Below are 144,179 nucleotides of genomic sequence, written 5' to 3'. Positions count from 1 at the left end.
ATGGATTAAAGCTTCTGTTGCCGAAAGGATATTTCTTGAGCTCTTCTGTTTCGGCATCCACATGCTTGAGATTATGTATCTTGTACAACCCGATCCGCAACGAAAGAGTGGGCTAAGGTGCCTTCTTCTTCTGTTGCAGACTAGCTGACATTCTTGCCTAGATGTGGTACGATACTTCTTACATGACGAGCTTGTCCATGGAAAACTTCAACAAAACATGTGGAGGCTTCTCCATGTTGTACATTCGTATGAAGGTACCAAGGGGAGAGGCATACTAATCTTCTATGTCGATCAGTGCCTCCATTGCTACCTTTGACATGCAAGATGGATCCTGCTCAAATATCATCTTGTACACCAGGGTAACAAAATGATCTGGAAGTTGTGTGATGACTCCCCAGAAGCTGCATTCGGAAAACAGTTTACAATAAGTGTTCACAGAGGTTTTTGTTGGTGTCCATGCCCACTTCAAGCCTGGGAACTCCTGATGGGCATATATTGCATCCAATATGTAAGCAAACATGTAGATTTGTTCTTTCTAACCTTTGGGCGGCTGCCGAGCTCCTGTTACCTATTCCTTCAGCCTGTGATCCAACATGTCGGACCAGATGCATGTTTTTCCTTCACTGGCCAGTTGGTCCAACACAATCACCCAACTCTACAAGGTCTCTGTGCTCTCTTGGCCATACAAGCGACATGCAAAGACGACCAAGTACTGATACGCCTTCCACAGTATCTTTGTCTTGTAAATCTAGTTAGGTGTCATCCTAAATTTGGCTGGCTCCTTCACCCAGTTCTTCAAGACATCCCTGGAGTTGGCATTGCTTCTGGGTATGTTGAAGGGTGTCTCCATGGTGATCATTGGCTTCGGCAAGTGGTACATCTGTTGATATTCCTATGCCCTGAAGGTGGAAATATTTGTTCCGCTAACACTTCTCAATGTCATCGTCTCGGAGTCAGTGTGTGAGACGATCCAATGAATCATGTCCACGCATGGGAACACGTGATACCAACATGAAATCTAGTACAAGCTGGACTTGCGAATGTTCACATAGACTTGGTGGTCTTCGATATCTTCCCCAAATGTGCCTCAAAATGCATCATTGACCTCTTGCCATTTCAGCTTGATGTCTTCATCTACGATCATCTTGGTGTCTTTGTATATCGGAAAACTCATAGATGCTCGTTCAACTGTTGCTCCAGTTGCACTTTTGTTGGTGTCCTTTTATCCTTCTCTCTTGGAGGCCATTGATCCTGAACTGCTGAGAGATGGACGAACACCTACTATATCTAGAGACATGGCGACATCCATGGCAAGAAATCTATCTATTAAAACTAAAGAAAACTTGAGGAATGACATGCAACATACCTGGGGAACTGCTGACAAGGATTTCATAATTTTCACTAGGAGGCTAGGAGACTAATTGTCAACATTGCGCAAAAGGTATTCTGGACTATTAGGAGGCTGGTTGACTACTGGAATTGGGCAATGCATAATCTAGACTAGCCTACTAGGTGTTGAGATTGAGCAATGCGCAATTTCAGCTGGTAAGTGATGTAGGACCAGGGACTACATTATGCAATTTTCTTGGCTAGTAGTCACTGCTTCTCATAATTACACAGAGCAAGACTGGAGGGCACCGACTAGCTAGATTTGCACATTTTCTAGGAGGAAGGCAGAGCCTTCCCTCTCAGAATTGTGCAATGTTGTACAGGCAAGGCAGAGTCTGGACCAAGGCTGTCGAGGCCCGCTGACAGGAAACTGAAAGAAAATGAAGATGTGAATGCATGGCGATAATGAGTTATAGTAGGAGTGAATGATCATGCATGCTAACAGTGAATGAAAGATTCAAAAAATGGAAGAACATGCATGTGTGTAAAACAAGTTGTCGAATCAATGATCGTTCGTGCAAAATATTGTCATTCATGCGACAACAGTGAGATGGAAACGATAAATGAAACGGTGCTTATACAAGCTAACATGCATGCAAATGACAGCAAGCATTCATAGAAATCAAGCAGACAACACTCACACAAGCCAAAACACAACAAATGATAGAAATGATGCAAAAGACAAGTAAAGTGAACTTACCTGGAAATTGCTAAGCTGGATGTGTCGAAGACTCCTGGATGTGTTGTGGGATGTCAGAGCTCAAGATTTATGTGAAGAATGAGCTCTGAAGCGTCGAATAAATAAGTTTAAGGCTCATGACGTGCATGCCACAAATCTAGGAAAAACCAACACTTGGAGGGAAGTTTCCAAAACGATCTTTGCATGTAACCTCCAGCTACTAAAAATAGATCCCTAAAATCTAGGGATGTTTTTTGCATGTTGCTTTTTTCTATTTCAGGAAAAAGCAGCCCATGCATGGAAGTTAATTTTTCTCAGTCATGGAGGGAGCAGGTCAACATGAAGGCACATGCAACAACCTGCTTGACTGAGAGGGACTTTGGCGTAATTTCTGGGAAGAATTTGTGCTGGCTATCTAGAGGGATTGCACAATTTCTGGGAGGAGAAGCTGACTGCTGCTCAGAATTGTGCAATTTCTGCAGTGAGCTACACTATTGGTCCAGATTGCACAATTTTCCAAAGGAAGGTTGTTTGACAAGATTGTGCAATTTCTGAGCCTGACTGGCTGCCAGTCAGATTTGCGCAATTTTTGGAGAGAGGGCTAGTTCCCCTCCAGAATTGCGCAATTTTATGAGGGAGTTGCTCAGCGAGTAGCTGGACCAAGTCCGGAGTAGCAGCCTATGAGGTGAGTGAAACAAACAATCATGCAAAGGCTGGAAATCTGCTAAAAAACCAATGAATCTTATGTACATGATAACGCAAGACATGCTGGAAGAATGGTTGGTAGGGAGGCTGCAAAAATAAGAGGGAAAAATTTTGGAGGGTGGTTGTAGCTGCTACAACACCACCCTGGTGCAATGGAAAATCCCTCCTGTGATGTTCTCCACCACAATTCCAACACCTAAAAGGTTTTTTGTCATCGCCTTTATTTTTCTCCTTGGATTGACACCCATGTCCTCTCTCAACTGCATTGTACTTCTTGTAAGGTACCGCATTTTCCTTGTCACCTAAATCCTACAATATTCCTTTCTTCTTAGGATATTTCCCTTTAGTCTTCTCATTACCTTTCCAGTCACACTTGAACTCAGGCTTGATCTTTGACTTCTATAACAATGCTTTAACTTTCTGGTGGCTTCTTCCAGTGACCAAGGCTCACAAACGCAATTTTGTCTTTGAATGTTATTGGAAACGCACTGATAAACCTTTGAATATTTGCTTTCTCATCCTTCATATAAGGCACATACCTCAACAACTCCAAGAATCTTCTTGTGTACTTATCATCCATCATGGAACCCATCCTCAGCTCATAAAAATCATTAGCCCTTTCATCATAGTACCATTCAGATAGGTACTTCTTCTTGAAGAGATTTTCAAACTCGTCCCAAATCATCTCCTCTTATCTAATGCCTCTGACATGCTTTACATCCTCCCACTAGATGTCTGATTTTCCTTTGAGATTGAAGGCACCTATCTTGGCTTTCATGTTTTCTAAATAATTAGGAAATTTGGAAAACTTCTTCATCCCAAAAAACCATGCTTTTGCATCTTCTGATTTCTTCATTTCTCCATGAAAAGTAGGAGGCTTGGATTTCTTGAAATCTTATGGAAAATAATGTTTCTCACTCCTTTTATACAGATGATGATGGTGATGGCAATGATGTCTCTCACAACTGGAACTAGAATATAATCCATAATTGTTAGCCCTCCTCTCAAGTGTATCCAAAGATATGACACCTCTGATTGTATCATCTATGTCCATCCTATATCCTTTCTGAGACATCCTACCGTCGGCACCATTAATCCTTTCTTCCTATCCATGGTTGACCCTGAGTTATCCATACTTCTACAAATCTAAAAGAATCGGAAGGATGATTGCATTAACCTCAACTTGCTTTTCTTGAGCTCTATCAATTCTTGCCTATGCCTCATTCAGTCGTTCATTTTTTCCTTGTAACTCACAACCTTCAAACTTCTCAATGTATCTGCCAAACCAGGATAATATCCCTCTCCCTATTTCTTAGCTAATCTCTCCCAGCCTACCAATGTCTCTTTTGTCGTGTATGAAGAGTCATATGAATTGTACTCAAATATCTTTCTCTTCATCTCTAATCTTTTATTTCCTACAATATGCCACCGTTAGCCAGGAAAAAAATAATCCAAGTCATACCTTTGTATCTCAATGGAGGCTATTGCATCTGCAAAGGCCAATCCAGATTAGAAAAATATAATATCACAAGCATACTAGCTTATACATGGATATCATAACCATAACCATAACAATTCATGCATACTAAACCAATAGAAAACTAACATGCATGCATAACAATCACATTTACCCTGAGGTCCAGTGCTACAACCTCACTCTAATACCACTCTATGGTATCAGATACTGCCCAAAGGAAATGAAACTCCAATCTAATACCACCTTGTGGTATTAGATACTGCCCAAAGGAAACATAACATTGCTTTTATACCACCCTATGATATCAGATACTACCCAAAGGAAACAAAACTCTTCTTACCACCCTGTGGTATCAGATATCGCCCAAAGGGAACTTAGCTTTTCTTTGATACACCCTGTAACCACCCCACCCCACATTTACCTACTTTTACAAGCTATCCAGGGTAAAAATGAGATGAGTGTTACTATGGCATGACCCAACCTCCAAGTTGCAATTATGGAAGTAGGTTCTACTAACCGGAAACATAATACCATTCCTCAAGGACACCAAATCACCTAGTTGTCTGACAAAACCACTAGTGATCAATCCCTAAGCTGGAGCTTGTTTTTATTAGGCATTACACCCCAACCACAAGCATGACACATTGTGCAGGTGGTCTAAAGTCTTAAACCACATGCATAAGCTTTCATCCATGCGATTACAACTGAATTTATCTAATTCAGAGGGTTTGATTGTGAGATCAGTGTCATTTTTTTGAAGGTTGTCCTATAGGCCACTACCTAAAACAACCCATTAACTCTTTAGAGCTCATTTTAGAATGAAAACAAGTATAAACAATCAATACTAGGACTATATATTTCTCAAAACATGCTAGTCACATAATAAACATTTCGTCAAACATATGGTGAACATAGAAACTATAGGTCATGAATGCATATCTTATTGTTATTTCAATTACTTCAATGAGAATCATCAAGAAGGATCTTTTCCTCTCAAGGTAGCTGCAACAACACTAGTTAAACGATGAATTTATTCATTAACTTATCAAATCATAAGAAAGATCCATAGTAGGAGCATGTCATTTAACGATGTTTATAACCAACATATAATCATAATAAATCCATGACAAACCAGTCATAAAACTGACACAATAATCAATACATGTGCTCATAGATCACAATAAGAAATGACTCACATTAATCATATGTAAAATCCAACCAAATCAGGGACTTCCACGTACCACTCTACCATAGATTGAACTGAACCAAATCTCTCTTTTAGCCAATCACCCTCGTGCCATATTCCAAGCATGACTGTGGGATCATATGGGTTAAACCAAAATAGAACCAACTAGGGCTTCCATGTTACTTTTTTGTAGCATTGGATGTGCTCTAGCCATGGAAATTGGTGGAGAGGCTAAGGCACATGAGTTCTAACAAACCGAGAAACTGTTTCGTGAAATTCCACCCAGATTGTAATTTATTAAAATAATTAATATTTTTAATGGGGTACCTAAGTCTAAACTCTGGAAAATTAAAATATTAATGGGTATTAATCAAAATATGGGTGAGAATGATCTAGAATGTGGATCAAGTCAATTTTTAATCTTAGTTGTTGATTAGAGACATAATATCGTATGTTGAAATATCAGCAAGAAAATTATAAGAAGGAGGCTTGGGGCTCATTTAGAAACACACAGAGAGATTGAGGAAGTCGATTTTCTAAGGTGAGAAGTTCTGAGGAAGAAAATCGATTGGGGAGATCTTGCAGTAGAGGGGTAGGGATATTTCGGGAGTACTGACAGAGAGGCATAGAGAAGCAAGTGGAGGCAACAAGCAGCCAAGAGGACTGATCATGGGCCATTCTGGGCCCACGCACCCTTGATGCAGAGCCAAAAGGGCCAGCGCAGAGGAGAAATTTTCCTTCCACACAGACATTCAGAACTGTTGGGGAACTTCTAGAACAACCGGGAAATCTGATGCAGTGGGTAGAAGAGACAGCGCAAGGCTGATGCAGAGCCTGAAAAGCTGATGCAGGGCCTACGGAGGGCCAGCACAGAAGTAACTAGGGTTAGCCAGTCTTTCTACCAGATCAGATGGAATCTATCAGGTGAAGTGAGGTAAAACTCACTCAGATTTTCCGCCATTTTATTTCTTTATCACTAGTTTTTCGGGAGGGCTACCAACATTTGTATTCAAAATTATTGCTTAATAATAGAAAACATGTTGATGGTGCTGGACCCGCCAACATGTCACAGGGATCTCCCCAGTAATAATTCCTAATTAGACCTTAGATCGTTTGGTGTAGGAGTCCTAGCAATGGGTCGTAAGGTAATGCCTTGATCGCGATGTCGCACAGAGCAAAGCAAGATAACTCTGTCAGTAGCAAGGGTGTGACTGAAGCAGAGAATCAAGGAATGTGTACAAGAGGTTCCAACACTTCAAAGGGAGAGGAAGGTGAAAGTGAGTTCCAGGTTGAAAGGGATCAATCCCAACTCGGCTAGGAACACACCACACAAAGGACATGCATAGCTTCTGGCAGAGTAGTCCACTCGGATGCGGCAGTCACAACATACAAGGTAAGATAACATGAACAACACTCACGAATTAGTCTGAGATGAGTGTGACGGTTGATATAACAAGGTTCATGAGAAAGGCCTATCTGATGTCCATCAAAGTAGTCGACACAGATGGTGACAACATTAACAACACATTAACAACAAGATTCATATAATTGCATACAAATCAGTTCATATACAAGTACGTAAGTTAAACAACATATATCATTAAGGCAACCGAAACAGTCCAACTACAATAACAACATATTCATGAAAATGTGTTGGCTCTTATTATTAAAAAAGTGTAAATCATAATCATACAATACACCATGTAAACCTACTAGCCCCAAGAGTGGAACGTTACAGCCATATCCACCTGCTCCTCCAAAGAGATGTGCTACCTCGGTGCAGTGGAGAAGCCAGGGCGTGTTACAACATTGTCCAAGCCTTATTCAAGATAGTATTAGTAAAAGCTTGGCTAACCAAAAAAGCCTATACAATGAGTGATGAGGGACTGTTTATAGAAAACGGTGGGGTGACCCTTGACATTCCCCTTTGTGACAGTTCAACTACCCTCATGACTCTTCACCTACTCTATGGTTGTTACATCCAGTTGTTGACACTTGACTTACACTTGACATGACTCAACATTACAATGCACATGTACTCATGTGAGACAACATGGCTTGAGCAAGCCTTGTAAGACATCACTGACACTCAGTCCGTTGTGGTGAGCCCAACTCTTTGACATGCTTGTGATGGTGAAGCTGGTGAGCTGATGCCAAGCTTGGTCGTCCGTGATGGTGTGCATGCACCTCATGGTGACATCTTATTGAAGCAAACTCTTACTTTCGTTGCAACCGGTGCATTGGTTCGCCCCCTTCATCCAACTTGTTTGCTAACATGTGCATGGTCTTCTTAGGTGCAACTAAAACGGCAGCACACTGATGCAGAGTATTCATGCTAATCTTCAAGTGTGTGATGGTGGTCATGCGCATCAACTTGTCTAAGTACCCGTTCGGCTCCAGTTGGACTTGCTTCTTGTCTTCGCCTTGGTGAGTGTGTTGAATGGGTTGGATTGCATGCATGCGCACATTGACATGCATGCTACTGAATCCCTTGCATGCAATCAACCACACTGATCACCATCTCTACTTCGTGTTAGCTGTTGAGATGGATCTTTAACTTGTCTGGGCACAGTTTCATCCGTGAGCACACGTTCCGCTCACTGTTGTTCCTGATCCTGTTGCAACTCATTCATTTTTCTGCGTAACTTCATGTTCTTCCTGAGTTGCTACTTCAGCACATGCAACTCCTTCTTTATTACATCTTCTACCTTCGTGCGATCTTCATGTCATGCCGTCACTCCATAGCTAGAGTCTCCAAAGTTGCTTTCATCATCAATGGACCTGCTTGAGCTTACAACCTTGTTCTGCCTCCGTGTTGTCAACAACCCTCCTCTTGTATTTGTTGCATTTGGTATGCTATCTTCAGCTGCTATTCATGATGTTGCTCGCTGTGATGTTTTTACTTGATGTCCTTGTCTACAAACATCTTGAGGTCTTCATGAGTAGGCAAGATCATAGACACTTGATCCACTGCATCCCCAAGCATGCTCTGAACAGTTTCCTCGTCTCTACTCTCCTAGAAACCATTATACCCATAATAATAAGAGGCAGATGAACACCTGCGATACCTAGAGACATGGCAACACTCATAGCAAGAAATCTGTCAATCGAAGACCAAAATGAACATGAGAACTAACTTGCAACGTACCTAGGTGAATGATCATGAAGGTTGCGCAATTTCGGCAGGGAGGTCTGGAGACCGACTGCCACGACTGCACAAGGCACAGTCTGGGCTGCTGGGAGACTGGCTAACTATTGGAATTGCATAATGCACAATCCAGTTGGGAAGTTGGCTACTGGGATTGCGCAATGCGCGGTTACAGCTGGGAAAGACTGTTCGCTCAGGCTCAAATTTGTGCAAATTTTTGGGCCAAGCAGCCACTGACCTCTAGAAATGCACAATTTGGTCCAGGAGGCCAGTGTTGGGCCAGAATGCGCAAATCTGGAGAGGAAGTTGAGCCTTCCTTCTCAAGATTGTGCAATGAAGCCTTGGTGAAGGAAGAGACCGGGCCAAGGTTGGCCCAATTCGCCGATGGGAAACTGAAAGCAAGTAAGTTAATGAAATGCATGGCGACACTAAATGATAGCAGAAGTGATAAACAGTGCATGCAAAACATGAATGGAAGATTGAGCAAATAGATCAACATGCATGTGGGTGAGGCCATTCGTCGATTGGGTGAATGTCTGTGCAAAAAAGTTTCATACATGCAACAGCAGTGAGATAGCAATGAAAATTGAAACAGAGCTAGGGCAAGCTAAAATATATGTAAACGACAGCAGGTGTTCAAATAAATCAAGCAAACAACACTCACACAAGTGAAAACACAAAAAGCGACATAAATGCAGCACAAGGCATGGGAAGCGGGTTTGCCCCAAAATAGCTGAGTTGAATGTGTCGACTTATCCTAGATGTGGTGTGGGATGGCAGAGCTGCAAGGTTGATGTGAGGAATGAGCTCTACACCGTCCGGTTGATGATTTTTGACAACATTGAGGTTGTGACGTGCTTGCGACGAATCTAGGGGAAGCGACACTTGATGGGAGGTTTCGAAATTTCTCCTTGCATGTAACCTCCAACTGCTAAACATAGATCCCCGAAACAAGGAATTCCTTTGCATGCTGCCTTGGGAGAAGTAGCCCATGCATGCAAGTTTATTTTTTTCAGTCCCAGAGGAAACAGGTCAACTCAGCTGCACATGCAAGAGATTGCTCGACTACTAGAGAAAAATGCGCATTTTTGGCTGGGAGCTGGGTTGGCTGCCTAGGAGATTTGTAGAATTTCTGGGCTGAGTAGCTGACTGCTAACCAGATTTGCAAAAATCCTGGGCTGAATAGCTCGCTGCTGGGAAAATTTGCGCAAATCCTGTTGGGAGGGTTGGCTGGCAGGATTGCGCAATCTTGGAGCCCAACAGGCTGTCAAAGAGGATGGCGCAATTTCTAGAGGGAAGGTTGGTTTCCCTCCAAAAATGCACAATTTTCAAGGGGAAGTTGCTCAGCCTACAGCTGGACCAAGTCTGGGTGAGAAACCTCTGAATGGAAAAGATCAAACTATGATCGACAGGGTGCCTTTGAGCAAGAAAGACATTGAAGCTTGAGGAATTGATGAAGCAAGGAAAGTTGTTGTGAAGGTTGGTAGGGAGGCTCCAAAATAGGCTAAAGAAAAATTTTGGAGGGTGGTTGTATCCGCTACAACAAAACCCTTAGATTTTCTGCACTTGTTTTCCTGAATTGGGTTTTTTCAGCGACTATTTTGTCCAAAAATAATTGTGCCCTATGTATCTTGTTCTTTGCTCAATTTCCATGTTTCATGCAATCAAATTTAAGTAGTGTAGGTTGCAGAAGTAATTTGCTTCAGTATTTAGAAGAATAACTTGATAATGTATATTAAAATCAAGTAGGTGAAGTAGATTCAGATTTGTTGCAGTAGGGGTTCCTTGAGGATTAGGAATTTTCACATTCCAAAGGCCAAGCCACCTCAACCCTCAAACACAATGATTTTCCCTATACCAGTCTAGAAATCACTAATATTAAAAAAATCTTGGATTCCTCTAACTTCCTTCCCCATCTCCAAAGATATTTTCATGTCTCCACCCATCTATCAAGAGATCCAGGAGAAAGCCCATCTCCACACTTGACCCTTGGTAATTTTCCTGAGACCACCTCAACCGGGATCCAAGCCTATTGACCATCCAAATCTTAACCAAAACAGAGAACCCACTACATCATGGCTATCCAGGAAATGGAAAAGAAAGGTTGAAACCATTGTTAATCTAGGAAAAACCCATTTGAATGACAATAAATCACCAAAGAACCATATGTGTGTACCATGCATCCAAATCTCAACAAGAAAATCACAATACAACCAGTTACCTGCAATGAACTCTAGTTGCAGTTGTTGATCCAAACTTATTTTCCATTTCCCACAATTCCTTTGTTTTTCCTTTAATTTCTTGCTTGCCCAAATTCTTCCTCTCTCTTCTTTTAGAGCTCTCTTTCTAAAAGTGATCAAAGCTAAAAATGACAACATCTGAGCCAAAAGTTGTCAAAAATTGTGAATTGTATCTTTGATGCCTTTTGATGTCTTTTCTCTTCCTTTCCTTTTTTCTTTTTCTTCATTTTCCTTCATTTTATCTCTAATTTCCCTTGCATGCATATTTGTGCCTCTTCACCTTCCTTTTCTCCTATTTTCATTTATTTTCTTAATTAAATGTCGTTTATTACCTCTTTTTCTTCGCCGATGCCATTGCCAATTTCCATAGCCGTTAATAAACCACAATTGATTCCCATTATAATTTTTTCCCGCTATTTATCTTGGAATACATGTCCAATGACCTTGGTTTTATTTTATTTACATGGAAAGTCAACTCGGGCTTGTTACACATATCTTTATAAGCTCCATCATATGCTCAGGGGGAGCATGGCCAGTATGCAGATTTCATTATTCATATCCGTAGATCAAACTTACAGTATTTAGCTCTATAATTCATCCATTTTCCCTTGATATCAAATGGGGAGATAAGACTTGGCTTTTATAGGACTTGGTGTTTGCAGGACTTGGTGTTTGTAGGTTCTTTCCAAACACCAAAGAGGTTGCCATAAAGTCCAAAGGGGGAGATTATTGCCATTATGCATAATGTGTTGTCCTTGATGGAAACCTGCTTGAAAAACATGTCCTTGATGTCAATTTTATTATAATATGATGATCATGGAACTAATGCAAATAACAAGAATATTGGTACAAATATTACATAGGATATGGGAGAGAATTGACAGCTCAATCATAGAATGAATGAAAATTGTGAAGGTTTAAAATTATACACGATGCCTATGAAGAAAAGTCACATACATACTTAGTTTCTATGAACAAAAGTTGCGTATGGAAATCCTACCCCTGGAAAATAATAACTAGAAGCCATTACCATGGTAATTTCTCATAGTATTGCAATGGAAACATCTATTTAATCCTGTCAAACAAATACCAACAACATTACCAAGGGATTTTCTTGTGGTATGGAAAGGAAAAAAGCTATTTAAGGAGAAGGATATTGAGGAGCTATGTGTGCAATGTAATAGATTAGTCATGTATGATCTAACTTGAAACAGGTGTGCACCAAGGAACAAGGAGAAGACTCAGATCTGAATGATCTGAAGATATGTTGAATTATATGCTTGATTGATTTGCTTGCTACAAAATGTTCTAAGTGGACAACAATGCAGGATTTATTATTATGGTGGAACTATGATATGAATATATATATTTGTTGAAGATATGTATATTTTTTACAGTATGTGCACAAAGATCTTGGCTTGACATGTGTTGTGATTTGCAGCAAATATTTGATTCAGTAATTTAAGATATGTACGCAGGTTTTCTTTAGGATTATCGTATGAATACATGAATATTATTCACATATATTCTGATATATGTCTTGGTATGCAGTATATTGAAATATATATGCGGATTTAACACATTAGAATGTTGTATATATGCAAATTTGTTTAAAGTAAGTCGCATATGTGTTCTAGGGTTTGTAATTGTTGCTTTGTGATGACAATTGATGAAGTATGTATTATTTTTCATTATTTGTCAATGATGTCTTGATCAAAATGGTATACATTTGATAGTGTGGCTTGGATTGATTTGGTTGTGACTTGGTATATTGATTAGTGATAATGTTGCAGAAGTGTGTCTAGGTATGGTTCAGTATTTGTATTCAATGGCATGTGATTGGTTCTGTGATCTATGATTCAGTGGTTGGTTCAAATGTACAGTGATTCAGTTAGTCAATGGTTGAGTATTTAGTGATTTGAGATCTATATGCATGTTTTATGCACAGGAAACATGTATATGTGCAGATATGCTTTAGAACAACCGCATATACATTTTAAGGTGAAGTTGATCATGGTGTAACCACCCTCCTCCCACATCTACCAAGTAACTGGCCAACCAGGGCAAACATGCGATGAGAGAGGCCACTACGAAGTAATTCAACCTCCTTGATGACCTTAAGGAAATGGAATCGACATAACACATCAACCATACCTTCCACATCAGCAACAACACCCCAAGGGGACATCTCAGTAACTTAGGCATCCTGCCCCTAGGTACCACTGATATTTTAAACCTCTTGACCTTTGGACGCTCTCATGATATGGGCATGCCAGCATCCAGGGAACTCTCAACACTCTCACAGGTCTGCAAGCCAGCGTTTAGGGACTTTTCCCACCATACCTGTGCTAGAGTCCACGAAATTCAAGGCACTTTTCTAGCCCAGAATTATGGCGACTATCAAGAACTTGTTATAACTTTCATAATCCATCAACGACATGATGATAAGACTAATATACCAAAAATCAACCTCAAGACTAGCCCTAACCATCCCCAACTAGGACTGACATTCTCTCAAACACTTTCCATCAATGCAACCTACAGGTCTAGGATAAAAGACAGAGCATGAATGATTGAAAACTCTTATGAAACATGACAAGAAGGATCACCACCTTCTCCCTTGAACTATTATGACATCAATTAGGTCTTTCATCAATCATTTTAACAATTACAAGCAAATACATGAAATGACCATGACATGAACCAGTCAATTAACTATGCTTATAACCAACATACAACCATGTAAATAATAGAGACATAACAACCATTAAATCCACATATAAACAAGTGAAAAAGCAAGAGAACTTAGCTTTCATTAATCATAGGCAAATCTGAACACGTTCAAGACTTCCACGTACCACCCGACTGTAGACATGTTTGAACCAAATCTTTCTTTTAGCCAATCACCATCGTGCCATATTCCAAGCATGAATGTGGTATCTCATGGATAAAACAATCCAAAAACAACGAAGGGAATCCAGAGGTTAAACCACCTTCACCCTCAACAAACCGTGATCACACCAAAACTAGTGCTCTGATCAAAAAATCGAACTGAACTTGGAATGTCATCCAAAATCCATCCCTATCCTTGAGGAATTTTTCGTCTCCTTGTATCTCAGGCTTTACTGCAATCCAATCCTAGATCACTAGGCCCTAAACCAAGACCAGTATCTCAGGCTTTACCGCAATCCAAACATGTATCACTAGGCTCTAAACCGAGACTCCTCCGTTAGGCTTTACCGTGTATCCTGCCAAAATTGATCAAGAAATTCCTAGGCCTTTGGGAATGAACCTTGAGACCACCTCCGCCCCGGATTCCAAAATCCATCCGGCAAATCCAAATCTCAAAACTGAGATAAACATCCCAACACACCATGACATCTGGAAAAGGCAAGGCTAGGCTTAAAACCGCTATCATACCCAGTCGAACCATGCCAACGACAACATGAGAACAACACACCAACATGAAAATCCATTCATGTCAAAACCAGCTAGGAAATCACACATGCAATATGTTACCTCCAAGTATTCTTGTTGAAGTTGCTTGATTATTATTTTCCTTGCTTGATCCTTTCTTCCCTTCCTTTCCTTTCCTTGTCCTTCCCTTGCTTTCTTTTCCCTTAGTTGCTCCAAAACCTTAGTAGAAGCTTGAGCCAAGATCTTGCCAATTGATCCTATGAAGCCTTTTTATCAATGAGGCCTCTATTTTCTTCATTTTCCATTATTTTCCCTCAATTTCCTCCTCACATGCAACTTGTGACCTTTCACCTTCCTTTTCTCCTAATTTCCATTATTTTCACAAATAAATGTGCCAAAAATGCCTTTTTCCTTTTAATGCATTTGCCAATCTCCTTAGCCATAATAAACTGAAATGAACATCCACACAAGTATGTCCTACCCAAAATTTAGCTTGGAATACATGTCCCTTACTCATGGTCTTATTTTTTCCTTTACTTACTTTTATTACATGAAATTTTAACTAGGGTTGTTACAGAACCCCCCCCCCCAAGGGAACACCGTCCTCGGCGTTAAACCACACCAAGACCTCGGCAAAACTACTCAAAAACAAACATGCTTCCCATGGAGATTTATAACTTAGCTCGTTGCAATATTTATAATGAATGACCTTCTCAAAAGAAAAACATCATGACAAACATATCGTTTGTTGGAGCTTTATAACACAGATCATTAAGGTATTTACAATAATCACATATAAACATATACACATTTTCTAAACCAGAAATTAAAAGGATACAATGCATGTATCAAACAACAATGGAATCTAGTGGCTCACACCTCCACCCTCAAACTAATACTAGGATTCACCTCCTTCCTAAGAAGTCCCGAATCCACTGTCACAGTCAAAGCTGCATCCAATTTCCAACGCTATAATTTTGTGCCACTTATCCTCTCAGTGAACAGTTACCGGCTCAATGTTCTAGGGTGCACTCCCAATGTGCATCTGATTCCATCTAGCAATGCTAATGACCAAAAAAAATATATCCCCAACCTTCCCTTCTCTGCTACATAGTCCCTTAGGAAATCAAGTCACCCCCTTCCGTGAAGTCACTCACCTTCCAAGTTCCCCCACATCCCCTATCCCGGGTGATCCATCCCTTAGAAAGGCTTCCTCACATTGGAAGATACAAAACCAAGGCATATACCTGCCTAAAAACCATCATATCAGTCATAGCTTGCTCATGGAAATCAATGGACACTATTGGGTACCAGTGTCCCACAATGGCCCTTCTCCTGGAGTGCTTTACTAGCATACTGCTGCATGTTCCAATTCCTTTTGTCATTGCTACTAATTCTTGTAGTCCATTTCAACCACCCAACTAGGCATGTTCATGCATTCTTGTTCCAAGCACATAATTTTCATTAGATTCAAAATAAATTGAAGCAACTTCACATCGTACCTCATTGGTAACTCGTCAATATGGTACACTTGCAATCTTGTTTACTTCCTCTCACAACAAGTCAAACTAGCATCTTTCACCAAATAATCATGTATAAATATATCACATCAGGTTAGCTCAAAACACAACCATCATAGATCAAAATCATAAATCACTTGTAACCATAATAAAGCAGAATCATAAATCACATGCATAATAAAACTGAAATAAAATGTTGATAATTATCCTTTAATCAATCCTTAGCTTCTACCTTTGTCTTTATTTCATACACACTATGGATCAGTTGCTACACCAGACAACACCCAGTGCCTTCTCCTCAAGCATGTACACATACACATAGTGTGCATCATACACAAACAACCACACAAAACATACAAAACCATGTAATACATGCATCTACACTTGACACACAACACATACACCTACGGCCAGTGTACAACACAACACAATACATATGCCTGCACCTAGTGTACACCACCACACAATACATGCACCTACACCCAGTGTACAACACAACACATACATACACCTACACCTGATGTACAACACAACACATACGTACACCTACACCCAATGTACAACACAATACATCCATCTATACTCGATGTACAATGCCACACAATACATGTTCCTACACATGGCATACAACACAAGACAATACATATATACCCAATGTACAACACCACTTAATACATATACGTACACAGAGTAAAACATAATGAATACACATGTCACTATACCATGACTACATAATGCATATACATAGTACCGCATGCCCACAACACATCATGTACAACATGCACACAATACCACATGTACACCAATACCATATGTACAACACGTACATAGTACCACCTGTACAAATCAGTACTTGCACAACATGTGCATATCATCACATGTACATGACACCACATGCACAACGTGTACACAACGCCACATGTACTTCGTACCACTTGTACAATGAGTACATAATACCAAATGTACAAAGTACCACATGCACGACATGTACACGACACCACATGTACACAGCATCACATGCATGACTTGCACACAACACCACATGTACACAGTACCACATGCACACAACACCACATGTACAACATGTACACGACACCACATGCTCACATCACCACTTGTACAATCATGCACAAAACACCATATGTACATAGCATCATATGTAAAACATGCACACAACACCATATGTACATAGAATTTCATATGCAACATGTACACAACACCACATATCCAATATGTACATAGCACCTTCTATACCCATCATGCATATGCAACATTCACACAACACTCTTTGTACCACCCTGTAAATAACATTGCATAAACACATGTACACACACTATATATGCACAACAGTAGTACCACACTATCTCTACCAAACAACCTTGCTTCGAGTGTCTCTTTGTCATCCATTCTTATCCTAGCACATCGTAAAGCACATTGTTTTCATTTCGTTGATGTATCCTTCAATGTTACCTTTCATAACGTAAACATAGGCATAATACAAGCATACAATATCAATTAATATCCACGTGATACTGACCTCATATATTCGTCATGACTACTCTTCCCACTTGATTCCCATAAGACCAGGAACCTCGTCATACCAATCACCTGCATAAGCAATCATTCCTCCACAAGAATGATCCCTGATGACCCTGTCGGATAGTGACATAGATACATGGATACATACATACATATACATAAACATTAGCATAAACAATCATGATCTTGTCAGACAATGATATGCATACATACAAAGACATACATATAAACATCAACATAAGATAATAATGATTTAGTCAGTCAACGACATACACACATACATATATATATAAACATTAGCATAAAATAATCATGATCTATGATCACCCTTTCATACATGACATACATACATACATACATGTATACACATATAGACATCAACATAATCATGATCATAATGTAATTACTAGATATCATAAGGTCAAGGTTAAGAGAACTCCCTTTATGCATGCAACACATGCGCAACATCAAAAACAATAGTTCCCAACATAGCCAAGGCATTTGATGCCTCATATCCATTTACTTCACCTTTCTTGATTACCTTTCCCATGATTGTCCTGTCATAGTCCATTTACACCAATGGACCCAACCAATCCAATTGACTATCATACTATTTCCTTCAGTTGCCCTTATACATGCACAAATCTTCATTACATGTTGGGTTTCATTAAGCTCTTCCCGAGCTCCATTAACTTTCCTCCTCCCCAACCAATTCCCAAGACTCAAAAAAATAAAGGCAAGACCAAGAAGAAAACAAGAATAAAGCTATGGAAAACCAACAATAATAAGACACCACAAACAAAGTGGCAAGGCCTTGCACCAGACATAAACAAAACTGCAAATCAAGTTCAATAAATAACAAAATAACAAGACGAACAACAGACGCCATGACTCAATCCCCAGGGTTCGCAGTGCTTCCAAAGGAAATATCAAACTAAGCCTTCTTCAAGATTTCATGGCAATCTCTTTGCCATGCAATACCCTGCATCATATTTCCATGAACGTATAACTATCAGTGCATAAATAAACATAACAACATACTAGTTACCTTACCTTGTTTTGCCAATCACATTTCCTTGTAACTAAACACGTCCATGCCATCTCTCAAGGGACTCCAACTCCATTGTTGGATCCACCTGTAACTAGAGACTAGCTAATATACCTGTCAAGTACATATTTATGAATATAACACATATCCTCATAATGACAAAAAAATCAAGGTTAAGAAGACTTCTGGTATGAAAAGAACTCATTCATTTGGAATTAGGGTTTCCAAACATAGCCAAAGGAATTCTTGTCCAATTCCTTTCTCTTAACCTTTTTACCTTGTTGCAATCGAGGCTTGCTATGTACCGTCACATCACCGAACTGTTAGTTATATAATCACATCAATTGTTACCTTGTCACGCTAATACCAATCATGTTTTCTACAATTGTTTACACACATCAACCACATGTTCCAAATATCAAGACAATCATATCTATCAATTTGAAATCAACCTTTACCAAGACTAACAATCATGTCATAATCATGGTCAACTCATAGTCATTAGACATAATACTACAACTGTCACTTATTACACTCACGTACATGTCAGCTATCTCAACACATATGTGTTAGTACAATCATCTTAAAATAAGATCATTCATTTAGGCAATCTTACAGACACATACTCATATCATGCAAATAATCAAACATTCAGACAACAGATAGACGTCATAATAGACACCAAACACTTAAACACCAAATAAACGACATAAGAAAATAGTGAAGCACCAAGTATACTACATAAGCAACTCATGCCTTGATGTATCTCAGAGGAGGCTATCTTGTTTGCACAGTCAAGCTACATTAGCACGATATAACTTCACAACATATCAATTCAACCATAAATAAGGTCATGATATCCATAATAGTCACTAGCTAACATGTTCACATCATAAACTCATAAACATTTGTCAGTTATGCATAGAAATCACATATGCATAGTCAGTCTATATTAGTATGACAAAATATCACAACTCATACCTGAATTTCATATCCCTAACCATTTTCATAGACCAATCCAAATTTATATGGTACACATAACATCAAGATATTAACGTAATAACTCTAATCATCAAGTTACTAGCATATAACAACAACAAGTTATATATCATGCTCATCAACAAAATATAACCTAATCATCAAGCTAACTATCATAAAACAACAAGAGAAATGCATACAACCACAAGTTACTACCACTCATGACTATCTGACACATGTGCATATGACTACACTAATCAAATAGCATCTATCATGTATGTAACCATAACATCAATATACATGTATATAAACCTAATGTATATAACCCTAATGCATATAAAAATCCATTAACTAACATACCTGCATGCCCAACAAACAAACCTATATGATGACATGCTTTTGCCTTGAGGTCCAATGCTACAACTTCACTTTGATGATCTGCGTCTCCTACTCTATCTCAACCAACACATCAGCATCATAACATACCAATAGCATCATGATGACCTAATTGTGTACAATTACCTCAACCACAACAACCTTCACCATGACAATGCATGCATAAAAACATATAGACACTGACATTCATAACAAATGCATAACCAACATGCACTCATGAAAATCACATCCAACAATAACACCATCAACTTCCACATGGCGACACAACTGCCACAATGACCACCACCATGCATACACAACAAGCACATAATCCATAAACATATGGAACACATATGCAAGCGACATGTATGCATGACAAACACATTCACCCAAGGAGAGCACAACCACACTCTAATACCAATCTGTAACCACCCTCCTCCCACATCTACCCAAGTAAATGACCAATTGGGGTAAACATGAAATGAGAGAGGCCACTATGAATGGATTCAACCCCCTCGGTGACCTTAAGGAAATATAATCAAAGGAACACATCAACCATAACTTCCACATCAGCAACAACATCCCCAGGAGACATCTTAGCCACTCATACATCCTACCCTTGGGTCCCACTAATCTTTTAGACCTCCTAACCTCCGGACACTCTCATGTTATGGGCATGCCAGTGTCCAAGGACCTCTGGATGCTTTCACAGGCCTGCAAGCCAGCGTCTAGGGATTTTTTCCAGCAGACCTGTGCCAGCGTCTGTGAAATTCAAGGCACTTTTCTAGCCCGGAATTCCAGCCACTACCCATAACTTGTTATAACTTTTAGAATCCATCAAAGACATGATGAAAAGACTAATAAACAAAAATCAACCTCAGGACTAGGCTTGGCTAGCCCCAACCGATACTGACATTCTCTCAAACACTTAGCATCAATGCAACCTACGGGTCTAGGATACAAGACAGAGTATGAATGATTGAAAACTCTTATGAAACGTGACAAGAAGGATCACCACCTTATCCCTTGAACTGTTATGAAATCAATTAGGTCTTGCATCCATCATTTTAACAATTACAAGTAAATACATGAAATTAACATGACATGAACCAGTCAATTAGCCATGCTTATAACCACCATAAAACCATGTAAATAAAAGAGACATTACAACCATTGAATCCACATATAAACATGTGAAAAATAAAGAGAACTCAGCTTTCATTAATCATAGGCAAATCTGACCAAGTTCGGGACTTCCACATGCCACCCAACCGTAGACATGGCTGAACCAAATATTGCTTTTAGTCAGTCACCTTTGTGCCATATTCCAAGCATGAATGTGTGATCTCATGGAAAAAACAATCCAAAAACAACCAAGGGAATCTAGAGGTTAGACCACCTCCACCCTCACCAAACCGTGATCACACCAAAACTGGTGCTCTGATCGCAAAATCGAACCGAACTTGGAATGCCATCTAGACATCACTATCCTTGATGAATTTTCTATCTCCTTGTCTCTCAGGCTTTACCGCAATCCAATCCCGGATCACCAGGCCCTAGACCGAGACCAGTGTCTCAGGATTTACCGCAATCCAAACCCAGATCACTAGGCCCTAAATTGAGACTCCTCCCTTAGTCTTTATTGTGTATCCCAACAAAACCGATCAAGGGATTCCTAGGCCTTTGGGAATGAACCTTGAGACCACCTCTGCCCCAGATTCTGAAATCTATCCAGAAAATCCAAAGATCAAAACCAAGATAAACATCCCAACACACCATGACATCCAAAAAATGCAAGGCTAGGCTGAAAACCACTGTCATACCTAGCAAAACCATGGCACTTACAGCAAGAGAACTATACACCAACATGCAAAGCCATGCATGTCAAAACCAGCTAGGAAATCACACATGCAATATGTTACCTACAAGTATTCCTGTTAAAGCTCCTTGATTTTGCTTTTACTTTCTTGATCATTTCTTTCCTTCCTTTCCTTTCCTTGTCCTTCCCTTGCTTTCTTTTCCATTCCTTACTCCAGGACCTGAGCAGAAGCTTGAGCCAAGAGCTTTCCAACTGATCCTCAAAAGCCTTTTTATCAATGAGGCCTCTATTTTCTTCATTTTCCATTATTTTCCTTCAATGTCCTCCTCACATGCAACACATGACCTTTCACCTTCCTCTTCTCCTAATTTCCATTATTTTCACAAATAAATGTGCCAAAAATGTCTTTTTTCCTTTTAGTTCCTTTCCCATCGCCTTTGTCAATCTCTTTAGCCATAATAAACTGAAATGAACACCCACACCAGGATGTCCTGCCCAACATTCAGCTTGGAATACATGTCCCTTACCCATGGTCATATTTTTTACTTTATTTTCTTTTATTACATGAAATTTTCACCAGGTCTATTACACAGTGTTTGCAATGGCTGCAGATTTGTTTTCTGTTGGTTATCATGATTGTTGATGAGTATAATCTTGATTGATAGATTGGTATTTGTTTTATCATTTATTGGTTGATTATTAACTTCGATTGGTTCAGTATTCAGTGATTCAATTTATTGGTGATTGGTATTTAGTGGTGATTCAATGATTGTATCAGATTCTATGATTTAGTATTCAATTTGGTATATTGGTTTGAGCTTACTGTAGAGTGTGGGTCCAGTGTGAAATTTTGATGAAAGGTGACCTAAATGTTTTAATGGTTTGAGACAGGTGGATCCAGTATGAAATATTATGAAATATCATACATAGGGTGTTGAGGGACGTAACCTTCAGTGAGGACATAGGATTTCCCTTCTGGTTGAAGCTAGTAAACAATATTAGGGGGTTTTATCTCTCTTCCAGTTGGTGCTAGAGAATGAGTGGAGGTTGTAGCCTTTTGTAGGTGGGTGCCTAACTGTTGGCAAGAGCCTATGCCAATACAGGACCATGATGTAATGAATTATTTTATTTATAATAAGAGATGAAAACAACGATGTTCTTCTCCCACAATGGGTGTCCACCTAAAATTCCAGTGTTATTATGTGTTGTTGTGTTGCTTATGTATTGTAATTTTTCTATTCTTTACTGCATATTGAATGACTAATGAATTAATAATGCAATGGTAAAGTTAAACATCTAATGGAAACTATGAAAAATAAGTAATACCGATATACATGGTTTTAATTCACTTAAGTCACATACACACGAGTTGTCTAGATAATAGTAGCATGCAAAATTATGAATTTGAAATCGAAATTTAAAGTGAAATAAAAATATTGATCCCCCCCCCCCCACCAATACTTTTCCTAACACAAACAACACAGGGGTTCAAGCATGGAAAAAATAGTCTTAGTTTAGTCTTGAAGAGAGAGATGCATAAATAAATATGAGGCTTCCCAATTGCATTACTTTTATAGGAAAAAGAGGGAACTTCCCAGCAACTTCTCAGTGGTGCTCACATCTGTGTTCCCGGCCTCCAATACTACACTAAGTGTTATCATATCATGATCTCTTGGGTGCCTCAACCTCTTAGTAAGATCTCAATTAACATAGTCCCCAATGGTTTCATCAGCCCTAGGAACATAGTCATGGCCTTGGTGATTCTCAGCCAGCAAGCCACCATGGGATTCTTTGTCTATATATCATTAGATCATCCTTACTCCATTGAAATATCTTATGGAATTTAAACACATGGGCATGCTTAGGCCTTAACAAGCAATACATGGGCACAACTGTTAGCCATTTTAATAATAGGGAATACTCACGCACCACCATAGGCCTCCCTTATCACATGGATTTCATATGTGATCACAAAAGGCTACACAAACAAAAGAGATACACAGACAAGAGAAAAAACCAATCCCTCATTCTCTCGTTCCTTATTTCTTACCATCTCCTCTCATTTTATATCATGCCCCCTCTATTCTCCTTCCTCCCCCTTTTCTCACCTGACTCCTCTTGCATGTTAACCCTATTAACATAACCCACAAGATGACATGCAGACTCATCCTTTGATCAGGAACCCATTCCTTCTAATAACTACCTATGGTAGGGTCTTCTCCTCTAACAGGGATTTAGATGATAATTCAAATGCAAGATATGACTTACAAGAAAGTCCTCCTTCTGCAAACCTTTGAATTTGTGTCCCATAGTAGCCAGTCATCCTTTTTTTATTATTCACATTAATGTACATTAGTTTTAAAATTCATAATAACATTTACAAGAGGGTTGACAAAAAGGGGATGTCACAGAACCCACCCCGTTAGAGGAACACCATCCTTGAGGTTCTATACCTGAAAATACACTATTTACAAAAGATTTATATACACAACTCTTTCGATTCATTTGCAAACATTCATATTTATAGTTGTATTCACGTTTTCTTAACCATCAAAAAAATGTGTATGATACCTTCACCTACTTGATTACACAATTTCAAGGCACGATTTTCCTCCAATCTAGAATGCATAGAGATTCTTACTCAAACTCTCCCTTTGGTTCTACCGTAGGACAAACCAATCAATCATATGATTAAGATCTGATACATATCTTTTAAGTAAATAAACATGGAAAAAAAAATGAACTTTCACTATAGGTGGTAAGGTTAGTATATACACCACTAGTCCTATCCTCTCTAAAACCTAAAATGTCCCACAAAACCATCAGTATATTACACTGAATTATTCCATATGCATCAATATAATATACACAATTTTGCATCTTTTCTATAACATAATTCCTTCATTTATCAACATTTAATCTAATATGGATATATGAAAATACCACTAATCTCCTACTTGATATGGGAAAGAATACTCTTTCTTTTAGTTGAACAAATACATATAAGACAATAACACCATAATAGGAGATCCCATATAAAATTCATAGATATTAAATACCACAATAAAAGTATTTGACCATAATAACTTGATGGGAAAACTATGGGAGAGAGCATGTTCCTCCTAACAAATGAACTACCATGAGCAACTCCCCCTGAGCTCAGACTTGTTGCCCCCAATAATAACAACCTCCTTTGTATTCCTTAGTGGTATTTTATAATTTCTTCCCAAAAAAAAAATCCTAACAGCGCCCTATTTTTAGGGTCTCGCCCTTTTAATTTACCTAGAATTTTCTTTTAATTAGGAAAAAGTCTTTCCTTTTTCCTTTAAAGCATGCCTTTCTCTCCCGATGTGTTTTTCTCACTTTTTTTAGCATTTATATCCAAATAAGTGTATATTTACACTTAGCATAATATTTCTCTTAAATCGTGTTATTCTCAAAATGGAAATTTTCTCCTGGGATTTTTAGGAGAAAAATTTGGAAAGGTTCACAATGTGGGCTTGACCACTTAACAACTTTCTAGAATAGAAAGAAGTCTCGATTTACTCATGTGCTCTTTCCCATACAATTCCCAAAGGTAAAAATATTATTCATGATATAAAATTTTATTACACAATCAGTCAGTTCAAATCTTGGCCTCCATATCCATTAAGTTCAAACAATAATCACAATATTCTAAAAATAGTCATGTATTTAAAAAGTAGAGAACAGGGGTATCGCACAAGCTATATGTGTTTGTTGAATTATATGCATTATAAGGGGATATCTTTGAGAGGTGTATTCATTTCTTTGAGAAATCTCTCAATAGATTTCAAGCTTAGATACCATACCTACATGTATGGTTTTGATCACATGTGTTATGCCAATAATTTGGTTGAGAGGTGGTGACCATAGTGGCCTATCTTCTAGGGCTCTTACCTAGGTGACTATGGATGGGAAGGTCCCATGGTACCTGAGGCATACATCTATCACCATATCAATGCTCCTCGAGGGTGACACTCTATCCTGTTGAGGTCACTTGCATTGGTTAAGACTAATATAATGAGGCTCGGTTAACTACTTCTTCAATCCTTCATTATTCCAACTTCCTTATGGAGTTCATAACCTCAAGCATCTTGGATTTTAGGAGGTTCCTTTTTAGTTGGTTCATTAATTGGATATCTTAGATATTTTGCAATGTGTGCTATTTGATCTGAGTCTAGCTAGCCATAGGAATGTCAAAAATTAATTAATTAAATAAACATATACTCATTGTGGCTATCCAAACTCTCCATCATTCTCAAAGATTGCTAAACCTTTCTCTTGAAGAGGAGGGTCCACCACCACAAAGAAGTAGGATCAATCTATCATCGAAGGGTTAGCTCAAACCCAAGTTGGGAGGGGTAACCGTGGTTTTAGTGGGGAAGACCAAGTCATTGTTGAAGTTGTAGGAAAAATCCCTTCACCACATATCAATGCATGTTTAAGAAACCCTCTCTATCCCATATTTGTAAAATTTAGTGCATGTTTCACACAATCTTTTTCTTTGTGCTTTCATCAAATATCTAGTGAGAGTGGTGCTTCTACAATGGGGGAAATGGGTCCCTCATTTCCATCCACATCTATAGTGTCTTCTATTATGTCTTCTTTAGCACCAATTAGTGTGATATGGCCCACTCCTTCAATCTCAAGAACACCTATGTCTTCACTTTTAGGAATCCCACCAATTGCCACTACAACGCCAACAAGTTTTCAAGTTTTTCTATGTCCCTTCCTTCATCAAGGTTTATGTTTGGAATGAGGGAAAACATGAGTCAACCATAGGAGATAAGCGCTTTCCACCTAGTCCATTTATCACTACAGTCATGATCTTTATCATGGTCCAATAATCTTCAAGGAAATTTTGGGTGGGATCTACATTTGTCCCTAGCCAGTCTGGGGGCAACAATGATTTCACAGGAACCTTTAATCCTTGGGGAAGTTTTGTTTCAAAGGAAATCCATTATTTTGACACCTTCAATCCTTCATAGGGGAAAAGTTACCTTGGAGAAATATCCTCATAGCCACTATTCCCATGATATTTGACACTTATAGTGGTGTTTTTTCACTAGGAGGCCCTCCTTCTAGTGCCAAGTATAATCCCATTGGAAATTGTGTTTTTGTGAGTTCCTTTGTCTCTGGTGGAAATTCCCCTAGTATATATTCCTTTTGCCACATCGATTGCTCCAAGGCCTTAATACTCTTGGTTTACTCACCCCTTTTTTTAACCTTCATCTTTTGGAAACTATGATATGAGGGGATTGCAAGGTCTATCTCGAGGTTCTTATTTACCTTCATATCCATGTAACCAACATTGGCTCCCATTTCTAGGGTCTCTTGAATTTCTAGATTTGGAAACCTTAAAAATTACTCCATATGCCATGATCCTAGGTGGCCTCCAATGCCTGCAAAATTACCTTATGACAATTCTAATTTTAAAGGAAAACCAAGAGAGAACATATCCATGCATATCACCACCTATCATCTATGGTGTTCTTATAGTTCCTTAGTGGTTGATTTTGTGTGGTGACAACTCTTCCAAATAACCCTAACTGAAGATGCTACAAAATGGTATATTGAGTTAGATAAGTCATACTATAGTGACTATGCTTCCTTGGCACAAATGTTCTTGAATCATTTTCAGTTACCTTCAAGGCAAGGGGTTGGAACTGATCCCTTATCTACCTTCAAGAAAGACACCTATATAGATATTTATGATCACATCCATGAGTGTAGGTATAGAAGAAAATTGGTTAAGACCAATATTAGTGAGTAGTTGCTTAAATATTGGTTTACCCAATCCTCATTACCACCTATTAACAAGGATGTCATTATGGTCAGGGTAACTACTAAGGAGTAGTAAATTTTATGTTCCCAACATCTTGATTTAATCTACTCTTAGTTAGAAACATTATATGCCATTATTACTAATTCTCTTCATCCTTCGACTAATCCGCAACAACCTAAACCAGGACCACATTATGATGGTGTAATTTTGTCTCTTTTGATGCTATAAACCAATTAGCTACTCAATAAGGGAAATTGATTATTACTTTGCAAACCCATGCAACTTCACTCAACTCTCAATAAGCCACATTTCCTGTTCAAACCGCGAAGATGCATATGGTGTAGCCCATGCAACGTAAGAATTCTCAGCCACATGGAGGGAACATGAAGAAAAATAAGTAGAAAAACACTTCTAAACCTACTCAAGAGACTCAAAAACCCAAACCCACTTAGGGTGGAGGCACAAATGAGAATTGAGGAAAATTCAAATTCCATTGCAAGATATGTTAGTGGGATCATTTAACTCACGAGTTCCTGAGGATGGATGAGATTCGTCCCCTACTTGTGCAACCAACTTCCACTCAACGACCGACGGTTTTGACACATTTTTTCATTGCCCAACCTCAATAAATGATTGCACGACCTCCTCCACCTCCGTCTAGTGGTATGGGAGGAGAAAATTTTCTTAGAGACTTGACATCTATCATTATGTGCAATGAGAAAGTTAAATTGTCCACAAGAGCCAAATCTTATGAGACTCTAGAGTCAAGTGTTGGCTCTAAGGACCTTATCATCCCCACTATACCCAATGACTTCCCATGCTAGATAATCCTTTAGAGCCAATATTTCTACCACGCTAGATAAGCTAACACTTAGTCTACCAAGTGCCTCACCGTTTGGATCACCCCATTATAATTGTGCCAAATAAGGATGGGACTTGGTGGATGTGCATTGATTACAAGGTCCTAAACAAAATTACACTCAAGAACATGTACCTTATTCTTAGGATAGATGATCTATTAGATCAGTTATAACAACTCAAATACTTCACCAAGCTAGACTTTAAATTAGGGTATCACCAAGTTTGAATCAAAAAAGAAGACACCTAAAATATTTCCTTCAAAGCCATACAAGTAATTTATGATTTGTTAGTTGTTATAATTGGTCTATGCAATGTTGAAACTATGTTCATGGGGTTAATGATTGTTATATCATGCCATTTTATAGATTCATTTGTTAATTTTTATTTGGGGAGGTATGATCTATATTGGATCAATCCATTGTTTTTAACTCGTCTTGGTGTTTTTAGAGTGGAAAATTTGGAGCAATCAACTTTCTAGGTAATTTTTACCAATTTTCCTAGTTCGAAAAATGTTAGGTGAAGAACTTCAAGAGAAATTTGAGGCCTTAAAAGGACTAATTTTTATGGTCTCGTCCATACTATAGACCTAGATTCTATCTATATATTTATAAATTTCCAACAATGCAAGAATTACCTCAATCAAAGTTCATATGAGAAAGTTATGCCTCCTAGTAGTTGACCTCCAAAATTGACCACCATAATTCGAGATAATACCACATCAACCCTCATTACTCATGGAAAATGGGTTATCCACATTGGAAGGATGAAGGATACTCTATAAGGGTGAATTAGTAACTCCTATTAAGGGTTGAATGGATCAAATTAACCCATAGTTAGTTATCAGATTGTGTTATAAAAGAGCCACTAGGAGGAGAGGGGTTACATTCAGTTCGAGTGCAATTTTGTTTGATATATGAGTAGAGTAGCTGAAAGTGGACAAAGAGAGAGAGAGAGAGAATAGAGATGGTTTGTGAATTGTGGTATCCCGTAGGCCACAGGTCCCACTCCCTTATACTTACATCCATTATCCATTCAGAGAAAGAATGAGTAGAGAAACCTCATCTTTTAGCTGGATTTTCCCCTATAGGCATTTCCCAAATCATATATTGTTTTCATTTTGGTTTGTGAGTTTTATTTTTTTATTATCTATTTTCCATATTTTTTCTATTACGTGCATAAGTATAACACAATAATTAACGAATCCAAAAATCTTAGGAGTAATTAACCCTCATAATATAGATTTCAGAGTTTCGTAAATTTTCTTTAACATACCTTATGTGACAAAATTTCTAAAAGAATATTCATAATAGTTTATAGATCAGTATAATACCCGATCCTTTGATTATACTAACAAATATTCTGTAATTTGAAGTTTGATGTGCACTTTTAGACTATGAGGTTTGAGGTTTCACAACTCAAGTTCTAATATTTGATTCATTGACCAATCATGTGATCTTAAGAATTTGAAATATGTATCCTCAAATTTCATAACTTTGAGGTACATATTAGACTATATATATATATATATATATATATATATATATATATATATATATATATATATATATATATATATATATGGGTTTATATTAATATCTATTTTCAATAAACTATGCAGATTCAATGTACTAATAACACACATAGATGCACATATAGAAAGATTTGTTAAATCTCTCTAACTTAGTTCTAAATTGTACCATGCTTTTGTAGTAATTTTAATGGGCCCATATTAATATATATTTTCAATAAAATATGTAGATTCAATGCATTGATCACACACATAGATGGATATACACAAATAGTTAATAAATCACTCTACTTTAGTTATAAATTGCATGATGATTTTATATAATTTTATACGTTAAACCAATAGAAATATTAAAAAAATAGTAATTGAGAAAACAAGATAACCATTCCCAACATTAATGACAAATTATGAGTCTTTCAATAAATTATATAGATTCAATGCACCAATTACACATATCAATCCACACACAAAGAGTTCATAAATCACTCCACTTGTTAGAAACTAGTACAATTCTAAGAGGGGGAGACGGGGGGATCAGTGTTGTGAGAATTTTGAAACTTTCTTTCACAAGTAAATAATTCTAGGACACCAATAAACGCTTCAAAAATTATTCATATAAGCATCACAAGAATCAATACAAGAAGCACAAATTAAACACATAAATTCTTCAAACTTCTCTTCTATTACTTTCACACAATCAAGCTTCAACTCATTGTTACAATGTTCTCTAGATCCGACAAGAAGGAAGCTACTACTCCATGATTGATTAATTGCTACTAAAAGGAGCTACAACCCCTAATTTATCAGTTGCTACTGAAAGGATCTCCAACCCTAACTATTTACTAGCCACTACTAGAAGGAGCTACAACCCTTAAAATTAAAGCTCTCATTTCCTTGACCTCCTTCATTCATCTTTCATTCCATTTTCAAACTCAAATCATGAAGGCTACTCTCTTACATAAAACCAATAAATCTCTCCTCAATCACCCACCCTAACCACAACAAAATCACTTTCAACATCCTTTGATTTTTTATCAACAAACATAGCACCAACACCAATAGAAATAACATGAACAACCTTCTTACAAATTCAATTCTTCTTATAAATAATTAGAGATGATATTTTAGGTTTAAAACTTTAGTTAAGTTCAACTCTTACTCTTCACTTAACAAAGGTTTTGATCTTATTATCTTCATGTTTTTCACTTTCTGTTAAGTCTCCTTAATGTGTTCAATTAGTCTTCAATCGTTTCTTTGTTATCTCTGTGAGAAAATCTGAGTTAAACCACCCAAATTTGCAATTTTGGAATTCTACAGGATTTAGGAAAGAGTTTAGCTATTGTTCTAACTTTAGTTAACCACTATTTTTGGCCAAAAATGCCAAATAATCCACCAAATTTCCCATGTTGCTAACCAAACTGCCAACTCGTTCACGTGCTTTGCTAGTTTGGTGGTAAATCACCAAATAGGGAAAACAACACCAAATTTGTTTACCTGTTGATCGTAATAAGTGCTTTAAATCATTGATGTGGAACACTATGGCCCTGAGGACTTACATTCTTTATTAAGTCAAAGTTATTGTCTCATTCATACATTATATAAGCCTAAAGGCATGTCACACAAAACTATGCATATGTTTATTGACTAGGCCCCTTTTTGTTAGAGCCCAAGGGATTAACCAACATGTACCAACCTTTGTGGCCTAGGTCACCTCGCACACATGAAACCAAGTCCAAGCTTGGATTTTAGCTTTCGATCTTATTTTCCTAGGAAAATCTCAATGTGGTGTGATTAAAATATTCAGAGTTCAATCCTCTGAGATTACATGTCCTGATGGGGCCACCTTCCAATTCTTCTTCCATGCATCCAATTGGTCCACTTCTCTAGTTGTCTGCCACCTCATCTAACATTGTCTCTTGGAGCGATGTCATCTCAGAGATACATGTGACTCATTCAAAAATCACCGGAGTGCCTAGCCTTCCGAGGACTGGGATTACATGTCCTATGGGGACCTACATCTCATGACCTGCACTTTTTTCATTGGTCCATGTGGATTATGATTACCACCTTTTCTTTCCACCTCATCCTGACATAATCTCCCTGGATTTTTTTATCTTGTGCACCCTCTAAAACTTTTGAGGTTATGTGTCTTTCCTACCTTGCTGACTTATCTTCCATGTTGTCTACCACCTCTGCAAGGATACCATATGTCACTCACTAAGTGGTTGCACGTCTCACCTATTTTTGGCCCACTTGTCCACCCTGTCAAATTAGCATGCCATGTGTCACGTCCTCATTGGTGCCATGTGTCCCATCGACATCATGATGAAATATTCATGCCACTGTGTCTCCATATATCCTCTATGAACCAATCCAAATGTGACACGTGTCCTCATTCGGTTGGTCCATGTTGTCAAGAGTACAAAGGAAGAGGGGTCCTAGACTTATGTTTTTTGTTAATTTTATTTGTAATTTTTAAATATCGAGACGAAAATTTTTGTTTCAACTGTCAGAAATATTTCTTGTTTCCCAAAATTCATCTCCGCGGAGATTTCTTAAGAGGGTTCCTTTCAAATTTCCAGAGACATACCTTCGGTTTGACGTGTCTTTGGGTTCCTTCTTTTCCAACCAGCACTCTTTACTCAACCACCTAGATGCCACATCCTCTATGTGCCTTATCCTGGATTTTTTAGTCATATGCTCCTTTGGAATTTCCAAGAAATGAATCTCCAGGGTGATGTGGTTGTGGGGTCCTCCTAGCTTAGAACCTCCACCAATAAAAAGCATCTCTACCTACGTCTTCCTGACTCCCTTTTCCCCAAAAATTTTCACATGAACTCCCTTCCAATGTTCTAGGGAAAAAACCTGCATTGTTGTGTGTCCTAGAAGGGACATCCATTGACTTGTAATTGACATGGAAATTTCCATGATGATGTGTCGAGTGCACGACCCATCCTGAGCTTTAATTTTTGCAACCTTAATTCCCACATGACTGCCACCTACATGCTAACGATTTTGTGTGGCCCTTGGCCCATACTAGCTTTGACTTTCACCCTTGAAACTTTTACTAGCCATATCTTTTTATTCATGAAGCCTTTTTTGGACCTCAATATACCATTGTAAATTCATTTCCAAGCTCTATCCATCCGAGTAGTTTCTGAGATCTATTGAGATGATATTATAAACTGAAAATGGCTCCAAAATATCAACTCCTTGATTAACCTGCTTCACAACTTGAGTCGTGCCACTCCTTTGACATCAATGCCAACATATTTTCAACATTCTACTCCTTTGGCATTGATGGTAACACCAAAAACATAATCATAAAAACAAAGTGTACTTCTCTTACTTCTCCTCCTTTGGGTACTCCTCCCCTTTCAGTGTAATTCTCCCCCTTTTACATCAATGTAAAATAAAATAATATGCTCCCCATGCAACTTAGCTCCCCCTGTCTTTCTAATCCTATGGGCCTAGAATCTTCCTTTTGATATTTTAAGTGCACTCTGGATGCCTTTCTTCCTCTTGAGGAAGATCTAGTACTGGAAGGAGGTAAGAGGAACTACTCCCAATCTTTTTTTAAGTACTCAAATTGATCTCTTGGGAGAGTTTTGGTGAATATACCAGTTACCTACTCTTTTGTAGGGACATACTCCAACTTGACAATTTGGTTTTCAACTTGATATTTGAGGAAATGGTACTCGATTTGAATATGTTTTGTCTTGGAGTGAAAAATATGACTCTTTGACATGTTGATGGGACTTGTATTGTCACAAATGATTTGTATTGGTTGATCATATTTCACTTGCACATCTTGTAATGTTTGTTTCATCCATAATAGTTTAGTGAAACATGAAGCTATTGTTATATATTCTGCTTCAGTAGTGGATAGAGAAATTGAGGTTTTATTCTTGCTCAATCATGAAACAATACATTCACCAAGAATGGAAGCACCTCCAGTAGTCCTGTTTCAGTAATCTACATCACCTTCCCTATCAACATCAATAAAAAAAGTTAGTGTAAAATATTTACCTTTGGGGTACCAAAGTCCAAAGTCCATTGCGGCTTTGATATACTGTTGATGGTGTTGGACCTATAAACATGTCAAGGGGATCTCCCCGATAAGAATTCCCAATTAGACCTCAAAACGTTTGGTGTAGGAATCCTAGTAGTGGGTCGTAAGGTAATGCCTTAACTGCGATGTCGCACAGAGGCAAGTAAGATAACTCTGTCAGTAGCAAGGGTGTGACTGATGCAGAGAGTCAAGGAATGTGTACGAAAGGTTCCAACACTTAGAAGGGAGGGGAGGTGAAGGTGAGTTCTAGGTTGAAAGGGATCAGTCCCAACTCGGCTAGGAACACACCACACGAAGGACATGCAGAACTTCCGGTGGAGTAGTCCACTCGGATGCGGCAGTCACAACAACAAGGTAATATAACACGAACAACACTCACGGATCAGTCCGAGACGAGTGTGACGGTTGATATAACAAGGTTCATGAGAAAGGTTTATCTGATGTCTGGCAGAGCAATCGACATGGACGGTGACAACATTAACAACATATACAACACATTAACAACAAGATTCATATAATTGCATACAATAACAGTCCAACTACAATAATAACATATGCATGAAAATGTGTTGGCTCTTATTATTAAAGAAGTGTAAGTCACAATCATACAATATACCATGTAAACCTGCTAGCCCCAACAATGGAACGTTATAGCCACATCCGCTTGCTCCTCCAAAGAGACGTACTAGCTTCGTGCAGTGGGGAAGCCAAGGCACGTTACAATACTGTCCAAGCCTTCTTCAAGATAGTCTTAGTAGAAGCTTGGTTGACCAAAAGCCTATACAATGAGTTATGAGGGACTATTTATAGCAAAGGGTGGGGTGATCCCTGACATTCCCCTTTGTGACCGTTCAACTACCCTCATGACTCTTCACCTACTCTATGATTGTTACATTCACTCTTGACACTTGACTTACACTTGACATGACTCAACATTACAATGCACATGTACCCATGTGAACAATGGCTTGAACAAGCCAAACTAGACACCACTCTGACTTAGACAACTATAGAATTCCAACTGCTTGACATCCTCATGCTGATCAATAGTAACATATTGGTGCCAAGATTGGTAGTCTCTGATAGTGTCTGTGTGTTCCACTGTGACATCCATCTGGAACCTGAACCTTGCCTCCATGGCATCCAGGTACACTACTTGGGCTCCTTTTTCCAACTCATTTGAAAGTATGTGCATCATTTTCCTCAATGTGGCCAAACCAGCAACATACTTGCGCATGATGTCTGCACTGATAGGTAAGTCTGGATTGGTGGCAACGCGCATCAACTCATCGAAGTATGAGTCAAGCTCCTGTTGGACCTGCTTCTTGGTCTTCGCTTGGGTGAGAGTCCCAAGTGATGAAATTGCATGTGTGTGCACCACAACCTCCATGCTCTTGAATGCTCGTGCATGGGAAGCCTATACGCTAGTGATGAGTTGCAGTAGGTCCTCATAGTTCCGGATCTGACTTCGGATACATGCTTACAACTCAACCACATTGGCCCTCATCATCTTGGGAAAATGAAGCGGGCTCCCTTGTACTTCATCGTCCATGTCTGCATGTTGCCAATGACAGCATGTATTTTCTTCAATATGAGAGCTCTTCCCACACATCGTGTTGCCATCTATGAAGATGAACGACTTCTTGATGCACGGTACCAAACTTGGAGTACTTGCATGACTATGTCCAAGGATAGTACTTCATCTAGTATTGCCTTCTTCAGTTCAGCTCGAGCGGACATTGTCACCAAGTGTCCTCCCTTCTTGGCCACCTGTAGTTCCTTCGCCATTCACTCATTCTTAGCTATGAGGAAGCGAACACTGGAGCTAGTGGCTTCGGCATACACTCTAGTTGCATTGGCCAAAGCAGCTGGGTCCTTGTGCACATCGATCACGATCACTTGTTCTTCAACTTGCACAGGGGATGTTCAGTCCTCCGGAGTTGGTACTCTGTCGGGATGAACAACTCTATGTTGAGATTCATTAAAGGATATTTTACGCATCTCTACTTCCGGCTGACCACAAAGGATCTTAGTGACTCCTTGGTCATTTGAGACTTGCTCATCATTTGGATGCATTGAAGCAGGCGAGTTGACCTCTCTGTGGTGAGGCATGAGGTCGGTATCCTGTTCCAACTCCTGTTGCTCCATGTCTGCATCCAACTATTCAAAAGCCTGTTCTATCTCATGAGCAAAGTCTTGCCCCTGCAAGGGCTCACCCTATTCGCCCAATGCCAGCTGTTCAGAAGAATCAACTATGTGTACGAGAATTGCTTCGTCTATCTGCACGTGATGTGCCCCCTGCTGAATCTATCGTTGTTTCACTTCCTTCTCATGTTGGCACAACTCTTGTTCTTTCCAGAGTTGGTCCCTCAACTCATGCAACTCCTCTTCTTCTTCCATTCTCTTCTTATCCCTCTGCCTTCACCCAATTCGCTTGTCGCGCTACTACCTCTTGTGTTGAATAGCCATAGATGCTTGTTCTATGAGTGGATCTGCTCGAAACTTGTATCTTTGTTCCTCCTCCATGCGGTCGACAATCTTTCTCTTCCCTTTGTCACACACAAGTATGATTGGTTCTGCTTCCTATGTTGTTATTGCTACTGCTGGTGTTCTCCGTGGTGCTGCTTCATGCTGTCGTGTTAACCATTCTATCGCGAAACTGACCTGTTCATTGGGTTTGTAGTAATGATAACAATACCTCCATGAGTCTTCCTTAGCCCAATGAAATGCCCCGTGGATCAATACTCTCATGCAGTGATCCTTCACAATGTAATGTGGTTCATAAGGGTTGAAGCTTTGGAGGTCGAACGGGTACATCCTCATTTGTTCAGCTTTGAAATCCTCTTGCTTGACGCTCAGGATCTCGTATAACCCAATTCACAACGGAAAAGTGGGCCAAGGTGCCTTATTATTTCGTTGCAGCCTAGATGTTAATCCTGTTGGGATATGATACACTACTTCCTCCATGACAAACACGTCCAAAGCAAACTTTGGCATAACATGCAGAGGCTTCTCCGCACTGAACACTCGGATGAACGTGCCATCTCGTGAGGCATACCAATCTGCAATGCCGAATAATTCCTTCATCGCTTCTTTTGATATGCAGGGTAGATCATGTTCCAATATCAACCTATACATTGGAGTGACAAGATGGTCAGACATCCATTTGATCACTCCTCTAAAGCTGCACTTGGAGAATAGCTTGAAATATGTGCTCACAACAGTCTTCACTAGTGACCATGCCCACTCTAAGCCTAGGAACTCATGTCGGGCACAGACTACATATAGAATGTAGGCAAACATGTAAATCTCTACATGCATGCCTTCGGGTGACTGTTGAGCCTTCGTGACTTGCTCCTTCAGCTGATGAGCTAGTATGACGGATCAGTTGCACGGTCTTCCTTCTCTAGCCAGTTGGTCCAGCGCGAACACCCAACTCTAAGGGAAGGTCTCAGTGCTCGCTTGGCCACTCAGTCGACATGCGAATATGACCAAGTATTGGTATTCCTTCCTCAATATATTCGTCTTATACATCCGATTAGGGGTCATCTTGAAACGAGATGGCTCCTTTACCCAATCCTTCAGAATATCTCTGGAGTGGCTGCTATTGTTGGGCAAGCTGAACAGAGGGGTCATGACAGTCATGGGCTCATCCATATGATACATCTCATCGTAGTCTCATGCCTAGAAGGTTGCAAGCTTCATCCCACTAACCAGGGAAAATTTTAAGAACCCCCCCTAAATTTATAAATATAATAAATGGGCGAATCTCCATGGTATATAGGAAAAATGGAAGGCGATTTTATCAATAATATAATATGTATATATAATTTTTTGGCGAATCTCTCACTAGGCATGGCGAATATTTTACTCAATTATAAAATCTTTTAAGATCTTGGCGAGTCTTTCACTAAATAATAAAACTTTGTAAAGCCCTAGTGAATCTTAGCATAGGCTACATGTTGGTTTAATTCCCCCATTTAAATAGGCTACATTCCACGTGAATACCATGGGTCAATACCATGTGCCATTTTTATTTTTATTAGAATATTTTACTCAATTATAAAATCTTGTAAGATCTTGGCGAGTCTTTCACTAAATAATAAAACTTTGTAAAGTCCTAGTGAATCTTAGCATAGGCTACATGCTGGTTTAATTCCCCCATTTAAATAGGCTACATTCCACGTGAATACCATGGGTCAATACCATGTGCCATTTTGGTGAATACCATGGGTCAATACCATGTGCCATTTTTATTTTTATTAATTCTAATATTAGGGTTAATAATGGCTTTTTGCATGGTATTAATAAGTTTCACTTAAATATAACCCATTTTTTGAGTGTTCGTAAATATAAGGTGACTTATGAAGTAAATATAAAAAAATGTTTTATTTGTTTACCATACATCTTGTTTATTTATATTTTTTATTAATTTACCATACCTCTTTTACAAATATGGTATTTGGCCCATAGGATTCACTTAAATAAAACCTCTTTCTTGAGCCTTCATAAATAGAACAAGGGTTATGGAATAAATATAAAAAGAGGTTTTATTTATTTATGATACGTCTAGTTTATTTATATTTTTATTTATTTACCATACCTTTTGAGTAAGTATAAAAAGACGTTTTATTTATTTACCATACCTCCACTTTACTTATATTTTTATTTGTTTACACCCTTACATGTATATAAGGTGACTTATGGAGTAAATATAAAAAATGTCTTATTTATTTACCATACCTCTCATTTATTTATATTTTTATTAATTTACCATACCTCTTTTATAAATATGGTATTTGACCCATAGGATTCACTTAAATAAAACCTATTCTTGAAAATGGGCGAATGGAAGGTTGTAAGTCCTAATTTCAAGGGCTAAATTTACCTTTTTTACCCTCTCCCTTAAAATAAGGTGGGCTATTTGAGGTGATTTGTAAAAATGTACTATGATACAAAATATTCGCCCACTAAAAATTTAAAACCCCTTAATTTCGCCAAAGGGCAAACATTCGCCCCTAAAATTATCCTTGCCACTAACACTGCTCAAGGTCATCGTCTCGGGGTCAGTGTGAGAGACGATCTAGTGAGCCATATCCACACATGGGAATGCGGGGTATCTTCCTGCAATCCGGTACAGTCTGGACTTATGAATGTTCACATACACCTGACGGTCTTCAAGGTATTCCCCAATATTACCTATGAATGTTTCATTCATCTCTTTCCACTTCAGTTTGATGTCCTTGTCTAGATACAACTTCGTATCTTTGTAGATCAGCATGCTAGAGGACACCTGTTCAACTGTTGTTCCAACTACAACACCATCAGTGTCCTGGGATCCTGCTCTCTTGGAAGCCATTAAGACATAGGAACACCTGAAAGATCTGGAAACAAGCAGCATGCATGGCAAGAAATATGTCAGTGAAAACAAAGCAAATTCGAGGAAGGACACAACACATACCTAGGGAACTGATGAGCAAGATTAAGCAAATTTCAATGGGAGGCTAAGTGACTAGCTGCCAGAACTACGCAAAAGGTAGTCTAGACTAACTGGGAGGCTGGACTCGCTGCTGGATCTACAAAATGTGCAATCTAGTTGTGCAGTTAACCGCTGGGATTATGCAATGCGCGATTCCAGCTAGGAAAGACTACTAGCCGAGGGATAGATTTGCGCAAATTTTTGGGCCAAGCAGCCATTGACCTCCAGAAATGTGCAATTCAGTCTAGGAGGCCAGTGCTGGGCTAGAATGCAAAAATATGGAGAGGAAGGTGAGCCTTCCTTCTCCAGATTGCGCAATGCAGCCTTGGTGAAGGCAGAGATTGGGCCAAGGTTGGCCCGACTCGCCGACGGGAAACTAAAAGCAAGTAAGTCGATGAAATGCATGGCAACACTAAGTGATAGCAGAAGTGATAAATAGTGCATGCAAAACATGAATGGAAGATTGAGCAAACAGATCAACATGCATGTGGGTGAGGCTGTTTGCCAATTGGGCGAACGTCTATGCAAAACAATTTCATACATGTGCAATATTTAGATAGAGAAAAAAATTGAAACATAGCTAGGACAAGCTAGAATATATGTAAACGACAGCAGTCATTCAAAGAAATCAAGCAAACAACACTCACACAATCAAATACACAAAAAGTGACAGAAATGTTGAAAAAGACAAGTTGAGGCCACTTACCCATGAATAGCTGAGCCGGATGTGTCAGAGAGTCTTGGATGTGTTATGGGATGTCAGAGCTCCAATATTAATGTGAATGTATGAGCTCTGATGCGTCGAATAAATAATTTTGGTCTCAAGATGCGCATGCCACAAATCTAGGAAAAAATGACACTTGGAGGGAAACTTCTAAAACAACTTTGCATGTAACCTCCGGCTGCTAAAAATAGCTCCCTGAATCATGATATGCCTTTTTCATGTTGTCTCTTGCTATTCCGGGAAGATCAAGTCATGCATTCATGCAAGTCAAGTTTCCTCGGTCCCGGGTGGAACTAGTCAACCAGACCATTCATGCATGCCAGTGCTCAATTGTTTGGGAAAAATGTGCATTTCTGACTGCAAGCTCAGCTGACTGCATAAGGGGATTATGCAATTTCTGGGCCCAAGAGCTAACTACTACCCAGATTTGTGCAAATCCTGGGCTGAACAACCTGCTGTTAGGAAAATTTGTGCAAACCCTGCTGGGAGGGTTGGCTGGCAGGATTGCGCAATCCTGAAGACCAGCAGGCTATCAGAGAAGATTGCACAATTCCTAGAGGGAAGGCTGGTTTCCCTCTAGGAATGCACAATTTTCAAGGGGAATTTACTCAGCCAACAGCTGGACAAAGTCGAGGTAAGCAGCCTGTGAGGGGAATGGATCGACTGTGATCGACAAGCTGCCTTTGTGCAAGGCAAGCACTGAAGCTTGAGTACATGACGAAGCAATACAAAGTGTTGTGTAAGGTTGGTAGGGGAGGCTCCAAAACAGGCTAAGGAAAATTTTTGGAGGGTGGTTGCAGCCATTACAACATATACCTAAAGATCCTATTTGTTGCTAGAAAATGACTTTATCTAGGGGTTGCTTGAAATCTACCAACAATTCCAACTATTTGCATGATGTCTAGTCTAGAATTTGTCAAGTATAAGAGGCTACCAATAATTTATGTGTATAGAGTATAAACCATCTTAGGTGAGCCATTAGTATTGCTAATTTTGCAACTTGTAACCATCAGAGGGCTCACCAAAGAACATTCCTCCATAACAAATTTTCTTCAAATATTCCTTGATATAGTTTCCTTGTGAGATAAAAATTCCTTTGGAATACTGTGCAATTTTCAAACCAAGGAAATAAGAAATTTCTCCAAGAACAAGCATCTCAAATTCATCCTTCATTTCAGCTGCAAACTGACAAGCTAGATGGATTGAATTGCTGGAAAAAAAATATAATCAACATAGATAACCACCACTAAAAAATTTCCATCATTAGATTTCATGTATAAATTATTATCAATTTCACCTCTTTTAAAACCACGCTTGAGAAAATAACTATCCATCTTGGAGTACCAAGCCCTTGGAGCTTGCTTAAGACCATATAAGGCCTTTTTCAACTTAAAAACATAATCAGGCTTATCGAAAACCATTAGGCTACTCAATGTAAACTTCTTCTTGCAACTCTCCATTCAAAAGGGTAGATTTGACATCCATCTGATATATATAAAATTTGTTGACACAAGAAAAAGCCAAAGACAAGTGAATTGCTTCTAATCATGTAATAGGAGAAAAGGTTTCATCAAAGTCCAAGCCCTCAATTTGTGCATAACCTTTGCAAACTAACCTTTCTTTGTTTCTTACCACTTTACCATGTTCATTCAATTTGTTCCTGAAGACCCATTTCGTGCCAATAACATTCTTATCTATTGGTGTTTGAACAAGCTCCCAAGTCTGATTTTTCTCAATATGATCAAGCTCTTCATTCATGGCCTTAAACCAATTTTCATCTTTACTGGCTTGAGAAAAGTCCTTTGGTTCTATCATGGATAACATAGGTACATGCACTTGTGTATGGGGATTTAAAAACCTTCTTCTTGTCTGTACACCTGAATTCAAATCACCAGCTATTTGGTTAGTTCAATGGTGTTTTTGCACATACCTTGCAGGATATTTGGATTATGGAATGAAGGTTTCTTCAATATCTTCATCTGAAAATGGATCATCATTCTTCTCATCATTGTTTATTGGATCATTGGAGCTAATATTTATAGGTCGATTGTCTTCAAACTCAATGTCCTCATCAACTTTAACATCAATACAATCAACTATTATCCTTATATTCTTTTTGTATCATTTATAGCCCTTACTATTATGAGAGTACCCAATAAAAATACCTTCATTGGCTCTTGCATCAAACTTACCAAGCTTTTCATTGTTCTTCTTAATATAGCACTTTCTTCCAAATACTCTAAAATGATTGACTATAATAAGCCTTCCATACCAAATCTCATATGGAGTTTTATCACCATTTGGTCTGATTTAGTGTGCCTTGTTTAAAATCATAATTGTTGTATGAATGGCTTCAACCCAAAATTGCCATAATATTCCTCTTTCTCCCATCACGTCTCTAGCCAACTACTAAATTGATCTATTGGATTTCTTTGCTACACCATTATGTTGTGGAGTCACTGCTACAATAAACTTCCTTTTGATGCCATGTTGCTTGCAAAAATAATCAAAACATTTTTAACTCACCTCCATTATCAGACCTTATGCACTTTATTTTACAATCAATCTCATTCTCAGCCATGGCCTTAAATTTTTTAAACTTCTCAAAGGTCTCTTCTTTTCCTCTAAAAAATGCTACCCACGTCATTCTACTGAAATAGTCAATGATAAGCATGAAATACAATTTACCTAAAGGTGTCTAAGTTCTTGAAGGACTACATAAGTATATATGTATCAATTGCAGTGGCCTAGTTGATGAGTTCTCCTTAGACTTGGATGGTACTCAAACTCATTTTCCAATATGATAGTACTTGTAAATCATGTTCTATGGCTTTGAAATCCTTGGCATATCTCTGACAACATTCTTCTTTCCCAGTTTGACGATCTAATCAAAATTCAGTTGTCCTCGCCTTCGTTGCCACAAATATCTCTCATCAATATTTGACAATCAACACTTATTTTTCTTCTCTTTTAGAACATAAATAGTTTTGTCTATTCGAACAACTTCAACTACTATCTCTCTTGTGCCTGCAGACTTAATTTGACAATTTTTTTTATTTAAACAACACATCATAGCCTTGATCACACATCTAAGACACACTAAGTAAATTGTAGTTTAACCCATCAAAAAACAATATATCCTTGGTCTTACCTTTGTCATTAGCTAGGCTAACAATTCCTTTACCCAAAATCTTACCAAGTGTATTGTTCCCAAAGGTCACATTTCCTTAATGACCGGTTTCCATGAAAAAAACTTACTTTTATCTCCTGAAATGTACCTAGAATAGCTATTGTCCACATATCAATGGCTTCCTTCATTATGAGCACATAAAACCACATTACAGTTTTCTATATTTTCCTTTTTCTCCCAAAATTTGGGTTCCTAGCTTATTTTCTTGATATTTGGATCACACCTTTTGTTTCTAAGTTTATAATCAATTACTCCATGGTCATAGCTATGACAGATAAAACATTGAATGAAATTATTCAGTGGGGAAAATGAGTTGTTGTATCTGGGTCTTCTCATCCTTTGCTTGAAAAATCGATTATTTGGTTGATAATTTCTTCTTTGTTTCCTGAGTTGTCTAAATGATAGATTCACCTTGCAATTTATTTCCTTGTGCCCATAATTTGTGCAAGTAAAAAATATCCTAGAAATATGTCTTCATACCTGGGAGAAAATTGATTTTTAAAGATTGGATGAGTTTCTCTCTGAAAAATTCAATTTTCCTCTCTCGCAATGTAAAACTTTTTTTTGAATAGAATTTCTCCTTCTATTTTGTGATAACCGATTTCCATTTGGTTGCAAAGTGGACTGCATTCTCCCTTTATCTCTTTGTTGTTGCATTGGATCTACTCCATATGTAGCATTTTCTGCATTTTTAATGCTTGAACAAAGGTAATTACTTTCTTTCCCTTCATAACAGCTGATGAGATTGACTCTGCCTCAAATATAAGACTAGTTCTGTCATTGGGGACTCTTTTTTCTTCAAGGATCTCATTTAAACTTTCAGTCTCTTTTACAAACTTTTCATTAAAGATTAGCTGATTTTTTTCTTTTTCAAGATCCTTCCTCAAAAAGACAATTTATCCTTTAAGCCTGTTACATGCTTGATTTTTTTCACTGAGCTATTGATTTAGAGTTTCTTGGATATTTTTTCCTTCTTCGATTTTTAGGAGCAAAGGTTCTATTGCTTCATCTTTATCCTTAGCCGACAATTCTTATTGTATTTTATTTTTCTTCCTTAGCCTTTAGATCTCTTCAAGACAATTGACCAACTCACCTTCTAGGTCAAATTCAACCTCTTCTCCATCAGATTCAAAGCCTTCTATTTCCAAATTTTCTATGGCCACGAGCATAAATTCATTTGATCTTTCATGAGCTCTATCCTCATCCATTGATTTGCTACCTTCACTGTCATAGGAGTTGGATTCTTGAATGTAGGAACTTTTCTTTTTAGCTTTCTTTATGCCCTTTTTTAATTTTTATAAACTTCTCTCTAGAACCATTTTCATTCTTTTTATCTTCAAGACACTTAGAAGCATAGTGACCTACTTTACCATAGTTAAAGCACTTGAAAGGTAGCTTTCCTGAGTCTCTCTTGAGCTTCCTCTTCATCTAATTGACAACATGAATCATTATGTTTTTCCTTGGTCTTGTTTTATGCTTTGAAGGTTAACTGACGTTAGAAATTCTCATCTCATAGGTAGTAAGAGTTCCAAGTAGTTGATCCAAAGTGAGATTCTTTAGATTTTTCATCTCCTCAATGGTTGAAACCTTGGGATTAAATATTTCAAGGAAATATCTCAACACCTTTTGGACTACTGTTGGCTTTTTTAAATCTTCATCAGTACCTCTTATTATGTTAACAACCTCATCAACTCTTAGAAATTATTTGGAAATATCATCATCTTCATGCATCTTAAAAGAATCAAATTGCATTCTAAAACCTTGAACTTTAGCTTGCTTTGCCTTCTTGTCACCTTCATAGCAGTTACTCATTTTGTCCCATATTTCTTTTGCAGTGGTGCAAACCATGACCTTGACTAGTTCTGATTCAGGTAGGCTAGCGAGAAGAGCATTCATAGCCTTGACATTGCATGTAAATTCCATCTTCTAGTCTCTAGTAATCAAGGCTTGAGGCTTTTGATATTCTTCTTCTACTGCATCCTATACATCAACACCAAGAGATTGAATATAGGTTTTCATCCTTACTTTCCAATAAACATAGTTTGTTCCATTGAGCATAGGTTCCCTATTGTTTAATTCTCCTTCATGGTTTTCCATGGTCCTTGATCTTTATTCTATATGTTAAACTGATTATGAATTAACCTAGATCTAATACCAATTGTTAGAAACCAGGACAATACTGAGAGGGGGGGTGAGAATTTTAAAACTTTCTTTCACAAGTAAAGAATACTAGGACACCAATAAACACTTTAGAAACCATTGATATAAGTATCACAAGAATCAACACAAGAAGCACAAATTAAACACACAAATTCTTCAAACTTCTCTTCTATTACCTTCACAAAGGCAACCTTCAAGTTGTTGTTACAAATTTCTCTGGCTTCAAGCAAAAGGAAGTTACTATTCCCTAATTTATCAACTACTATTGAAAGGAGCTACAACCCATGATTTATCAACTACTACTGAAATGATCTCCAACCCATAATTGTTTACCAGCCACTATAGGAAGGAGCTGCAACCCCTGAAATGCAAGCTCCCACTTGGTCGACCTCCTTGATTTATCTTTCATTCCAATTCAAACTCGAATCATGAAGGCCATTCTCTTACATAAAACCAATAAATCTCTCCTCAATCAAACGCCCATATCACCACAAAATCACCTTTATCATCTTTTAATCTCTGATCAACACACACAACACCAACACCAATAGCAATAATGTGAACAACCTTCTTGCAAATTCAATTCTGCTTATAAATTATTAGAGCTAATATTTTTAGGTTTAACACTTTAGATAAATTTAGCTCTTAATTTTCGCTTAATAGATATTTTTATCTCATTATCTTCATGTTTTTCACTTTCTATTAAGTCTTCTTAATGTGTTCTATTAGTCTTAAAACTCTACTTTGTTGTCTCCATGAAAAAAATTGAGTTAAACTGCCCAAATTTGCAATTATGGAATTCTACGGGATTTGGTAGAGAGTTTAGTTGTTGTTCTAACTTTAGTTTACAAGTTTTGACCAAATCTAACAAATACTTTGCCAAATTTCCCATGCTGCTAACCAAGCTACCAACTCGTTCATGCACTCTTCCAATTTAGTGGTAAATCACAAATATGGCACAAAATGCTAAAGTTGTCGACCTACTCATTGTAATAAGTTCTTTAAATCATGTTTGTGGAATGTTATGGCCTCGAGGGCTTACATCCTTTATTAAAACATAGTTGCCAACCTGTTCATACATTATATAATCCCAAAGGCATATCACACAAAACTATGCATATGTCCTCTAGTTGGGCCCCTCTGTGCTATAACCCTAAGGGATTAACCAACATGTACTAACCTTTTTGCCCTTAGTTACCTCGCATACGAAACCAAGTCCTAGAGTTTCAATTTTATCCCCCAGGGCTTATTTCCATGGGAAAAACTCAATGTGTTGTGGTTGAAATTATCGGGTTTCAATCCTTCGAGAATATGTTTCTCGGTGGGGAAGCCTTCCAATTTCACTTGCACACCTCCAACTAGTCCATCACTTCAGTTGTATACCACCTTGTTTAACACCATGTCCCAGAGTTACATAACCCCTGAGAAAATACATGTGTCTCATTAAAAAAGCGTTTGCGTGCTTGGACTTTTAAGGACCATGATTACATGTCCCGTGGGGACCTCCACTTGATGACTCGTACCTTTTTCATTGGTCCATGCGAATTGCACGTTCCACTTGCACTTGCCACCTCGTCCCAACATAATCTCCCTGGATTTTTTTACCTGTGCACCCTCCAAAACTTCTAGGGCCATATCTTCCAGGCTTACTTGTCTTTCCTGACTTGTTGACTCGTTTTCCACATTGTCTACCACCTATGAAAGGATTCCATGTGTCACTCGCTAAGTGGTGCCATGTGTCCCCTATTTTTGGCACACTCGACCACCCAAAGTTTTGATATGCATACTACATGTCACATCCTCGTTGGTGCCACGTGCCCCACTAACATCACGTTGACATTATCATGCCACTATGTATCCATGTCACCTTTACGAGCTAATCGAAATGTTCCATGTGTCTCCATTAAGTTGTTCCATGTTTTTTGTTAATTTTCTTGGTAAAATTTAAACGATTGGGATGAGAATTTTTGCTACAACTATCGAAAATATTTCTCATATCCCCAAAGTCATCTCCCCAGATATTTCTTATGGGTCTCTCTTTGAAACTTTTGGGGATAGACCTCTGGGGTGATGTGTAAGTGGGGTCCTCCCTCCACCAACCATCACTTGTCACTCAGTCACTTGGATGCCACATCCTCCCGACTCTTTGTCATCCCGAGGTTTTTGGTCTTGTGCTCCCTTTGGAATTTCTCAGAAATGAATCACTATGGTGATGTGGCAACGGGGTCCTCCCACCTTTGAACCTCCACCAATCAAAACCTGCTCCGCCTACCATTTTTTTCGGCCACGTCCTCTCGGCTCCCTTGTCCCACAATTTTGCATATAAGCACCCTTCCAATCTTTCAGGGAAATAACCTCTAAAGATGCACATCCCGAGCAGGGACCTCTGCTGACTTGTAACTAATATGGAAAATGTCAGGGTGATGTTTTAAGCACACAAGCCCCCTAAGCTTTGATTCGTGCAAACTTCATGCCCATGTGGCTACCACCTGTAAGCTGACTATGTTGTGGGGTCCTTGGCCTGGAGAAACTTGACTTTCACCCTTGAAACTTTGACCAACCATATCTTTTGATCTAGGAAGGGTTTTTTGGACTTCAATATACTATTGCAAAGATCATTCTGAGCTCTATCCATCTAGGTAGTTTCCAAGAGCTATTTATATGATCTTCTAAACTGAAAATGGCTCAAAATACTCTGTTACTTGAGCAACCTACTTTACCGCTTGAGTTATGCCACATTTGTGCCACTCCTTTGACATTAATGCCAACATATTTTCAACGCCACTTTTGTTATAAATTACATCTAGATTTCAATAATGAGTTTTTATGTTATGGTGCTTTATATAAGGCTCATCCTTTTCATAAAACTAATAGAAACTCTTCAATGTCTTTTTTGGTTTTTGTGAAGAGATAACATGAGCTCTATAGTTTTTATTTGCTATTTATTTTTTATCATACATAAATTAGTAATTGTCTTTACAATGTTCATCCTTAATAGGGTTTGGTGTATACATAGACTCATCATGAGAATATATCTATATATATATATATATATATATATATATATATATATATATATATATATATATATATATCTTTTATTTCTTTTTTTGCCAAGGAAAATTTTGTAGGGAATTTTATGGGATGATTCCTTCCATGTGTGGAAGATTTCCCTCACATCTGGGGCAAATCAAGCATTTTCTCACATGAAACTAGCTAAATACCAAAAAGCATTAACAATAATTAATTAAAATAACCCCTTAGACTTCATAACAATATCCATGTGAATTGAAATTAATTTCTTGAATATTCAATTAGCATCCTTATTTTTGAAATATTTTATAATATAACTTAATAATAAACTTCCTCATTTGTGAAATCCCTTATTAAATCTATCTTAGCAATAAACTAACCCACTTACAAATATGCTAATTCTTTAGTCTTTGTAATAAAAATCCTTTTATCCAACCTTGAATATTATTCTTAAACATGGAATATTATTCCTAAAAGTATTCCTTATTTTTGAAATATTTTATAATATAACTTAATAATAAACTTCCTCATTTGTGAAATCCCTTATTAAATCTATCTTAGCAATAAACTAACCCACTTACAAATATGCTAATTCTTTAGTCTTTGTAATAAAAATCATTTTATCCAACCTTGAATATTATTCTTAAACATGGAATATTATTCCTAAAAGTATTATCATTAGTCATAGTTTTAAACAAAAACAAATGAATTGTGATTTTCCAAGTAGTCTAATATAACTCTTTTAATGTCAATTCAATAATATTTATTCCCAATTCTTCACTAAAATATTCCTAATTCTTTGGTAAAATATTTCCATTACTTTTTTTATGTTAATTCAGTAATATTTATTTCTAATTATTCACTAAAATATTCCTAATTTGTTGAAAATGCAACAAGAAAATATTAGTTTCACATTTCCTTGGTCAAACTAGAGAAAATTTGAATCTCCATTTCAGCAAAAATCTTAGAGGTAGTTAACTGAGGTGACATGGCACTTGTTACTCAATTAGCTTAGTTAATTTGAGTTGGGGAAGCTTGAGTTCAGTTCAGTATGATTAATTGCTAATTTGTAGCAATCTATTTTAGTTAAATTGAGTTATGTTAAGTTAAACTCGTTCTAACTGTTAGAGGAACTAGTGGAGGTCAGTTGTGGAAGTGGGACTTCGACCACACTCAATGATCAACTAGTTAACTGATCAATCAACCCAAAATAATTGATGCATGGAGAAAATTCAAGTTACCTAGTTGAGATGGAGATTCCAAGGAAGTGTATTATTAGTTGTAGACTATTCCCATGTGTACAGGTGGTGCATGTAGTCAGAGGAAGGACCTAGAGGAATTGCACAAACCAATTGAGGGAATTTCCTAAATAATAGGGGCTAATTTCCTCAAGGAAAAACACAAGGAAATAGGATCTTGGAGGGTTTGAAAATTGGCAAGTGTTGGCCAAAGGTAGTCAGTCAAGCAGAGAGATAGACTATACACTTGCAGGTTGTGATCAGGCTTGAGAAAACATATGTATTTATCTCTATTCTTTGATTAATGCAATGCAAATAGGAAGGGGTTTTGAGTTTTTGCTTTCCCCAAGATAAATATTTGTGCATGTGTGATAATTCTTCTTACATGTTTATGATTTGTGTTCTCGATCATGAATTGAATTCCACAAAATAATAGAGTAGATTTGAGTCTTGTGCTTTAGTAAATTTCAGGAGTATTTCCAGATCTACACAATAATTTATGCATGGTATCAGAGTAGGATTCATAGTAGAGAAGATATTTAAAAGTTGTTATTGCAAGGGGGTCGGATTTGCGGGATCAATTCTTCAGAGCTAGAAGGATGGCTTTCTATGAACTAAAAATCGAGTATTCCCTCGGGGAAGCTCAAATTGTGTTTCTTGGAAGGACCGCATGGAGGTAGTGCTAGAAGATAATGGGTTGAAGGAATTAATCGATAATAGTGTCGTGAAACCAATAGTAGTTGATACTCAGGATCTAATAGAATGGAAGAAGTGTGTAGCCAAGGCAAGGAGAATCATATTGGAGGGAGTACAAGACCACATTATATCAAATCTCCATGGGAAAGAGACTTTGTATGCAATGTGGGAAGCACTAACAAATTTATTATAGAATAGTAGTGACCACAGGAAGTTGGCACTTAGTAAAAAACTTAGAAATATCAAGATACAGAAGAACGAGACTATTCCGCGGTACCCGAGTAGGTTCACACAATGTCATGATGAACTTGGTCAAGTTGGTGTTATTGTTGCAGAAGATGATTTTGTAAGCCTATCCCTTCTCGGCCTTCCCAAGAGTTGGAAAAACTACCAAGAATGGGTGAATGGGAGAGAGAAACTACCAAATTGGGAACACCTATGGTCCGATTTGGTACAGGAGGAAATAAGGTAGAATACCAAAGATGATATTTCATCCAAGGGAGAGGATGAAGAAACTTGTGCCTTGGCTGGAAAGGAAAAGAAAGGAAAAGGGAATAAATCCCAATCCAAAATAGAATCTAGTCAAGGGAGAAAGAAGAAAGACTTGTCCAGAATCAAGTGCTTTCACTGTCATGAATTTGAGCACTATGCCACAAAGTGTCCACGCAAGAATACAAGCAAGAAGACCGTAGGAGGAGCAATAGGTGAAGCTTTGGCTTCACTATTCGAGCTTGGCTTTGCCATCATTGCATGCATGGCCAACACAATGATGGGGAGTATGTCGTACTTGTACTTAGGTGCTCCGTTCCATATGACGAGGAATAGAGATTTTTTTAGTGATTTGGAGGAGAAATATCTCCAGATGCACATCGAGATGGGAGATGATGGAAGGTACAACGCGACTAAGATTGGTAAAGCCACCTTTCAGAGGGAGTCAAGCTTCCCTCTCGGACTCAGCGATGTGATTTTTGTTCTAGGTCTAAAGAAAAATCTCATTTCCGTTACAATTTCGGAAGACCGTGGTTATGATGTGATCTTCAACAAAGGAAAGGCATTTCTGAGACACATAGCCACGTGACAGGTGAAGAAAATCAGGGTTCATGTGAAGAACCTATACAAGCTAGATGTGAAGGATTGTGCTCCATTAAGCACAAAGGGGGAGAAACTATAGGGCCAAGATGTCAGTGAACTTTGGCATAGAAGACTTGGCCATTTGCATCATGGCACTTTGAATATTATGCAACAGATAACCACAAGCCTTCCCAAAGGAGCATTAGGGCAGCAAGATACATGCAAAGGGTGTACCATGGGGAAGTGCACAAAAGCCACTTTCCATGATCAGGACAACATACCACATGTAGTCCTTGAAAGGATCCACTTTGATGTCTATGGACCTTTTTCGACAGCCTCCATTGCCAGGAAAAAATATTTTGTCATTTTTATTAATGATTCTCATGGAAGTGTTGGATCTTCTTCATGTAGAATAAGGATGATACATTCTCCAAGTTTGTAGAGCTCAAGGAACTGGTTGAGAAAGAAACATGCAAGAAGTGTGAAAATTTGCTGCAATAATTGATTTATTTCTCCTACTTATTTATGATAAGTTGTTTACCAATACTTCAGTAAATACCAAAATAAATTCAGTTGCAGACTTCACAAACTAGAACTAAAAATTAAACGGAAAAAGAAACATCATCATATGAACAATCACATTGACACTCTTGTTTTTGGACAATCGTCCCTAGAAAAACCCAATGTGGGAAAACTGGTGCAACAAATACGAGGATTCTTATTATTGGTAGTGAATATCTAAATACAATCTAGGATGCTCATCTAGCAATCATTTATAGGGAAAATACTGGTAGAAAATCTGCGTGAGTTTTACCTCACTTCACCCGACAGAATTATGACTGATCCGGCACAAGACTGGCTAACCCTAGCCATTTCTGCGTTGGCCCTACATAGGCACTGCATCATCCTTTCAGGCTATGTGTCAACCCTGTGTCACCTCGTCTTCCCTCCGCGTCAACTATCCTGGCTGTTCTAGTAGTTCTCGGTAATTCTGGCTTTTGCGTGATAGGCAACTTTTCTACTCTGCGCAAGCCTTTCTGGCTTTGCGTCAAGGTTGCATGGGCCCAAACTGGCCCAGTGTCAGCTCTCCTGGCTACTGCACTGCCTCTATGCAAGCACTCTCTGCCTCTCTGTCAGTATTCTCTGGAAAGTCCTTCTTCTGGATTCTCACTGCCCCTCTGCTGCTGAATGATAACTTAGTTCGAATTTCTCAGCTTCCTAGCCCTATAAATCGAACTCTAGATCAATTATCTCTTTCTCTATGTGTTTCCAAATGAACCCCAAGCCTCCATTTTATATTTTTCCTATTTAGTATTCAACGGTCAAGATTAAGTCTCTAATCAATGGCTAAGATTAAAACATGACTTGATCCACCTTCTAGATCATTCTCACCCATATTTTGATTAATACCCATTAATATTTTAATTTCCCTAAGTTTAGACTTAAGAACTCCATTAAAAGTATTAATTATTTTAATAAAATACAATTCGGGTGGAATTTCACCAACGGTTTATGGGTTCTTTAGAACTCATGTACCTTAGCCTCTCCACCAATTTTCAAGGCTAGAGCGCTTTTGATGCTACCAAAAACTAACACTCCCTCTTAGAAAGGAAAGTGCTCTAGCAATAATGTCCACCTTCATGCTACTTTGTTTCTGAAGCATCTTCTTTTTGGACTATTGTTTCCACCAACACTGTGCTACTATTGCTACTGTACTTCTACCCATGACACTACCACTGCCACTACTGCATTTGTACTACAGCTCCCTCTCAAACACTACATCTACTATGTTGCTAGCACTACCACTGCTAACAGTGCATCCGTACTGCAACTCAGTTGCTAAGAGAAGCAACTGAAAAACATCCAAAATTAGTTGAACTTAATTGTGTTCAACATAATACAATGAATGTTGGAATCTGACTGTCACTAATTCTAACCCTCTGGATCTTTTGCGCTGTTGCTGACTCCTGCACTGTGCTAATTGCATTACTGCCAACCTTGCTTTGTGCTGATTAGTCTCTGGTCCCAAGCTATTGCATTTGTCCTCCAAACACTCCATTACATCATCTGACGCTAATTCCATCTCACTACTGCTGAATCTTTTGTTCTCGTAGCAAGGAATTGATCCAAGAGGTGGACTCCTCAAGGATCATGCCCACATGTAGTCCTCCTGACCACAACTCAATATCACCCCATCTCCCTCCTAGAGATGCGTGGGAACTCATGGAAAACTCATCCTCGTCAATATTTGTTGAAGAAGCCTTAGGATCATGTTTCTCATCTTTGTCCTTTTTCTTCAAAGGACACTCGGATGCATAGTGGCCCATCTCGCCACAACTAAAACATTTCACCTTCGAAATGTCCTTCTTTCACTTCGTCTTTTGTTGTCCCTTCGATGCTAGAACTGCATTCTCCTCCTCCTCCTCCGTCTTTGTGCCACTCCCACTGTTGCCATTAAGGTTGACCTTCACTAGGTCCCTCCTGTTAGAAAATTATATATTACAGAGCAATGGAACACATAAAATATTGCAGAAATATAAACACAGAAAACGCATAAAATAGAAGAGACACAGATATACGTGGTTCACCTAATTTGGGCTACATCCACGGAGAAACAACCAGTCCTTCTTTTATTATATTATCCAGCAAACTGAAGAGATACAACCTACAACAGATCCGCTATAACACCCTCTTCGCTCTCAATCTCCTCTCTCTTCCTCACTCAGAATACAGATATACATAGACGAAATACAATTCCCTCATATATAGTGAGGGGTTGCCTTCTAGGGAAAAAAACCCTAAATTAAACATAACTTCTACCGTTAGATCATCCACCTAATGAACGGACCAAATTGACTAGAAATTACTAGAATTTTACAAGGCAATTTTACATCTATTTTTAGCTTCGGGGGCACTGCCCCTGAACCCCCCATCCGAGGGGGATCGGCCCCCCTAAAACCCCGCGGGGGGGACAAGTCCCCCCCGCGTGGAGGGGTGTACAATCTTCCTGGGGTATAGATCCGGCTGAGACCTTTGAATACAGAAGATAATCAAACTCCACACCCAACACCTCCTTAAGTCCTCCTATTGAAGAGTCGCCATCATCTCCTCCCATGAAGGTAGTTTTTCTCTGCACAATATGCTTTGAACGAAAACTTGTCATTCATCCAAGACTCCATTAAGGGTTATCCTCACCATTACAGTTGGCTAAGGAGTGGACCCCACTATAGCAAGCTGGTCTCTAGTGTCCTGAAGACGCTAAAGATATAGGTTCACCCATTCTCCTTTCTGCATCAAAGTCTGTTGCAATTTCTACTCCAAATACATCTTCCATTGTTTGGAAGAGCCTTCATATAGAGAAGATAAGTCTTCCCACATCTCTCGGGTTGTATCCTTTCCCTTCAAGTGTGAGACCACATGATCTCGAACTCCATTGAGAATGAGCCTCTTTGCCTTCCCCTGCTAGGATTTGTACTTCTTCTTTTGATTGTTGTCAGTAGGAACAACTACAACACTATTGACGTAGGTCTCGAGATCATATTCCTCCAGAACAACTAAGATTCTAGCCTTCCATATGACATAGTTGGAGGCTCCTTCCAACCTGTCTTGATCTCTGAGCCCATGTGATGCCATCTCACCCAATTGTCGAACTGACTCCTCTAGTCACTTCTTAGCACTGCTCAGCTACTCAACAAGTGAGAAATTCAAAATTTCTAGCAGAAAGTTCTCTAAGGAGAAAATTCCCCGTCTACGTGTCTTCGTTCCTTTCCAGCAGATTTCTGCCCCGACAGAAACTGCACCCTTCAAGCACTGTGTTGAGGCTCTGTGTCACTCCCTCTACCTCTACAAACTCATGAACTAGAAATCGTACCTCTTTGTCGTCTCACTCAGAGAGATATTTCCTTAGATCTGCTTCCCGACAAGGACTACGCAATCCTTTCAAGGGGATATGAATTGCTGCTAAGTGCAGCTTTCAACCTCACTTCTCAGCATTGGATCTTCTCTTCCTGTTTCAAAATCAACACTCTGATACCATGTGAAAATTTGCTACAATAATTCAATTATTTCTCCTACTTATTTATCATAAGTTATTTAACAGTACTTCAATAAATACCAAAATAAATTCAGTTGTATACTTCACAAACTAGAACTGAAAATTAAATGGTAAGAGAAACATCAACATATGAAAAATCACATTGACACACTTGTTTTTGGACATCATCCCTGGAAAAAAACAATGTGGGAAAACTGGTGCAACAGATCTGAGGATTCTTATTATTGGTAGTAAATATCTGAATACAATCTAGGATGCTCATCTAGAAATCCTTTATAGAGAAAATACTGGTAGAAAATCTGAGTGATTTTTACCTCACTTCACCTGACAGAATTCCTACTGATCTGGCACAAGACTGGCTAACCCTGACTATTTCTGCATTGGCCCTGCTTCAACCTTTCAAGCTCTACGTCAGCACCGTGTCACCTCTTCTTCCCTCTGTGTCAGTTATCCTGGCTGTTTCGGAAGTTCCTGACAATTCTGGTTATTCCCAGTAGTTCCGGCTTCTGCATGACATGCAACTTTTCTGCTCTGCACAGGCCTTTCTAGCTCTACATCAAGGCTACATGGGCCCAAACTAACCCAACATCATCTCCCCTGGTTACTGCACTGCCTCTTTGCAATATTTATCTGCCTCTATGTCAATATTCTCCGGAAATTCCTTCATCCATATTCTCATTGCTCCTCTGCTGCTAAATGATCACTTAGTTCAAATTTCTCAGCTTCCTAGCCCCAGAAATTGAATTCTAGATCAATTTTATCTCTCTGTGTGTGTTTCCAAATGAACCCCAAGCCTCCATTTATACTTTTCTTGTTGTGTCTTCAACGACCGAGATTAAGTCTCTAATCAACGACTAAGATTAAAACATGACCTAATCTACCTTCTAGATCATTCTCACCCATAGTTTGATTAATACCCATTAATATTTTAATTTCCCTAAGTTTAGACTTAGGAACTCCATAAAAAATATTAATTATTTTAATAAAATATAATTTGGGTGGAATTCACCAAACAGTTTCCGAGTTCTTTAGTAATCATGTGCCTTAGCCTCTCCGCCAATTTTCAAGGCTACAACACTTCCGATGCTACCAAAAGATAAGAAGAATATGAAGGATCTCAAGAGCGATAATGAAGGTGAGTACGTGTCGAATGAATTTAAAAGTTTCTTTGCAAAAGAAGGCATTCGACGAGAGTTGATAACACCCCATAACCCACAACAGAATGGGGTGGCTGAGAGGAACAATTGTAGCATTGTGGGAGAAGCAAGGGCAATGTTGCATGATGAGGACTTACCTCTGCATTTGTGAGTCGAGGTATGCAACATAATGGTCTATTTGCAGAAAAAGAGTCCTCGTCGGATTCTTGGCATGATTACACTGGAGGAGGCTTTCTCAGGGAGAAAGATGGATGTGTCACACTTCAATATTTTTGGATCCTCTATTTATTGCCATGTCTCCAAAGAATCAAGGAAGATGCTAGAGCCCACAACGGAATTGGGTGTATTTGTGGGTTACACAGAAACTCCCCACAACTACTGTGTGTACTTGTCATACCTCAGAATGAAAGTTGTGCGTAGGGATGTAAAATTTGATGAATACAAAGTCATGTGGTGCTCTCTTGAGAGGGAGCTTCAGAGTCCACCAGAAGAGGAGCTTTTAGCTCCAAAGGAGGGACCTCAAGAAGTTGTGGAGTAGCCAAAAATTGAGGCAAAGAGAGTGGAGACAACCACTCAAGAAGAACCATCTAGATAAGGCAGGGAAAAGACCAGGGAAGTTCAGAGACTTGTGTAAGATGTGAAGGAAATGTGGGTGCTCCTTCAAATCAATGTAGACAAAGAAGGTCACTAGATCGGTACACTGGATACATGGCTCTTGATCCAAGTGCCTCCAGAGAGACACACAGGATAAAGATGGCTCAAAAATCAAAGTGTTTGGATTATGCTCAAACCAGGACCAGATTGAAGACATCATCGTCTTAATCGTGGTGGTGTGAACGGTTCATCAAACCGAGCTCGTATGTGAAAGATAGATCTCTTCAAAGTTTGACATGATAGGAGAAAGTGGGGCCCACAGTGTGCCACATGGCATCCCAGTAGGCAGGTGGGACCCACATGGCAGCCCATCAGCCATTGACACTTGGCATTCTTTCATTTGGTCTCCTAAAACCTGCTTAAGGAACAAAAATCATTTTTTTTACATTGGTTGTTAAATAACCATGTAGCAAAATTGATATATATAGTTATTAATATAACTGTATGAAATAAATAATTATTATAAGGCCGACAGGCCACAGCCTCTCGCCGGCCCAACTCCCAAATCGCATTACACATGGTTTTGGGATCGGTGGCAACAAACCTCGTCGGACCCTTTAAACAACCCTCTTATCGCATCGCAACAAAATATATGGTTTTTGGGATCGGCGGCCATAACCCCGTCGAACCCCTTTAAACAACCAAATCACAACAATTCGGGATCAGCGGCCATAAGCCCTGATGTTTCTGGGAAAACTAGTGTCTATTCGATCGGCTAGTCCCACTAAGACGGGTAACTATCTTAGAAACAAACAATTCAAAGTAACTTGTATTTTCCTTTAGGTATGATAGATAAGAGAAAAGCAGAGAGCACCAACCTGAATCTTTCGCTTGGCTCCTTGCTTGTTTCCTCTCTCCTTTGATAGAGCCTGCCACTACTTTCTCACTTGTCCCGCTTTAAAGAACACCTGTAGAGGCAAAGTAACAGAACACCATCAAAGCATAGAGATCTATAATACCATAAACAATGCAGAATCAGAAGTACATTAACCATACAATTGCATTCACAAATAGCAAGATTCACAAATACACAAGTATATGGAGGAAAACTCAAATAACTTTATTGATAGTAGAAGTAGAAGAGAGGATTACAACCCAGCTGTCTGATCCAGCATCATCCTCCCAACATGAAAGCCCTCTTCACCTCATGAAAAGCAAGATCACCCAACAATGCAATGTCTCAAAGAGAAACCAACAACACTTCCTTACAACTTACAAAATTCCAGCCTTTAGATCTCTGTGATGAGGGATTCATTTATAAATATTTGCAAAGGGGTGAGTCAGCTTCTGGGTTTCTGATTAGTGTCATTTCACTGATAGTTGTTGGTTCCACTTGGAGATTTCATGATCCCTTATTCATCCCTGAGCGAATTCAGAGAGGCAAGTGTCATAGGAGAAGTTTCTAGAAGATTCCCTGGGTTTCCACTTAGCAAACTGTCTTTGCCATTTGTCTACTCTCACCCATCGCACCCCACAGAAGGCTCTTTCAGTGTGCATCACACCTGGCTAGTGTAGCAGCCAATATGCATCGCACCCTCAGCATGGAGCAGTCTGTATGGTCTAGTTTTGGTCAGTTATGAGGGGTTTTTCAGGTGGAACTTCTGGGAAATGATGTAATCAGTTGACCATGATCCTTTAGGGTGTGAAACAACACTTTTAGGGGTTTAAGAGCCCTTGTTTTATCGACATATGTGATTGGGGTTGCAGTGCCCAAATATGTCTATAACAGTTGCCCCCTAAAGCATGAAATCGTAAATCTTTAGATGTCAGGTGAAATTCTTTATCATGAAGATCCGAGGTATTCGAACTGGAAGGTGACCTGTATAAGATACAATACAATACATCATCATCATATTATTTTCATGATCTAGCTGAGGCGGGCATTCCCATGCTCAACTTTATAAATTCATTTTCATGTACATAGGACAGATAATCATCTGTTGTTGCAGACTGGTGATTCTTGTAGAGTCATCATCCCTTAGCTTGGATGATCATCTGCGTAGCTTCTGTGTACATTTGATGTCTTTATTTTCCTGAATATATTGCAGCCTGGATGGATGAAACTAGATCCGGGGTCTTCAAACTCGTTCAATCTTTGCCTGATGTACAAATAGATCCATGTGAAAAGATGTTCTGAAGTCGAACATGGAAAGACATCGCTTGATTACCAACCAATGATGTAAGTTGTTAACAGGCGCGAGAGGAATCACCAATAATGATAATGATCCTCAAGGTACTATAGTATAATTCATGTGGTGTGAATATATGAGTTGATGTCAAACACCAGGTAAAATCTTTCGGTCGAAGGCCATTGATGTAAACTTGTCGCCAAAAGTGAGAAACTTGCCATTGAGGCATCAAGCTTCAAAGTACTAAAAGGGTTGTTTCTAAGTCAACTTCTTGGATAATGAGCTGATGTCAAAAAGAAGTGACCTGTCGTAGGAGGGCCTTGATGAATCCCACATCTACAACACGAAACGAAGGAAATGATTTTCTGGAGGTGAAAACGAGCTGATGCTACAAGGTTCAGGAATGGCGGTCATGAAAAATGGAGTGTGGAGGTATTGCAGTGGATGAGGTGTTAGCTGGGTGGTGAATTCTCTGAATGACTTCTCTTGAACATGTCGGCAACACTGAGATGGATTGGTAGTGTTAACCCCAAAAGATGGATTGTACGGAGGACCAAAGGTGATATGACCAGTGAACGGAATAACCCAACCCGACTCAATCATGGTGATGGAATGAAAGTGTCATGTTCAAGAGCGACCTGCTACCAATGAAGTTCTTCAAGTTTTCTTCCCTTTTTCCCCAGCCATTGCTAACTAGTACCTCTTTATTTTTGTCAAGCTTGAGGAGGATAACATATGCTTATTCTATAATTTTCCCTTCGGGAAAACCTGTCGCTATGTTTTAGCGAGCCTAGTGACAGTGAAACTCGTTCTTCTCTGCGTGGACAAGTTTGTCGCTATTGTTTTAACGAGTTTAACAACAATGATAACTCGGTCCTTTTCATATTTAGAGAGTTTGAAAAGGGACGAAAAGGAAACTCCAGTAGTTCTTTTTTGTATCATAATCCCTTGAGTCCGAAAAAGATTAAAATAATACAAAAGGGATGAATTTTCCGATCACTTTAGCGAGCAGAAAAAGAAAAGTGCTTGATCTTTTTGTGGGATAATCCCTCAGGTCCAAAAAGATTAAAATACAGGAGGGATGGCACTTCCAATCACTTTTACAAGCTGGAGAGGCCAATTGCTCGACAATATTTTCATATTTAGTGAGTTCGAAAAGAGTTTTAAAGTAGACTCGTTATTTCCAAACACTTTAAAGAGTTGGAATGCTCGACAATCTTTTCATATTTAACAAGTCTGAAAAGGGTTTAAAGGAAACTTGGTTTTTGAGGAACGAGTGGTGTTTCGGGTAGCAACTAGTTCAAATTAAGCTTGGAACTTCTCAAAACATGGTGATGTGAAGAGGGTGGCTAACAGAACCACTCATCGCAACTGTTCCTCGAAAAGGTAAACAATCAAGTGGAAGCGTATGATCGGCCAAAAGAATGGAGGTGATGGAAGGAACACAACCAAGGCTCAAAAGGCTGATATAATGGCAATCACAAAGGTTATTTACCGAAGGTGGATTCATTTTTTAATGAGCTTGAAACAGAAGAAACTATGCTTAGTGGCAGGTTTATTTTTTAACGAGCTTGAACCTTGCGGAAACATTGCTCATCTGGTTTGCATGCCCCCAGCATGATGAAAAGGAGAGTCTCTTGTAACCAGATGGAAATCACTGCGGTGAAGCAGGATGACTTTGTCCAGAATAGACAAAGGTGAATGGTGTGACAGACCGGTCACATAACCTACAAGGAGACTTATCCTTACAACTAGGTGCATGCCCCCCAAGCTTCGTTGCATTCACCAGACTACTCATGGAAATTAGGTGGATGGAATGAAGGTTCAAGAGATACCGATTTCGCTCGGAATCCATTGTATTTACATTATTTGATAGAAAATAAAAAATTGAAGGATGATTAAGGTTGCTGGAATAATCTTCGTTATCTTGAAGATGGGAATGATGGTGGTAATCTTCCCATGGTGCCTCTCCTATCATCATCGACTGAATGATTCCTTCATCTGTAGAATGTATACGAGACCAAGGATCGGAAGAGGTGCCATACTCTAGAGACTTGTCTATCCAAACACTCGATGAGTGTTGATTTGGGTTTGCCGCCCAGGCCCAGAAAATTGATTGCTACAAAATTTCTATGGGGCTTGGGGGCAACACCTGGCGATGATCCATACTAACAAAATGTTCAGAAATCTTCTTAATCTTTGATGATGTAGAAGATATCATATGATAGGTTTCCACTGTGGCCACTTCCACCAGATTACTCGGAGGTGGAAGGGCAAAAGTACCCATTAAGGCGGGGTCTTTTAGGAGACCTACTCCGACATTTTGAAGCGATTGAGAGCTTCCATGGATCATTGGAATGCTTCCAGTAGCTTGTGAACTGTTGGGGAAAAATGTTAGTTGGTCAACGATTGTAATTTCGCCTTGGAAGGGAAATGCAATCTTTCTAAAATATGTTGACACAACAGCAACCATAGCATAAATCCAGGGCCTTCCCAGTAGGATATTGTAATCGAGGTTTCCATCGATAACTTCGACTTCAATTTCTACTGTCTTGCCCCCCAGTTCAACTTGCAAGTTACTTAATATCCCATACGGCGTGTATGTTCTTCCATCGAACGCTTTTAATGTCGTTGATGATCGCGACAAGGGTGGTGAGCCTAAAGTTTTCCAGCAACTCATTGACATAATACAGGTAGATGCCCCCTCATCAATGATTGTTCTATGAACAGTTTTGTTGAGGGCTTTTACCTGTATAAGGAAAGCGAGCTGTGCTGGTAACTGAGGTTCATATCCTTTGTGGTTAAAGGCCACAAGATTGGAATCCATTGGGTCAATCCCACCTATTGCTGATAATAAAGCTTGCTTTTGGGAGGGGAAATTCTGCAGTACTTCAAGTGTCGACATAGCGGATGGCGATTGAGCCAGATCCTCTACTATATTATAATTATGTGCTACTCAAGCACGAGGATTAAATGTTGATTTATGTACTACTCCCTTTGGCGGCTTTATTATTAGTTTAGAAATGATGGGTGGTACAACTTCTGACGAAGTTGTTGTCGAACTACTAGGTTGATCTGTAGCCTTGTTGTTCGACATCTGTGGATTCCCGTAATCTTTATTCCTCGTCGATATCAAAGCATCGTTTTGTTGTTTTGAAATGGACAACATAAGCACTTGGGATGGGGAAGCATGATCGATAGCAACTAGATTGGTTTCTGGGTTTGGAAACGGGTCAGTCAATACCGCCGAGGTACTTGAAGTCTTCAAAAACTTCGTGACCTTAGCTCGATGTGGACAATCTCTCGTATAATGGTCCTCATCACATATGAAGCATGGCTGATTAGGTTTCTTTCACCCAGCAGGGTTTCTAGAAGACTTCTCAGGAGTCAAATCTTCTTGTTTCTTCTTTTTGTTTTTCCCTTTCTTCTTGCCCCCTGGTTGCTTATGTTCTTTGCCTTTGTCGGATGATACGGCATTAACCTCCGAGGCAAGAATTTTGTCATTTGATTTTTTACTACAAACTGCAGGGGCTTTACCAGATGGAGCCTTTGCGGTTTGCGTACTTGAGGTGCCAATCACGCCATCGCCGGCATGAGAGTCCTTATTTGATTTAGGAGGAGGAGGAACAGAAAATTTTGGTCTAGGGGCGTAAGGAATTTTGTCATAGAGAGTGCCAGACTGAGTATAGATCAAGGCTAGATATTGTGCACGAGCAATGACTTGCTCTTCAGTGATGACTCCTCCCTTGGCCACATCTTCTGTAATAGAAGGTAATAACGACTTAATAAACCACTTAGCTAGAAGCTGATTAGGAACATAGGTCTTTACCATTCGACGATGACGTCACCACTCATGGATATGATAAGATATATGAGTGGTTGTTGTCTGTTTAAAATTGGTATGGAGTTCTGTTCCCATTTCGTACCTTATGGGTAACTGAAAGTGGGTTAAAAAGGTAGTGGCAAGGGCATTGAAGTTTTCAAACGAAGCTCTAGGCAATTCAATGTACCATTTTGCTGCCGGACCAATTAACGTTCACTGAAAAAGGCGAAGCCTAATCGAATCATCATTGAGGGTGTTAGACGAACACCACAAATGAAAGGTCATTACGTGATTCGATGGATCTTCACCCGAATTTCCATTGAATTTAGGAATATCTGAGGGAAGTTTATGAGGAATCGCTGGCCACCATGGGGCGTAAGTAATTGGATCATTCGTTAACCGGTTCAAATCTAGTAATTCTAGAGTTCCTACAAAGGGCAACTGTTGATTCAGGTTTGGCGAAGCGTACCCAAGATAAGATGGGATCGCCTGAGCAGTGGGTCTTTGCATACCAGCATAATGTATCTGATGTTGATAACTTTGATAAGGTTGATGGGCATAACCATTATAGTATGGTTGTTGATAACCATTTTGAAAATACGGTTGCCCATTACCTGCAAAGCTTTGTTGCTTAGGTCCTCGGTAAGCTTGTTGGAATTGTGGTTGTTGATATTGTACCAGCCATGGTTGTTGGACCATTTTCTATTGTCCAATATTGGATGTTTGACCAAGATGAGGGGTGATAGTACCTGTTTGAGCCTGAGTCACTCCAATTAAGGAGTCACTAATCTGAGGTTGTGATTGAGCCGCAGAGATAAGAGGCTGTTGTATTATGACCTGAGAAACTTGAGGTTGACATACAACAGGCAGTGCTTGTACTTGCGACACAGTCACAATAGCAGGTGTAGTGAGAATGTTTGACACAAGTTGACTTGGTTGCATTGAATATATAACCCTTGGTTGTTGAGGCAGTATTGGTACCCAACCACTGGATGCAATTCTAGTTTGACCCGAATTTTGTTGTGAACTCTCATATGGTTGTTCTCCCAGAGGGAACAATGAAAAGGCATACTACCCCCCATATGGCGGAAATCCAGTGTTCAAAGGATAAATTGGTCTTTGGAGACTGGACTGCCCAAATTGATACTGATGTGAAGGATCAATTTGCTGAGTTTCAACATAAGAAATTCCAGATAAGATTCTGGATGAACAAATAGGAATAGACCATGCTGTCGAAACAATCCCTGGGTGGACTCCATCTAGTGGTTGAGAACTAGTTGGGACAGATGGTATACCAGCGAACATTGTCGAAGTAGTAGCAGGAGGCTCCGCTACTGCTGTATCAGATGACACAGTCCTAGATGTTGATGGTTGTTCAGACATATTTAGTCTATCCAAAAGATTTCCTAGCAATTCGATAGGAACTTGCGATGAAGGATGACCAAATAACTAATATCTGTAGTAGAAGGATATAGGTGGATCCCAGTTCCAAAATGCAATGGGGTACTAGATGGAAAAACATCTACAATCTCTTCTATAGCAATCAGTCCAGGTGGAAGAGGTAGACAGTTAGGTCCGTAAAATATTTTTGGAGCCGAAGAAGGTATAGCTTCTGCAGTAACAGACACAGGAGGGGTGACACCTTCTAAATCAGCCCTAGATGGAGCTGGTTCAGGGATATAAGTGTTTACCACACTAGGATCAGTTCTAATGTCCTCTTGTAACTGCGGAACTTCTTCTGTAAAAGTAGGGGTACCAGAAATAATTGGAGTAACTGGAGTCTCTGATGATGTTGAAACACAAGTTTCAAATGGACCTGGAGAATTCGACCCAGTTAAATGAGACCGTTTTGCCTGGAATTGTTTCGTTTCTGGATTCAAAGACGATTGACTCGCTAGTCTCCACGAATGACGGGCTTTTGATTGACTTTCTTCCACGATTGCGGATTACTTGATCAACTCAAAATTTAAAAGGGGAAAATGTTATTCTGAATTAAATAAATTTTATGACGCTTTGACACAACTTTCTTTTTCAATTTTTAAGAGTCGAGAAAAAGCTAAAGGTGACTCTAGTCGCCTTCGATTTTTAATGAGCCTGAAGTGACAAGTGCTTAGATGGAACTTTTCTTTTAAGGAGTCGAAAAGGAACGAAAGTGACTACTCTGGAAATCTAGACAGAGGGATTACCAAACCAATCGCAAAACTGCAATATACACCTTGGTGGTAAATTAAAGAGAAATTACCAAGGACTTTACGTACGGCAGTCAATCTTCCCGAATGTTGTGTTCAGTGCATTGTGATCGATAGGGAAACAGACATGACTTCCTAAGGATAAAGGATATCAACCTATTGTGGTCGCCCAATATATACTCGACGGTACGGGGAGCACAAGTCCGTACTGGCACTTGTTGTATCAAAGAGAAGGAATCACCCAACCTTCGATGAAAACGATAGTTACCAGGTTTTACGAACGACGGGGTTTTGATTGACTTTCTTCCACGATTGCGGATTACTTGATCAACTCAAAATCTAAAAGGGGAAAATGTTATTCCGAATTAAATAAATTTTATGACGCTTTGACACAACTTGCTTTTTCAATTTTTAAGAGTCGAGAAAAAGCTAAAGGTGACTCTAGTCGCCTTCCATTTTTAATGAGCCTGAAGTGACAAGTGCTTAGATGGACCTTTTCTTTTAAGGAGTCGAAAAGGAACAAAAGTGACTACTCTGGAAATCTAGACAGAGGGATTACCAAACCAATTGCAAAACTACAATATACACCTTGGTGGTAAATTAAAGAGAAATTACCAAGGACTTTACGTACAACAGTCAATCTTCCCGAATGTTGTGTTCAGTGCATTGTGATCGATAGGGCAGCAGACATGACTTCCTAAGGATAAAGGATATCAACCTATTGTGGTCTCCCAATATATACTCAACGGTACGGGGAGCACAAGCCCGTACTGGCACTTGTCGTATCAAAGAGGAGGAATCACCCAACCTTCAATGAAAACGATAGTTACCAGGTTTTACAACGCCAGAACATGTCTCTAGCCTAGACTTTTATATGTTGTGCATTAGGTTCCAAAGCGTTTTTATGTTCATTGAGGTTTATTTTAGAGTTGATCTTGCTTAAAAGTTTGTCTTTCAAGGTTCATCGCTTGATGTAGATGTAAAATTCCTAAATATGCAATCTAAAATGATAAACAGTCGTTTGTTTTCTTTTAGCAATGAAAATCGTAGCTACTAAGGAAAGAAAAGTACGATTCTTACAACAGAGAGCAGAGAGCACACACTAAATGCACTTTTCCTAAATCATTTTCCGCATGTAGTCTAAATGCAAATGCACATGCATGTATTTTTTTTTTCTGTTTCCTTAATGTGAGAATACCAAAAAGGAAAATTAAGTACAGATCTGAACTATTTTCTTCAAAGCGACACTTCAACAATTTCTTTTCAAAATGAAAGGAAGACTAAAACGACACTTTCGATTTCGAATGGAAAACTGCTTTCGACACTTCAAATATTGACAATTCAAATCAAATACAATGACAAAGTACAATCAACTATCTAGAAGAGGAAGACTTTACGACACTCTTCTTCTTGACTCAAAATGACAGTTATGACACTTTTGAATCAAAAGACGACAGTTCGATTAAGCTACTTTTTGCAAAGGAGGACTGTAAATGATGAAAAATACATAAAAAACATTCACAATTCCTGATCAATGGAGGCTGAATAATGTAAAGGAAGAAGGCTTCAATAATGATATACTGATCATAAGCAGCAAAACTACTGAATAGAGCTGAAAACAAGGAGGAAAAAACCAAATTCTAGAGATAGAAACAGTATCATTCAATCATCGCACTTGTCCTTAAGGGAAACAGGGATGCATCTCACCTGCAACACACGGGAGGTGCGATGCATCCAGACTACCAGTTACAGACAGTGCGATGGACCAGGGAATGAAACTGAGCTTGGTTTTTGCTCAAAATTTGCAGCTAAGTTCAGTGATTTAGGCTGAGCTATGATAGACAGTAACAACAAAGTATAGGGGTATGATCTTATGAGGTTAATGAGCTACCACAAGGGCACTTAGGATGTTTGCAAGTCAAATGTTTAGTTCATAAACCAACCCGGAGATTGACTGAAGCAGTGTTGATCTACTTTGTAGTTGCATAGCAAAAGCAGTTTGAAGGCTAGCTGGCTTAACTTCAGACTCTGTCTGTGGTTTATAAAGCAAACAACAGTACAAACAAACAAACTATTCGCTCCCCAGCGGAGTCGCCATTTTGTTTCTGGGAAACTAGTGTCTATTTGATTTGCTAGTCCCATTAAGACAGGTAGCTATCTTAGAAACAAACAATTCAAAGTAACTTTTATTTTCCTTTAGGTATGATAGATAAGAGAGAAGCAGAGAGCACCAACCTGAATCTTTCACTTGGCTCCTTTCTTTTTTCCTCTCTCCTTTGATAGAGCCTGCCACTCCTTTCTCACTTGTCCCGCTTTAAAGAACACCTGTAGAGGCAAAGCAACAGAACACCATCAAAGCATAGAGATCTATAATACCATAAACAATGCAGAATCAGAAGTACATTAACCATACAATTGCATTCACAAATAGCAAGATTCACAAATACACAAGTATATGGAGGAAAAATCAAATAACTTTATTGATAGTAGAAGTAGAAGAGAGGATTACAACCTAGCTGTCTGATCCAACATCATCCTCCCAGCATGAAAGCCCTCTTCACCTCATGAAAAGCAAGATCACCCAACAATGCAATGTCTCAAAGAGAAACCAACAACACTTTCTTACAAATTACAAAATTCTAGCCTTTAGATCTTTGTGATGAGGGATCCATTTATAGATATTTGCAGAGGGGTGAGTCAGCGTCTAGGTTTCTGATTAGTGTCATTTCACTGATAGTTCTTGGTTCCACTTGGAGATTTCATGATCCATTATTCATCCCTAGGTGAATTCAGAGAGGCAAGTGTCATAGGAGAAGTTTCTAGAAGATTCCTTGGGTTTCCACTTAGCAAATTGTCTCTACCATTTGTCTACTCTCGCCCATCACACCCCACAGAAGGCTCTTTCAGTATGCATCGCACCTGGCTAGTGTAGCAGCCAGTATGCATCATACCCTCAGCATGGAGCAGTATGTATGGTCCAGTTTTGGCTAGTTTTGAGTGGTTTTTCAAGTGGAACTTCTGGGAAATGATGTAATCAGTTGACCATGATCCTTTAGGGTGTGAAACAACACTTTTAGGGGTTTAAGAGCCCTTGGTTTTGATGAGCCCCAGAAATGGGTAATTATATGGGCTCATTTAGCCTCCTAATTTGACTTAATGCACCATTCTCATTAGTTTATTGCATGTTTTTTATTATATTTATGCTAATAGAGTGAATTGGGTTAGTCATTATGCCAAAAAGTCTAATGTGTGCTTTATGCAGATTTTTGGTCAATTTTGAGACAAAATCAAAGGTTTTAATGAGCACTTGGCAGCCAAATTTGTGGAAGAACAAGGGAGAGGATTTGTAGGAAGGTGTCCCCTTCATTTATGAGCCCTTACCTCGAATTCTCCACCAGCAGCTCGGAGTTCAAGGGCCACCACATCGATGATCACAAGGGCAGCCGAGCAGGGCTAGTAAAGTTGCTGTTAACTGCAAGTTTTGGCAGCCGAGTTCCTAAAGTTTAGGAGGATTGTTGGGGTCCTCAATTTGTATAAATAAGAAGGCTTAGGGCCTCAGTTTGGTTAGTCAAGAGTTAGTCAGATGTTAGTTAGATTTTAGTCAGTAGGTTAGCTCTGCATTTCAGCACATTTTCAAGCTTTTTCTTGTAGACAATTTTTGGGATGTAACTATTATTTTTTTGATAAATAAAGATGAATCCAGCTTTGCACCAGCTCTAATCTTTCTTAGGAGGCTGTAGCTCTTGGGGTTGGGCCCAACCCAAGTGCCAGTACCTCCTTTGTGTACTTTTATGTGTTTTTGCTGCATTCATAGAATAATTTATGCTATCTATATTAAAATCTTGCTTTGTTACTTAGGTCATTTTTGATGATTGAAATAGCTTTTCATGCTTCAAGTTGATTTGATATTTTGGTAAAGGAAAATACCTGCAAAAATGTCACCAATAAATCCTTGATCTCATCTCTCCCTCCTTGGGACCATGAGCTGAGACCAAGGCATACTTGCTGCCACAAAAACACTATTTTTGCCTCTTCATGCAACTGCGAGTGTTAGATTTTTAGTTAGGAAAGTTGATACCAGTTGTACTTGCATGTTTAGAATCTGTTCTTACTTAGTTTCCATAGTTATCTTGCATGATTTTCTGCCAATAAACTTTTGTTCATCATGTTTCTGGTTTTTAGGTCAAAGTAGATCAAAATAGCTAGATCTTTGGTTTTCCTAGTCTTTGTTTGATCAGTTTTAGAAAATAGTGTGCAAAACACCTGTAATACATCCCTACCTTTCCTTCCTCCATCATACAACCTGCTCCAACCCCTAATCCAAGATTCCTCCCCTTCATTTGCCACACTTTTCCAATTTGTCCTAATTCCTACATTCTTGTGCAGCATCGCTCCTTCCATCCTTGAACGAATCCAACCACCTTAATCACTCTTTAGCCTCATTTACAAGGTCCTAGATCCCTTTTCATCCTCATCCATCCTCCATTTCCACTTTCCCACCGTTTTTCCACCATCAATGCTCCAAAATCCTCTTTCAGCTCTTCCTGTAGAACATCCTATAGAACATCCTGTAGAACCCCGGCAGACTTCCTGTAGAAGTTCACGTGAGCAGTTTTTCGAGATCCAATCACTGTGAAACTATCTAGAAGGGTTTTAGGGACCCCATTAGGCCCTCTTATCACATTCCCTACCTCCTGCAAGTGCCCACTCCATTTCCTTTCGCCAATCAACCTCTGCACAGTAAAAAATAGTTAAAGCACATGCATAATAATTCTGCAAAATTACTCAAAAATACAAAAAGATGCTTTTTCCATATTTTCCTTTAGAAGTAGCTTAGAAACATGCATTTTACCTTTCCAAGAGTCAATGGCATCCATTTCAGCAACTTTCATCTCTTTTCTTGCACCAGTAGGGTTAGTCAGTGAAACTAGGGTTTGCTAGGGTTTGCATTTCCTTTCATCTTTCCGCTTCTTTTTGCAAATAGAATAGCGTCCTTTGAGTTAGCTTTCTTCCATCACAGTTAAAAGCTTCTTCTGAGAACTCATAGAAGTTGGCTTGAGCTCCTAGCGGACTTGTGCCAGCGGATCAAGTGACAGCCTGCAGTAAGAGCTAGTACCTGTGCATACAACACCGTCGCTTCCAAGTTTGTTACGAACAACCGGGTTGATAAAAGTAAAGAAGGGAGCCCCAGGAGTTGCAGCATTATTGCTGCAATACTGGAGCCCACCAGGTTTATCGACATATGTGATTGGGGTTGCAGTGCCCAAATATGTCTATAACACCCGCCGAACCCTCCGTGCACACACACACACACACACACACACACACACACATATATATATATATATATATATATATATATATATATATATATATATAGATATATATATATATATATATATATATATATATATATATATATATATATATATATATATATATATATATAGATAACAAAAGCCATATATTATTATGGGGTGGGCGGACCACCGGCAGTGGACCCGGCCCACACCCTATCGCCCTGACCCAAAATACATGCGATAACAAATCTCTGATATGTATATCGATGAAACCCCTAATAATGGCTCCAATACCTCCACAACTGCAGTTCGCTGATATATATGTCGGTGAAACCTCACATTTGGCGCTGATCCTTGCGCCGATCGCCGATTTTAATGCGCCGGCAACGGGAATGTAACCACACCTATTAAAATGGGGAAATTATGGTTAAATGTTCCAGGTTTGGGCATGGGTAGGATTTGATCCCCCAACCCCATGCCTTTCATTACTATCTTTTACCATAAGGCCAACGACCTATTTGTTGGAGAATCTACCCTGCAATTTTATATAAACTCAGATTTTTGCCTTTGCACACAGTTCGAGACAGAGAGAGACTGCAGGCACGAATTTCGAGGCAAAATGCAGGCACATATTTCGAGGCAGTGAATTAATTAATATTTTAATGCAAGAACCATGAATTTTGCAGGAGGGCAGAATTTTCACTTTGTCAGAAATTGACAAATTTTATATGGTTTTTACACCTCTCATTGCCACGAACACAATGGTGCTGTTCGTTTCTTCATCAGAGGTCTGCATTTTTTAGTCATTTCCAGAATGCACGTGGAACCATGATTTCAGCAAAAACAAGGAGCGAAACCATGAGCCATGAAATTTTCCCAAGGAGGTAAAATTTTGACATTTTAGAATATAGTCAAGTTTATACTTGTTTTTCATGGTTTTCTGCAGGGATCGCAATGGCGAGATTAGATTTTCCATCTGAGTTGTAGATTTATAGTCCATCGATGGAAAAAAATCCTTGAGGAAACCCGGGGGAATCTAGAAGATTCCTTGAGCCCAGAATTCTCAACTTCTAAGAATTCGGATTTTGGATAGTTGATTCAGCACTACTCTATGCCACAAACCTAATGGTGTCTTCAGATTTCTTATTCTCTCATTTCTTCTTCTAGTCACTTTTCTAAGTGCCAGTGTAGATGTCCACATTCATGTGCGAGCAACGATTTTCATGAGATCGATGCCTTGAGAGCAATGGTCCGAGCAGCTTTAGCAGTGTGACATCCACTTCTTCAGATGGCCCTTGGTTGTGAGGTATATGATGTGTTCATGTACTTCTTCTTTCTGCATTATGTTGTACAGATCCATGATTGATGTTGATGCATGATCTTGTTTATTACATGTTGTCATGATTCCTTGCTTGATTTGATGCAGAATCTTCTATATGATGTACTTGCTGTCATAACTCTTCATGTTATGCTTTGATATCCCTTGTTGTATGTTGCTGGGATACTTTTGTTGTCATCATGCATGTGTTTTGGATTGAGATCCCTTTTGTACCATGTTGGTGGGATTCTCACCATGCATGCTTTTGTCATACTGATAGGAGGTTGATTGATAGTTTCGGTTGTGGAATATCTCTTAGAGCCACTCCTGCGTGAGGGAATTTTTCCTTGTATGATCGAGACATCATCTCTATGTACATCACCATTATTGACAGCACTTAGTGCAGCGGCCTACACCATCTTGACACCGGGGCCCGGAGACGTAGTCCCTCCTGGACGAACTTCATTATCAATAGATTTTGTTTTCATGTGCTGATGTTTGATTCTTCTTATTTTCTGCATGCGGATGTATTCATTAATGTTCTTTTAAAATGCAATTTAACACATCACGAAAGTAAAAGGTCTTGGAAGGGTCCTTCTTCACACCCAGACCTGGATCAACGCTAATGACTGATCTTTTAGAGACTGAGCCAACCTCTTTCAAGGAAGCATTAGAGAAACCTACATGGGTTGATGCAATGGTAGAGGAGTACAAATCCATTGTAAAAAAAAATGTTTGGGAAGTGGTACCAAGGTCAACAGACAAATCAGTTGTGGGTTTGAGATGGATCCTTAAGGTAAAGCATGCAGTGGACAAAAGAATAGAAAAGCACAAGGCCAGATTTGGGGCCAAGGGGTACTCTCAGGTTGAGGGGATTGAATATGAGGATATCTTTTCTCCTGTAGTAAGGTACTCATCCATCAGATCAATCCTTTCTCTCACTGCACATATGGGGTGGAAGATCCACCAAATGGATGTGAAAACAACATTCCTTAATGGATTTTTTGAGGAGGAGGTGTATATCGAGCAACCACAAGGCTTCGAGACTTTTGATCGAGAGTCTCATGTATAGAGACTCAAGTGAGCAGTGTACGGTCTCAAGTAAACAACCCATGCTTGGTACACCATGATCGATAACTACCTCACCGGATTGGGATTCACCAAAAGTGAAGCAGATGCAAACCTCTATCATATTTTGGTAGAAAGTAAATTGTTGATATTGTCTTATATCTTGATGACTTGATTTTGAATGGTGATGAGTTTGAAATGAAGGACATGGGTCTCATGCACTACTTCCTCGTATTGGAACTATGACAATGTGATGGGGAACTATTTGTCTCTCAGGGAAAATATGCCAACAAAATACGTCATAGGTTCTGCATGGACATATGCAAACCCATGGAGACACCTCTAGCGACCAACGAGAGGAAACAAGATTCCACTTCAGGTGAGGAAGTGGATGCTACTATTTACCGATAGTTGGCGGGTTCATTAATGTATCTTGTGAACACATGACTAGATATGTGCTATGCAGTCAACCAACTGAGCCAAGCTATGGTTAGGCCAACCAAACTATTTTGGAGGGCAGCTAAGCATGTTCTACGGTACCTCAGAGGCACTACCCAGTTTGGACTTTGGTATAGATAGACAGAGGGAGTGAAGTTGTGTGGCTTCGCAGATGCAGATTGGGAGGGGAGTCCATCGGACTGAAAGAGTACGTCAGGTGGAATTTTTAATGTTGGGTCCACAGCAGTTTCTTGGTACATCAGGAAGCAAATATCTATGGCACTCAACTCAGTAGAAGAAAAATACATGGCTACAACTCAAGAAACATGTGAAGTGATCTAGATGAAAAAGATACTTGTTGGAATTTTTGGTCAGATGATGAATCCAACTGTGATCTACTGTGATAATCAAAGTTGCATCAAGCTCTATGAAAATATTGTTTTTCACGATCAATCCAAGCATATAGATATCTGGTATCGCCACTTACAGGATTGCTTGCAAAGGTGGATAATGTTGTTGCAATACATTCCAACAGAGGAACACGATGCTGATATTTTGACAAAGGCCTTGTCAAGAGGGAAGTTCGAGTTCCACAGGTGTAGGATAAGGGTTGTCGATAATCCCTTTCTCACTGAGAAGGAGCATTGAAAATGCAACAAGAAAATCTGAGTTTGACTTTGCCTTGGTCAAACTAGAGAAAATTATAATTTCCATTTCAATAGAAATATTTGAGGTAGTTAATTGAGGTGGCATGGCACTTGTCACTCAATTAAACAGTTAATTTGAGTTGGGGAAGCTTGAGTTCAGTTCAGTATGATTGATTGCTAATTTGTAGTAATCTATTTCAGTTAAATTAAGTTATGGTCAGTTAAACTAGTTCTAACTGTTAGAGGAACTAGTGGACGTCAAGTTGTGGAAGTGGAACTTCAACCACACTCAGTGATCTAACAGTTAACTGATCGATCTATCCAAAATAATTGATGCATGTAGAGAATTCGAGTTACCCAGTTGAGATGAAGATTCCAAGGTAGTGTACTATCAGTCGTATACTATTCCCATGTGTATAGGTGGTGCATGTAGTCAAAGGAAGGACCTAGAGGAATTGCACAATATAATTGAGGGAATTTCCTAAATAATAGGGGCTAATTTCCTCAAGGAACAACGCAAGGAAATATGAGCTTGGAGGGCTTGAAAATTGGCTAATTTCCTAAATAATAAGGGCTAATTTCCTCAAGGAACAACACAAGGAAATATGAGCTTGGAGGGCTTGAAAATTGGTTTAAGTGTTGGCCACAGTCAGCTAGTCAGACAGAGAGATAGACTATACACTTGCAGGTTGTGCTCAGGCTTGAGCAAACATATGTATTCATCTCTATTCTTTGATTAATGCAATACATACAAGAAGGGGTTTTGAGTAGTTTCCTTCCCCTAGATAAATCTCTGTGCATGTGTGATAATTCTTCTTGCATGTTTATGATTTGTGTTCTCGATCATTAATTGAATTCCACATAATAGTCAAGTAGATTTGCGTCTTGTGTTTTAGTAAATTGCATGAGTAGTTTCAGATCTACACAACAATTTTTACATAATTCTTGCGTAAAATATTTCCATTCACATTAAAATTATTTTTATTGATTAAAATATTTTATATCAAAAACATTTTCTTAAATAAATATATATTAAAAAAAATAACATCAGTTTTATGTTTATCTAATTTTAATCATATAATTACTTTGAAATTTATATTTAAACAAAAAAATTTCCAAACGCAATTTCACTCTTCATCTACATTTTATTATTGCTTATTATTATAATTTCTTATTGATTTTATTATTACTTTATATTATATAAATATTGATTTTTAAGTATATAAAATAATTTATTATTGTTATAATATTTTTATTTTTAACATTTTATAATTATTATTAACTTAAATATAAACTAGTGCTACATAGTAGTTAGTCATTGCTGCTTAGTTTAAATATAGCTAAATTAAAGTAAAAAATAATAAAAAGATAAAGATTTGTTCAATAGTTTACATTAATTTGATGGTAAACTACATGAACAAAACCAAATCTTTTCTCCACACCCCAAAGGTAGGGAAAATGTTGAAAATAAGCACCATGATTCCACACAAACAAGTAGTTGATCTAGTTCCTACCTTGGAGGCCTAGAAAACCTATAATCCTCATCTATAAAACCAACCTTTATTATGATAGCTATATGAATATAGAATAAAGTATGATGCAAAGTTTTATTCTTAGATAACCTTTTTAAATTAAATTAAGTAGGTTTTATTTCTATAAATATTTATATAGTCAATTTGTTAACATCCATTCATGCTCCTTAGGAAAGGGGCAAAAAATTTGAGAAAGTGAGAAAGAACTTTTACAAAGCCCACCCCATCTAGCCACAAAAGGGAAGAAAATTATAATGAGATATGCTAATAAATTTTATAAATGAATTATTACTATTTTTTAAATTGAATATAACTATTTTGCATAAAAAAAATAATTATTAAAATAATAATAATTTTTTTCAATATTTATCTCGTGCTAATTTGATTTAATGGTGAATGTGTGCACTTTTAAATGCTCCTTACAATAAGTCAAGTAAGTCAAGTAACTATAGGGATACTATTTTTGGAATTTCTTTTTAATTAAAAAGACCTAAACAACTATGTGTTCTAATAAATATTATTTTTTTATATTAATAAAAGAAGAAAAATATTTTCATTTTCCCTCAAGCAGAGTACTAAAATGAATCTTCATATAGGTTCACTTTTGCGTAAATTATATGTAATTATAACCATTGGTGCAGAAATAAGTTTCACAACATTCTAATCTCTAGTTTAATTTAGAAACAGAGGATTTCAACCTCTTTATTTTATAAAGACACAAATTTTACATCTCCAAAAAAGTGACAAAATGGAGCCACTAGTATTATGTTTTATATAAATTTCTTATAATGTAATATAAAAACAAGAATATAATAATCAATGTAAAAAAATGAAAATACAATCATCAATGGTTATTTTTGAATTTAGACGTAAATATTTTGATTATGTATTTGAAATCTATTCTTACTTTTTGGATTTGGATTTTGGTTAGAAAACCAAAAGACAAAATGAAAAATATAATTAAAATAATAAATAATAAAAAACCATAAACAAATATAAACACATAAAAAAATTAAAGTTTTCCATACATACATGTAATATTCTATTTTTAATTTTAAATAGTTTATTTTTTAATTTTATATCTATATATATATATATATATATATATATATATATATATTAATTGGTCAAAATGTTAGGATGTGAGATTATTAACCTAAAAAAGAGTAGTTTCTTATATAAATTAACAAAATGCATTATCTTTCTACTTTGTCTTAGTATTTACATTAGTTCCTTGTGTATTGATGTTACATTCTTCATTTTAACTAAGTCTTCCATTTATGGTTGATAATTATTATGAAAATTCATTTCCTTGCCCTCAACATATATTACATTCCTAGTGGGTACGATACATGATGACTTAGTAGTTCGATTCATGGGTGTACCACTTTGGTTTCTTTTCAATAGTGGAAAGATTTTATATGATCAAATGACTGACTTAACATTTGTAAATCTAGATACATCTCTAAGGAGAAAGCATACATGGGTGTCCCACTTTGGTTTCTTTTTAATAGTGGAAAGATTTTGTATGATCAAATGATCGACTTAACATCTGTAAATCTAGATACATCTCTAAGGAGAAAGCATAGAAAAAGCAAGAAAGTGGACTAGGTGAGAGAGAAAGTTACACGAAATAGCTTTACAAGTGGTGCATTTAATGCATAATGAATAGATTAATAAGTGAGATGGCCAGACTTAAGGGCACACATTTAATATTATTGATGAGGTTAGATGGGGTGAAGAGTAAAAGGATGGATAACCATGTTACCATGAGAGGGGAATGGCATAGGGTTCACCAACAGTTATATTAAGATAACAACAACAAATTCATCATATTTTAAAATGACAATATCTAACCCTATTATTAACAACATTACATTTTATTTACTTTAAAATAATTAATTAACCTAATTAAATATTAATAAAAAAATACGATTTATAATAAATATATTAATTTATATGAACTAAAAGAAATTATTACACACCTTAATGGATAATCAAACTCATTTCCATTGATAGTGAAACTCAATTTCCCTAGCCACAAAGATCCTAACCATTCTTATTTTCAACCAAAATTATAATATTAAATTTAAAAAAATATAATTATGCCTCACGTATTTACTACATCCATCATTGCAAGTTGTAGCCTCTAACTTCGAAGTGATCCCTTTAATAAATATCACATTATATTAGTTTGGAAAATCTCATAATTCATTGATGCATGACCCGCTAACTATTCCATTCTTTCCCTCCAAAGAATAGTAGAACACTCATGGTGCAGAATTGTTCATGGAATTTTGAGATGGAGAGATTCGGTGTTAATAATCAGTATCCGTACGTGAAAATTTGTAAAACAAGCGTGGAGGACTTTACCGTGTCCATTTATGAGCCACAGTCTCTCGTGATAAGTTTTGCGGAAGGGGAGCTGCCAAAATTCTCGAACGGTTTATATGTCAAGCCGGCAGGCGATGAAATTCAAGCCGGGGAAGCCACAAAAAATTGAGAAATGGCCCATTTCCGGGCTCTAACATTCTGCTCGCCCATATCCACTTCAATTGGAATCACCAGACATTACTTTCCCAAGCCAATTACGAGAACAGTAACTAACAAATTCAACAAAAGCAAACACGCAGTCTGGAAACATGGCCTTGGGCTGAAATTCGAAAGCAAACACACAGCCTGGAAACATGGCTTTGAACTGCAATTCGATGCGCGGTCGGAACCCACAAACACACTCAACTGCATATGCAAAGCGCAAATAGATTCCGGAGAAGCAGAACTTTCAGAGGCGGAGTTAAGAAACCAGAAGGTGTTGCAGGTAGCCTTGTGGGTCATGGAAGGTGTTTACATATGTTGGCTGTTTCTTCTGCCTTATGCTCCGGTACATTCAGTCTATTCTCTTCCTCCAGTTCAATCCGTTTATTAATTAGTTGTAAATTCAAGTGCTTTTTCTTGGTTTGATTTTGGGTCATGGGCTTTTGGATGTTTTCAGAGCATGTAATTGAACTTGTGGGTATATAAAGAGAGTGAGGTATCTGACGATGAGATGTAGGGATAAACTCTTGTTTGTTTTTGGTCTCAGACAGCGGAATTTGGGTTGGAGAGTCTCTGAAACAGGAAAGCAGCACCGAGTTACATATTCTTATGTAGATAATGTGTTTTAATGTTTCATGTCATGCGTTCGTGATTTATGGTCAATGTTAATCGATGATAGGCGGTAAGAAGAGCTATGGAAGTTGAAATGCTAGTAATCCCTTGCTATCTGTAAAAGAGAACTGGGATTGTGTGAGAGTTCACACCCTTATCTAGCGTGGGTAAATTTATCCCTGAATTCTCTGTCTCCTTGTCTTGAAGATTGCCCTATTCGGTCTTCCTCATTGGATGATTGTGCTGAAGTTCTCATTGACAGAGACGCTTTCCTTGCCAACATACATTAAAAAGAAGGATTAAATTTATTTCTCCGAACAAATTAGGTCCAGGACAAATCCACACTTGGCAATAAGGTTAAACAAACGAGAACAAATCCACAGTTGGCAATAAGGTGAAACAAAATATATCATAATAATACCGTCTTGCATAATTGACTTGCCAGTTCTTTTGCGAAGCAAAATACTCGACTTGTCAATCTCCTATGGAAGGTATGGAATTTTGATTACTCTGCAGTCCATCAGTGGCATCCTTCTGTGTCTTTAATGCGCAAAAGCTCGGTTGCAACTATGTTTTACCCCATGATGGAAACACTCATTTTAGGTAAATTGCTATTGTAGCCAATGATGTGATAAGAAACTGCAAAGCAGAATGTTAATTGTCACTGGAATATGCCACAGTAAAAGTAATCTGCATTAATAATAGCCTTCTTAAACTGATAAATCGATCATAAACTGTTTGGATTAGCCCCCTTTTCGTTAAATACGTGCTCAAACAGAATGAAGTGCCTGGATATGTTGATCTGTCAATCCAGGGCCCCCTTTATCTTTCTCCAGTGAGCAAACTTCACATGATACTAGTGGAAGATGCTGTTTCCCTTCTGGTTTGCAGTGTGTAACTGTGCAAAATGCTCAATTTGGATTTTTGGAATAATTAGAATTTAGAGGCATTGGTTTGGAAGACAAGGAATGGTAAACATGATGATTAGCAAGGATCCTGGAAACAGTTGTTAACTTCCTCGCTGGATAAGTGCTGGCTCTACTAGTTACTGGTCATGTTTTCCACTTTATTTGATACTCTGTCCCACATGTCCTTGAGAGAACATATAGCCATATGGAATCATCAAGTACTAGTCTGTTCCATCCTCCGGGAAGGGTGCAACCAATCAGTAATAGTGGCTGAGCCAATAAGGTAAATTTTTGTTTTATGATCACTGATTCTAGCACTTGAAGCGGAGCAGAAAGTCTCTAAATGGTTAATTGTGCCAGTGATAAAAGATCGAGTTAGCATTGGAGAAAGTATCGAATCATTCTCAAAATCAGCATTGTACATTTCTTGCCCCCTGAAAGAGAGATTCCCTTGATCTACCTTGAATTCTTGCAACCTGTACTAAATAGCCTACTTCTTCTACTGTAATAGCATATAAGAGAGGGGCTAGTGGACAGTCTTGTCTCATAGGACACATTGAAAACAATAAGATGGGTTAGATGTCAATTAACCCTGACATTAATTGGGGCTCTGGAAAATAAAACATTCACCATTGAGCTACGAACTTTGGACCAAATCCAAGCCACGTTATCGTGTCTATGACACAGTCCTACACTTTTTTGTCGCGGATCTTGTTAAAGTCATGTTTAAATGACAAGGCTTTCTAAGGAGTCTCCTTTGTCTACTCAATTGCCTCCTAGGATGACAAACTGATCTATTCAATGCATACAACCCAGACAACCGCATGTTCATTTCTTCTGGGTAAAATTTTAGCAAGAATCTATATGCTACTTTAAGTAGAGTGGTTGATCTTCAACCACTTACTGAGTTTTTGTTAGAGGCTTTAGGAATTAAGTTGAAAATACCAACATTGGTATGTTCTCCAAGATATCTTGACTAATGGGCTTCCTCAGCTATCCTAAAAGGTCCTCCGGTATGATGTCCTACTCTGTTTTATAGAACTCAATAAAAGTTTATCTACCCTTGGAGACTTGTCATGTTTCTTGGCCCAAATTGTAGCTATAATCTCCTCAATTAAAATAGTAGAATCTATGGACTTGACCTCTCAATAGGAGAGTTTGGGGAGAACAATTACTCTGCATTTATCTTTGGCTGGAACATGCTCTTCTAAGATCAAACGGGAAAGAAATATGTTCTTAAAATGGTCCTACAAGGCATCCTTTATCTTCTCCAAGTCCTCGGTTATCCTGTGATCTTTGGGATGTAGAAAGGAAATTCCTTTGGGGAGTGTTCAAAGAAGAAGATCTTGAATGGTTTGTCACTTTTTAACTCAATCAAACCTTGCCCTTAACTTTACACCTCTAGATTTAAACTTCTCCATTTTCTGAAGATTATGTTCAAAGTTAGCCATTTCTTCATTAACACTATCCAAGTCAACTATCCTCCCTTCTAGTAGACGATTGAGATCAAAGATATATGCCTTTGTTTCTTCTTTGTTTGGCTATTTGTTCCACTACCGTAGCTAAGTTATGCATCTAACCTGTTCGTCTCGGACAGACCCTAATCCATTTGTCTCTGTTTTTGGGTCATCCCGTCTGTTACACAACTATCTTCAATAGGCAAGCTTCACAATAAGAGAATTTGAAGATGCCTCTGTTTTTCATGAAAGCCCTAGATGAGTTATCGAATTTACAATTATGGGCATATTCTCATATTCAGTGGCCCTGTGAGCCTATGTTGACCCCATTTTCTGTGTCTAGGAATTGCCTTTCTCATTGCAGATTGGCTACACAGGGGTCTCACCTGGCCTGTTTCTGAATCCGCTAGAAAATGGCTAACCTAGTTGAGACCCCCACCTTAAGCCAAGAGTCTGCCCCAGGTTTTGACGCCCTTTCTGCAGTATCATAGGTTAACAAAGTGGATAATAGAACTACAATGGGTTAGAGCTGAATTGCTCCATGTTGTACATAAATAACACAGATTATAGAGACAGACTAACCACATATTTGAACTATGCAAATACCTGTGCATAATTTGAAGAGTTCATAACTTGAGAAGAACTACTCAAGACTTGAGTAGAAGCACTCTAATATGGAACAAAAGTGCCTGGAACTTGAATACAAATCCTCAGTGTGTGAATAGCTCCCCTCGCTCTCCCGAGAAACTCAATGGCTGTTGATTGAGACTACAGACCTTAAAAGTAGATATGCTGCAATTCTTAACCAACATGAAGACCTTCAACAAGAAACAATAATACATCAACAATCCATGCGAAGACAGATTGAGAAACAAAATTCTTGGTTTAGGTGGTTAAGGGAAAGAAAGCACCATTGAATATGGAGATTTCAGTGCAGGCAAAGTTCAAAGAAGAAAGGCTCAGGTGTTGTAAGGAACTCAACATCAGAGTCGATGTGTCTTCCCCTCTTCTTCTGACCACATATAGATGGACCATTCTTTCATCCATGAAACCTGAGTTCAACCACATCAACCTTGAAGAGCTTGGATGACAACAGTGTAACACACCCTCCCACCCGCTTAAATTTTTCTCGGGCTGTAGGGAGAGGTTTATGTTAAAACTAACCCAATCTCCAAGGTACGCTATGAAGATGGGGTGACAAATCCTTTTTATCCCGACTTCCTTGAAATGTAAAACCAACACTACCATCGCGTTTGGCCCGTTGAGAGCTTTCCGGTGATATAATTTTTATCTCAATTCGACTCCTAGATTGAGAGTTATTCTCATTAGAAGGTTTATTCATTAACTCCCTGCCACATCAATGTATACAATCATGTGGCGCTACCTAGTGGCATGTGTGGCTCTGCCACGTCAACTATGAACTAATGTGGCCCTTGTTGAAAATTGTAACTAGGTTCGGTCTTCATTATGATGTAGTTATGATATTGTATATTCTTTATAAAGAAAGAAAAATGAAAGAAAGAGAAATTATATTTTATTTTGGAGTATGGTTTTCCTACTCAAGTTTGAGGCAAAAGCACATTCTTCGTGCTTTTAGGTCTTTCTAGGATAAAGAATAATATTGGTCATGTGTCATAGTCCTATTTGGACTCATTGCAATGGAAGAAAATATTTATTTTATCATGTAAATGCCATGGGTAAGCCCAAGACCAAGTTGGTCGTGTTACCACTCAAACTAGCAGGGGTCCTAAAGGGGCAGGACAAGGGCAACAATAGAGACTTAGCCCACTGTCACCTCAGCTAAGGCTCTCTACTCTTTACGGACTTTCACCGATGGGAGGAGACCCGGTATGATGAATCACTTACAAGGAATATATCAATACAACGCATAAGAAGTGATTCCAATCACCATTTCCAAGGTGAAACTCAAAATTAGGGCTTGCTTGCTTTGTAAGCAACGTGTAGGGTTTTCTAGGAAACATTGATGAGGATATGAGGGTTAGGTTTAGGGAGTATGTCATGCAATGGAGCTTCCTATTCCTCAAAATCCTTATGGAACTTGGATTCCTAAGTGATCCATGAAAAGTTAGCTTTGATAGGAAACGAGACAACACAGGACCAAATGGGCCCCAGGTTAGGTTAAGGGGGGAGGGTTTAACAACCAATGATGAGCTTGACCTTATTAGGGAAGGGAAGGGGATCAAAGAAGTTTTTTTCAATGAAAGGTGGCACAATAATCCCTATGAGGTAACTAGCTTAAGGAAAACCAAGGGCAAGAATTGGTCTTTGAGCTAGGACTTGCGATATCTCAAGATCCCACTATTGGAATCTAATGAAATTTGGAGGGCTTCTTGAGGATGCACCAACGCAATTGTGGACCAAAAATCGAAGTATTTGGATGGCTAGATTGTGAGATATTAGATGCCCTAGGTGACTTATGGGGCTAGAAGTTAGAACTAGAAAGAAGAGGGGAAGGTGAAGAAAAATAAGGTTTAGGGTGATCACCTATGGTAGACTAGTGCCTCATGCTTTGGGGAGATTGGAGTCAAGAATGATTATGAATTCGGATTTGATTTTTGTGGTCAAGGAGGCCTTAAAGGTAGCTTCACTTAGCACTAGGGCAAAGGAGAGCAACTTCAAAGACTTTATACTACTTTTTGAAAAATAGATGGCTTATCAAGATAAATGTCAACAATGAAATATCCCTAGGAACATTCACTCATCATACATTGCCCATACATGAACCATCACTATCTTGAAACAAGATTTCCACAACTTTGCCATTATAGATGCAACAAATTAGCCCTAGAATAGCGAAATCCCAACAACAATGTATGTGACAAAAATAGAGCAAAGAATAGCAATAAAATTGCACTTACATGTATTAGAGTATATCCAACCATAAAAATTTTGCCAAACAAGAAGCTCCAAGACAAGAGAAAATGATCCAAACATCAAAATTCATTCCATGCTCCAAAATTTCATCCACCAAGAAGGGGAACCATTCGGGTTACCAATTCTAACAAACATTTTAGGGATTGGGGAACTCCTTCACAAGTCTTCTTCCATAAACCTAACCCTCAAATCCTCTCTTCCTTTCCCTATAATACATAGTACCTTGCTTAGAAAGAAAGCAAGCTCCATCCTTCAAACTCTTTTGGGAAAGGGTTTGTTTGAGTCACTCATGTCCATTAACTTATCCTTCATTGGTGACTCCATACATACCGGGTCTCCTCCCATCGGTGAAAGTCTGTAAATAGAAGGGAGGCTTAGCTGTGTTGACAGTGGGCTAAGTCTCCATTTGTTGCCCTTGGCCTAACATTTTCCCTTTAAGGATACCTCTTAGGTCCCCTACTAGTTTGAGTGGTAACAATAGGCATGGACGGATTCATTGACCTTATGCATGGCCTCATTCAAGAAACCCATTGTGGGCTTCTCTCCTTCAACCAAATGAAAAACCTTTACCAAAGGTTCACTAATGGCATGTGCCTTGTCCACTCCTGCCCAAGAATTAGCTTGGTCTGACATTAGCCTAGATATGGTCTACCCCTCTAGTTTAGCACTAAATGAAAGTCATGCTACTCATTTGAAAGGAACATTCTTGTCACTTTCCACATATATGATTGTAGTACACAACAACTCTCCGTTGTTTGTGAATTGTCTTGTCAAGCTAAGCATAGATGCATAATTATGTATAAAGTTTGTGATTCTGCTAGCTGATTCAAGGATAACCTTGTTATTTCCCATATCCTCTAAAATAAAACCAATGCAATGGGAAACACAAGGAGTCCAAAACAAAGTTGGATACCTCAACATAATAAACCTACCAACAACCACATAGTGAAGAACATTATTTATTATTAATTGGGGAACATTTTTCAAACCGGTTAGTGTCAGTATCTGCATACTTCCATCAGGGATCAAATTTGCTCTTTGCATTTTCATTTTAGGGGTCCCATACTGAAATTTTTGCATCATTTCATTAGGTCATGTCAAAGTGATCCATTGATGGTTGTCTTCTCTTCAGAAAATGTAATTTCTCCCTCATAGAGTATACTTGCTGACCCTTCTTCAGGTTGTCTTCAGTTATGGTTTCATGGTCAATTTGCAATCATCTAAGTTGCAGGAAACGCAGGGTAGGAGGCCATTTCTGTACCGAAACAGAAACGAAACCCTGAAACGCGTGTGGTACGGCCGTGAAACACGTTTTTGGCTGTACTGGCACGTTTCTCGATGCAGAAACGTGGCCAGTACGGCCGGAAATGCGTTTCATGGCCGTACGACGCACGTTTCCACTTGTAACTTGTGTTTTATTTTATTTTATTTGTTTTCTAATTTATTATTAGGTTTTCCTAATGACTTCTGGTTGCTTCTAGATCCCTGTCTAAAGTTATAAAAGTGAACGTTTGCCCTAGAGTTGATATGCAGTTCATCAGGAAGTTTGAAGCATATGCAGTTCATGGTAATGTTAAATTCTTAAAGTAAAAGAATGAAAATGAAAAATAAAGGAGTTTACTTAAATTTTTAACATTACCATGAAATGACTCAGGATGTTTGAGAGTGGTTTTGCTCTCATTGGATTTCATATGGAGAAAGTAGAATTTTAGATCTCACTCAAAATCCAGCAGATTTATCTATTTTTCAGGATTTCAGGATTGGGGGGATTGCAATGTTTCCATTGGATTTTATCATGTACTAGGTTATGGAACTTGTATTTAATCAAGAGAACCAAGCCCTCTATGCAGGGGAGACTCCCAATAATCAAGAGCATGTACGGTACTAGGGTATGAAACTCGTATTTAATCAAGAGCACTAAGGTCGTTCGACTATGTAGGAGGAGACTCCCAATCAAGCACGAGACAAGAAATTAGAAATTTCTCGTGGCTGATTTTGGATATTTTTGTTTTCATTATGTGATCATTCATGAGTAAATGTGATGTAAATTTAGAGACTTATAGTTTATGCATTGACAATTGACAATTTTATCATAATGTAATAAATTAGAATGTATCATATATACTTTATGATTGCACATATTTCTTAAATGTCCTAATATATATATATATTTGCGTTTCCTCATTTCCAAAATTTGTGGAGGTCGTGTTTCGTATCGATTCCCGTTTCGGAAACTCGTACTCGTTTCCTTGTTTCGTGCAACCTTGGCAATCATGCTTTCATTAGGTCATAGGGCATGTTTCATTAGGTCTTAGGGTTTCATTTCGAAGGTCAAGAGCATGTTTTAGAAGTGTAAATAAAGGGCAGCAAGGGTATGAGGATGATAAATAAGTCAAGCATGATGGCTAGTAAGTCATAGTCACTATATAATTATCTTTCTAACTAATGTAATTTTCACCTCAAAAAACATGTTTTTGAGGTGAAAACAGAGTATTTTGAGTTAATTTGTATTTCTTATGTAATTTTAAGTCACTTTATGTAATAAATGATCCCGGTTGCACCAATGCATCTCTCCTTGCTACAAGACAAAGAAACACTGCAAAAATCAGTTCAAGTTGAGCATCATCCACCTGAAAAGAAACAAAGAAGGAAAGGCATTAAAAACAGAGATTTGAAAAAGGTCAAGAAACATTAGAAAGTGGGTTTTTCTAGTGAAAAATCAAAATCTACTCCTATATAAGGTGTCACATTTCATTTTCAAGTTCATCATTCTCATTTGGCAAATGAGTCAAAAAGTGAGGAAAAGAGGAGAGGTTGAGTGAGTTTTGGGCCAAGGAGAAGTGGTGCTGCGCTTCTGGAGGTTGGCGCTGCGCGTTTGGAGCAGTGGTGAAGTGTCGTTGCGCTTCTGCAGTTTGGCGCTGTGCGTTTCAGGCAGTGGAGGTGGTGCTACACGTTCAGGGGGTGGCGCTGCATGTTTGAGCTGGGCGCTGCGCTTAGGGAGGTTTTAGCAGCGCAACATTACATTTCGCTGCGCGTTGAGCAACAAAGACCAAAAAGCCTCCAAACTTCATAAAAACTTCCAAAGAACCCTCTCATCTCTCAAACAAGTAAGTGCACTCCCTCTACCTCATCATTGAAGTTGCAATTGAAGTGTTTGAAGGAATTTACCATGACAAATGTGAAACCCTAGTTTCTCCCTCAATGACATTCTAGAAACCCTAATCCCCTCTATTTTTCCCACCACCTATCACTAAAACCCTAAACCCCTTCCCTACATCACTCCATAACATTCTATACCCCCTCATCCTTCATCCCACAAGTTATATTTCAAAAAAGGGCCCAAACCCCTCTCCCTCACTTTCATAATTCATACCCTTCCCTTCATTTTCTAGCCTACCAAAATACCTCACAAGGTCATCTCCCATTCCCTCACTCCTAAATCACTCTTACTCATTCCCTTCATCCCTTTTCTTGGAGTGTACAACCTCAAACTTTGCAAACATGGATAGAGAAGACAGAGACTATGAGGAGGAGGAAAACACAGGCAGTGACAGTTCGACAGATAGACCTCGGCATCAGAGAAAACCACACAAGGGAGGCAGGATTATTAGGGAAGAGCCATTAAACCTCAGAGAATTGCAGGCCTCTCAGTTAGCTGTCACTTGTTTCAGACATCTAGGGTGCTATGAGTTCTATGAGCAAGTAGAGAGAGTTCAACACCATCCTAAGCTCACCAGGCTTTTTGTAGCCCATCTTTAGGACAACAAGGTGACTCTTGCTGGGGTGACATTTACAGTTTCACCTTCCATTATTGCGGATGCAACCAGGATTCCGAATGTAGGGGAGAAGTGGTACAAGGCACAGGACCTGGATGAACACTATTATGAGCCTTACATCAAACCCAGGTACAGAAATGAGGCGAAAAGGCTTTTTCCTTTCAGATTCCTTGAAGACAAGTATGCCCCCATGATGAAAATCATCATGAAATATTTCAGTTGTGAGGGCAGATTTTTCAGATTGTACACATATCACATCCGGCTTCTCATGCATTTTACCAGGGTGAGGATGTTAAACCTCCCTTATTTCTTGTTCAGGAATATTGAGAATATGACCCATTTTGTGCAGAGAAAGCCATACCCTCAGCAGATGAGCAATCTCTATCATTATTCCCTGATCAAGATGATTGTGCTTCATCATCTTAGCCTCCTCAACATCTCTTGGGAAACATTTATTGCTCATGACAACTTCAGGGGTCCTCAAATTCCTCCACCAATGTCCCAAGAATCAGGAGGACCTTCTAGCAGTGCTCAGGTGAAGACAGATGAGAAGGCCAAAGAAACTAGAGATGTGCCTGGGACTTACATGACATATCAGAGGGGCACAAGGAGATTGTTTGTAGCTGAAAGGCAAGTGTTTGCTCCATAGGATGTGGAAGGGACCTTGCCTTCTTCATCAACTCATAGGAAAATGCTAGCTCCACAGGATGTGGAAGGGGCTTTGCCTTCTTCATCAACACAACAGGTACGGGTGCAGCAGCTACACAAAGGGAAAGAAAAGATGCCGGAGGAAAGTTTTGATGATGAGGAGAAAGAGAGAGACTTTGATTTGACAGAGCATGATGAGCCGGAGCAGCATTATACTCATCATGGCATGGAAATAATTGACTTAGAGGCTCAGGATGAAGAAACAATAAAGGACATCATCATATAGGAAAAGGAGGCTCAAGTCCAAGCATTGATGGACAATTTGGAGAGAGCCAAGTATGTCATCACATATTTGGAACAAGAGAACAAGCAGTTGAGTGACAAGCAGGTCCTCATGGAGCTGGAACTTCTCAAGGTAAAACGACAAGGTAACAAGGAGGCACAGGTCACTTTGACTCCTATTGAGAAGGAAATTGAGGATGATAGAGAGACTTGGCTTGAGAGAGTCAATTTGCACCTAGAGAAGCTGTTGCAGAAGGCCAATAGGGACAACTAGATGATTAGGCACATGGCCTACCATTACAGGACCCGAAACAAAATTTGCAACATGAGGGTCAAAAAGATGAAAGCTAGGCTAAGGCGGGCTCTAAAGGGAAAAAAAGAGGAGGATAGGCTTAGGTTGCTTGCTGAAGCTTCCTTGGATCATCAAGATGCTTGATGATGGTGTTGCTCACCAATTTTGGTCTGGTTTGGAGAAGATTTTGATTTTAGCAAATTTTGGAAATTGCACACACAAAATCTGGCTCAACGCGCAGCACCACTGGCGCTGTGCTTTTCCTAGGGGCATCCAATGCACAAATGGCTTGCATTTTTGGATTCAGAGCGATGAGTACATGCACCCTATGGATTTGCTAAGTTTTTGGGGCAGAACTGGTCCACCAAAAAGTCAAAAAACACCCTAAAAATGACCTTTCTGCCACTTTTTGGACACACAGAAGCAGTCTTGGGAGAATCAACGTTTGAGGGATCAAATGAGCTTCAAATGAAGAAATTCTAGGTGTTTTGGAAAGTAGACTTGAAGACCTTTCCAATGAGTTATCATGAGCTCAATTTGGATGCCAAGTGTTAGGATTCCAAGAAATTCTCCTAGGTTGTAGCTCGGAGATGCCTGATAACATATAAATTCAACCATTGTTGCAGGTTTAATGGAAGGAATGATGATTTGGTTCAAGCCAGATAACCACTTCTATTCTGTTCACTCCAGACATGCATGAACACCCCCAGACTACAAGGCTTTATACCACCAATGCGCACGGTTTTAGATATTAGATGAATATGGAGAATACTAACCACACCAGCAGATGGTGAGCTCAAGTATTGCAGCAATAACGCTGTAACTCCTAGGGCTCCCTTCTTTACTTTTATCAACCCGGTAGTTCATAACAAACTTGGAAGCGACGGTGCTGTATGCACAAGTACTAGCTCTTACTGCGGTTGTCTCTTGATCAGCTGACACAAGTTCGCTAGGAGCTTAAGCCAACTTCTATGAGTTCTCAGAAGAAGCTTTTACTGTGATGGCAAAAGGCTAATTCTATGGGGGCTATTCTACTTGTAGAAAGAGAATGAAAACTGAAATGGAACTCAAACCCTAGCAAACCTTAATCGTGCAAGAAAAGAGATGGAAACTACTAGAATGGGTGCCATTGATTACTGAAAAGGTAAATTGCATTTATTCAAGCTACTTCTGAAGAGAAATGGAAAGAAATCATCTTTTTGCAATTTTGAGTATTTTTATGTGGATTTATTATGCTTGTGATTTGACTAATTGTGACTGTGCAGTGGTTTGGTGGCAAAGGAAAATGGAGTTGGCTTTTGCAGATGATGAGGAATTTGTGGAGGGGTCCTAAGAAGTCCCTAGTACCCTTTTGGAGATTTCCATTGTGATCAGACTTCGAAAATCGCTCGCATGAACTTCTACAGGAGGCTGCAGGGGATCTACAGGAAGTTCTACAGGAGGAGGCCGAAAGTGATTTTTGGAGGTTTGAAGGTGGAAAAATGGTGGGAAAAAGGAAATGAAGGTTGGATGAAGGTGTTGAAGGGTCTAGGACTCTGTTGATAAAGATCAAGAATGAAGGAGATGGTTGGATTGGTTCAAAGGGTAAGAAAGCGACTTTGTGAAAGAATGCAGAAATTAGGACAGTTTGGCGAAATGTGGTGAACGAGTGAAGGATTCTGTGAAAGATGAGCTAGTACAGGTTGTGCTGTGGAAGGATGACAAGCTGGAATGTTTTTCAAGTGAGCTGCACACCTACTTCTTAGAACTAACCCAAGCAAGAACTGAAAAAAATAGAATTTTCCTAATTTGACCTAAAAACAGAAAAGTGCTGAACAGGAACTATGTGAGAAAGTCATGGTAAATGAACAAGAAATGGTCTAAGCATGTGAATCCAAGCAAATATCAGCTTCTCAAACTCAAAACATCACACTAGCAATTGCACGAAAGAAAAAAACAGTGTTTTTGGTGGCAACAGTAGTGCCTTGTCCTCAATTCATGGTTCCAAGGAGGGAGAAAGGGGATCAAGGCCTGTTGGTAGCCATTTCTGGATCTCTCTATTACCACAACAAATCACTTAAACAACTTGAAGCAAGAACAACTAATTTAATCATCAAAAGCAACCTATTTTTCCAAAGCAAGATTAATCCTAAACAACAGAAATCAGCTTATGAATGCAAGAAAAAACATATAAATATACAAAGGAGGTGCTGCGTAGCTTGGGTTGGGCCCTAACTCAAGAGTTTCAGCCCTCTAGAAAGGATCAGTGCTGGTTCAAAGCTGGATTCATCTTCATTGATAAAAAAATAATAGTTGCATCACAAAACTGTCTGCAAAAGGAGCTCGAAAATGAGCTGAGTACAACACTGCACAAAAGTGCGAAAATAGACTATGAAATGGCTAAAATCTAACTAAAAAAACTGAGGCCCTAAGCCTTTTTATTTATACCAATGGGGACTCCCAACAGCCCCCCTAAAGTTAAGGAACTCGGCTTCCTAGAATTGAAGATAACAGCTGTCCTACTTGACTTGCTTGGCTGCCCCTTGGAATCACTAATGTGGGCTTTTGTACTCCGAGTTTCTGATGGAGAATTCGAGGTAAGGGTTCATAAATGAAGGGGACACCCTCCTACAAATCCTCTCCCTTGTTCTTCCTCGAATTTGGCTGCCAAATGCTCATTAAACCTTTGATTTTGTCTCAAAATTGACCAAAAATCTGCATAAAGCACACATTAGACTTTTTGGTATAATGACTAATCCAGTTCACTCTATTAGCATAAATATAATAAAAAACATGCAATAAACTAATGAGAATGGTGGATTAAGTCGAATTAAGAGGCAAAATGAGCCCATATAATTACCCATTTCTGGGGCTCATCATCACCCCCCTACTGAAGGTGTTGCTCATCCTCTGAGCAACTAATCTATCTCTTCATCCTTGATGGCTCTGATGGATTCCCTGACATCCCATGCTTTTGATGTGATATCCTCCTCTTTATCATGGAATCCTGCCTTTCTATCCACCACCTCCCACTATTGTCTTTCTTCTTCCCCTTTTTCCTCTTCTTTTGTCTTCTTTGCCTTTGTTAGCTTTGCTTCCTCAAGCTCTGTTTTGGTTTCCTTCTCATCTTGTTCAGTTTCTGCATTCTCTGCTTTAGTCTTTTTCTTCTCTGTTTTAGTTTTTTTCTTTTCTGTTTTAGTCTTTTCCTTTTCTGTTCTGGGTTTCCTCCTCTCTGCTCTGGTCTTTTTCTTCTCTGTCCCAGGTTCTTCATTCTCATCTTCTGTTTTGATTTCCTCCTCTGTTTCAAGATCTTCTTTCTCTATTTTGGTCTTTTCCTCTTTGCTCCAAGGGAGCCCAAGTAGAAGACCTGTGATTCTGCTAATAAATTCTGGTGTAAGCTCTAGGGTCAGACCCCTGAAAGTGATTGTAGCATGTGTTCAAATGGGGTCTTAAGGACATTAAAAATTCCTTGGTCACCTCCTCATCATATCCATGAATTCTCTCAAAGAAAGACATCTAGTTTGCCCTGGTGAAGAGGGCCACCACTTCTCGGAGCTCATGTGCTTTGTTGGAGTTTAAAGGCTCCTTTCTCATAAAACCTCCTGCCATGGTGTTTAGTGGTTTCTGAAAATGCTCAAGTGAGGAAGAAGGCAACAACTTCCAAAACCGGAAACAGAGGGATAGCTGAGTTTTGTTTTTTTTGTTTTTTTTGAAACCAGAGAGGGAATTTCCCGTGTTCTTCTTTTTTCACACCATCAATTTGCAATTTTTCCCTCTTTTCAAACTGTTTATAACCTGGATTTGCTCTTTTCAAGCTCAAATTTGACATAAAATCCCAAATTTTCCTCTGCGGAGCTGCTCACTGGCCTTCTTGTAGAACTGTTACAGCTTCCTGGAGAATGCCGATAGCAGAAAAATGATAGAGAACGATGGTTTCAAGGCTATGGAGGTGGTATAGAGCTTGCTGTAGCTGCAGGGACGATGATAAAATGGAAACAAAGGTGGTGAATGAGTTTGAGGTAGAGTACTTATGTTTTCTGTGAGATATTTCCGCTGATGGTGAGATGGCAAAAATGTGTGTTGGCATTATTTGGACTATTGGTCCCTACTGCAGTGCCATCATGAGACTTTATGCTTTCTGCTTGTAATCACTTCCCATTATCTGTGCTGGAGTTCAAAACATCTGCCACTACCTGTTTTTTAGATTTCCTGTGAGTTGACTAGACACGTGTGCTGTATGATTTCCGGCTGAGCGCTGTAGAACTGGACGAGGGTGGCCAGTTAGCTGGCCACCGATCTCGTTTAATCACAACCATCTCACTGTCCATGCAGTTTTTAAATTACATTCATGCAACAGAGGAACGGGTTTAGTCACTTACCTGGAAGTCGAATGCGTTTGCTGTGAGGTGTTGTGGCCTTTCCTTCTGCTGCATGCCTTTGTTTCTGTGGATGCATGCTTGTCTGGTTGTTGATATGTGGCTATTTTTCTTGTGCAGGTATCCTTTGGCTGGATCTAAGCTGCAGGAGTCTGCTTCAACCTTCAGATTTGCACCCTCATGCTGCTGATGCTAGATTTTTGCAGGACAACGACTTGTTTTGTCCATAGCTCCCAAATGATAGACTGGATTGACTTGAAATTTTGAGCATGTTTCCATCGTCATTATGCACCTCCCATAGAAAAATTGTGGTCAATGGATGCACGGCTTTCAAGAAAACTGAAAATTGCTGAAGGTGACAGAGGTCAATTTCTTGGAAACCGTGCACTGGAATTGGCTGAAATTGCTTGGGCAGGTTACTATCACCCATATACATCTAGGTGTTTAAATGGATGCACGGATATGGAGAAAATGCAAAAATGGCTGAAGGTGATGGAGGCTGATTTCTTGGAAACCGTGCATTGGAATTGGCTGAAATTGCTTGGGCATGTTGCCATCAACCCTATACAACTCCCCATGAAACAGTTTTTTGAAATGGATGCACGGTTTTCAAGTTAGGGAAAAAAAAAATTTCTGTTCTATGTATTTCTATATCAGAGCATTCTGTAGTTTTCCGGACAATAAGAAAAAATGAGCTTGGGCTGTAATGCAGACTTGGAAATGATGGAAGAGAGTTTTGATGATTGTAGGGGGATTTATAAACCCTTTATGAAGCTCCCATGTTCCCCAAACTGCTTTTAAAATCCATTTCTAGCTCTCTCTAATTTCTACAGGAGCCTCCGGTAGAAAACACATTTTTCAGAAAAGAAGCATAGTGAGGTGGAAAGAATGTCAAGAATGATGGAGAAGGGTGAGGGAAGGTAGGATAGGCGTTGTTATTGATTTTAGAGCTTTCTTGGCACTTGCTGCTGCTTCCTGAAGTTCCCCTGCAATCCTGCAATACAACTGGAAATTCATTTTTTTTTCTTTTTCTCTTTTTTCTTTGGAAACTATTAGGGCGCCTTAAGGAGGTTTTCACCCTAATTCCCTGCTTTGGGCGCCTCCAAGGGAGGTTTTCACCCAGGGATCTTATTCTCTTTTTCTTTTCTCTTCTTTCCAACCCATTGACCACCTCATGGAGGTTTTCAATCAGTGAGCCAATCTGAGGCGCCTCCAAAGAGGTTTTCACCTTAGATTTTTTTTTTTCTCTTATTTTTCATTTTTTTTTTTCTCTACCCTATCCTACTTGAAAAACAAAATCATTTTCAAGTATAAGAATACTTCCAATGGAGCCATGTGCACATCGAGATGAGAGGCAAAATGATGTGGAGGCTTGAAATGCATGCTTTGACAGGTATCCGGATTTCAGAGACCAAATGATTTGACTTTGAAGGGATCAAGCATAGTTGAGGAAGAGAGTGATGCTGCACCTTAGTGACCGTCTGGAACCATATCTCAATATAGCTGTGATGTCCTTGGCCTTTCTGCTGATCTGGATCATTCTTCATGTCTTCTTCTACCATGACCTTCATATCTTCCTCTTTTTGCTGATTCTTCTCTTGAATACATGGAGGATTTGATGGTAACCATGAGGGAGCTCTCTCGATCTCTGATTCTGTTGTCTTCTCTTTATCAAGTGCAGCCAATGGTTCTTTGACCTTCTCTTTTTCATCTTCTTCTGCTGGATGTGGTCCTTCAATGATATCAATATAATCTCTTTTTTGCAATACTCTTCCTGAGCTACGGTGAATATCATTGAGCTCAAGAGGAGTTGTTTGGAAGTGTTGTACCTCAGCTTTGCAATTGGGTTGAGCTACTTCAATGTGCGGGTTTGGAAATGGTGGTTCCCCACTATATACTTGCTGGGCCTGTCTGTTATTCGGGTTCGGGTTTGGTTGAGCAGGTATTTGGGGTTACCTTGGTGGAGCAGGAGGTAATGGTTGCGGTTGAGCAGGTGGTGGAGGCAAAGGAGCGGGAGGAGAGTTGTATTGGGGCCTCCACCCCTGATGAGGTGCATTCCACTGAGGTTGTGGCTGAGCATAGGGGTGAAATGGATGAGTAGCTGGTTGAGCATGATATTGAGGAGGATATGACCAAGGAGGGGGTGTGGACCAGGAAGGATGAGCAGGGGGACCCCAAGAAGGTATGAATGTGACTTGATTGGGGTTGTAATAGGTCTGGGATGTCCCTTGCATTCCCTGCTGGTAAGGTCTAGGTCCATGTGGCCTCCTTTGGTTCATGAAATAGAGTGGTTCAGTGGCTTCTTCGGCCCCTTGGTACATAGCTTTAAATCCGGGTAAGGAAGGGCATTGATTTGTAGGATGGTTTTCTTCACAGACAAAACACACTTCTACAGAGTGCAATGGACATTCGTTCCTAGGATGCTGTCTAGTGCTCCTAGGACAAAATATGGCCAAAGCCCTCTCTGCTTCCTCTTGTTTTGTTTTGATATGCATGGCAAGCATCTGCCTCATCTCGCTCTTGAAATCTTCCTGCAGATTTTCAAGTTCACCTCTAAGGGATGAGTTGGAAGAAAAGGTACTGCTCCTAACATTTTTGTTTTCCGCCATGGGCTCCAGAGGAATGTTTTCTTCTTCTCCCCTATAGGTTCTTCAAATATGTTGTTGAAATTTGGTACCAGAGGACAGGTGGTTCCCTTAGGCTTTGATCTTTGGCCTAGGGAAAAGTGTCCAAAAGAATTTAATTTTTCTCCTAAAGTGACTTCATAATTTTATAAAGTTAAATATAATTTAAAAGTGACTTTAAGTGATAAAGTTACTAAGTCTAATTTTAAAGTGACTTTTATAAAGTCAATGAAAAATTAGAAAGGAAAAGTGACTTTGGAAATAAATGACTAAGTGGGTCTTTATTAAAGTGGGGTGAATTAAAAAATAAAAAGTGAGATTTAAGTGAGCATTTAATCTCAGCCTTAGATCTCAATCTATTTCAGCCATTGGATTTAGGGATCACCCAAAAGTCACTTGGATCACCCAAAAGTCACTTGGGGTTAGATTAAAGGAGGAAAAGGAGGAAAAGATCATTCCTTCTTTCATGAGTAGATTGGGAGAAGGAGAGCAAGAGAGCAAGAGAGATTTCTGAGCAGGGAGGAGAAGGAGACAGCAGCTTGGCACACATTCCAAGGCAGCAGTTGAGCAGATTTGTACAGCTGGTTTAGCACATAGTGAAAGGCAGATTTTGGCACGATTTTTGAGGAGTGGTTTGCACAAAAATCGAGGAGCAATTTACTGATTTTTTTGCTCGCAAAACGAGGTCCGTACAACGCATTTATTGTAGGCCGTACAACGCATTTATTGCAGTCCGTACAGCGCATTTAATACTGGTCGTACAACAGCATTTAATGCTGAAAGTTGCACGAAAATCGAAGAGGCTGTACAACATTTATTGCGGTCCCGTTTGCTGTAATTTCCAGTTTGCTGTGAGGCATGGGAAAAGAGATAAGTTGTAAATTTGCTTGCTGATTTTTTGCTGAATATTTCTCACTGTAAAAAGGCAATTTTCAGAAATAAAGAAGACCTCTCAAAATGGTTTTGCCCCAAGAGTTGTAGGGGGTTTTTCCAGGGTCAAGTTGACAAAAAATCTCAGTGTTTAAATGTGTTTTAATGGCTGTTTATTACTGCTGATTTTTATTTCTGCAATTTCCAGCATTCTGTAAAATTTCCAGAATTTGTGTTTTCAGCAATATTTATTTTTTTCAGCTTGTTAAATGTATGGTTATGGGAAAGGGCATTTAATTACATGGGAGAAATAAGGTGAAACTGAAAACCGGGGTGGGAAACAGAAATTTCTACATGGTATCAGAGCTTGAGTGCTGAAGGGCAGTTTGGGACAACAAAAGGAAAAATTACAGCTGCTGATTTTTCACTCAGAAAATTCCAGCAAGCTGATTTTTTCATAAACAACAGTTTTATCTTTACTACAGCAGTGCTATTTTTCAGTTTTAGGACAGCAGGATGTCATTGGGATTGAGGGTGGAGGATAGGCTGGATGGGCACATAAATTACAGCGTTTGGAAGGAGAGAATGCAGAGTATTTTTGAGAAGGCAGAAGTCTGGGATATCATGGTGCATACCACACAGAACCCTGTTGTTGTGCCTACTGATGCTACTCAGTTGGCTGAGTATAATAAGAAGAACAATAAGGGTAAGAGGCTAATTCTAGACGGAATCAAAGACCATTGCATTCCTCATGTGAGAGGAAAGAGCAATGCCCATGAGATGTGGACAGCATTGTCCAATCTCTACCAGAGTACCAATGAGAACCGGAAGATGGTCCTGAAGGAGAAGCTGAAGAACATTAAGATGGGTAATGATAGTGCAGCTGGATATCTCACAAAGATTACTAATGTGAGAGATGAGTTGGCAGCGATTGGAGAGACCATTCCACCCACTGAGTTGGTGCGGATTGCAGTGAATGGCCTCCCCCGTTCATGGTTGAACTTCGCTGATGGGGTTTGTGCACGTGAGACCCTTCCCACATGGGAGAGGTTTTGGGATGATTGCATTCAGACAGAGATCAGGAAAGGTCAGCTTGGGGCAGCCAAGCCAGTTGGGCAGGATGAGGATGTAGCATTGGTGGGCAAGAAAGGCAAAGGGAAGAAGCAGGCTTCCACAAGCAGTGGTGGGGGCAAAGGCAAAGGTAAAGGTAAACAGGGGAACACACAGAAGGACTATTCCAAGGTGAAGTGTTGGAATTGTCAAAAGATGGGACACTATGCAGTTGTGTGTCCGGAGAAGAAGAAGAAGAAGGGGAAGAACCAGGACGTGGCAGCTTCAGCAGAGATTGAGGACTTTGCAGGTCGTTTTGACCGGGAGTTTGCGTTCACTACGTGTGAGTCCTCTAGTGCAGGATCACTTGCCACACAGGTTCAGAGGGAGCATGCTTTTCCCTCGATTAGCGGAGCATCTTCAGGTATCTGGTATGTGGACAGTGGGGCTTCACGTCACATGACAGGAGTCCGTGAGTACTTCTCAGAACTTTCAGAGAGTGGCACTGATATAGAGGTAGTACTCGGTGATGACAGAGTTGTTAGAGCAGTCGGGGTGGGGACACTGACATTTCAGAGGGAGTCCAAACCTCCCTTGAAAGTGTCAGATGTTCTTTATGTGCCAGGGATGAGGAAGAACCTTATATCCGTCTCAGCTTTGGAGGACAGAGGATATGAGGTACTGTTCAGGGGAGGACAGGTGTTGATGTATCCCAGGGGCACTCCAGCTGATTCAGCTAGAGTGATAGGTGTATGCCATGCAAAGGTGTACAAGTTTGCATTCCATCCCCTTTTGGCATTGAGCAGTAGTACCGACAGTAGAGCTAGCAGTTCAGAGCTGTGTGAGATTTGGCACCGCAGGATGGGACATATGTATCATGGAGCCTTGAGGACATTGCGGGAGATCACTACAGGTGTGCTAGATTTCAGTACTGATCACTTTGATACTTGCAGAGGTTGTGCGATGGGCAAGTTTGCCAAATCCCCTTTTCCCAGCAGTGACAACAGAGCGACTGGGATACTTGATTTGATTCATTCTGATGTGAGCGGTCGGATGTCTCATGTCTCCTTGAGTGGATATGAGTACTATGTTTTATTCATTGATGATCACTCCAAGAGGACCTGGATTTATTTCTTGAAGACCAAGAGTGAGGTCTTCAAGCGGTTTCAAGAGTTCAGAGCTCTTGTGGAGACACAGACAGGTCGAAAGATCAAGTCCCTGAGGTCGGATAATGGAGGAGAGTACACCCTTGGAGAGTTTGTTGACTATTGTGCGGAGGCAGGCATTAGGAGGGAGTTCACTGTTCCTTACAACCCCCAGCAGAACGGAGTTGCGGAGAGGAAGAACAGATCCATCATAGGGGCTGCCAAAGCCATGTTACATGATCAGGGGTTGCCATTGTTCTTGTGGGCAGAGGCCTGCAACACAGTTGTTTACTTGCAGAACAGGGGTCCGCATCGTGCCTCGGGGCACATGACTCCGGAGGAGGCTTTCTCTGGGAAGAAGCCTGATATTGGTCATCTTCATATCTTTGGATGCATTACATACTCCTATATACCCAAGGAGAAGAGGACCAAACTAGAGCCCACCGCAGAGAAGGGTATCTTTGTGGGCTACAGTGAGACCTCAAAGGCCTTTCGGATTTACATTCCTGCACAGAGGAGAGTTGTTGTCAGACAGGATGTGAAGTTCGAGGAGGACAGGGCCTTCAGGAGGTCACGGGAGTTAGAGTATCTGGATCAGCCAGACCCTCAGCAGCAGTTGAGTCAGTCGCAGGGATCCAGTAGGCAGGGATCAAGAGGATCAGGAGGTACATCTATGAGGATGTCAGGTCCGTCAGTGAGCAGTGGCTCACCGAGCCAGAGGGGTGGTGCTCCGGGCAGCATGCAGAGCAGTTCACAGAGCAATTCACTAGGGAGTCCACTGATGGACAGTTCACACGGTACCTCAGCTTCTACAGGTTCAGGTGCAGGCAGGAGGACAACAGACAGACAGTCAGGAGTTCAGGCTCCTGATGATGATGAGGAGGAGGAGTTTCATTCTCCGGTGGGAGAAGTGCGCTCAGGGAAGAGGAAGCCCAAGTGGCTTCAGGACACCTTGAGAGATGCCTCATCTGTTGCTGAGCCGAAGAGGCCGGTCAGAGAGAGTAGACCGCCTGAGAGGTTTTGTAGCTATATGGCGATGGTTACCAGCATCCTTGACTCTGAGCCTTCTAGCTATGAGGAGGCAGCTAGCCAGCAGGTCTGGAGAGAGGCTATGCAGGAGGAGTATTCTTCTATCATGAAGAATGATGTTTGGGAGGTGGTGCCGAGGCCTGAGGGCAAATCCGTGGTTACTTCCAGATGGCTTTACAAGGTAAAGCATGCTGCAGATGGTAGCATTGAGAAATTCAAAGCAAGGTTTGTGGCTAGAGGGTTCTCCCAGGTAGAGGGAGTTGATTATGAGGAGACCTGCGCTCCCGTGGCTCGATATACTTCGATCCGCTCCATTATATCGATAGCAGAGAGATGGGTTGGAAGATCCACTAGATGGATGTGAAGACCGCATTTCTCAATGGCTTCATACAGGAGGAGGTGTACATTGAGCAGCCACAGGGCTTTGAGGTGCATGGGAAGGAGTCCCATGTGTGCATACTGAAGAAGGCCCTTTATGGCCTGAAGCAAGCTCCCAGAGCTTGGTACTCCAGGATAGATACATATTTGCAGGGGATGGGTTTCACAAAGAGTGAGGCAGATCCGAACCTTTACTTTATTGTGATTGGTGAGGAGCCTCTCATTCTGGTGCTGTATGTGGATGACTGGGTCATTACAGGTGCAGAGAGACTCATAGAGCACTGCAAGAGAGATCTTGCGACGGAGTTTGAGATGAAGGACATCGGCTTGATGCATTACTTTTTGGGCTTGGAGGTGTGGCAGGAGGAGGGGCATTTCTTCTTGGGGCAGGGGAAGTATATTGTGGACATCCTTGGCAGATTCCACATGGAGGATTGTAGACCCATGTCGACACCGATGATCACCAACTGGAAGAAGCTTCATGCTTCGGATTCCGAGTTGGTGGATCCCACATTGTACAGGCAGCTGATTGGTTCCTTGATGTATTTGGTCAACACTAGATCAGATATCTGTTTTGCAGTCAACACGATGAGTCAGTTTATGTGTGAGCCTAGGAAGGTTCACTGGGTGGCTGCAAAACACATTTTGCGGTACATGTAGGGGACAGTGGATTATGGTTTGGACTACAGGCAGGAAGATGGAGTGAGATTGGCAGGATACACTGATTCTAATTGGGCAGGTTATGCTTCTGATAGGAAGAGCACTTCAGGGTGCTGTTTTGGGTTGGGTTCAGCAGTAGTGTCATGGTTCTGCCGGAAGCAGCAGTCAGTAGCACTGAGTTTAGCGGAAGCAGAGTATATGACAGCAAGTCTAGCTAGTTGTGAGGCTATCTGGCTTCGCAAGATGTTGTTTGGCTTATTTGGTCAGCCATTGAGACCTTCAGTGTTTTACTGTGATAATCAGAGCTGCATTAAACTCACAGAGAATCCAGTGATTCATGACAGGTCAAAGCATATCGGGATCAGATATCATTTCATCAAAGACTATGTTCAGAAGGGAGCTGTGAAGCTTGAGTATATTTCCACTGATGAGCAGGTTGCAGATATTCTTACCAAAGCCTTACCACGGGGCAAGCATGTCTACTTCAGAGAAAAGATGGGTGTGGTGAGGAACACCTTCCTCGGTAAGAGGGAGTATTGAAATTTGGTACCAGAGGACAGGTGGTTCCCTTAGGCTTTGATCTTTGGCCTAGGGAAAAGTGTCCAAAAGAATTTAATTTTTCTCCTAAAGTGACTTTATAATTTTATAAAGTTAAATCTAATTTAAAAGTGACTTTAAGTGATAAAGTTACTAAGTCTAATTTTAAAGTGACTTTTATAAAGTCAATGAAAATTAGAAAGGAAAAGTGACTTTGGAAATAAATGACTAACTGGGTCTTTATTAAAGTGGGGTGAATTAAAAAATAAAAAGTGAGATTTAAATGAGCATTTAATCTCAGCCTTAGATCTCAATCTATTTCAGCCATTGGATTTAAGGATCACCCAAAAGTCATTTGGGGTTAGATTAAAGGAGGAAAATGAGGAAAAGGTCATTCATTCTTTCATGAGTAGATTGGGAGAAGGAGAGCAAGAGAGCAAGAGAGATTTCTGAGCAGGGAGGAGAAGGAGACAGCAGCTTGGCACACATTCCAAGGCAGTAGTTGAGCAGATTTGTACAGCTGGTTCAGCACACAGTGAAAGACAGATTTTGGCACGATTTTCAAGGAGTGGTTTGCACAAAAATCGAGGCAGTTTGTTGATTTTTTTGCACGCAAAACGAGGGTCGTACAGCGCATTTATTGCAGGCCATACAACGCATTTATTGCAGTCCGTACAGTGCATTTAATGTTGGCAGTACAGCAACATTTAATGCTGAAAGTGGGCACGAAAATTGAGGAGGCCGTACAGCATTTATTGCTGTCCTGTTTGCTGTAATTTCCAGTTTGCTGTGAGGCATGGGAAAAGAGATAAGTTGTAAATTTGCTTGCTGATTTTTTGCTGAATATTTCTTACTGTAAAAAGGCAATTTTCAGAAATAAAGAAGAGCTCTCAAACTGGTTTTCCCTAAGAGTTGTAGGGGGTTTTTCCAGGGTCAAGTTGACCAAAAATCTCAGTGTTGAAATGTGTTTTAATGGCTGTTTATTATTGCTGATTTTTATTTCTGCAATTTCCAACATTCTGTAAGATTTCCAGAATTTGTGTTTTCAGCAATATTTATTTTTTCAGCTTGTTAAATGTATGGTTATGGGAAAGGGCATTTAACTACATGGGAGAAATAAGGTGAAACTGAAAACCGGGGTGGGAAATGAGAAATTTCTACATATGTCTTGCTGTCCACCTAAGGGTTCTTCTTGATCACAACCATCGAAGAAGAGAGAAGGTTGGCTGTGTGAAGCAGTGGGGGTGTTGTGCAAAAATTTTCCTGAATTGTCTCTGTTCCTACGAGGCATGAAAGGAAATCTTTTTTTTTTGAATTTTTGTGTTTCTTTTTCTGCTTGTACCCGCAAAAACTGAAATGGATTGAACAATAAATTGTAGATAACTAAAAAAACCTTGCTGAAATGAAAATTGTAGAATTGAAATGAAAGCAGGAGATGTCTAATCTACTTTTGCTGAAATGAAATTGGAGAATTGAAATAAAAGAAGGAAATGTCTAATCTACGCTTGCTGAAATGAAATTGCAGAATTGAAATGAAAGCAGGAAATGCCTGATCTGCATTTGCTGAAATGAAATTGCAGAATTGAAATGAAAGCAATAAATGTTTGATCTACGCTTGTTGAAATGAAATTGCAGAATTGAAATGAAAGCAGGAAATCTCTAATCTATTTTTGCAGAAATGGAATTGCAGAATTGAAATGCAACAACTACTCTAATTTTGCTGAAATAAACTACTTAGCAAAATGTTGCAGTGGAAAATAGAAGAAAAGCAGTAATCACAAATACTCTGACGCTTTCCCGGCAATGACGCTAAAAAGAGTGGTGAGTTTCAGTGTTGCAACAATAATGCTGCAACTCTTAGGGCTCCCTTCTTTACTTTTATCAACCCGGTAGTTCGTAACAAACGTGGAAGCGACGATGCTGTATGTACAAGTACTAGCTCTTACTGCAGCTGTCACTTGATCAGCTGACACAAGTTTGCTAGGAGCTTAAGCCAACTTCTATGAGTTCTCAGAAGAAGCTTTTACTGTGATGGCAGAAGACTAATTCTACGGGGGCTATTCTACTTGCAGAAAGAGAATGAAAATTGAAATGGAACTCAAACCCTAGCAAACCCTAGCAAACCCTAATCATGCAAGAAAAGAGATGGAAACTACTGGAATGGGTGCCATTGATTACTGAAAAGGTAAATTGCATTTATTCAAGCTACTTCTGAAGAGAACTGGAAAGAAATCATCTTTTTGCAATTTTGAGTATTTTTATGTGGATTTATTATGCTTGTGATTTGACTAATTGTGACTGTGCAGTGGTTTGGTGGCAAAGGAAAACGGAGTTGGCTTTTGCAGATGATGAGGAAGGTGTCGAGGGGTCCTAAGAAGTCCCTAGTACCCTTCTGGAGATTTCCATTGCGATCAGACTTCGAAAAATCGCTCGCATGAACTTCTACAGGAGGTTGCAGGGGATCTACAAGAAGTTCTACAGGAGGAGGTTGAAAGTGATTTTTGGAGGTTTGAAGGTGGAAAAATGGTGGGAAAAAGGAATGAAGGTTGGATGAAGGTGTTGAAGGGTCTATGACTCTGTTGATAAAGATAAGGAATGAAGGAGATGGTTGGATTGGTTCAAAGGGTAAGAAAGCGACTTTGTGAAGGAATGCAGAAATTAGGACAGTTTGGCGAAATGTGGTGAACGAGTGAAGGATTCTGTGAAAGATGAGCTGGTATAGGTTGTGTTGTGGAAGGATGACAAGCTGGAATGTTTTTCAAGTGAGCTGCACACCTACTTCTTAGAACTGACCCAAGCAAGAACCGAAAAAAACAGAATTTTACTAATTTGACCTCAAAACAGAAAAGTGTTGAATATAATTTTATGAACAGGAAACTATGTGAGAAAGTCATGGTAAATGAACAAGAAATGGTCTAAGCATGTGAATCCAAGCAAATATCAGCTTCTCCAACTCAAAACATCACACTAGCAATTGCATGAAAGAAAAAACAGTGTTTTTGGTGGCAGCAGTGGTGCCTTGTCCTCAATTCATGGTCCCAAGGAGGGAGAAAGGGGATCAATGCCTGCTGGTAGCCCTTTTTGGATCTTTCTGTTACTACAACAAATTATTTAAACAACTTGAAGCAAGAACAACTAATTTAATCATCAAAAGCAACCTATTTTTCCAAAGCAAGATTAGTCCTAAACAACAGAAATCAGCGTATGAATGCAAGAAAAAACATATAAATATACAAAGGAGGTGCTGGGAAGCTTGGGTTGGGCCCTAACCCAAGAGCTTCAACCCTCTAGAAAGGATCAGTGCTGGTTCAAAGCTAGATTCATCTTCATTGATAAAAAAAAATAATAGTTACATCACAAAACTGTTTGCAAAAGGAGTTCGAAAATGAGTTGAGTACAACACTACACAAAAGTGCGAAAATAGACTATGAAATGGTTAAAATCTAACTTAAAAAACTGAGGCCCTAAGCCTTCTTATTTATACCAATGGGGACTCCCAACAGCCCTCCTAAAATTAAGGAACTCGGCTTCCTAGAACTGAAGATAATAGCAGTCCTACTTGACTTGCTTGGTTGCCCCTTGGAATCATCAATGTGGGCCTTTGTACTCCGAGTTTCTGATAGAGAATTCGAGGTAAGGGTTCATAGATGAAGGGGACACCCTCCTACAAATCCTCTCCCTTGTTCTTCCTCAAATTTGGCTGCCAAATGCTCATTAAACCTTTGATTCTGTCTCAAAATTGACAAAAAATCTGCATAAAGCACACATTAGACTTTTTGGCATAATGACTAACCCAGTTCACTCTATTAGCATAAATATAAGAAAAAAAATGCAATAAACTAATGAGAATGGTGGATTAAGTCGAATTAAGAGGCAAAATGAGCCCATATAATTACCCATTTCTGGGGCTTATTAGCAGATACACAAGACTATGTGATGGTCGGCTGCAACTAGTAAAGAAACCTGTAAATCTAATCTATTAATGCAAGGACAGGATGACAACTCTCCTGCATTAGATAGAAAGAAACCTGAGTATTTCATTTAGTGATACATTCAACATTCTAACACAGAGATAAGATGACAGTTATCTAGTGTTAAACATCAAAAGATCAAAAATCACGGCATATCAGACACAAGCTTAGAATTAGAGGAAAATGGACAGTAAGCAGTTAACAACAAAGGAAGCTTGCATTAGCTGAAAATGAAGATGAGATGCTGCAAGTGACAAAATATCTACAGTCTCCAGAAGTTGAACCTTACATCAAATACCAACCCTGATTACATCTTACTTTTGGATATTTATGAGTTTACAATACCATGGCACTTTGGCCGTTTAGGTATGGAAGGGTCATAATTGACCACCAATTGCATTTAACTCCCTGATGGAGTCTCTGAACGAGATTGCTTGTTTCAGCGGGTAAATCCGATCTGCTGTGCTGTCTTTTTAGGTGGTTGGAGTGCTCGTACCAGCGGAGTCCATGACTGATAAATCAGTTACAGAGTCGTGCTAGGTCCTTTTCTCCTTTGGCCATGCTTTCTGTTAAATATGGTTGTTGGGGCATTACTGTGACTGATAATAGCAGAGCTAGTTATCTCCTCCTTCGGGCAACAGAATGGTCAGAGGACGTGGGATGCATGGGTACATGGACAGTTGGGTTGAGAGAGGGAGGTGACCGTCTGATTGGGGAAATGAACGGTGGGGATGGCTTAGCGGAGGCTATCAGTCGAGATGAGAGCGGGGTGTGTTAGAGCTGTCGGATCTTCAATGGTCAGATCGGACGGTCATCGGGAAACGGATTTGCACGGGCATTTAACGAGTTGTTTGGTCAGGCGGTAATGGATTTCATCGCATCGCTTTCGGGCGTTAAGTGGTAAAAGCCCGAGACCGGGCGATTCCATTCAATGATCGACACGTAGCAGCGGATGAGAGAGAAAAACCGCTCTCCTCGCGTGCTATCGCTCGATCAAATTGCCGGCGCGATGAATGCGAAGACCGTCAGATCTCGGCGGGGGTGATCTGACGGTGGAGCATGGTAGAGTGGGTCGCTTTATCGGGTGTGATGTGGGCCGTTAGATCGGCGTGGGGTGATCAACGGCAGGGATGCGGCGTGGCGAGTTACGAACGCGCGGAGACATATGGAAGGGTTTTATGGTTGGTTTGGGGTTTCGTGCTTGGGGCTAAGGTCAAAGGGGGGTTGCTTTGTCAAGTTTAGGAGGCAAATAAGGAAACAGAGGTGGTAGAGAGTAAGCGGGGTAGGACGAGAAGGGAAAATGACCCATGTGAGGCCCCTTTGAAGACACCACCATACAGACCAAGCTTTCCTCTGACATTAGAAAGTTAGCACTGCATAGCAGAGCTAACACTGGCTCCTTCTGGGGATGAAATCCTCCCTGTGAGGTTTCAACAACCGTAGACCATTGCCTTCTACATGAAAACAAGATCAAAAACATTACCTAGTATTCCATTGGGCATGGAGTCTATTTAAGCCTATACTAAAACTGTAAAATAACATATTTACAATGTTGAGGCTTGAAAGCCTTAACTAGGCCATCAAAAACTGTTTCTCCTTCCAAACTCTGCAGCATGAAAGTGTTGTTCCCTTGGACCTGAGAGTTGATAAAAGGCCCTGTCCACAGAGCGTCGAATTTACTATGATTGCCCTTCTTTTTCTTTCAATGCATCCCATTTAAGAAAACAGTCACCGTACTTAGAATTGACCCTTTTTACCTTTCTATGAAAGGTTTCTTTCTCTTGGTCAATGTGCACATCAGCCAATTCATCAAAGACTTGCAAAAGCCTATTGATTTGATCACCCACTTCAAAGAGTTTGGGGCATTTGACTTTATTAGGCAGAGATGGTTTATATTTCACCCCCTCTCTGTATGCTCTCATCCTTGGATGTTTTTCTTGGAAGTTTTTGTACACCTGATGAAAAATAAGGTCTGTTGTCTACTTGGATGTGTCATTTGTGACCTGAACAATAAATATAATTGGTGAATCAAGGTATTCTTGTGTGGGGGACACAAAGACTTCACCTGCTCCTGTTGCTTTCTTAGAACAAGCCCCATCAAAGAAGGTGTCCTAAATCTGTGGGCCTTCTTCCTCTGTGATCTGGCACACTGGTTTTTTAAGCTGCATAGAAGCCAACTGAGAAAGCTTGGTAATGTCAGGACTGAGCTTATCTCTGTCAGCCTTGGGCATTGAATTATGGCTGGCTCTAGTGCCTAGGGGGAAATTATGAGGGATTTTATCTTGAACAGACAGAGGAACATAAGATGATGGGGAGTTGACTTCACATTTTTTGATCTCTGGACTGAGAATAATAGCTGGTTGATCATTTTGCACATTCACATAGTTAGTGGAAGCTTGGATGATTTTAGGCTCAAGATCCTCAAGGATAGATTTCTTGAGGGACTCATTCTTCATTGGTTCAATCAGAGGCATGGGTATTCTTGGCTTCTGAATTTCTGATTGAAAACTGAAAGAAGAAGGGGAATCTTCAAGGCATCTTACCTCTATGGTTGGAACTTTGAGGATGATGGGATCAATTGCTGGTTGTTTCTGCTTATTAGTGTGTTGTTCTGCAGGGACAACAGCTTTATGAGCAGGAGCTTCTTTGACATTATTCACCATAGATCTTAGATCATATTGATGCTGATCGACAGTTGGTAGAATAGCTTCACCATCATGTTCTTGGCTGATCTAACCATTGAATAATGACTTCTCATAGGCAGCTTTGGTTAAAAAAGGGGCACTGCCCTTGTCTTCCATACCATGGATCTCATCATCTTCTTCAAGCTCCTCCTCCTCCATGACTGTATTCTGAAAAAGGGGCTTCACCCTTTGATCTTCATTTGCGTCTTTGTTTCTTTGCAAAATCTGCGACTGATCATTTGCTCTTCTATACGGATTTGGATTTGGAAGAGCAAAGGTATTAGGAACCCTTGCTTTCCCAGAATGTTGCTCAACCTTCAATTTGGAAACTTTAGAGGCTAATGACTCTATCATCTTGGCCATTTTATCGATCTTAGGATTTGAAGATGATGGGGGCTCACCCCTCTATCTTCTTCTATCAGCATTGCCTTTGAGCTTTTCTGCAGCCATGATGTTTGATTCTACTTCCAGGGCTGCATCTTGCATATCAGCCAAAGAAGCACATCTTCTCTCTCTTAATAGCAGGCAAAAATCAGAATCAAAGGCATTGGCATAGGTGAGTTTAGCAGAGGTGGGGGTAGGCTTCACTTCAGTTGGTATCTTGCTATACATACGATTGAATCTCTTATTAAAATCAGACAATGATTCTCCATTTTCTCTTTTGAGGTTGCCAAACTCAGTATGGTAATATAGCAGGTCTTTCTTGTCTCCCCAATGCTTTAAAAACACATCATCTAATGCTTTAATGTTTGCTATAGACCTAGGGGTCAGCTCTCTGAACCACTTTCTAGCCTCTCCATCAAGGCTTTGGACAAATACTCTCATCCACACATCATCCTCACTGATATCTAGGTTATTAGCATAGCTATAAAAAGACTCAAGGTGTTCTTCAGCTGTTACTCCCTCTGTACCAGTGAACTTAGGCATGTATTTCTGATATTCTCCTGCAGGCATTCAAAGGAATAGGCAGGATCAGGGGTCCATACCGAGAAGCTATGATTCTTTCCATTTTGGTGGGTGCTTGTGGGCTTGCCATGACTAGGGTAGATGGAAGAGTACTAGCAGTTTGAAAGGTAGGGAGTTGAGAAATGACTGATAGGGTTGAAGGAATATGATGGACTGGAAGGGAGGCTTTCTTTGGACTGAGATCCAAAAGGGAACTTATTGAACAAGGAGCTTTATGAATCTCTGAGAGTATTTCTTCACTGATAGTGCTAGGCTCTGTATTTTCAACACGTGCATGTTCAGCTACAAGCCTTTCTTGCAGAGATACATAAGATTGTTTAGGCTTACCTGATCCAGATGCTCCTTTTCATGATATCTTGCTTTGCTTGATAATCTTCTCAGGGTAAGGCACTGGGTCAGTTGGTGATTTCTGAGGTTTCCTCCAACTGTGTCTCACAAACTGAGCCAGAACTGTGATGTGGAGTCGCCAAAAGGTTAGTCCTCCAGTAGAGTCGCCAGATAGATGATTACAACCAAAAATGTGTCCAGACTTTGTCTATCATCAAAGCTGGATCTGTGTCGTTCTCCTAGGGAAGCTGAGCTTCAATCTCCTCTCCCCAGCAACGGCGCCAATTATGTTAGGATTCCAAGAAACTCTCCTAGGTTGTAGCTCGGAGATCCCTGGTAACATATAAATTCAACTATTGTTGCAGGTTTAATGGAAGGAATGATGATTTGGTTCAAGCCAGATAACCACTTCTACTTTGTTCACTCCAGACATGCATGAACACCCCCAGACTACAAGGCTTTAGACCACCAATGCTCATGGTTTTAGATATTAGATGAATATGGAGAATACTAACCACACCAGCAGATACACAAGACCATGTGATGGCTGGCTGCAACTAATAAAGAAACATGTAAATCTAATCTATTAATGCGAGGACAGGATGACAACTCTCCTGCATTAGATAGAAAGAAACCTAAGTGTCTTATTCAGTGATACATTCAACATTCTAACACAGAGATAAGATGACAGTTATCTAGTGTTAAACATCAAAAGATCAAGAATCACAACATATCAGGCACAAGCTTAGAATCAGAGGAAAATGGACAGTGAGCAGTTAACATCAAAAGAAGCTTGCATTAGCTGAAAATGAAGATGAGACGCTGCAAGTGCCAAAATATCTACAGTCTCCAGAAGTTGAACCTTACATCAAATACCAACCCTAATTACATCTTACTTTTGGATATTTATAAGTCTACAATACTATGACACTTTGGCCGTTTAGGTATGGAAGGGTCATAATTGACCACCAATTGCATTTAACTACCTGATAGAGTTTCTGAATGGGATTGCTTGTTTCAGTAGGTAAATCCGATCTGTTCAGGTGTTGTGCTGTCCTTTTAGGCGGTTGGAGTGCTCGTACCGGTGGAGTCCATCACTGATAAATTCAGTTACAGAGTCGTGCTTGGTCCTTTTCTCCTTTGGCCATGCTTTCTGTTAAATATGGTTGTTGGGGCATTATTGTGACTGATACTGGCAGAGTTGGTTATCTCCTCCTTCGAGCAACAAAATGCTCAGAGGACGTGGGATGCATGGGTACACGGACAGTTGGGATGAGAGAGGGAGGTGACCACCGGATCGGGGAATGAACGGTGGGGATGGCTCGGCGGAGGCTATCGGTCGAGATGAGAGCGGGGTGTGTTAGAGCCGTTGGATCTTCAGCGGTCAGATCAGATGGTCATCGGGAAACGGATTTGCACGGGCGTTTAACGGGCGGTTTGGTCGGGCGGTAACATATTTCATCGCACCACTTTCGGGCGTTAAGTGGTAAAACCCTGGGACCGAGCGATTCCATTCAATGATTGACATGTAGCAGCGAATGAGAGAGAAAAACCGCTCTCATCGCGTGTTATTGCTCGATCAAATTGCCAGCGCTATGAATGCGAAGACCGTCAGATTTTGGCGGGGGTGATCTGACAGTGGATCGTGGTAGAGCGGGTCGCTTTATCGGGTGTGATGTGGGCCGTTAGATCGGCGGGGGGTGATCAATGGTGGGGATGCCGCGTGGCGAGTTACGAACGCGCGGAGACATATGGTAGGGTTTTATGGTTGGTTTGGGGTTTCGCGCCTGTGGCTAAGGTCAAAGGGGGGTTTCTTTGTCGGGTTTAGGAGGCAAATAGGGAAACAGAGGTGGTAGAGAGTAAGCGGGGTAGGAGGAGTAGGAAAAATGACCCATGTGAGGCCCCTTTGAAGACACCACCAAACAGACCAAGCTTTCCTCTGACATTAGAAAGTCAGCGCTGCTTAGCAGAGCTAACACTGGGAAGTTCTCCAAAAGGGACCTGAAAGTGGCGTTGCGCGTTGGAAGGAAGCAGGAGTAAGAGGGAGAACATTAGAAAAATTTTGGAGGAGATTTCCAGTTCCGGAAGAGTCGAGGGAGGAGGCCAAATTACTTTCCCAGGAGGCTGCACAGGGCCTACGTAGGAGCCTCAAGAGGGTCATTCGATTCTGTTGGGACGGAGGTAGTTTTAGGTTCTAGAGGCCGGGAAGACTTTCCAGAAAGCAGGAGAAACACTTCCAGAGGCAACAACAAGCTAGATGTCTGATTCTGGAGTAGTTCCAGGGAGTGCGTGTGAGGGTATACGTAGGAACTGTGCAGAGGCCTGCACAAGGGTATTTCGAGGGCTAGTTTTAGTGAGTAGTGTTGTCAGATTGCTTGTGGAGAGGGGTTAATTTCACTCAGATATTTGGCCAATGTTTCTCTCATATTGGATTCCTAGATTAAGCATCCAAATTGTACTCAGAAGTTTTGCTGCTGCATAATAATAAAACCCTCATCTGTTGCACTAGTTTTTCCACATTGGGTTTTTCCTGCGATAATTGTCTAAAAATAACGATATCATTTTTGTGTGTGTGCTCTATATTTCTCTATTTCCAACATTTTATTTTCCCACAACGTTTTTATTGTGAAGAAATTGCAGTGTGATTAATTTGTTATTTTGTTGTAACAAAATAAAATGCATAAATTAATCGATTAGAAGAATTAATTCCAGTTGCTGCATTTCAAGGAAATTTTCACAGTGACTTCCCATGATTCCTTAAGCTCCTTTAATTTTTATCCGGATTTAAATAGGAGCGCAACAAATTATAGATATAACCATAAACACAAAGACGCCGTAGAAACAACACTTCATTTCATTAATATCAAATACTGAAATATGCTTACAAACAGAATGGAAATAAGACTAGCTCGGGCGATGGTAGCTTATCTCTGAGAAGAGATTTGGCGGCTACATGCCTCTGAACTGTGTTACAATGAGGCTCAAAGGTCTATTTGTTATTGAGAAACAATGGAAACCTCTAAACATCCAAAATCCTAACCCTAGGAGATGAAGCGCCAAACTATGGGTCTCGTTTGGGTAAATTGGTACATCAACTTCCCGAGGTCGTAACTTTGGCATGCGATCTCTGTTTGACGCGCACAATACCTCGTCAGAAATATCTATTCGAGGAATACAACTTTTGAATGACCAACATTGGTCAATGACCGATGTTGGTCCCAATTTTCCCAAAAAACATCGTTTAGGGCCTCAAAACAATTCCGGAAGTTCAGGGCCTGAAAAACTGCCAAAAATAGTAAATTGTGCTACAAATAAGGAAACTGAAAAACTGAAAGAAACAATGGTGGAGGTCCAAGTGGAATAGGTGGGTGGATTAGGCGAGTTTAGTTCCTCCATGAGATGAGGACACTTCTGCTGAACTTGGTCCTTGGTGAGCCATTTGCCTTGGTGAAGGAGTTGGCTTGCTTTGACAACTTGATATAGATGGATCCTTTGCTGTCGAGTGTCCTTGATCTGCATGTCCATGATCCGATCAGTTGTGGCTTGTTCCATGCAATCTAGATTTAACTCTGTAGGTGTGAGCTGTTCTGCAATGTCTGATGTGTCCAACAATGTAATATTCCTAATTGCCATGGCTAATTGGAATATTTGATTTTGTTCAATTTTTGCCTTCTATAGTTATTTGTAAATAAAAAAAAAGTGAGGACAGGAGACATAACTCACTTTTAGAATAAAAATTCACTTCCTAGTAGCACAACGTTGTGACTTAGAGGGGAGCTAAAGGGGGCCAAAGGGGGACGCAGAAATGGAGCCCACGCAGACACATGGAGGGACTGCTCAGGAGGGAAGAAACACGTGGCAAAAAAGGAATCACGCAGGAGGAGGTGAGCCTTGGGATTGAGAAAGGCAAAGGCTATAAAGGAGAGAGGAGCCCCCTCGTTTTGATCATTCCGGATATGAGCATTTGTGATAGTCATTCGACTTAGAGCACGCTGGTTGTTTAGCTAGTCTGCAACACTGTTTAGTGCATTGAGTGTCTCCGTTCGGAGATCTCACCTTTAGGCCTGGGGGACTTCGAGTGCCTGCTCGAGCAAGGTATTTCCATTGGCATTCCAACAATAGTTCCATCAGCAGTTTCATCAGCGTCTTTGAGGAACTGTGCAGAACCCCAAGGGTGTGATTTTCGGGTTCAGCCATTTCAGAAAAGCTTTCTGGGTTTTTTTGGGTTTCTCGAGTAGAGTCCGATTCCAGAGTTTCAGTCTTTTCTGAGGAGGGGAGCAGCCCCAAATCTTCATTTGATTTCCAGCAGCAGCAGTAGCACAACAGTTTCCTAGTAGCTGGGACGCAGATCAGTGTGAGGCCATTCGAGGAAAGCTTTCTGGGTTTTTCTTGATTTCTTGAGTAGAGCCCGAATCCAGAGTTTCAGTTTTTTCCGAGGAGGGGAGCAGCCCCAAATCATCATTTGTTTTCTACTAGCAGCAGCAGCAACACAACAGCAGCATCCACGCAGAGAGGCCATTCTTGTCATTCTAAGAGAATTTCTTCACTTGCCTTATGCAAGTCGAGGTGCCATCTGTCTAATCACCTCTTGTACTCATTTATTGCTCAGTATAATAAAATGGCTTAGCATTTCTCGCTGCATTTCTTGTGTATCTGCTTATATTTCCGGTTTACATTATTATATGTTGTTCCACTGTTATTTTATCACTTCTGGGTTATTATATCATTTGCACATATTTGGTTGGAGTTTTTGCTAGGGTTTGAGGAATATTCTGGGTTAGGAATATTACAGTGGTATCAGAGCATAGATCTGGCTCAGCCTGTGGAGCTAGCAATCTATGACACCGGGGGAAAAACCCTATATCTGTTACAGAGGTCAGAGATACAGAGACACTGGGCGTAGGTTGGAGAATACCTATGGAGAGGGAGATTGTGTTCCTGTGGCAGACGCAGAACAAGAGGAACCTGTGGTAGACGCAGAATAGAGAGAGCCAGTAGTGGACGCAGAGCAGATGGCAGATGAGGACGGGAAGAGATTTGCGGATATGCTCCTCAAATCAGTGCAGGATCTGTCGAGGCAGATTGAGGTGATGGGGCAGAGATTCACGGCAGTAGAGGCCAGACAGCGGGAGAGCCCACGAGTTTTTCAGATCGGTGAGGGATCAGGTGCATCCCATCACTTGCTAGAGCAGCGTGATACTACACAGCAGGGGGCCTCACATGCCCCTACACGCTCTACCATGCCCACCTTCTTAGGAGCAGACACGGGGGCTGCAACTGCAGCCCAGCAGGAGGCAGAGCCCGGGCATATGGGCGATTATTTTGCAGAGTACCAGGCCTATGGGCAGGAGTTCAGGGAAGCCCTCTCATTCAGAGATTTTGTTCAGCTCCAGCGGGATAGCAGATCTCGCAATCATCACAGAGGGTACCGGCATTACCATGATGGCGACACCCACCGTGTAGCGAGCAGGTTCCACTTGTCTACATTTGATGGCTCATCAAACAGTTCGGCAAAGTCTTGGGTGGAGAAGCTGGACATTTATTTCTAGCTTAACCAGATGTCGGAGGCAGAGGCCATCAAGGTGGCAACGTTGCATTTGGATGGCGAGGCCCAGGATTGGTGGTTTCAGGGGATGGTTACACTAGGGCACTCCACAGTGACGACATATGCCGAGTTTACCAGGAGACTGATGGAGCGATTTGATCGGAGGGATCCAGAGCAGCATTTTGTTGAGCTGACAAGGCTCAAACAGACAGGGAGCCCAGAGACCTACATTGCAGATTTCTTGAGGGTCTCTGTGATGGTGCCAGACCTATCCACGACATGGAGGGTCTATATGTATGTTGAGGGGTTAGCAGAGCCACTTCGGGGTTTAGTCCGATCCACTAGACCAGCTACGCTCCAGGACGCTATCAGCAGGACCCGGGACTTACAGGATGTCTTACCCAGGACCCAGACACCTTACCCCCAGAGACAGACTTTCCAGTCTAAGGGGAAGGATGTGAGGATTCCACCTCCAAAGGGGAATCCAGGACGAGTACAGCTTGACGATGATGCCAGGAGGGAGCTGAAGAAGAAGCGGTTGTGCTTCACTTGTCAGGAGCCATGGGCACCAGGACATAGATGTGCTGCTGGTAAAGCACATTTTATTGAGGTCTTCTCCGAGAGCAGTGGAGAAGAGGATGACGAGGAGGATGTGGAGGCAGGAGATAGCCATGCCATACAGGGACCTTTGCCACCTCCACCAGCAGCAGCAGGTGGTGCATCTTTTGCACCCACCGGAGGGGCCCTTGCAACGTTGCGGGGAGTTCCCAAGTATCTGACGCTACGCGTACGAGGGACAGTACATGGCCAGCGCGTATCAGTTTTGGTTGACAGTGGGGCAACCCACAACTTCATTGATGCCCAGATGGTTGAGCGGAGAGGTATACAGACAAAGAGCTTCGATGGGTTTTCATTCTTGGTCCCAGGAGATCAGACCATGATGTGTGCTCGTTATGTTCCAGAGCTTTCAGTGACGATGGGCACCTACACATTGACTGACCACTTTTTCGTGGTCGATATTCCAGACACCAACATGATACTAGGTGTTCAGTGGCTTATCACTCTAGGGAAGGTCACGACAGATTGGAAGACCCTGGAGATGGAGTGGGATGATGAGAAGACAGGGAGGCATGAGAAGATACGAGGATAGCACACATATCCGCCTCAGACTGTTTTGGCTCATCGGATGGAGGCAGTCTTCCGAAAGGGAGACATAGAGTGGGCAGTGGAGCTGCGTGCATCAGAGGCAGGGACTACAGGGCAGACGGTACACCCAGAGATACAGTCTATCCTTGATCGGTATGCCATAGTGTTTGGGGAGATTCCACCAGGATAGCCACCGGATCGGGGGTTTGAGCACACCATCGAGCTTGAGCAGGGCATACAGGCCATGATTACCACCCCCTATAGGCACCCCAAGGCCTATCGGGATGAGATTGAGCGGGCTATCCAGGAGTTGCTGGCTCTTGGGCATATCTGATCGAGCACGAGTCCTTTTGCTTCTTCTGTGGTGTTAGTGAAGAAGAAGGACGGTACATTGAGGATGTGCATTGACTACAGGGCCCTGAACAAGAAGACCCTGAAGAACAGGTACCCCATACCCAGGATCGATGAGTTGATGGACGAGTTGAGAGGTGCACGTTACTTCTCAAAGATTGATTTGAGATCTGGGTACCATCAGATTCATGTGAAGGAGCAGGACATTCCCAAGACCGCCTTCAGGTGTCACTACAAGCACTTTGAGTTTTTGGTGATGCCTTTTGGGCTAACCAATGCCCCCGCTACATTCCAATCTTGCATGAATCACATCTTCCATAGTCACTTGAGGAAGTTTGTGTTGGTATTCTTTGATGATATTCTCATCTACAGCAGGACTTGGGAGGAGCATCTCCAGCACATTGAGACAGTATTGCGTATCTTACAGGAGCAGCAGTTCCATGCCAAACTCTCCAAGTGTGAGTTTGGGTTGACGGAGATGTTGTATCTGGGACACATCATAGGGGTGGACGGAGTGAGGGTGCACGAGGAGAAGATCAGGGCCATCAGAGAATAGCTAGAGCCGAGAAACGTGACGGAACTTCGAGGATTCATTGGCATTTGTAATTACTACTGGAAGTTCGTCAAAGGTTTCTCACAGCTTGCTGCACCCCTGATAGATTTGACGAGGAAGGGGACTTTCAGTTGGTCGGATACAGCGCAACGAGCCTTTGATAGGCTCAAGGAGGTTATGAGCAGCTGCCTAGTGCTTGCATTGCCAGATTTCACGCAGCCATTTGTTTTGGAGTGTGATGCGTCGGGAGAGGGGATCGACGCAGTATTGACGCAGGGAGGTCACCCTATAGCCTTTCAGAGCCGGAAGTTGCTTCCGCACGAGAGGTTGTATTCTATATACGACAAGGAGATGCTGGCCATCATGCATGCATTGGCTAAGTACCGACAGTATTTGGTGGGTAACAGGTTCAGGGTGAGGACTGATCACAACAGCCTCAAGTTCTTTTTGGAGCAGAAGCAGCTACAGGAGAGGCAGCAGAAGTGGATCAGTAAGATCCAAGCATATGACTTTGACATTGAGTATGTCAAGGGTAAGAACAACGTGGTAGCAGATGCCCTTTCACGTAGACCAGCCACGTTGTCTCTTATGAGCTTGGATACAGACTGGAGGGCTTGACTCTTAGTAGAGTACTCTAAGGACAGGTTTGCATGCGAGGTCTTGGATGGGCAGGTGGCAGATGACAGGTATAGGGTGGTCGATGAGATCACTTATTACAGGGACCAGATTTTCTTGACTGAGGGGTCTCAGCTCAAGAAGAAGATACTCCAGGCATCACATGATTCACCTTTGGCAGGACATCAAGGGTTTACCAAAACCTATAGGGCCATTAGAGAGAGGTTCTCATGGAAGGGCCTCAAGGAGGATGTACTCCAGCACATCCGGGAGTGCGATGTTTGTCAGAGGAACAAGGGAGAGATGAGCCATCCCGCGGGTTTATTGCAACCTCTTCCCATTCCGGAGGGGAAATGGGAGAGTATTTCGATGGACTTCATCACAGGGTTGCCCATGGTACAGGGCAAGGATTGTATCTTTGTCGTCGTTGATCGACTGACAAAGTACGCACATTTTTTTGCCATATCCGCACACTATACAGCAGCATAGGTGGCCGAGCTGTTCTTCAGAGAGATTTTTAGGCTACATGGTCTTCCTAAGACCATCGTCAGTGATAGGGATAGTCGTTTCATGGGCGGGTTTTGGCAGGAGCTTTTCCGGTTGGTGGGGACGGAGTTGACACCGAGAAACAGTTATCACCCACAGACGGATGGGCATACAGAGATAGTCAACAAGTGGCTGGAGGGCTATTTGCATAACTATGTCAGTGGGCAGCAGCGAGCATGGCTGAAGTGGCTGCATCTGGGGGAGTATTGCTACAATACTTCACATCACATGTCCATTGGTATGTCACCATTCTATGCCTTATATGGGTGTCATCCTTTATTTTTTGCTGACGTGATGTTTGGTGATAGCGAGGCTCCTAGAGCCAAGATTTGGATCCAAGAGAGTCAGGATATCCTCTGAGCTCTCAAGGATAACATGGCTACAGCGCAGAACCAGCAGACGTTGTATGCCGACAGGGGTCAGGTGGAGAGACAGTTCAAGGTAGGGGACATGGTCTACCTACGATTACAACCATACCGACATTCGTCACTGAAGCAGAAGGGGGCTGAGAAGCTCAATCCTCGCTTTTATGGGCCATACAAGGTGATACACAGGATTAGACAGGTTGCATATGAGTTGGAGCTGCCCCAAGGCAGCAAGATTCATAACGTTTTTCATGTATCATGCCTGAAAAAGGCATTGGGGCAGCAGGTGACAGTGACAGATGAGCTACCACCCATGGATGATGAGGGGCATTTGGTATTGCAGCTGGAGGCTATCATTGATACCAGGGAGAGGTAGTTGCGGAGCAGGACGGTCTGGGAATTCTTGGTGAGGTGGAAGAATTTGCCGGATGAGGATGCCACTTGGGAGAGTGAGAAGATCTTGCAGCATCCATCACTTCAGTTGCTTGAGGACAAGCAACATTTTGCCGGGGGAGACTGTAATATTCCTAATTAGCCATGGCTAACTGGAATATTCGATTTTGTTCAATTTTTGCCTCCTATAGTTATTTGTAAATAAAAAAAAGTGAGGACGGGGGACATAACTCACTTTTAGAATAAAAAGTCACTTCCTAGTAGCACAATGTTGTGACTTAGAGGGGAGCCAAAGGGGGCCAAAGGGGGGACGCAGAAATGGAGTCCACGCAGACACATGGAGGGACTGCGCAGGAGGGAAGAAACACGTGGCAAGAAAGGAATCACGCAAGAGGAGGTGAGCCTTGGGATTGAGAAAGGCAAAGGCTATAAAGGAGAGAGGAGCCCCCTCATTTTGATAATTCTGGTTATGAGCATTTGTGATAGTCATTTCGACTTAGAGCACACTGGCTGTTTAGCTAGTCTGCAGCACTGTTTAGTGCATTGAGTGTCTCCGTTCGGAGATCTCACCCTTAGCCCCAGGCTATGTTGCAGGAAACGTGGGGGGGGGGCCGTTTCCTGTTGGAAACTGGGACGAAACGCGGAAACGCGTTTGGTACGGCCAGGAAACGCGTTTCCGGCCGTATTGCCACGTTTCCCGAAACGGAAACGTGGCAGTACGGCCGGAAACGCGTTTCTCGGCCGTACGGCCCGCGTTTCCCAATTGAATTGTGTTTTTTTTAAAATTTTTTTTTTCAAATTTGTTTTTTAATTTTCTAGATGGGTGTTTAAAGTTATAAAAGTGAATTTTTGCCCTATTGTTGATATGCAGTTCATGGTAATGTTAAATTCTTAAAGTAAAAGTGATATTCTCCTTTATTTTTCATTTTCATCCTTTTACTTAAATTTTTAACATTACCATGAAATGACTCAGGATGTTTGAGAGTGGTTTCGCCCTCATTGGATTTCATATGGAGAAAGTAGAATTTTAGATCTCACTCAAAATCCAGCAGACTTATTTGTTTTTCAGGATTTCAGGATTGGGGGGGATTGCAATGTTTCCATTGGATTTTATCATGTACTAGGGTATGGAACTTGTATTTAATCAAGAAAACCAAGCCCTCTATGCAGGGGAAACTCCCAATAATCAAGATCATGTAGGGTACTAGGGTATGAAACGTGTATTTAATCAAGAGCACTAAGGTCGTTCGACTATGTAGGAGGAGACTCCCAATACAACAGTGGTCCTTCTAAAGAATGGGATGTGGATGCAGAAAATCCTGATTTGGATCTCTCTCTTGCAGCCTTATAGTCTTTATTGTACTTGCAGCCTCATATATTAATATAAATAAAGGTTGATTTCGAGATTTGGATATCTAATAAAGGTTGCTTTTGGATATTCCGATATTTTTATTTTCATTATGTGATCATTCATGAGTAAATGTGATGTAAATTAAATCTTAATGTTTAAGTGTAATAAATTATAATGTATCATTTATGCTTTATGATTGCACACACACACACACACATATATATATTTAAATATTTTCGATATATATATATATATATATATATATTCGCGTTTCCCCGTTTCCAAAATTTGGGGAGGTCGCGTTTCGTATCGCTTCCCGTTTCGGAAACTCGTACCCGTTTCCCCGTTTCGTGCAACTTAGGCCCCAGGGGACTTCGAGTGCCTGCTCGAGCAAGGTATTTCCATTGGTATTCCAGCAGTAGTTTCATCAGCATTTTAGCAGCAGTTTCGTCAGTGTCTTTGAGGAACTGCACAGAACCCCAAGGGTGCGATTTTTGGGGGTCGGCCATTTCAGAAAAGCTTTCTGGGTTTCTTGATTAGAGTCCGATTCCAGAGTTTCAGCCTTTTCTGAGGAAGGGAGCAGCCCCAAATCCTCATTCGATTTCCAGCGGCAGCGGCACGACAGTTTCCCAGCAGCTGGGACACAGATCAATGTGAGGGCATTCCAGGAAAGCTTTCTGGGTTTTTCTTGGTTTCTTGAGTAGAGCCCGAATCCATAGTTTCAGCTTTTTCCGAGGAGGGGAGCAGCCCCAAATCATCATTTGTTTTCTAGCAGCAGCAGCAGCATCCACGCAGAGAGGCCATTCTTGTCATTCTGAGAGTATTTCTTCACTTGCCTTGTGCAAGTCGAGGTGCCATTTGTCTAATCACCTCTTGTACTCATTTATTGCTCAATATAATAAAATGGCTTAGCATTTCTCGCTGCATTTCTTGTGTATCTGCTTATACTTCCGGTTTACATTATTATATGTTATTCCACTGTATTTTATCACTTCTGGGTTATTATATCATTTGCACATATTTGGTTTGAGTTTTTGCTGGGGTTTGAGGAATATTCTGGGTTAGGAATATTACAAACAATGGTGGGAAGTATGGTCGAACGCTGTTCACATTGAACACTGGGTGCAGGCCAAGGAATGGGGGAATGTTGAGCTCAAATGCATTGTCTCCCACAACCTTCGTAATGGTGTAAGGACCATATCGGAGTGGTCTAAGTTTCCAATAGGCTCCGGTAAGGCGTTCCTTCTGCAAATGTAACCAGACTTTGTCGCTCCCCTGAAACTTGTGTGGCACCCGATGTTGATCATGTCGCTATTTGTACTTGGCATTTGATTTCTCTAGAATGTTGTGGACCTGCTGGCAGATATGTTGTGTGCTCAATGAAGTTTTTTTCCTTATCGACTTCGGACTGGACATGAGCCGAATCTGCTTGAGTAGCTGCAAATGGCATGGCCACATCAATGGGACATATCGAGCCTTAACTCATATCCCAACCTCGTTGGGGACATACAAAGAAAAACAGAGAAAGAGCACACTGCTCTGATACCACTGATCCAGATTTAAACAAGAATGCAACAAATTATAGATATAACCATAAACACAAAGATGCAGTAGAAAAAACACTTCATTTCATTAATATCAAATACTGAAATATGTTTACAAATAGAATGGAAATAAGACTAGCTCGGGTGATGTTAGCTTATCTCTGAGAAAAGATGTCGTGGCTACATGTCTCTGAACTGTGTTACAATGAGGCTCAAAGGCCTATTTATTATTGAGAAACAATGGAAAATCCTAAAAAACCAAAAACCTAACCCTAGGAGATGAAGCGCCAAACTATGGGCCCTGTTTGGGTAAATTGGTACATCAACCTCCTGGGGTCGCAACTTTGGCATACGATCTCTGTTTGACGCGCACAATACCTTGTTAGAAAGATCTATCCGAAGACTACAACTTTTGAATGGCCAACATTTGTCAATGACCCATGTTGGTTCCAATTTTCCCAAAAAACATCGTTTAGGGCCTCAAAACGGCTCCGAAAGTTGAGGACCCGAAAAACTGCCAAAAATAGTGAATTGTGCTACAAATAAGGAAACTAAAAAACTGAAAGAAACAATGGTGGGGGTCCAAGTGGAATAGGCGGGTGGCCACCAATATCCACTTGGATCAAATTCGCTGGTGCAATCAAGCTTTTTCATTTGGAAGAATAAGTCTCTCAAGTCATCATAGGTAGGTGCCTTGTACTTGTGGCCAACAATAGAAACATCATCAAACATAGGCTAATAGAATGTTGAAAGGAGTGTCAGTCCATAGAAAACATCTACCCACATGCTTGTATACCTCTTGCTTTTGCTTTATTTTATCCACCGACCTAATAGAGTTGCGTTCTAGCTATGGTTCTCAAGTAAAGAAAGGTGAGGTCAATAAGGGCATTGTGGAAGGTGAGGTTGAGATGAAGCTATCAATTTCCATCATCCTAAATCTTGCACCTTCTCCCACTGCAAGGTCAAGTCTCACAACATCTTTTTCATTCTTTTTTGTATCCATTTCCAAAAGTTATGGCAATATGAATGATTTCTAGGGTTGATTTTGGACAAATTCTTTCATGCTATGGAATTTCTGGAAGATAGTATTTCAATTGGCTAATTTGCATCCGCCTCCCCCATCCCTGACATCATTTTCTTCCCACACAATTTTCAATTGAATTTTTGCTATTATCAGATTCAACAAGCTCACCATATTCCCACATAAGTTCTAAAACTTTCAACATTTTTGGATAGCAATGTTTTCACCTAAGGAAATAGAAAAATGGAAATCAAGATTCAACACAAGTGAATGTTGCAAAATAAAAGGAAAAAAAAATAGATCTAAATATATGGTAGATATCTCATTATAAATTAGCAAGAAGAGGGAAAGCTACTGGACATTGCAAAATCTATAAAAAATCTCAAAGAAAAAACATGTTTAAATTGTTATACATGCAAATATTGAAACAGTTAATGGGAATCAATCCCCACTCAATAAATTGTTGGTGGTAGATGAAAACATTCTATTCCCACTCCTTATATCAATGGATACTAGTGGATACCTCCTTTGCTCTAAAACCCTTTCAACCTATTTTGAAAATTAGTTAAAAATGTCAATTTTCTGGTTTTATAATGGACTATCCACATGCTAGGTGATTTTTCCATCAACTCATGATAATTATAAAAATATTGTGATTTTATCAATGGATTGCAAAATCATGATTTTTAAGGTGATATTATCACTGGCCTAAACAAATCACAATATATATCAATGTTCATGATAATATTGTGATATTTGCAACAGTGGTATAACTATACATTGATTGGTAGGGAGTGTGGTCTTTGACTTTTCATTAGCCAAATTGTTATTATTATTTTTAGTATTATTATGTTTGTTACATTCAACATCATTGTTATGGGGCGCTTGGTTGTGTTTGGATTTGGAGTATTGTTTCTTGCAAAATTTATATATAGTTACACAACATTAGCGAGTAACAATACTAACAAACCTTTCATGAATATATTTTGAACCTATTGTTGCGAAATCTAGTAGGCCTTGTATAGGGAAACCCTACAAGGCATAAACTAAAACAAGAGACAACAATGCGGTAGTGGTGCACTGTCAAAACAACCTTTTTACAAACTTTCACCACTGGGAGGAGACCCATTAGGAAAGAGATCACTTATGTCATATTTTCTAAGGTTAATATATAAGATGACCTCACTAGGATCTCTTCAAGAAAGACACAATTTGGGTTCAAGGCTTCACAAGGAGACAATTCACTTTCTGTGAGACCTTGGAAAGATGTAGGAGACCTAGGGTTTGATAAATTTGATGATTGTTGGACTTTCCAAAGGTCAAGGCTTAGAGAAAATGTTTCCAACAATGCGTACTAGCAATGTCAAGGTTCATGAAACCTTCAAGAAAGTCCTTAAGTTGAAGCGAGGGAAAACTAGGGTTTCCCTCTTAGGCAAAAAACTAGGGTAAGAAAGTTTATGGATGAAATTGAAGTGGATACCCACCAAAAGGATAGATATTTTGGAAAATGATATCCCCTTGATGTTTAGGCTCTCAAACCACCAAAACTTTCCTAGGGATTAACACCAAGCCCTAGTTTCCTAGCTTGGCCTTGAAAGGGCTGGATTAGGATAAAGAAAATATTGATAAAAATAAAGTATGATCACCAACCAACTAGACCAATCCTTTGTCCCATTAGAATATAGAGTCTAGGATGAGATATATTAGCCAAAAATGTTCTTAAGGAGGTCGAAATTTGATGCCCTAGCAATGAAATTTTTAGCATTTTCCTAATCAATGGAAACATGTATTTTCATGGGAGAGCTTCAATGAGTTCATCACTAGGATGATTCATTACATATTATGTATGCGTAATGCATGCAATATTCATCTAGATAGCAATTCAATTAATCTTCAACAGCTTTAGGGCACAATTTAGCATGACCTAGAATCAATTATTCCATACATTAGACATAAAGAAATAAATATCCAACAATTAAGTACACTTACAAGATAACATGGAAGATTTCCATCCATTAGACCAAAGAATATCCAAGATCAGCTCCAAATATCAAAATGCATCTAAGATCTCCAATACATCCATAAGAGAACAAGTCTGAATTCCTCTAATGAGGCTGAAAATCCAAAGGTGTGATGATGAGAAGCTCAAATGTTAAGTTCTAAATTTATATGAAGCATTCGAATGGTTAAATAGCCTACAAGCCCCCTAAAAGTCATAAAGTAATGTGTGGAAACATGTAAGAACACAAGCTGACCTTACAACTTTTGATAATAAAATTAAATCTCCACATGTGCAAGCTGAAATGCTAACATCATGCTAGCGTAGGCTTATTTAGGGATGACGTTGAGGACCTTGAGTGCATTGACTTGTGATCTATTGATTTGGGGTAGCATCAGATGTGCTCTAGCCACGAAAATTGGTGGAGAGGCTAAAGCACATGAGATATCCAATACCCAAAAATGGTTTTGGCAGATTCTAAATAGTTTGGGAGATATTAAAATAATATTTTTTTCAATGGAGTCCCTAAGTTTAAACTTAGGGAAAATAAAATATTAATGTGAATTGATATAAAACTGTGTTAGAAGGGTCCAAAAGTCATGGATCAAGCCAGAGTTAATCTTAGCCGTTGACTAGGGACTTAATCTCGATCGTTGAATTGTCAACGAAAAAAGTATAAGAGGAAGCTTGAGGGTCACTTGGAGAGTACATCGAGTTGATCAAGATTTCGATTTTCTCGGGCAGGGTTTGCTGAGGAAGTCGAAAGAGTGATTAGAGTTGCAGCTGAGGGGTAGTGAGTACAGAAGCAGAGAGGTAGAGATAGTACTAGGAGGATCAGTGCAGAATCCAAGAGAGAAGGACGCAGAGCTAGCCAGAATTTCACGCAGAGGCAACCAGGAGTTGCGAAGTGCCTCAGAGAGCCAGCGTGGGTGACGCAGAGGCTCTAAGGGTTGATGCAGTGCTTCCAGACGCTGATGCAGGGTGAGCTAGGGTGACGCTGGGCAGACGTTGGGCCAGAAAGGGCTTACACAGTCCCTAGAGGCTCACGCTGGGGTTTTCGTGGGGCAGATTGGAGCTAGGAGATGTCGGAGTGTTTATCCGGGGTTTCAGCCGGAACATCTGTCTCCGACTAAGTGGTACTACTACCGAGATTATTCTTTGTTAGGTGAGTCAGTTTTGGCACCCAGATTGTATTTAGAAACTGCATAATAATAAAACCCTTAGATAGTTGCACTGGTTTTCCCGCATTAAGTTTTTCCGGGGACATTGGTCCAAAAACAACGGTGTCACTTGTGTGCTTGTTTTGTTTCCTTTAGTTGATGATTTTTAATGTGTTGAGCATGTACTTGTATTTATTTTTAGTATTTACATGCTAAATAACTTGTTAATTAATCAGAACAAGTAGGCAGAAATAAATCAGAAAAGTACATGTAGGGTTTCTAACAGTTAGACTTAGAAATTCCAACATGGTATCGGAGCGTGGTTGCAGACCACAGGGGAACTGAGAACATCAGCCGAGCAGAGCAGCAACGACAGAAAATAGCTGTCCCGAGTGGCAGAAGCTGCTCCTAGCAGAGAAGCAACAAGGAAGGGGTGATGCAGTGCCTGCGTCATCAAGTTTGAGCCAGGAAGAGGATCAATGTAGTGGCAAAGGGAAGCAGACTCGACCTACGTAGTGCCCGATCATCTTTCTTAGTCAGGAAGGATTGATGCCCGTGGCCAGCAGGTGCGAATTTTGCTGATGCCGGGATTGCGCAGAGCCTAGAAGCTCTAATCTTCAGTTTGCTGTGGCTTATGAGGCTGTGGGTAAGTTGCAGAGTGAAGCTGGTTGGGTACTTTAGTCAGAATAGTGCCTAACAGGACAAGACCAAGGAGGAGGGAGTTGCTACTGAGGATTTCTAGCCAAGAAATCCGGATCAGTGGTGCAACTGCACCAAGGATCGGAGTGGGGGCATCTCGACATTGGTAGAGGGGTTTCCAAGAGGGAAATCTAGGCTTGGAGGGAGTCACACTGAGAACTTCCAGAAAGAAAGTAGAGGAGCAACGAGATGGCAGTGAACGGGCTAAGAGACCAAGACAGATTGGACGGAGCCTCAAACTTCGTAGACTGGAAGGCCAACATCTTATCTGTTCTAGACAGGAACCGTCTCAAGCAATTCGCCTTGAGGAAAATAGCGGTCCCAGTTGACCCGACTGATAACAATAAGTACGAGGATGCAATGGCGAGGGCCAAGAGCATCATCCTTGATGGGGTCAAGGACCATGTAGTACCACACATTGTCGAGAAGAATATGAAAAATGAGATGTGGGAGGCCCTAAAGAAGTTGTATCAGCATACTTCCGTGCAGAGGAAGATGCTACTAGAAAATCAGCTGCGGTCATACCAGATGCAGAAGGGAGAACAGATCGACACCTTCCTCGGTCGATTGAAGGAGATCCGAGATCAACTGACTTCCATAGGGGCCACGCCGGATCAAGAATTGATGGTGAGAACAACCCTGAACGTAGTCTCAGAAGACTGGGAGGTGTTTGTCCAGAGCATACTAGGCAGGGTGACCCTTCCAGATTGGGAGGAAATGTGGGCAGCTCTTCGCCAAGAAGAGATCAGAAGGCTAAGCAAGGCGGGAAGCAGCGGCAAGGGGATCAAAGTCAAGAAGGAGGAAGAGGAGGATGCTGCCCTAGCATCTGAGGGAAAGCAGGAGAAATGAAAGAAGAAGGACCTCTCCAAGGTCAAATGCTTCAATTGTGGGGAACTAGGTCACTATGCGAGCCAGTGTTCGAGGAAGAAGAGCAAAGGAGAGGCTTCCGAGACCAAGGCTGTGCCAGCAAAGGCGGAGAAGGAATTGGAGACAGATGATGACTGTTGCCATGAGTGCTCACACGCCACTTGAGTGGAAGTGGGGAGACATCGTGCTGTAGTCAGATGGACTATAGGCGATGAGGGGCAGGATCCTTGAGGTGCCCAACCTCTTGGATTATACCTTGCCACAGGAACCTCGAAGAGGAGTAGCAGGACTAGCGGATGTCGGTAGAGACGGATGCAGATGAAGCGACAAAGAGGGCTATAGTGCAAGAGTCCCAGGACAATGTGAGGCAGCGGTGCAAGATGCATGGAGTTGTTGCAGTAGCGCAGAGGTCAGAGAGGGAGCACTTGTCAGCGACAGAGGGAGTTTCAGCATCGAGGGTGTCTCTAGCCTAACATAGATATCATAGTTGAGAGATCAGTTACTTACTTCTCAGTCGTTGAGTTGCAGTGCAACAATTAGCAGTGGAAGTGCTATGGGTAGTACGATGCAGCATGATGAGAGGGGTTGCCGTACGGATGTAACAGTGGTAGCGGCAAGGCCATGGGTAGCAATACATGATGCAACAGTGCAGAGGATGTTGGGCAGCAGGCCTAGCATCAGCACAGGGACCGATGTCGGATGATCAAGGTGATGCTCAGTGAGTAGTATTACTAGAGCACAGTGCTCGCTAAGAGTGAGTGTTGATTTGGGTAGCATCGGATGTGCTCTAGCCACGAAAATTGGTGGAGAGGCTAAAGCACATGAGATTTCCAATACTCAAAAATGGTTTGGGCAGATTCTAAACAGTTTGAGAGATATTAAAATAATTAATATTTTTAATGGAGTCCCTAAGTCTAAACTTGTGGAAAATAAAATATTAATGTGAATTAATATAAAACTATGTTAGAGGGGTCCAAAAGTCATGGATCAAGCCAGAGTTAATCTTAGCCGTTGACTAGGGACTTAATCTCGGCCATTGAATTGTCAACGAGAAAAGTATAAGAGGAGGCTTGAGGGTCACTTGGAGAATACACCGAGTTGATCAAGATTTCAATTTTTTGGGGCAGGGTTTGCTGAGGAAGTCGAAAGAGTGATCAGAGTTGCAGTTGAGGGGCAGTGAATACAGAAGCAGAGAGGCAGAGATACCAGGAGGATTAGCACAGAAGTTGGGAGAGAGGGACGCAGAGCCAGGCAGAAGTTCATGCAGAGCCATCCAGGGCTCACGTAGAGGCAGCCAAGAGCTGCGCAGTGCCTCGGAAAACCATCGTGGGTGACACAGAGGCTCTAAGGGTTGACGTAGTGCCTCCAGAGGTTGACGTAGGGCGAGCTAGGGTGACGTTGGGCCAGAAAGGGCTGACGCAGCCCCTAGAGGCTGACACTGGGGTTTTCGTGGGGCAGATTGGAGCTGGGAGCTATTGGAGTGTTTATCCGATGTTTCAGCCGGAACATTTGTCTCCGACTAAGAGGTACTACTGCCGAGATTATTCTTTGTTGGGTGAGCCGGTTTTGGCACCCAGATTGTATTTAGAAATTGCATAATAATAAAACCGTTAGATAGCTACACCGGTTTTCCCGCATTGGGTTTTTTCTGGGGACATTGGTCCAAAAACAACGGTGTCACTTGTGTGCTTGTTTTGTTTCCTTCAGTTGATGATTTGTAATGTGTTGAGCATGTACTTGTATTTATTTTCAGTGTTTATATGGTAAATAGCTTGTTAATTAATCGAAACAAGTACGTAGAAATAAATCAGAAAAGTACATGAAGGGTTTCTAACAGTTAGACTTAGAAATTCCAACATGATCCAAGTGGAAAATAATTACCAAAATTAATAATTATTTTTCTATCAATGGTTGTTAAAACCATGGATAATGCATGATAATAAACAAAATAAATCATAATATTAAAGTGAGAATCTAATCGCATGATGATTTCAATTTTACCATCATAATTATGATACTCATCCATGGTATTCACTCATGGATTTTGTAAACCATGGTATTTACCCATGGTATCATAATTTATTATATTTACCCATGGTGTTGTAATTTATTATATTTTCCCATGGTATTCACCCATGGATTTTGTAAACCATGGTATTTACCCATGGTATTTGAAATGTAACAGGAGGCATGACTCTTGGTGAAAGATACCTGTAAAAAGTATAAATACAGAACTTCATCGTGGAGTAAATCATCATTTTTCTCATAATGTAGTCTCATGGTATATTACCCATTTCAATAAATATTTGAGTTCCTCTTGTGTTATTTTTCTGCAATATTTCTCTTACACATTGAGTTCTTATTATAATGTTTTTATACAATATCTCTTTTACGCATCATGCCATATTCTGAGTTCTTATTATACTATTGTTCTGCAATATTTCTCTTAAGCATTGTGACATATTCCTTTGCCATTTGTGAAGTTTCCTTTATTAAACAACTTGGATCACAATGACATTAATGCATTAGATCTCATGAGAACTCTGCAACTGAGCGCGTCTGGGCCATAGTAGTACTAGGATGGGTGACTTATTGGTAAGTTTTTTTTTAAGTCCCATTCCTCCAACGATCTTGATCAGTATTAGAGCAGTGCTTCTCTTGTCTATTCTTTTGCACATGTGCCCAACAAGGTCAGGGTACAAGTAGGTCAGACTCGAACTATTGCAACCTTTGCAAGACCATCCTCACTGTAACAGGTCCAGGTTAAAAGTTCATGTATCAAAGGATAATAAAGGAAAAATAAGACCAAGGTCATGGGACACATATAACAAGCTGAATGTTGGGCAAAGCACTATAGTGGGCATCACTTTCGGTTTATATATGGCTAAGGAATTGGAAAAGACATTGACAAAAGAAAAGAGGCAATAATTGGCATTTATTTATGAAAATAGAGGAAAATAGCAGAAAAGGGAGATGAAGGGTCACAAATTTGGAAAATTGAAGGAAAATGAAGAAATTAGAGGCCTCAGAGATAAAAAGGCTTCAGAGAATCAGTGCACAACTTTTGCTAGTTTATCGTTTTGTCAGTTAAGTTTTGGAGCTCTCTTCTATTCTCTCATACATTTGCGCACATAGAGCATTCTTGGAGCACTCTAGCATTGGAGAAAGGAAGGCAAAGGAAGGACAAGGAAAGCGAAGGACAAGCAAGGAGTAGGTTGGATCAACAACTTGAGCAGGAGGATTTTGCAGGTAACAGGTTGCATGGGTGATTTTCTAGCTGAGGTGTGAATGCATGGTACATGCATTTGTTTATTTGGTTCGTTTGCTGTCATTGGCATGGGTTTTTCCTGGTTTGGTAGTGGTTTCAGCCTTTGCTTGCGATTTCCTGGATAAACATTGTGTGATGGGATTCTTTTCTGGTTGAGCTTTGGATTGCCGGAAGGTTTTGGAATTGGGTGAGGTGGTCTCAGGAAAATTCCCAAGGGTTGGGAGTGGAGGTGGTTTAATCTTCAGGAAGCCCTCGACAGGTGGGTGGAGACAGGAAAATTCCTCAAGGTAACGGTGAAATTTTTTTGAGGAATCCAAGCTTGTTTTGGCTTTGTGATCTCTTGACATTTTGCGACATCGCGGTAGCCTAAGGGTGGAGGTGGTTTAATCTCCGGGAAGCCCCGGTTGTTTATGTATTGAGATCCCACATTCATGCTTGGAATATGGCACGAGGGCGATTGGCTAAAAGAAAGATTTGGTTCAGCCCAATCTATGGTCGGGTGGTATGTGGAAGCCCCTGACATAGTTGGCTTTTGCATAAGTTAATAAGAGCTATTTTCCTATTGTAATCTATGAGAACTTGTACTTGTTATTATGGTGATTTGATGGTGGTTCTATCATAGTTAATAATTTGGTCATATGCTAGTTATAAGCATAGATTTGTAATGTGATCTAGCTATGAATTGTTTAGGATTTTATAAGTATTTGATGGTTAATCAATGCATGGGCCAACAAGGGTTATTGCAGCTATTATGAAAGGGCATTAGACCTTCTTGGTGATTTTCAGATAAGTTTCAGACTCCCATGATCAGATATGCATTCATGACCTGTAGCTTACATGGTCACCATATGTTTGATGGAATGAATTTCATGGTTAGGTCTAGTTAGGTCAAGTTATTGTTCAAGTTTTGTATGAATAGCATTTTCATTACGTCATTTATCATTCTGAGAAGTTACAAGTAGTTCTAGGTAGTGGTTTGGAGGTTAGCCTAGAAAGGTTGCTCAGGTCTCGGGACTGCACCCTCTAAACTGGAGAGTTTGGGCTATAACCACAGGGAAAGATGCTTGTGCACCTACAACTGCACCCTTTTGTTGTCATGCTTGCATTTATTGGCCCAGGTCAGTGAAAAAGCAATCCAACTCAAGGTTTGGTCACCTTAGGTGGTTCTTTGGCCCCTGAGTGTCCTGTAAGCCTTGAGGGATGTCTGTAAGTTGTCACTTGTCGGCTCCACTTCCTTAACTAAAGCTTGGATGTAAGGTCATGTCGTAGTAAGTCTTTGTCTCATGTTTACCCTACCAAGCGAGTGAAATTGGATAAATGTGGGAGGCGGTGGTTACATTCACTGACCCCGACAACCTCACATGGCGGACAAAAATGACAGAGTAGGAGATCTTGTCATGTTGCTCGAGGAAGCACTTACAAAATAGAGGAGTGAGATGATGGAAGCCTTTACAACATCTCATTGGATGGTGAAAATTTACAAAGATAAGCCACTAGATCTGTACCAAGCGGATCGAAAAGCGAACTATCTTAGCATGGTTATGGGTCAATCACACAAAACCCTTGCCACTGAAGTCAATTTGCTAGGCCTCACACTGTCAGCGTCATAATTGGCCCACAAGCATTACAGGGTATCACTATCCTCGGATCTTTGTTCATCATGGTTATGGATCAACCACACAAAACCCTTGCCACCGAAGTCCATTTGCTAGGTCAAACATTGTCAGCATCACAGTTGGCCCAAAAGAATTACAGGGTATCTCTATCCTCATTTCTTCGTTCATCATAGTTAAGAGGCATCTGCAAAGCCACGGTTCAGGTCAACAATGCAAAACCCTTGTCTCCAACGATCCAGATCAACTTGTGTAGAGGCCCTCTAAATTAACCTTCTAGGGGTTGGCCCCTAGATCTTTGTCGAAATTATCTTGTGGAACCTGGTTATGGGTTTCAGGCACAAAATGGGTCTCATGGGTCTCCTTGTGATTAATATGCATGATTCTGTGCCAACGTTGAGGGCTCTGTAGATGGTGCTAGCCCTCCCATGTCTTCAAGTATGAGACAAACCTCATTTGGGCCTTGGATCAACTTTCGGACCTTGTAGTGTTGCTAAGTCAGTTGGGGGCATGTTGGTCTATGCGCATCATCTTATCAATGATATAGAGAAAAGTGTAGGAGCTTTGTGGGCGTTGAAGGTGCCCATGGATACAAATGATGCTCTACAACTGTCTAAAGTCCCATGACTCTCAACGCATCACCTATGGGTGCCAAGATGTCCCTCTGGAGGACCTGGACCCCAGTTGAGTTTCCCAGACCTATAGATGTAACCACCTTCCAAGTACACACAATATCTAGTGGTACAACTTTCACCATTAGGTACATTTAATCATTATTGCATCTAAGTGAAACATGCTTGAAATAAATGGGCAAGTCAACACTTCATGTTAGGCTCCTCTTCCAAAATTGTGGCTTAGTCACATAATGGTGTTACCTCGCTAGGTAGGAGTAGTTAATAGATGATTCTACTAGGTATTTTCAACCACCAAGGGGAAGTGACATGTCCATGTTCCACCCCTCAATCGATAGGTGTCATGTGAATAATGATGGAATGGAGGGGAAAAGACTTCGTTGCCAAGTGCCATGGTCAAAGAGACCAACTATGATGGAATACTTCAACCTGAGTGTAGATGCGAGGAGGGAGAAGTCATGGATGCATGAGTTACCTCGACCTTTCTTTTCCACTGTTCTAAATTCCTTTTAATTTTTCTTCATTCTTCTTTGTATTACTGCTCGTAGCTCAAAGAATGAGAGCTTGCTTTGTATGATGTATAAAAATATTTACCCCCTAAACGATGGGACGATTCTTCACCCATGAGGGGTTGAGACATGCAAAGGTTCCTTGTCTTCTATGAGATAAGACAACATTGGCCCAAGAACTAGGTGATGTCCTTATGAGTGAGGTGTAGCCCATGCTTGTTTTTTGCCCATGTGCTAATTTGTAAGTCCCGACCATCTTTTGCATTTTGATTTTTATGTTGTTTTTCTTGTGGCCATCAACCTCCTGTAGTACATTTCAAGGCCATACCTAGGTATGAGGATGTGTGGGTGCCAAATTCCAAATATATCGGTGGTCAGTTGAACCTAAAGAATGGAGGTGGAATAGGGGCCTGTAATTTAAGATTAAAAGTGGTAAGTATGGAATAGGGAGAGATCGCGCTATGCTTTCTCAATCATGGCTTCCTAGTAGTGCCCTTCCTATACTCGTTAGGCCATTAGGGGTGGTCCCACTGGACTAGGATTGAAAATTAGCCCCCCCAATTTAACGTGAGGGAACAAGATCATGCCCAAGACCCTTCTTTATTCCAAGTTACCTTATAATCCATGTCAAAATGCCCAAATACAAACAAGCATAAATACCCGATTGCAAAATGAATAAAGTACCTTTTGATCATAAGCTCGCGTTCCAACATGTGCTCTTGGCAAATGGGCGAGGAGACATATGACTGGTGTAGGTGGCGGAGATAAAAATGACACATCATATTGGCTACTAGTGGCTCTCAGGGGCTGCTGGCTAGAAGAGATGGATAGGAGAAAAGTTTCTCCTAGGGGTCACCCACTTTTGGTGGGTAACGGAACCCAAAGTTGTTTTGGTCATGAATTGCTTTCTAGCAGTAAGTATGATCAACTCGTTCATGTCATTGCTATATTATTTTTGCGGTCAGCTTTGCTTTAGATATTAGAGCTTGAGTGGGCATTTATTGAATTTGGGTGTAGGGAGAGTCTTGTTCCATTAGTTGATAATATATTATTCCGTTTATTATTACTAATATTATGATGATGATGATTGTTAACATCCGCTGGGCTATCAAATCTTAAGAAAAAATGTAAGCAATTACTTGGTTTGTTTTAGGATTTTACTTATATGCTTGAAAAGATTGGATAGAAGCTTTCCTAGATCTCCATAGTTTTGATGACTTAAGAGGTTAAGAAGGTTAGTATCATTTCAAATATTTTGAAATTGAGATCTAATGTGAGCATCCACAAGGAATTCTTAGGAAAATGCATTTCATTCTCCACCTTTTTAGTATTGAAAAGATCACAAATTCTTTCATTCCATACTATTATAATGACCATCATTCTTCAGTGTTTTAGGTGAAACTCAACTTTGAAACAGAAGAGGAAACGTTCATTTTTAGTATTCCTATCAAGACCGAAGCAAACCAATCTGAAGTTCACTTAATATAATTTATGGACCTTGTATTTTGCTAATTTGGAATACAACCTGTGTCATTTCAGCAAATGCAGCCTTGCGAATAATAATATCATTTTGCATTTTGTAGAACAACATATTTTTTTTTATGGAATCACATGAGCGACAATGGATACTGTAGTTTTTCTAATATGTGTATAAACTTGACGTTCAGGATGTGTATTTCATTAGTCTGAGATATATGTACTATGAAGTGTTAAATAATGAGAACCGCTGTCTGTTTTATGCTGTGAAGTTTATCACATGTTCTTATAATGCTATGCTTACAGGAGAATGTATCATCATTTGACCTAAGTGCCTGGATTTACTGTCTGTAGGGTGATCCAGTTTGGGCAATCAAGCCATATACAATCAAAATTCTGTTGGACCTTTCACTGAACTTTTTCTTTATTCTGCCACTAGCTAACTCAGGTATTTTCTTTTTATCCGTTATTTTCGTTGGACATCTTTCTAAAATTGAATTCACACACATCATTTTCCTTCATTTTTATTTTGGATTATTCTAGATTGCACTAGTTTAGATTGGTGTTGATGTGGTGGTTCTTCTGAGTGCCTGACAATTATAAGTTATAACTGTGTACAAATTGTTCCCTTACCCATACTTTTAGGATGGCTGATACCTGTTAATATATTTGATAACACTAGCACGAGAGTGATGCTAAATTGCCTTTGTGATGCATTTATTTTGTATTTTTGGGCAGAACAGCAGGCTTTCATTTAATGGAGGCTCCTGTGCTGCATCCTGTAAGTGCTTCAGTGATCAATATTTTTTTTTGATAAAGATTAAAAATTCCAAATTTTTGTATCCTATCTAAGTGCAATTTTGCAGAATAGGTTGTTCTATATATTTATAAGAATTTTAAAGTTATAACATTAATATGTATAACTGATTGTGAGTAATTGTATTATGAAGATAGACTATTGAGGCTTTATTCAACTTTGTCATTGCTTGGACGATGATGTTTGCTCCTCTGCTTTTTACGGACTGCAAGAGGAATAGGTTTGGAGGATCCCTCGAGGCTCTATGGGTTGTTCAAATGTTCTTGACAAACAGTATGCCAAGGCCTCACCCATTACCCGTTAAGTTATTTATTATGTTGCAGTTTGTATGCTTTCTGTTTGTCATCTCTTTTCTTTGACTGTAAAAGACAACATTGTTTTTTTGTTCCTTTTACAGCTTTGTTGATACCCTACATGGCAATTCGTCTTGGTGCAAGTAGAAACAATTCTTTGTCAAAGTCCCAAAAGGTCAAGTCTGGAATTGAATTGGTAATGACATCTGGTGCTCGTATAGTAGGAACTTTAGGTGGTTTGGTGGGATTCATCTCCATATTTTGGGCCCTATTTGGCAGAGATGATGCCGGATTTGGCAGTCTAGCAGATCGGTGGGACTTCTTTTTGGATTATATCAACTCTGATCGTCCAGGTTATGCATTCATTTGGGATATTTGTCTGTATAGTATATTTCAACCCTGGTTGATAGGTAACAATCTTCAGAATGTGGAGGGAGATAAAATTCAAGCTGTTCGTTATTTGAGATTTGTTCCATATGTGGGACTGGTTGCATACCTTTGGGGTTTGGCCAAGAATGAGGATTAATGAGACTACAATGTATTCAAATTCTAAAACTAGTTGCTGCTTATTCAAGTTCACTAGTCTTTCAGAGCACATCTTTCTAAGGTCAGCATTCTGATATTTAAAGTATGTTTGTAATTTAATTTCAGCCTGCAAAAACCTTTTATTAACACGATGTCTTTCTTGTGTTGTTTACTTCATTCAGAATGCCTGATATCTGAAGTCCTTTCCTCTACAACTTCAGTGAAATTACTATTCTTTTTTGTTGTAATGGAAAATTTCAAATTATAGCTTATTATTGGATCTATTTGGAACGTGTCTTGGTGGAATTTCCAGGAACTATTTTAAATGATCAAATCAAATATATTAATTGATAGCTCCACGGAAACTACTGTTCTTTGGTTCTAATGGACAAATTCAAATTGTAGCTTATAAGTTATTATTGAATCTATTTGGTGCGAGTCTGAGTGGCATTTACCAGGAACTTTTCTAAATGATCAAATGAAAAACATAGTTTGATAACCGTGATTAGTGCATATTCAATAAAAGTGGGTTATACTTTTGACCCATGTCTTGAATATATTTGAAATCTACTATATGCGACATATGCTCTGCTCATTTTTGTAAAAGCTCGACATGGAGTGCATGCCACTTCATATCAACCTTCTCATCCATAGGTTGCTCCGTGAACACTAGCATACATATACAACTGTCCTTTGTTTTAGTTGGCCTGTTCTATATGTTTGGAAATTAATTTTTATATTCAGTAATCCATTTTAAAATTTATTAATCATTGCCATTATTATTATTATTACTATTACTAGTATAGATTTATTTTAACCATGGATCAAGCAAAAGCAAGAGTGGAGAAATCAAATATCTTGAAATGCAAATCTATTTTATAATGTAAAACTTGAATAAAAAGTTTGCACTTTGACATATTTAATCCCTTTGAAAGCTTGGTAGATATGTGATTAAAATAGATCTATATTGGTTCTATGTATAGAGAGACAACTTGGGCACTTGAATTGTGTACACTATACTACCTTTTCTCTTATTAATAAATTTTTAAATACACATAAATATTACATAACCCTCCATGTACTTAACATACCAACACACTATTCAACATGAAATTATAATATTAAAAGTCTTTATAATATATTAATCTCTTTTTCTTTTCTTTTTAAATATATTATTTATGACTTGTTTTCAATTTATTATTATTAACAATATTTTATAAATGTTATATATTAATTTCATATTAAGAATTAAATGAATTATATATCTCCCTCTTATTACCGATATTATGAAGTAATTGATTTTTTTTACTTTATGGCTCCTTTAGTTTAAGGATTGAAATATTTTATTATGATAAACATTAAAATATTTGTTTCTTTTAGTTTATTTCCATATATACATATATGAAGGTGATATTGAAATAAATTAGTCAACAAATTATGTTACTTCATATAGCTATCAAAATATATTATTCATGGTTGAAAGTGAGAGAAAATTTTTTACCACTTCTTCAAAAAAATATTTTATTGTCTTTTTATTTCAATAATTCTACTCTCACTATAATTGGTTGTAATATGGGTTGTAATATCAACAACCAAGTATAGTGAGAGTAGAATTATTGATGTTCTATAATGCTTTTAATAAAAAATAACCAAATATCTAAATTCTTTTTTGTTTTTATGATAGTTCACATTGTCTTTTTATTTAAAGAATATTTTATTTTTATTTTAAAAGGGCACGTGTCAACTCTATGTTGAGCACGGACATACTTACACATCTCCCTCATACTGGGTTGTAGAATGAGCCTCTCGGCTCAATGATTTTTTATTAATTATTATTATTATTAATGATATGATTCTTTTTCACAGTACCTCCCCCGGTTTATTTAAGAGCATTGAGGATGTCTAGGATATGGAGATCTATTTCGAATTGACATTAGTTGGAATGCCAAGGTTGAGCAAGACGAAGGCCAAGCATAATTGATTTTCATGACCAACAACAACTCATTGGAAGACAAACCACCTCAAAGATGTCAATGGTTATATTTGAGAAATGTCATACTATATAAATGATTCCTCCAATTCAGATATATAGATAAGTACTAATACATTTGGGGCTTAGATGTTTAAAATATAGATAGAAGAAAGAAGATATAAGAATTTGATTTTTCACTTTTATAAATATATTGTTTCATTGAGAAACTTGAAGTGTTATGTGAGGAAATTAGATTTGGCTTGCTTATTGATTATTTTACCTTCTGTGGATGCTTGCGTGCTATTCATCATTTGAGTATTGGAGATCTAGACAACTTGATGACATTCTTCGTGATGGAAAGATGGAGGTTGGTTGTTTTCCTGGTAGGATGACTTCCTTTGGAGGACTATTGGGCATTCGAAAGGAGGGTATTAAATCCTTGAGATGGTATGGGAATGCTTGGATACCTATAATAAGGCTTGGAATTGACTTAATGATGTTTAGAATTTATCTATATTGAATCATTATATTGTTTTTCATCCATCTCGATGCTTAGATAGTGGAAAATGTTGATGAATAAGCTCACATGACGACTTTTACCGGTGGGACCTAGTTTGGAAAATTGTGGTTTGGAACCTTCCAAGAGCATTTTGAGGCATCAAATGACATTTTTTTTTGGGTAAACACACAAATATCTTTCCAATGGCACAAGAATCACCTCAATTAGAGTCTGTATGCAAAAGTTATGTCACTCGGAAGTTGACCTCCCTGTACCACCACCATAATTCGAGAAGATGCCACCTTAGCTCCCATAAATCATGGAAAAGGAGTTAGAAAAATGATTGTGATGAGGAATACTTTAGAAGAGTCAATATTGTAACTTTAGTTAAGATATCTAGTAGCCAAACCTAACCACTAGTAGAATATCAAACTATGTTAGGAAAAATGGTTACATTATTTTTGAGTGCATTTGTTCCATAGATGAGTAGGGTAGAAAAAAGAGATAAGGAGAGAGCACATAGAGAGGATTTGTGCACTGTAGTATCCCATGTGCCACAAACCTTACTTCTTTGTACTTAGTGCCATTTTCTATTTAGAGAAAGAGAGCAGAGTAACCTGACTTTCCAGTTGGGTTTTCTCTCGAAAAGGTTTCTTAGGTTAGGTCTTGTGTCAAATCATGATTTGTGAGTTTTTATTTATCTTTTCTCTATTTTTAGCATAGCTATAATTTGCATGCATACAAAATAAACAATAATTATAGATCTAGATATTTAAAGAGAAATAAACCCTCATGGTGTAGATTTCAGATTTTTAAGTATTATTTATTAGATCTGTTGTGATGGACTTTCTAGTGGAATATCCATGATAGTTTACAAAATAAAAATTGACTTAAGGATGCTTCGGTTGAGAAGAAATTGTGTAGGTGGGAGTGGACCCAAAGGCACCATGGCTCAAGATGGAGCATCAGAGCTTTGAAGGATTTTAGAGGTGAATGTTGGATTCTCATTTAGAAACACTCATTCTTGGAGCCTTTCTTCTTGGAAATCTTCACCTTTGAGCTTGACATGTGTCACTTCATTAAGGGGATTTTGAGGAAAAAAATAAGTCTCAAAACAAAAATCGTATCATCAAAATTAACTTTAAAATTACCAATAAGATTCAAGATGATAATGTCATCCCGGGGGGTAAATAATTTTATAAGAAAAAGAAGAAAAATAGTTTTAAAATCATATTTCAAGATATCTCCTTATTCAAATGTCAAGTGTATACAACCATGAAATCAACTTTAAAATTACCAATGCGATTCAAGATGCTAATGTCATCATCAAGGGTAAACATCTTTTCAACAAAAAGAAGAAAACTAATTTTTTTTAAAATCATATTTCGACATGTCACATTATAGGCTTAGTCAAATATTTAGTGTAGGTCCTCATTGGCAACAAGTTCCTACACTTGCCATTCATTTTGCATCCAATAATTGCCTACACTTGACATTTGAGTAAATCTATATGGAGATAAGTATTAGTCGAATATTTAGAGTATGAAATAATCTTATAACAATATAAAACATTACATAACTTTACCAATCTAATCTCCTATGCATAATAACAACACTTAATCAATAAAAGAAATGAGACCAGAGACAAAAAAAGGAACATACTATATTTATGTGGTAAAACCCCAATTGAGGAAACATCCATGAAAATTTAATAGTAACTTTATTATTTTCATAAATCTCCAATCTTACATAGAGCACGACTTTACAATGATAAGAGTATCATATTTTTTTATATGTTTTTCATCGGGCTCCCTAACCTCTTATATACAAAGAGATATGGAATAATTACATTCCAATAATATATGTGGGATAATATACTTCCATCTTTTTATGTAATACTTATAAGGGTATTTTTCTCCATGATGAATGTGCAATATACCACTTTTAAATTCGATTATAGTTTCTTCTAACATAACCTAAACACTATTACCTTCTAAAGGGACATATTTCAACACTATCCCATATTTCAACACTATCCCTTAATGATGACTAGGGAGAAGGAATCATGTATGGTGGGAGATAAGATTGCATCAATACTCCCTCCTGATGACAAATTTTTTCATTCTAAAAAGCTATCTAAGTTGTACAAACTTCAACTCCATCTTGGATGCAGTGAAGATATCTAAATATGGTTACAAGAAACAAGCAACACTTTTGAGAAAGTATTAACACTATCACTAAAAACAAAGAAACACTTATGAGGAAGTAAACAACACTACTGAAAAGTTTGACCACTAACACCAACAATAGGCAATACTCCTATATAAGTATGAACAATGTCATCAATGATGTTGATCAAACTAGAGTTTATAAATATGCATAATTATTTATCCTAATAACAATGGATGAATCAAAATGATATGAAGTCCTCTAACATATATGAAATACACTCTATGACCTTTCATCATTCCAACCACTATTTACCCTGATAGTTTTCGTTGGTCCACGATTTTACCTTTCACGTTGTCACTTAAAAGATACAAAAGCATCGCTGCCATGTTATTAATAATTTAGATTCCTCAGTAACTTCTTCTAATTCTTATGATGATCATGATATGGCATATATGTAGGTTTAGGTTCAAAGTCACTAATAGGAGTATAATAACCATGTACATTAGCAACACTATCATTTGCAACAACATTGTCAATTATCTCATTAGTCTCCTCAACATAGTCAACAAAGTGCAACTCTTCCAACAACACAATTTGAAATCATCCTACAAGAGATAACACCACCTAATTTCAATAGGACTGGATGTAGATAGTGAGTTAGGAGTAGCAACATTATATTCAAGACTTTCTCTAGATGGTTTTATCTCAAGGACAATAGGATTAGCAACGCCTTATCCATTCTTCCCAACTCCACCTCTAATATATCCAATTTTTCTCATCAGTGGGGATCCAATACCTGTTGTGTTATTTTCAAATATGGGAGAAAAAACACTAGTGGCCAAAAAACCATGCGATGAAACATAAACATAAACATCAGTGGTCTTATAATCAATTGGAATATAAGAAAAATCATCAGTACATGAGTGCATCTATTCAAGATTATTAGTCTTATTCTCAGCGTTCTATAGGTGACTATCCTCCAACTCAAGGATATATTTTCATTCTTGTAGGTTTTGAATAGTCTCATCATTTCCAGTTAGCTACATTAACAAGGAATCATGATATTCCTTCAAAGCTTGATATTGATTTTTCAATCCTTTTTTCTTTGTTTGCAATTAAGAAACAATAGATTGCAAGCTAATGACTTATTGACAAAGTGGATCAACAACCTTCTTCTCAGTGGAATAGTTAGTAACATCATCAATATTGATATACAAAGAAGCTAAATTTTTCCACATCTCAACCAAGTTATCTTCAGTTTTTATATGTCCCTAGAGACTATCTAAGATTGTTTACCCAATGAGACTTATTTCATGTTTACAACGCCCCTCCCATAAAATTAAATCTTTGGCATCATTTGTATTTTTATTGGAACCATTGACTATGCACCAACGTTTCTTTCCCCTGGAGTTTCAATCAACTTTCTCTTCCAAATAAGGTAGTTAATTCCAATTAACTTAGGATCTGAAAAAAACTTTGAATTCATGATAAAGAAAAAGATAGATTAAGGATTTAATGCAAAGAAGTAAATAAAAAAAGAGCCCAACAAACTAGATTATGAAATCCTTCTGCCAATCACCAATGACAAAAAAATTCAGTACAACAATCATAAAGAAATTTACAAATGAGTGTTTAGACAAGGGGTCAATAATAAGTCCACATAAGACTAAAGGATTGATGCCTTTCCATTATGTTTCTCCTTTTTCCAAATATTGGATCAATTCCAACCATGGTGAGCTTCGATCGCCAAGATCAAGTAAAATTTCTTGTAACAAAAAAAAACATTATGTTTAGGTGCAAAATTCCAATGTTATAGCCTAAAAAACTACCAAAGCGAAAGGCCAACTCTTATATATATATATATATATATATATATATATATATATATATATATATATATATCTGTGTGTGTGTGTGTGTGAAAAAAACAACATAATTTATTGGATTAAGATCCCATATAAAAATTAACTCTCTGTTGTAGCTGCTACAACAACACCCAAAATTTTGGGTCCCCCCTCTACTCACCCTAGGCTATTAGGGTTTTGATAAGGTCTCCAACTGGTTACTCTCCCCATGACCCTTCCTATCAGATCCTAATGTTGTGCCCATGCACGCGTTACATGTTGCACCCACACATCATGTGTTGTCTCAGATACTAACCTTATGATTGCATTAGGGTTTTGAAGGTTTGTCGTTTCATTGACGTGTTAAGAGTCTCCCATGACTTCAAGACTTATATTTCCATAATATGCATCACAATCAATAGAGACACTTTTCGTGGGTAAGAGTTCATTTGCCTCCCCTTACGTCGACCATATTAGGGTTTGGGAGAAACCCTAGGTTAGAAAAACAAGAGTTTCCCCCTCATGCTTTAACCTGACGTGTATGGCTATAGGGGCACATTCTCATTGATATTGTATGACATCATGGTTAATATGATTACATGTCATACTCCCCTAAATTCATGATTGGTTCCCCATTTGTCACATATGTTTTTTGCCACTCATCTTGGTTCCTATGGATGCATTAGGGTTTGGATATTCATTATTTTAATGGTGCA

The 144,179-nt window shown here is 39.6% G+C and overlaps 1 protein-coding gene across 2 annotated transcripts; it reads left to right on the top strand.

Moving 5' to 3' along the window:
* Positions 1–78,038: 78,038 nt before the first annotated feature.
* On the top strand, positions 78,039–137,260 carry LOC149224367 (uncharacterized). Of its 2 annotated transcripts, XR_016249510.1 has the most exons (6): positions 78,039–78,568; positions 135,696–135,789; positions 136,085–136,122; positions 136,296–136,431; positions 136,556–137,058; positions 137,159–137,260. XR_016249510.1 is itself a non-coding variant. In XM_089386103.1 (5 exons), exons 1-5 carry the CDS (start codon positions 78,194–78,196, stop codon positions 136,975–136,977), a joined length of 1,065 nt encoding a protein of 354 aa, XP_089242229.1. In that variant the 5' UTR covers positions 78,040–78,193; the 3' UTR covers positions 136,978–137,260. The 2 variants fall into 2 exon arrangements, 1 of the variants encoding a protein (XP_089242229.1); XM_089386103.1 differs by having other exon boundaries at positions 78,040–78,568; positions 136,556–137,260.
* Positions 137,261–144,179: the final 6,919 nt, after the last annotated feature.

The sequence above is a fragment of the Pinus tabuliformis genome, chromosome Q, assembly GCF_031772625.1.
Source record: "Pinus tabuliformis cultivar Carrire ecotype Pingquan chromosome Q, CPIR1, whole genome shotgun sequence".
NCBI lineage: Eukaryota > Viridiplantae > Streptophyta > Pinopsida > Pinales > Pinaceae > Pinus > Pinus tabuliformis.
This window is presented reverse-complemented; position numbering and strand designations above follow the sequence as displayed.

Bases quoted from the DNA above. Each gene is read 5' to 3' on its own strand.
- LOC149224367 (XM_089386103.1), top strand. From the start codon at position 78,194: ATGGCCCATTTCCGGGCTCTAACATTCTGCTCGCCCATATCCACTTCA. The intron at 135,790-136,084 runs GTATTTTCTTTT...TGGGCAGAACAG, and splicing joins TCTGCCACTAGCTAACTCAG to CAGGCTTTCATTTAATGGAG. The intron at 136,123-136,295 runs GTAAGTGCTTCA...TTATGAAGATAG, and splicing joins AGGCTCCTGTGCTGCATCCT to ACTATTGAGGCTTTATTCAA.